The following is a 144179-nucleotide window of genomic DNA, read 5'->3' on the forward strand; positions in this document are numbered from 1 at the left end:
AATTTTGAAGGTGCTCAAAACATTTGAGATGTCCTGAATATCTGTTATGATACTGTAATGGAAATTTAACTCATGAAGGGTCTCTCGAAAGACTTCAGTAGTCTGTTGAATAAGGTCTTAACACAATTGAATAATCCTTATTTCTGCAAAATTCCAGGTGGCTGTAAGTCCCCTTAGTCTGTAAGAATATTAGACACTGAGTACCGCACAGGCGCACTCAGCAAAATGTGGCCAATAATGGATGAAATCATAAGTACTCTTGAGTTCAAGCAAAATCTGGAAGTTAAGATGAGTGTAAAATCAAATCAAATGCCATCACAGAAGTCAGAAGCCTTTCCTGTTCTTTTTCTATATTCAGTTACTGAGGGAAAACTTTTCATTGAAATCAATGGATTCATTGAATTAATGAATCAATGGTCAAGGACCAAAAGGAGTACTTTACACCTGTTCGAATGCTCAAGTTGTTTCCAAATGTAAAATTATGTTTACCGTTTTACTATACCGTGAGCTTCTGTTTTTCAGTAATACAGAAACCTCAAGATTTATCATCAAGCTTATGAAACCAAAGGAAAAAAAAAGATTAAAGACATACATATTTAAAGTTATAAAAGTTTTAAAGTAACAGAGTCCATCATCCTTGATAGCAAATTTCTGTTCAATTTTTCACACAACCTTGAAACTAAAAGGGTTAAGAACACTGTATGCTCAGTGAATTGCTTTGGCTTCAGAGTACCCAAAACTACTTAAGGCCCCTTGAGTTAAAACCTGAATTAAGGTTATCTTAGAAAACATTTAGAATACTTCATAGAAGTAAAAGTGATTAGTGATACCATGATTCAACCTGAGCTATACATAGTTCTTTTCCCTCCTTTGCTTATTTAGTTTTCATTTAATTTTCCTTTTATCTTATTGAAAGCCAAAAGGGACTAGAGCATCTCTCGTATAAGCAAAGGCTGGAAGAGCTGGGACTATTCAGCCTGGAGAAGACTGAGGATCTTATCAATGTATGCAAATATCGTAAGGGAGGGTGTCAAGAGGATGAAGCCAGACTCTTTTCAGTGGTACCAGTGACAAGACAGGAGGCAACGGGCATAAACTGAAACACAGGAAGTTCCACCTGAACATGAGGAAAAACTTCTTTATTGTAAGAGTGACAGAGCACTGGCACAGGCTGCCCAGAGCGGTTGTGCAGCCTCCTTCTCCGGAGATATTCAAAGCCCACCTGGACACGATCCAGTGCAATATGCTCTAGGTGACCCTGCTTGAGTGGGGGAGGGGGGGCAACTAGATGATCTCCAGAAGTCCCTTCCAACCTCAACCGTTCTGTATCCGTGTGATTTTACCTACAGATTCCACTGTGAGGACAATGATGCCAGTGATAATAACCATAGTTAGACATTCATTCCTGAACCTAAAGAACTTGAATTTTCCAAATATTCTTTTTTACACAGTTCTATTGAAAATGAGGCAAATTTCTTCAATTTTAGTATATATCATAAAAAAGCAATTGAGTCAGTTAAGAAAAATAATAGAGCAAGAAACATTTTACTATGTTACTGTAATATTTAAATAGATCTTACAGAAATAGTTCTGTTTTTCCTGTGCTCACATAATTTTATCCCTTAATCAGCTCTTTCAAGGAACTTCCTTGAAAATTTTTGCTTAGCTTCTTGTCTGCTGTTACGTATGACTGAAGCACACTTACCAAAATTTGCACACAATAAATGTGACACACAAAAAAATGTTCTGCAATTAAATGCATGCATTGAAAAGATTAAATGCTGCAGAGATGCCATTTTGATTTTAAATACCTTGTACATATGAATGTTGCATTTTTCTTGCAGAAACTTTTTAAGGCTGTTTTATTCTTGTGTTTGCAGGGAAAGAAAAATACACTGCCTTGGAAGTGTTATTCTTTTTTTTTTTTTTTTTTTTTTTTAATCCTGCTCCAAGGATATGTATCACACAAACAAATTAACTCAGTAGGAAATTATATAAATTATATTTATTTTTGCTGTAGCTTTCCAAGTCAATATAAGCCTGTAAGCACCAATGAAGGAAGCACAAACTTCTGCAGCTAGTCAAATAGATGAGGTTTTAGATAAAGAGCACCATTTCTAAATTCTTAGAGATAGGGAACATTTCACTTGAAATATAGAACAATTATTATGCAAATAGATAATAACAAACATCTAGTATTGTTCATTTCTACAGAAGGCTTTTGGGAGACTGCACGATTAGAAAATTAAATGCTATTGATAAAGAAATTAGTTAAGAACACAACTACAGAGCAGGCATACTTAACGAGTGCATTAAATTTAGAAAGGAAAAATGTCTGATTTCAAACAAAGAAGTGGATTTAATAATGGCAAAAAACATGGAATTGCCACAAGCAGAGGTGCCTCCAGAATCCTATCACAGTAGCAGAGACCTTATTCATACTTCTGCCTACATTCAGTCTCCTGCTTTTTCTTGGATCTTCTTCCTTTTTTACTTATCCCCTAGGTATAGGGGAACATTGTCATCTGCTCAGAATGAGTTTTTTTTCACACACTACTTCATTAATAAGGCATGGGACCTGACTTCTCCCGGCCAGAGCCAGGCCGTACCATGATTTTGCTGTGTAAGAGAGCTACTGAAATACCAGTAATTGTCTGTGAAAGTGTTCCATAGCTATCATATCACATATATAATCCATAATTTATATCATTTGGTCTAATAAAAGATACTAGCCTTTTTTACAAATCTTGATTCTTAAATCACCATAACTATTAAACACACCTTAAATGTATGTTATTATAAGCTACACAGGGAAGAGTTTTACATACACTCTGGGAGGAGTGGCTGACACACCAGAGGGCTGTGCTGTCATTCAGAGAGACCTGGACAGGCTGGAGAGCTGGGCAGAGAGGAAACTCATGAGATTCAACAAGGGCAAGAGCAGAGTCCTGCCCCTAGGGAAAAATTAACCCTAGGCACCAGTCCAAGCTGGGGGCTGACCTTCTGGAGAGCAGCTCTGCAGAGAAGGAACTGGGAGTGCTGGTGGATGACAAGTTGACCATGAGCCAGCAATGTGCCCTTGTGGCCAAGAAGGCCAATGGTCTCCTGGGGTGCATTGGGAAGAGTGTTGCCAGCTGGTCAAGGGAGGTGATCCTGCCCCTCTACTCAGCCCCGATGAGGCCTCATCTTGAGTACTGTGTCCAGTTCTGGGCTCCCCAGGACAAGAGAGACATGGAGCTACTGTGGAGAGTCCAGCGTAGGGCTACAAGGATGATCAGAGGGCTGGAGCATCTGCCTTACGAGGAGCGGCTGCAAGAGCTGGGCCTGTTTAGCCTGGGGAAGAGAAGAATGAGGGGGGATCTTATCAATGTGCATAAGTACCTGAAGGGAGGATGTGAACGGGACAGGGACAAACTCTTTTCAGTTGTCCCATGTGACAGGACAAGAGGCAATGGGCAGAAATTGAAGCACAGGAAGTTCTGCCTGAACGCGAGGGGGAATTTCTTCACTGTGAGAGTGATGGAGCACTGGCACAGGTTGCCCAGAGAGGTTGTGGAGTCTCCTTCTCTGGAGATCTTCAAGGCCTGCCTGGATGCAACTGTGTCTAACATGCTGTAGGTGACCCTGCTGAGCAGGGTGGTTGGACTAGATGATCTCCACAGGTCCCTTCCAACCTTACTGATTCTACAAAGGCTACTTGATAAGCGAGTTTCAGCCAAGTATAAAACCCTAAGGTAATAGGGTTATTAGAGGGTAATATAAAGAATTACTTATTTTAACAGTTTTAGTAATTCTTACATACTTATTTCATAAGACACTTTCATTCAGACCTCTGCATTTCAGGCTTGCAAGCACTGATAACAAAAGCTCATGAATCTGACTGTCCTTTACTGCACAAAGATCATTTAGGCACTGCTTTTATAATGAGAAATCACTACAACCATATGATCCCTTTTGATTCACTGAACCTGAACTTTGTTTAGAAAGATACAATTAGTCAAAATGTGTTCTTGGAAAACATTTAGAAATTATCAAATAGATTGTCATAATTTTAGTAATTTTTTCTGTTATTATATCAAGTCAACCTGGTACAGGTTATTTCAGATATAGTACAAAAGATCTCTGCCTCGTAACTGCATGAATTTGGTTTGTGACCATAAACATCTACTAAAAAATCAGGTGCTGTCATGCAGAGAAAGAGCTAAAGGAGCAAAAATGGGTTGTATTTATTTGTGGAGGTATTGGGAAATAGTTTGACTTGTTTTACTCTTTTACAATAGCTCTCATATGAAATGACTTGTTCTTTCTGAGTGTTGCATTATTTATAATCTCCTGAGCATATTCTCTACGTATAACATTGTGTCAGTGGCCTATGCCATGTTAGTGTCTTATGCCAAACTTTGAAAACATTATACAGAGACCATTGTTATTACATAACCTGTATTCCTATAGGACAATTCTCTTGCTATTGTTTAATAAGATGTTTTGGAAAAAAAAGGGTTGGACAGTTAGAATTTTCAAAACTTTTTATGGATTTGACTGTCACTGTAACACACAGTTTTCACAACATATTTGAAAATCTTGCCTGATATTTTCAACTAGCTCCAAAAATTAGAAAAAATTATGAGCTCAAAGTTAGTTTCCTAAACCAGTATTTAGCTGCTTGTCTCATTAAGAGAAGTCATCAGGAGTTCCTATGACTACCTGTACGGAAAATGAGCAAGAATTTTGAGGAGCAAGGTGATGGAAGCTCGCCTGACCATTCTGTGAGAAAAGGAGCATCAATATGGCACGCTGACCTATAGCTAAGGTCACCAAGCTGGGCCTGTGCCAGGGTGGTGCTACACCTGGGCTTTGAATCAAGATTAGCCATGAGTTCAATATGCTTACTGCACATGTATAGTATATAAAAACCTCTTATAGTGCTCCCTTGACATACCTCGACATGGACTGACAGTCAGCAGTGCCTTGGATTCCCTTGCACCTTTATTGCCTTGACTGGAAAACTTCTGGGGAACCTCTGCTTAGATGCAGAGGTAATAAATGCTCAGTATTGACCACAGTGTGCCTTGTGTTTACATATCTGTCCCTGCTCGTGGTCCAGGCAGTGTCCCCTCCTCACCCTTGCAGTATGTATGAATATAAGGGTTCTATCTCTGAAAGCCTTGATTTGATATCTTTTGTTACATATATTTTGGACACACAGGGTGAAGCTCTGGACTTGTGGAAGTGAATGGAAAGTTTTCCATTATTTTCAGTGGAATCCACACTTCAATTGTACTGGAGACTTTCGGAAATTCCTGACTGTCAGAAGCATAGGCATCAGTTACCTGTGGACTCTTAGCAACCCTACTTTTCAATGCACAAGTTCAAGAAATGATAAGGCTGCTGCATTATTATTTATTTATGAAGTTTCATTTACTGATGAAAACTTTGGTATTACTTAAAGTTATATAGCAAACCAATGCCAAGAACAGAACTCTGGTTTTCTCTTTCCCTCAGCAGAGGCATTATTTTCTATGATACCAGTAACTGCTGCACATTTCATGATTATTGCTAGTAACGTGAGAGCATACTGTACATTCTTACTAGAACATAAAAATTACCCTCTGATTTAATATAATATACTGCTCATCTAACTTCTCATATTGACGGCTCATCTTATTTCTCATATATTCTATTGCCAGAATTTTTGAAGACATGAATAACTGAAGAGAAAGATGACTATAAAAAACAAGAAAAAACAACTCCCCCCCAAACTCCAAAACAAAATCTTAGAAATTCAGGAAAATCAGATTTCAGGTTATATTTACAACAGATCCAACAACTGTTCAGTTGATACAGGTGATACAGATTCTATGTTCTTTTATTAAGATTCTGCCTATATACAGCTTTGCCTTCATTTATCTCTACTGATTGTTTACAGGACAGCACATGTACAACTCAGACTCATCTATGCTTGAACTGCTATTATACAAAACTGTAAGCCACACTAATCTTGTCACCTACTCTGATAGGATAGTTAGCCTTCTACTTCACAGATCTCTCCAGATGGCCAGATCATTACTCCTCCAAGCTACTGGACATGCTACCAGATCCATCTTAGCTCTGTTTTCTCCAGTATTTGCAAGGGACCAATGGTATCAGCTTCAGCTCAGAAAGACAGATGGAGAATCTACTTTGTCTGGGATGCACCAAAATGCTTCTGAAAAATTTGGAATTTTCAGCCTTCCATAGTTGAACTGGGACATAAAAAATATTACATGGAAATTCTGCACCCAGTCAATTCCTATTTGTAATACAAAGAAAACAGGAACAGCTTTTACTTCAAAAGCAACTTGACAGAAACAGAATTATAAGCAATCTGAAAAGACTTCATATATTAAACAGTGTTTTTTTCCACAGAGTAAAAATAAGTAATGCAAATACAAAATGAGATGGTAGTCTATTTTCATCATGCTTGTATAACAAGGTCTTAATATTATTTTTGCTTCTAATGAAGCATACTACACTAACGCCCAATGGGATGTGTGATCAAAATTCATTGAGAAGAGTGACAGTCTAAAGAAATCTGTTTCAAATAGGCTGTCAACAATGACAATGACAGGCATGAATGCCAGTGAATCCCTCCCAGATAGTTCCTGAACCCAGATGGATTCAAGTTCCAATTTTTGAGTCATCATACAAAGTATAACTAAAACATGTCGGAGTCTGAACTAATACAGTTTCAAAGTGGAGATGGGAAATAAGGGATTCAAAGGCAGGGAAAGGAAAAATGATTTCCCGTGGGAACACCTTGTTAAACGTCACGAAGTGACGAGAAGCACGAAAAGGGAAGCTGTCCCACGCAGCACGGGCTGCAGAAAAGAGAGAGCCGGGAGAGAGCGAGCAGGCTGGCAGAGGACAGGTCTCAGAGGCACTGGAGTCGGGAAGCGGAGCTCTCTGAGGAGGCAGCTCTGCTGCTGCGACGCTGGGCCGCGCGCGAGGACTCTGACACGTCGCACAACGCAAACGGTGCTCCGCCAAACGCCATCGAGCCCGAGGGACCCCCCGACAACCGCGAACAGCTCTTCCCAGGGCCGGGCTTTGATTCGCCACATTTAAACCACAACCCCCTCCCCCGCGCCAGCAGCGCTTCCCCCCAGCCCCCCGCAGACCCTACAGGCACCGTCGGCGCCCGCCGTCTGCGCGGCGGCTCGAAGCCCCGCGCCGCCCCCCCGGTTCCGGGCCGCTCACGCACTGCGCATGCGCGCCCCGGCGGGGCTGTTTCCCGGCACTGCGCATGCGCAGACTCTCTGCGCATGCTCTGTGGGCCGCGGGAGCGCGGGGCGGGCGGAAGTGGGGTGGCGACGCCGCCGCGGCTTTGTCCCCCTCGGCGCCCGGAGAGAGGTAGCGGCGGGCCGGGCCGGGCCGGGCCGGGCCGGGCGCCGGCGCAGCGCGGTGGGGGCTGTGCAGGAGCAAGGGGCGGCAGGGCCGAGGGCGAGGGAGCGGCCTCAGAAGGGGCTTTTGCAGCCCGGAGGTGTGCGACAGCCTCTGCTAGAGTCGCCCTGCGCCCTTCTTCCTGCGCCGCTGCCGCTCTGCGCAGTCCGCGGGGCAGCGGAGCCCCTGCTGCGACAGGCGCGGCGCCTCAGAGGGCGAACGCGGCCTCCTCTCGTAGTGCTGCCGTTTGAGCCCCGCGCGAGCCTTCTCTTGTCACTACTGCTAATGCATCTAAGCTGATGCGTGTAAGCTCTTGCTTTTGAAGATTTCAGCTTCTTGCAGTTGCAGTATAGACTGTCTGAAGTAACTGCAGTTCCTGTCCAGGAAGGATCTGCTCTGCTTCACTGAGGCACAGACCTCATTTTGCAGTCAGGGACTGCTTTCTCACACTGAAATTGTGATAAGTGGCAGTGGAAGAGTCCGTTCAGAGCTTTCTGCATCTGATAACATTATGTGAAGTTACGACCTCTTCTGCCAGATCTCCTGATTAGTAAATTTTAATCCAAGTTTAATAAGCTAAAGTAAAGAAGTCTTTTCTCTCTCTCTCTCATCTCTCTCTCATCTCTCTCTTTCTTTCTTTTTCTTTCTTTTTCTTTCTTTTTTTTTGAGATTTCTAGATGTATATCTGAAAGGATCTGTATGTACCAGCAGCCTTATTAGCACAAGTATGTTTATATTTGTAGTCAGAAGATATGGGCCTGGAGACCTGTATTAGCAATATGAAGGCTTGTACTAAAGGGAGTGAAATGAGTCACAGTGCTGTCTTTGTTGCTCCTTCTGTCTTAGTTAACTGCTGTGGTGCTTCCCCTCCTCAGGATGCTCAAGGAGGTCACAGGTTACAATATTAGATTGTATTCTAAAATTTCTAAACTATGTATTTTATTCTTCGTCAGTAGTCCTATTGATTACATTAAGATGAAGACTACTCCTATCACTGCTTAAGGGATCAGTTTAAATTGTAGTTTTTTACTTACTGTCTTGTTTAGTGGTGTAAATGTTCAAATTTAATTGAACAGAATCTATGTTAATAAGAGTGCATGGGTGTGTCTACATTTGTGTGTGCTTTTGAAGTGGGGCATTATCTAATCTAGATTTGTTTTTATCTTTTTCATAGCCTCAGATATTACACTGACTAGTATATTTGTTTATAGGAACTTCAAAAATCTACATATTGACTGATCATATCGATATATGCTGATGGCTGTTTCTTCATTTTTGTGACATTTTGGCAAGATTTCCTCCAGAGATTCTCCCTGGCTTGGAGAATGACTTTATGTACCTCCCTGCAAGTAGCACCTGCTTTGATAGATATGGAATATCTTCCTGTGTCTCGCTGCTACAACCTCCTTGCCCCAAAATGGCATTAATTACCTTTATGGCATTAATGTATCACTGAAGTATTTCTTGATTGTCAAGAAAGAAGTGATCTTTCCAAGTTATCTCCCACTTCTTGAGATTTCTTTTTCTCCTCAGTAGCTAATCTCTTCCTAGTTGCTTGAAGAAAAATTGTATTCTATAGGACCCTTTGGAGGAATGGGTACTGCAGTGGGGACTGCAGTAGACAATTGTCAGAAAAAATATATGTCACTCTCAAAAGCCTTTTCTTGCCTGTTAGTTATTGTGACAGCAAAGGTTAAGACACAATACTGTGTATCTTTTGGTTTGAACAAGAAAGGCTAGAATATTGAGTGGATCTGAGTAACGTGGATGAAAAACTGTTAACTATTTGCTTTCCTGTGCACTGGATTGATGTACTGTTATGATAAGCCATACTAGAAAAGCAGATCCAGCTGATAACTTCCTTCCTCCTGACATTAAATCTGCTGCCAAGATAGAGGTTATTAATATGTTTATTTTTCAGCCTTTTTCTTTTCATAATTAAGAGCAGTTGAATGCTTCAAACTTACAGTATTTACAATGTAAATACTATAAATACAGTGTTTACAATGTAGCTGTATTATACTTCATTTATGTTCTGATTTTTTTGCAATGTGAATTAAAATGGTAAAACTTGCCATAGCCAAAAACTTTTGGTTGTATTAGGAACTCAATTTGATTTTTTAAAAAATATATTTTGATTAATTGTCAGTGAAAGGGATGGCAAAATCATAATGTTTCAGAGAACTAGACATGGAATACAAATATGGACCTATTCAGGGAAAAAAGGCAAAGGGGAAAAGTCTTGTTTTGTAATCTTGACCTTTTTAACTACAAATGCTTGTTTTTTCTTGATGGGAGGGAAATAGAGGGAGGAAACACAAGACTTAAGTGTGACTACCTGTAAATACACGATTTTCCTTATATTACTTGGTCTTTCCGTGTTTGTCATTAAATATATGAGGCCTGTGGATCATCATTCCACTGCCAATGAACTGAGTCATCTTTCTAATTTGAAATCATCTGTGAAAGTTGAGTTGCTGTTCATTGAATCTCAGACATCTCCCTTCTCAAAAAGAAAATGGTTAGTATAGCAAATCTAGTTTGAACCCTATTAAAACTGATCATTGAGTATAACAATTCAGCATGTTCAGAATGTATGTGGAATGATGCCCAGTTCTACCAGGAAGTCAAATTGAAACATCTGTCACAGCTAAGAAGTTTTGTGCTGCTAAAATGCTCCCAATGCAGGTGAACTGTTTTGTGGTAAATTCTGGTTTAAGATGGCTTTTATGGTTTCAGAGTACGTGTTAATTTTCCCCCGACAGTAAGGACAGCACAGTCCTCTAGTGGACTGTAGTAGATTGTTCCATTGTTAGAAACTTAAAGACTAAAAAATTAGTGATGGAGAATCAAGTTTAAGCAGAGCAGCAGACAGAAGTTCAGGGCCCATAGCCATCCTCAGTCTTACATTCACTTTCTTAGGCAGGTGGTATATATTGCTTTCTCTTCTTCCAGAGTGCTATTCTTTGGGTTGTTACAGAAGGAATAATCTTTTATGTAATTCTTTCATTATTAAAATTATTAAGCTTTTTGGTCAGACTATCCATGTTCTTGTCATTCTTTAGCTTTTTTTTACTTAAAATTTTAAATGTTACTGTAAACTGTACAAGATTTAATCTTAGAAGTTTGAATGAAATTCATAGTTTTTGTAGACTAAAGTTTTATAAATGTAGCTTTGTTTACATGATAATTAATGTACCACAGGAAAAATATCTTGTTTTGTCTTTTTATGCGAGATTCACTGTAATGACAGTGGTGTTTATAGAAAATGCACTGTAATGACAGAGATATTTTCCCTGGAGGAATGGAAATAGGGTTCTTTAAAAAAATAACATGATTTCCTAAAGTCTTATTTTGTTATTTCCACCAAAACTTACTTGAAAATCAAAATGATGACAACGTTCTATTAGAATGCAAACAGAATGCTTTTTTTAATTATTATTTGGAGTGATCTTTTTCCACTTTTTTATGCATAGTATTTTTTTTTAACTTTGAATTATAAAAGGGTATTATTCCTACTTTTCCGTACTAAAGCATTGTGAACAATTCAGAATGTATCTTTTGAGTTTTGTTTGGGAATTTGAAACCTGTATTTTTGTTTTTATATGGGTTAATACCAATCTGGAAATGCTTTGTGCAGTAGAATTTCAATTTTGTGCAAAGCCCAAAATTACAGTCCCCCAAGAGTTGCCTGATTGCAGAGACAGGAAGGACCTATTGGTATCCGCTTATGTAGAGCTCCTTCCTTTGTAATATCAAAAGCCCATGTAGAACATTTCTCCCACCGAAATAGTCGACAGTGGCTTTACTTAAATGCAAAAAGTAGAATTTGAGGGTAGTCATCCCAAACAGGTGAGTTTTTTAGCCTGAGTTCCTTGCTTGCTCTTGATTTAGCAGTGATCTTCAACAAAATGCATCTTACTGTTAAACATTTTTGTGGAGAAAACAGAAGTGTATTTAGTTGCTCAGTTATCTTGAAGTACAGAAGTAAGAGTTAATTATGTTGGAAATATCTATAGCTCACTATAATGCTGCTGGCTCAGTTGTTTCTAGCTGGAATAGATCAGCTTCTCTACCTCCCTGGAACAGAGTGTGAAGTAGGTATTTTCAACTGAAAAGCTTTGCAAGGTTTCTAGTTGCTTTTTCACTAGAGGCTTGAAATTCTAGTAAGCTAGTGACAAGGCTGTCTTGGTTCATGTTTGAAAGCATTCAGATACATGCATTGTTTTGGCATTTACCCTTAAGCTCAGTTATGTGGTGTTTTGTAATGTAAGGTATTCTATGTAGATGACTCTGCTCACTAGTTAGAGCAGTATAATAGGGATGTAAGAGACTTTGTGTGTGGCATTTGCTTTTCCTTCAGCTGAAGTAGAAATTGAAACCTAAATCTGCTCTTAATTGCATGCATAAGTTAACAGTCATGCATTATGCTTACTTCTTTCTGAGTGATCTTTGATAAATTTAAAACTGCTCTGTGTCAGGTGCTGTGTCTTGCTGTGTGATGAAAAATACTTGCACATAAACGCAACTTCAGATACATTTTAGAGTTCTTCACCCTAGAATCCCTACACACTTTCCTAAGGTCATCTTTGTAGCAGAAAATATTAATTCAGTTTTTAAATTTCATGGCACTTGTTATTCTTGAGCACAAGGGCATATGCAATTTCTGTTAATACAATGAAAAAATAGTGTTTAAGACTCACCTAGTCTGTTACCTCATCTTATTTTTGTATGATGGCACATTGTGGTTATTTTCTTTGCAAACTTCGTTTACTTACCTTCAGGGAAGGTTAAGATTAATAGTAGAATACTGGAGCTGATAGAATACGTGCATCTTTTCAAAACAGTAGATCAGTTTTGATCTAATGAAAAAATAAAGGTAAACTTCCAGTTGTCATTTTCTAAGTGCTTGGTTGTTCCAAGATTTCAGATTTACCATAGATCTAGTAGCTTGACTTTTTAATTAGTCTTTGTTTTCTTTTAACTGGTTTATTCATATCTCTTAAAAAAAAAATTGTAAAAATATAGATGTGCTTAGCTGACAGCATTAGTCAGACTTACCTATGCCTAAGTATCTTCTTGGAACTTCAGAAAGGATATTTTATTAATTCTTACAGCAAATATTGAATAATATAATAATAAAGAAATAATAGAACAAACAATTCAACAGACAAATACTGGCATCAGTAGAAATTACATATTCTCTTTACTTAGACTGTGTAGACTTCAGCCTCATTTAATGTAGGCCATCAAAATCCTGGTTCACATATGCAGTTAGCAATTTTCTCCTGAGTGTTTTCTTTTTTTCCTTCAACTTTAATATTGCAATGTGTAATAAACCTTCATTCTTCCCTACAAGTCTGAAAGATGAGGTCCTGCTCCAAAGACATCAGTGGAAAAAATGCATGTTTTATGCACCACTATGACATTAATATGGCCTTCATTTTCATTTTGTATTTATTTTTTATAGTGGTTTTTACAAGATTCAGTTTTCATTGACATTAACATGCTTAAGCACTCAGCTCTTCGGCAAATGTTGCACCCAGAAAACAAAAGCTAGGTAGTTTAATTAAATTTGAGTTACTTGATTTAATGAGAATTTTTTCCCAGATTACTATCTCTCCAATGCACAGCATAACTAGAAATTCTGTGGAAAGTGTCATCCAAGTAAGTGTACAAACGAGAAGTCAAGCTTTGACAGCATTTTACTTTTAACAGTTCTGAATGTTATGCTTGAATTTACAGTCCTAGTCCTGTTTTAATTTACTAAATTAAGACAAGAAGTAGGTAACAGAAATTAAGTTGTGTAGACAAATAACAGAAAACTCAATGTGGTTCTCATCAAGATTTCAATCTGTAGTGAAATATCTCTTTTAACACAGATTGGAATAGCTATAATAGCTCAGACAGTGGTAGGTCTGTTAACATGGGCAGCTTGAGATGTTTGACATGCCCAGTTGTCATAGGGCTTCAGGGTTATTTGTTAAAAATTTCAAACCCTCAAAATGCCAGGTTTTATTCCCCAGTCAACTGAGTGCTAGAAGTGAGCGCTGGTTACTAACTACTTCATGCTTCTACCTCTGATATGTGTCCTATTGTGTATCAGATAGGATACATTTTAGACTTCATTCAGCTCATTGTGGTGAAGGTATCTGGGGAAGTTGTGGCGGAACTGAAAAATATTTCAGATATGAAGTTGACACTTCAGCTTTGATTCTCTTCCTCACACTCATATCCCCCCAAAAAGCCAGCCTTGAAAGCTAAAACTGAATTTGGTCAGAAGCCTTTACTGGTGAGTTTTTGTGGATATTATTATGTCTTTCTAGGTGTTTGGTCACTGGAAATGGTAAAGGAGGCTATTGAGATTTCAACTGGAGATTTTTGGACCCTAGTAGGAATGTAGGATTATGCTGTTTCACATTTGATAAGTGGATTTGGTAATACTTAAATGGCACCTTGTTTTTGGTGCTTGTTTTGTGGGTTTTTTTTTGTGTTTTTTTTGTGTTTTTTTTTTTATAGTATGTTGAAGCTCCCTGCTTTTGAGGCTCCCTGTTCCAGATATTTGTTTATTTTCATTGTTTGTGGGGTTTTTTTTTTTGTTGCTTTTAGGAGATTAGTTCTTTGTGAGGTAAAAAATTCTCAAAAGCTTATGTAATTAGGCTTGAAGGTTTTTTTTGTTTTGTTTTGTTTTTAAGATGCAAGCTAACGTGCTGTGCTTTGCAATTGGGACAGGTTAGCATTGTACTCATAGATAACTGCTGAGCTGAAAGGTGGTAATTTGTAGCTCTGTAACTAATGTGTCACTATATAAATTCTTTCTGTATATATCCCAGTTAATGAACTTTTGGAGCCATCTCTCGTAATAGTCAACTGCTTAAATTTATTTATTAATATTTGGTAAAGTATGCCTGTTGTTCAGAATGTAAGGCATTTTGAGTAGTGGATCTCTTGCCTATATTGTAGGACCTCCTTATTTCACGACACTGACAAGGAAGTTGCAGAGAAATCGGTGCTCTGGCTTAGGCTGGGTAATAGGGGAATATGGAAGGTAGGCAGGTAAGATACTGGCACTGTGGACTTGTTACTATCTTGTTGCTGGGTCTTCTGAGTTCTTACTGCTCTTGCTGTTTTGGAATAAATGAAGGCAAGTTTTCAAAGTCTAAGTTACAATTAAACAAAAACCAAGATCCTCAAGTTGGACAGTGTTATTCCCAAGTGAGAAAACATATTTATCAGATATGCTAGAATGTGTTTTGTTTTTTCATACATACTTTGTTGCTTAGATACGATAGCTTAAAAAACCAGAGGTTGTTTTGCTGTTAATACTTTTTTTTTCACTATTAACTATTAACAAATGAGTTGATATTGCTAGTGAAAAGTTACTTAGTTCCTTAAAGATTAAAGGTATAAAAGTAATGTAGATTATGACCAAGTTTTTATTTTCTTATGTTCATTACAAACTAAAAGCTGGTCAAGCAACAGATAGCAAATCCTTCCTCATTAATGAATCTTTGTTGAACTGAGGCAAGCACAAGAGGGAGATATATAAATGAAAAATAAGAGAAGCGAAATCCAACCCTCTTTCATATAGTCATTTTGGCAGAGAGATCCTTGAATCAAAGTATTTTATTTTACAGATTTCTCATTACTGAAAATGAATTTTTGACAGTATCTGTCAGATGAGAATAAAAGTGCTAGGCAGTTTCTTGGAAGCTGGGGAAGGAGAAAGAGTTACTCATAATAAGATTAATAATAAATCAGGAAACAAATTTGTTTGTGTTTTTCTTTTTTTTTTTTTTTTTCCCCACTGTCATATATAGATTTCTAAAACTCTTTCTGAAATTAGAACTATGGCTATAACTCTGTCAGATGGGATTTTTAGAAACCAGAAAGCATTTTTATTTAGTTTATTAAAAATCAGTAAAAATAGTTGATCGAATACTGAAGCCTTCTGATTAGTACTTTCATAGTCTTCCTTGCCTCTTTGGAAATAAGTGTTTAGTTAGTTAACATGCATTAGCTTAGGTATTTTCCAGTCTTAAATCTTTTTTTTTCTTTTTTTTTTTTTTCTTTTTTTTTTTTTTTTTTGTGGAGAGTGGAAGAAGGATGAAGAAACTTTGACAAGTGCACAACCAGTTCAGAAGTCAGACTTGCATAATATCTCACCTCTGCTTTCCTTTCTTCGTGTTGTTTGTATGCTGCACTCTGATTCAGCTCTAGTTGTACTTCAAGATTTCACTTGGCAAGAAACTTCTGGGAAAGACATACAAAATTCTGCGTTGACTTTGTCATTCAAAGCATCTGCTCAGTTTTTAAAGTGCATTTCTGTACAAAATGTTTACACTACTTACATTACTTTTCGTTTCATCAGTTGCTTTTAATCATGGATAAGGTAGTATTTTGTTGCCCTTTGAAGTGTCATGGAATGTTTGCAAAATAAAATAGTTTGAGTGTTGAAATTTTCTGTTCATGGTACTAAGATATAAGGCCAAAGCCTATGAAAGTTTTTAGTCTCAAATTAGTTAAACTCTCTTGTGACAAAATAGAAATCCCCATCCGAGTAAACTTACAACTTCTATTAACTCTTAATTTGAACAATTTGAGTAATTTCAGGACTTTCTTTTTCATTTTTGTTCAGAGAAAGCAGCAATGCCTGTTCAGTTGCTGAAGATCATTAAAGGAGAATTTGAGACTCCACTACCAAGTCACTTGCAGAAAGAGACTTTAAAATGCTTGAAAGAAGGATTCGATTATACCGACAAATACTTTCAGGTAACTTGCTAACAAGAGAATTCTGTTCTACCTTAAAATTTCTTCTGCTATATTTATAAGGCATCTCCATGTTCCAGTTCAATTGGAGACTTACTTTGTGTGTGTTTGTGTATGTATGTACACGCGTCTGTTGCGTATATTTAAGCAATGCAGAATGATGATCCTGTGGAACTTCAGTGGATTTCTGCTTTTGACCTCATTGGTCTGTAACTTTGCCCCTTGCTTTTACATTACTAGGGATGTAAATTTTATAAGAGGTTTTCTGTGTTTCACTTTCTAAACTACAGACCCATATAAAAACACATTATTATGCAGAAGACTCTGCTGAAAATTGAGGAAATTGGGGGAGGTTAAGTGATACATTTTTTTTTTAACAAAGAACAATAAACATAATCCTGACTTTAAAAAAAGTCATATTTCTGGATAGATGACTTTTAAAGATGTTTTCTGTTCTTGTGTGATACAGTACAATACCTGGTTTTATGGAAAGAGGATTCCATAGCAGCAATATGCATCAAGATGCAATTAGTTTTCTTTTTATCATCACTAAGTGTGCATTCATGGTAGCATTTTTCAGTGGCCCTGAGGATATTTCAGATTGGAATAAGAAGTAGATTCTTAGGTACGTGTTTTCAAGCACAGTCACAGTGTACTAGTGAAGTACAGAAGTATTTTGTTCATTCCCAAAACAAGTTCACACTCTGTAAAATACAGTGTCGATTCTTGAAATGTTTTTGTTTGTTTTTTATGTCTGTTAAAGATTTTGTGAATGTTGCTGAAAATTCTTTTTATCATTTCTGGCACTTACTAGGCAGGAGATCAATATCAGCTCAACTCACCTTCAGTGTGTTACCAAAAAAAAAAAAAAAAAAAAAAAACTGTAGGAAACATTAGGGTTGCTTGAGTCCTTTAAAATGGGAAAGACATTTTACAATTACGAGCTTTTAAAAATCTAATGACTTGTTGTGGCCAAAAAGAACAATTCTGTTTCCCCAGCTGTGTATTCCCAGTTCCAGTAGTAGTGCTTATCTGATTCTGTTATGAATCTAGTCAGAGAAATAACTTGGCAGAAAGCTATTCTTGGTAATGGGGAGAGGATAGCATTTTGCTGCCCTGGCTCCCTGGACTACTTCATTGTTGTGTCAGAGAAATGCCAGGAATAGTGCAACCGTGTAGAGCAGAAAGGAGCAGAACTGCCCTTTTTGGAAGCAAACAGCAATAGAGTGTGATAGATAGTAGTTTGATGACATAAATGAGAGAATGTCCCAGCCTGTCTTAGGTCTTGTAAAGGGACAAATGGAAACATCAATAACCAATACACTAATAAACAATATTTCTATTCCTTTGGGTTCAGTTTTCCACTCCTATTCACCTGCAGGGCGTGTAGGCTTTCTTGCTTTTAATAGCTAATTCTGCAGGCATTCCTGACAGGAATTGTTTTTCAGAGAAATGTTGAAGCAGACAAAAACAGATACTTAATTAGAAAATGTTTATGCCAAAATCAGTGTCTCTAGTAGGAAAGCAGAACAACTAGTGTCTAATTCTGATTTAAAGCATTCATGCATGTTACAAGTATATAGAATTTCTTTCTCAAACTTTTCTATGAAGAGAACTTCATGCTGCTGCAAATGTGGATAAACAAGTGACTCTAAAACAGCCTGGCATAAAAACAGGGCAACTAGAGAGCTGATAAAGCGCTCACTGCTGATGCACTATTAAGTACTTTGGAGACCTCAGTTCTGCAGGCAGACCTTAAAATGCACTGATGTTAGGTTGTCTTAGTGGTAGCACAGCACACTGTTACTGGAGAGCTCCCAAAATAGGAATCAGGTCCTACTTTGAGGCAGAAAGAAAGGAAGGGAGGATTTTGTGAAGTATATTCTGGGGAAGAAGCAACAAAGAGCATCCAGGAAACTTCTGTCTGGCTTGTGTTTCTCAAGCTTTCCATTTTCTGAATCTTGTTTGCTTTCTGGAATCCCTTTGAAGACTACAGGATTTAATTTAAGTTTGTGGGAAAGTGGCATAAGCAAAGTGCATGAGTCTTCAGTTAGACTGTGTGCTAACTGAAGCTGATACCTTCTGTCTTTAATTCATTGTCCTCCAGACTTTGTTCTGGCAGCTGAACCAAACCTGAAAATGTGTTGTGATGTCCCAGAGCTGCTGGATCAGACAGAGAAACTAGGCTGGGGCAAGGAAGAAGATTCGCTAGAAGAATTGTACATAGGCAATCTGGGAGTGAGTCTAGTGGTATATGGAAGGAGGAAGATTTTAGAAGTTTGTTAAACTGGTTAAAACGAGCAGTGCAGGATTTGTGGGGGAAGAGTGAGTTTCAATAGGGCTAAGGCAGGTTTTGCTGAAGACTGAAGCCAAATATTTAAGGTGTATTGGGAAGGGGTTAGACAATGTGGCTACTTTTCTGACAAGGAAGAGAATTAGAGAGCAGATGTTTAGATACAGAGGAAAGCAAGGTGAGCCAGACTATTATAGAGAAGAACATAGTCCCAAAGTTGGAAAATAGTGAGATGCAGAAGGGAAAATGAACGACTACAGATGGCTAGAAAGCAGAATCCCTAGCTCATTAGTGTGTTCTGTTTTCAAATAGCATGCTTGTGCAGATTGAAATTTCATTCGTAAGAAAAAAAAATTGTGTTGCAAAAATTGAATTTCACTATTAACAGAATTTTTTAACATAGCTAATAGAACATTTATATCTTTTAGAGCATTTGTATTATCAACAAATTCACAAACTGCAGTTTACAGTTACTGCTAGTATTTCTGGAGAAATCTGCCATATCTTAAGATTTTGATTGTCCCACCTTTTTTAGCCACTTTTAGCCTTTGTATATTAGTGTATCTGGCAAAGCTTACTTCGGTGGCTAATATTTGGTTGTGTGATCTAAACATCTAAACTTCTTGGTTAGTCAGAAGCACCAAAATAGTATCTGCTGGTAATATTTCATGCAGAGATATTGTTCTTCACTTCTGTCTTGAACAGATTTTATTATTATTACCATAATAATAATTATAATTGTTGTTATTTTTAGAATCCAGATGATAGTGAATACCACAAATTAAGTCTTTTTTTTTTTTTTTTTTTTTTTTTTTTTTTTTTAACATATGGACATTTCAGCTGTAGTCGTTGTTCAGTAACTTACATAGATGTGTTGACTTAGTTTACTTTTTTCTTTTTAGGGAACAGTTGTTCTTTCCTACCCATTAAAGAAACTTGGAGATGGAACAGAGTTTTTCAAGATTGTTCTTCAAGGTATTTTATTTACATTATTTTTTTTGTTGAGCTCAGCACTTTTTTTTAACACCATGTTACTAGATCACTAGTACCTGTTTTTTTAATGCTCAGAAAATATATATATATATATTAAATATTCTGTAGCATATTCTGTATTAGTCCATAAATGTTCTGTCAATTCCCCAGAAAAATGTATTATTTTAATTTTATACCAGGTAAGTTACTAGAAACAAGGTCTCTGTATTTCAGTAGACTTCCTGTTGCAGAAGGTTTAAAAATATTGTCTTGGAAATGCATCATCTATGTGTACAGCTTTAATAGTATGTTTCTCAGCCTCTTATCACAAAGGACTAAGAAAAATACACACTTAATCAGTTTCTGAAACAATAACAGCCAGAAAACTGTTTTAAAATCGTTTAATTTTTACTTCAGTCCTCTCCCCCACATCCATTCCTGAGAAGACATCTTACGTGACACATCTAAGTCCTAGATTATCTCCAAATTATTTAGTACAGCAGTATATTCTGCGTTACTAAAAACCATCAGACGTGACTGGATAATATGTTCTTGCTAACACTATAGATTGAATTGTCCAAGTAGGAATTTTTGTCATTTTTATTTAATGTACAGTGATGCAGTATGTGTTCGCATTTTAAATGATTGTTTAATGAAGAATATTCTAATTGATATACCTAAAGCAAGCCCACCAAAACAGTTGCATAACTATTTTAAAGGATTTTCTCTTTGCAGTTTTGTTTGTTTTATTTGAATAAGAAATGTTGGACTTTATAGAAAGAATTTTTGGGGGTTGGGAGGATGACACCTTTCCACTGCTGTTTGGTTATGAAGAAGTTATGGTAATTGGAGTAATTTCTGCTTCTTTTTCTAGATTTAAATAAATCGTTCTCAAGGATCGACAGCATCAATATTTTAATATATGGAAAAATGGCAGAGGACTGTGCAAAAGTTATACGTCATGGGGTAAAATGCTTTGTTTTGACTTTAGTAATTGTTTCCACAGATCTGCATTGACTTATTATCTTGTCGTTGTATGACTGCCACCCAATTTAGAAAATCTTTTCAATCAGTTCAAATCTATAAATATGAACTAGGAAAAAATGTTTGCATATGCAAATTCTTCTTCACAGCAATATCAAAACAAAGTGATTCTTTTTGTTTGCCAGTACCATTTTGTTTACCTAGCAAATAAAAGGTGATGAATATGAATGACTGAGAGGCTATCCATTTATAAGTTAATTGTATATTGCCATTTGAGAAAGGTTTTTATAGTTGATTAATTTATTATAAATGACATTTGCACTGATTTTTTTTATTGTTAGGACTTTTTATTGCAAAAATGGTGGACTAGTGCATTTACAAAAATTTAGGAGAGGATCCACTTTGAGACTAATGCCTATATTTATACAACATTTTATGTAATCTTGCGCTCATAAATGATTGTATCACATTTAATGTCTAAGCTGTTGGTAGTAAATGGAGATCTAGTTCCTAAGGATTAGAGAGCTGGTCAGGTGAGTTCTTCTGTACACTTTGATATCAATGAGATCTCCATTGCCTATGCTGGCTGTCTAAATGTAGACTTCTGAATTTAGCATTCTGATTTTTTGGGGAAATGTACATATGTGCATAAGAGATTATACATACAAGATAAAGCGAAGGAATTTGCATGTTTACTTTCCTTTTTTCTGTTTTTGTAGTCTCAAAATGGCATAAACTTTTCTTTCATTTAGCTGTGTGCTGGCATCTTGATTTGTCAGAGATATGAGGTTGGTTTGATAGCTCCAGGGTAAAGCACATTGACAAGTCAACCTAGGAGTTTCAGTGAGACTGAGTGTTGCAACTAAAGAGAAAAAAAGCTGAAAATAGCTACCTCAATGTTTTTGTATAGATTGCCAGTAAGTTTGCTGACGTTCCAGTATTAGCCACATACCAACTTAAAGCTGAGAAAATATACAATACATTATGATCTTATGTTAGCCCTCCCCCTTATTCCGTGAGTGTGATTTTGCTATTTCTGGACTGTAGCTTACACCCTGAATAGTATCAGTTTCAAAGGTGCACACATCAGTTCATGAGACAGACAGCACTGCAGCTGCTAATTTCAAGAAATACAACTACAGCTAGAGCTGAGGCACTTACATAAGATATAGTTATCTATAATTACAGTATAATTTTTCAGGGTCCGAAAGTACATGTTTTTGAATCCTCTGTGTCTTAAATGTTGTTAATCTAACTAATTAATACAGATGTGTTTTTTTTTTCAGTTGTTTATCTGAATGTATATGTACAGATTTGAGAGAAGGAACTGAAAATTTAGTTATTTTTACCATGTAGACAATCCTCAAATGGCAGGAGACATTATACATTGGCTGCCTCTTCAGATAGATAGAAAACATATCTTATCCAAGGAAAATATTAATGTGGTCCTTGCATCAACAGAAATGTAACTTCAACTTCTCTTGAGATTTTTATCACTTTTCAAATTTGATCCAAATCCGTAAGGGATTTGGAAGTTACGGTACGAGTATGACAGACTGGCAACATGACTGTGAAATATGTATCCATTAATACTTTTTTTTAGCCTTGTTTTTTGTGTTATAAATGTTTAGCAAATAGTTGAAGAAATTTATTTGAAATTATAGTTGTGACTGAGTATTTAAAAAAAATTGTAGGATCTTGTGTACAGGCAAAATCTTCACACGGAAATAATTGTACACATCTTTTTTCTCATTCTTATTTTGCCTTGTATAATGTATGAACTAAAATATTCAAAAATGTTTATTGTATTTTTCACAAATCTATAAAATCCCTCAGAAGTCTTGTTTAACCATGTACCTCCACAAATTTTTCTGGTATCATTTATCCTGTTGTTTTCATCAGGAGATAGCTGATCTCATGTCCCCAGCTGAATGGGATACAACTTTGTTTTGAAAGAAAGCATTGAATCTAAAACGTTTTCTAGCAAAATGTGGTTGCTGTTACAGATAGTATGGTGACAGGTCTTTGGAAGTGTACAATACCTATACATTGTCTAGTCAATTAAATAGAAAGTCTGTGTCACAACAACAAAAAATAATCCGTAGGACATTTTCCAGCATTTGCATGCAGTATCTTATTCAGCCAGCACAAGTTATGTGAAGGAAAAATAAAAACAAACAAACAAACAGTAGTAATCCTGAACAAGGGATTTCACAGAATTCTTTCAAAAGATTTCAGCTATAAGAAAAAATGACAACAACAAAAAATACCTAGATCCTTTTAAGAGAGCCTATTCAGAATTTGTAGTATTAGTTTGACCTCAAAATTGATGCATGGCTCTTTTCAGCCCTTTATATGTAAGCTTGAGAAAACAATATGGAAGGGCTTTGCAATGGGCGGTAACATGTCGAGGTCAGAGTGTGTTCAGCTTGACACTGTTCAGTGAATTCTGCTATACGCCAAAGCCATATTTAAATATTTATCGTACACTGTGCTAAAGACAGAAATGTGCCTTGAAGATCAGCAAGTTGAGTAGGGTGCTTTTGGGTCAGATTTTTTTTTTCTCAACCCACAGATACTATATACAAGAGGTTTATGAAACTATGTGACAGTCCTTATACAGAATTCCACATAATTTTGTCAATGAGTCCAAGAAAAGAAGTTCTTGAACAAATGCATTTTTTATCAAGAGGTTAAAAATGATGAGTTATTTAATTTTAAGATGATTCTTGGATTTGTATGTTTAGGAATACAAATCTTAAAGCCCTGAGCAGCAATTAGAAGATCAAAAGAATCACTACTAGAGACCTGCATAGGAAACCACAATGCACAAGCAGTAAACTTCAGACAGCCAGAGTACGCTAGGATCAGTGCTTAGTTTTACCCTGTGAACTAAATCTTCACAGTACTTTCCATGTTTCTAATGTGGATTTTATGAGACCTTAATTTTGGAAAAAATCTGAGTCTGAGGGAATGGAATGAATTCTGAAACTAGCAAAGTTGCAATTTAGCACGTATAATGTTAAATTCGTTCCTAAAAGCAGAAAGTATTAGCCACTAAAGAAGAATAACTCCAGCAGGGTCCAATGCTTTAGTGTTACTTGCTGCCTGCAATTTCAGACTTCACAGTTTTGTAGTTTTCCATACTGTACTTTAAGGGCTTAATCTAGTTAGCCTAAAGGAAGAAAACAAAAAAATCAAGCTATTCCATGTTGAAACACTTGAATGACCATATTGAATGACCATATTTTTCCTATTCTCCCTTTAAGGGTTGTCTGTTTCTCTACATTTTCTAGAAGGCTATTCTGTTAAAAGTTTACCTTTTCTTTATTGCTTTTTCTTTTGAATAAAAGAAGTAGAATTTCTTGTAGGTATTAAAAAGGTTTCTATCTTATAGTATGTATGCATGCAACATAATGCTGTTCTGTTGACTAGAAAATCCACCTATTTATGTAAATGAATTTGATTCCCAAGCCAATTATAATAAAAGGTCTTCTAATAACTACTCTTAGCTACGAGACGTCATACATAAGCAAGGTGAAATGGAAAGGTTATATTTTTGAAACTTAACATAGCACTAAATTTTGAAACACTATACAAACCCTATGTCAATTTTTAACAGGTTTAGGAACTGCAAATCACAGACGGTCCATTAATGACAAATCTGAAAAGAGACCTGTTCTTTTTTTACCTACAAAACTATTGTGATTTTGAAGTTAATGTTTTTCCTCTCATTTAAATCACACAGTCCATTTACACATCTTTTAAATGTCATGTTACACATTTCATATTACATGAGTAGCCAGCAATGATCTAATGTAACTCACCCCCATCCCCAGCTGATTATTGGCCTGTGTAAGCACTTGAGTGTACGCAATTCTAAAGTTTCTTCTGACAAATAAGAAAAAGACAAGTCAGCTATACAGAGCTCTAATCCTGACTCAGCAACCAAGTTCCAGAATCTCTTGTGCGGTTGATAATCTAATAAAGTGCTGAAACAGGAGCAATGTATAGCAGGGCATGGCTCTTTAGCTTAAGGTTGATTCCGCTATTGGAAGAACGCCATAAATAACATCAGCAGCAGTGAGAGCAAATACCTATAGTGCACCTAATTTCTGCAAAATAGATGTTTCCTGCAGCTTGTGTTTGTGTGTGTGTTTCTATCTAGATTTGAAAAAAAAAGAAACAACTTTAATGTATGTTTGTAGAGTGCTTCATGTGCAAGGACTGTTAAATTGTCTAATTATTCTGACCCAATTTAACTTACTTGTTCAGCTCTGAGTATGTCTTATACTTAAGATGACTTATGTAAGCTGAAAACATACATGATATTTCCATTTATGACGCTAAATGAAAATCAGCATGCCCTATGTAGTTTTATCATACAGTAAGCTGTCTGTTCCAACTTAAGTTTTTCACAGCAATTTTTTGGCAAATCCTTTAACAACTAAATATATCTCCATCACTTAATCTAGCAGTCTCTCTTGCACAAAATATAAAGGTTTTAGATCTTAAATCATTTAGAGTAGCATTGTCAGCTTGCTGAAATAGCAAAAAGAGCCACTATAGTGCAATATTTGCCTAGAACTGTCAACTCTAATCAGAAAACTCTTTTATTTGTTGTAATCAAATAAACACATGATCAAAAGTTATACAGTAAAAGCTTATGGAAGGGCTTTTGGTACAAGGTCAAGCAGAAAGAATGCTCTGAATTTAAAATGTTTGTTCTCAGGCAGTTTGCATGAGTGTGGATTTTTTTTCAAAACTGAATCAATGTTTTTTTTTTTTCAAAACTGGAACAACTCTAGTGAGCTGTTTTGATACCAAAGCAGCTAACTATAAAAGAGCTCAGAGTTATCAGAGTTCCTATCATTATGTTCCTATTTGATCATGTACCTTGTTTATGATCTCTACCTCCTACATCTATTTATGATTGGGGGGGGGAAGTTATAAAGTTGCTACTGAAAGGATGAGCTACTGCAGGGACTTCAATCTTTTACTGAACTCTTCCTTAAGTCATCCTTCCTCTTGTTCATTCTGTGGTGTCTGAATAACTTTATACCAAAGCAAAAATACAACAGCAAATGCAATTTTTGTATTTCTGTGCCAAAATCTCAAGACTGACCACAGAGAAGTTTGTTGCCACTACAAGGAGAGTATCTTTGAAGTATAGCTATGATACAATAAAAAAGCACTGAGAAAGGAATATTTTCTTAGTGTTAATTAGATGTTTGATGTTTTTTCTAGCTTAATTAAGTTTACCCGGGAAAGAGTTGGCCTTTGGTATGTATGAAAAGTAATTATTCTCTTTAGTTCTTCTCTAACCTTTGTCAAATAGGTACTCAGTCACAGTAGCATCCAGAGTCCGTAAACTTTAGCAGAATCTGAAAGTAAAATAAAATAAAATGCTAGGTGGCAACACAGAGTTTGGGAATATGAATTTCATGGGTAGGAGATCTACCTAGAGAAACTTTCTTTCAGTGTTTAGACTATCTTATTTTTTTTTTTTTTTTTTTTTTTTTTTTTGCTTCTTGAATGTCTTGAACCCTTAAAGTGATATTTAACATCACATCTTCTTTTAAAATAGAGTGAGGACATGATACTATGTACAGGGTTTATTATATGTCATATGGTATTTGTCGTCTGTTTATGACCCTGTCTCCACAGGACACCTTTGTGGTTGCTGGATTTAAGTTGGCAAAATCACCTACAGCAAGAGAAGATGGCAGACATGATTGCCATCTAGAGGTATCTGAGGAAGCTGGATCAGCCATTTATGTACGTGAGTGTCCAGCTTTCTATTTATCATTCTTTTCCAAATACTGTCATTAATCTTTTGCTTTACAAAGAGAAGCAATAAAATATAGTAGGATTTGAAGTATTGCAGATTACTGTAGCATATTCATAAGGAAACTACCTAGTTTGTGTGAGAATACAATCTTGTAATATCCATCTTCATCCATGTCGTCAAAGTGGCCTAGCTAGAAGTAACATCTACGTTAGCTCTTTCTAGGCTGTGGTTGTTGTAGGCAAGAGTGGCCTAAAGTCTGCTTTTTGTTTTCTCTGGGCTGTGAGTTTGTAATTCATAGCATTATGCTTTGCTTTTCAAAATACATAGATTCATAGATTCCTAATTTTTAAAAGTAAGATATACTCTATAAAAATACACGTTCTTTAGTGTTATTCTCATATAAATACTACTGATTTTAAATGCTCTTGTTTTTTGAGATATGGGAGTGGTGTTTACCCTGTTCTGCTGCTGCTTCTATTTGTCTCTGATAGTATGTCAGCAGTGCATGTGCTTGTTGTAGCTGTCAGGTCCTTACCTTCAAGAAAAGTTTACTACTTCTTTTTAAATATAAACAGTACTTCTTAAAAAAAGAATTACAGGACTTAACGAAAATTAGAGGTTCAAGTGTTGAAGGATTTAGAATTTTTTCTTTCATTTGGAAACCTGTAATTAGCTATGGGGATGATGAGTAGAATATACTATGGTGAATGCTTTGAACCTAACCATTTAGAATTTGAAATAAACTTAGAAATAATTCTAAAAGCTTAAACACAAAATCATGTGTAAGTGTCATTAAAATAAGGTGTGTGCAAAAGTCAAGGTTCAAACTATTGTCTGTATAATTGCTATCTGACAAGAATTTTTAGTAAAAGAAAATACATATGTTTTATATCAGAAAGACTTTTTTTTTCCCAGGGTTGACCTCTGTGGATAATTAAAGGCTGAAATGAATTTTAATGACAATTAAAATAGGTTATAGTACAAATTGTTTGAGGCATTCATAAAGAAGTACAGCAAAACCCTGCATCTGAGCAAAACTGGCTGAGAATCATTTTACCTATACTTTAGGCACTTTCCCAAGTTGAATATTGGCAGGACTTCATGACATACACTCAAAAGCCAGTGAAGAGATGCAGACCCCTGAACATGTTGGTTGTCTTCGGCAGATGTCTTTCTCCATTGACTCTAGGATAGAATTTGTAGCATTTAAATTACTGACACAGACATTGACTACTTAAAATTAATACAAATGTTCTAAGCTTTTTTATACTTCAATTTCAACTATTGAATACTATACAACAAATTCAACTATTTATAACCCTGTTTAAAACAAATAAGTGGAAGGAAATCTAGCTTCAGGAATGAAGTTGACGATGGAGAGCAATACCTGATCCCTAACAGGATTCTTCTCTGATCTGCACGTGCACATGGAGGAGCAGCTGAGGCCTGAGTTTCTCACTCCAGTGTGGGTCTGTGTTGGAGTAGGGTGTTGGTCCAGTCAGCACTGCTGGTTCTGAAAAAGACCTTGCCCTACAGATAAGCTTTTACAGCCAGCCGCACTGTAGCCAGAGCTAGGAACTCTCTTGAATTTATGCCATTCTATTATGAATTTACCTTGACCTTTTAAACAAGAGTCACTGAGAACAGACCTATTCTAAACATTGAAATGGACAAACCCAAAAACTGTTTACGTTCTCTCTTAAGCAAGTCACTAGTATCATTTTGATTCTTTTGGCCTCAGTCTTCTAAATACTGACTTTGCTAATCTGACCTGACTTATATTCAACCAAATACATTTCTGAGTTATAAAAAGTATATGACATTTAAGGTAGCTGTTACTCAGATAGAATAGATATTCTTTTTTTTCCTGTAGGATAAAATTTTTAGTCTTGGTAATGTCAAAGTTGATTCAAACAGCAGAAGAATTTGGTTTACTTTTTTGCTATTTCAGGTAGGACAATTGAAAAGTAAAGAGTCTCTGTAATATTTACTTTAGCAAATCTTGTTATATTTGTATTACCTGCAATTTTGTAATCAGTTTAGCATTTTTTTTTTCCTTCTCAGATTTATACTAAACGGAATATAAGCACTGCTTCAGAAACTGCATCTGTGGTGAGTTCATCTTCTAGTATCTTTAAACTACATGAGATTTTAATTATTAGTAGATAAGAATGTGGAATTCTCTTTCTTTCTTGTTCATTTTCCTTTCCTACTCTTATCCCAGCAGCCACTTATTTAGCTCTTAATTTTGCAAATAATATGCCAGGAAGATACAGTAAAATATGATAAAGTACAGCTTGTGCAATATAGTTTCCATCTAGATCTCAAGATAGGCTGCATTTTGTTTTAGGAAGTGTAAACTAGAAAGGTAACTTCAGTATTATAAATATTCCTATGCAAAATGTATGCTCGTGCTTTAAAAAATGGAAATATCTTACCTGCCATTGAATTAAAATCAGACTTACTCTGCTGGTCTTCACATACTGGTCTACATGTTTACTATTTGGAACACCACTTTACTTGCCTAAATTAAAAATCTAGGGGAAACAGCATATTAAAGACATAGACATTGGCATATGAGAGTTTATTATTCTTAATCATAAGTTTAAAAATTCAGTACTGGAGATGATACAACTTGATTTTGTGTCAGTTTTATAGAGCTTTTTCTTTTTCTTTTTCTTTTTTTTTTTTCCTGTTTCAATAACTGAAAACCGGAGTTTTCAGTTAGTTTGGGAAAACAGATGTTCTTTTAAAGAAGCTAATCAGCATATTGTGTAACCTTAAGTTGAGAGGAGAATAGTCCTTAGATAGTAGAAAGTAGTCCTTAATTTCTTTAGTGCTCCAAATGTGTTACTTTAATAGGAAGACTTGTGCAATGGCTGTAAGATTCTGTGCAATGACACTACTGAGAAATCATTCATGTATATGTTGCTACAGCTTTTAAAAGCACTTTGGGTAGAGATGTTAAAATCAATCAGTAAAAAAATTATTTTCCAACATTCTTTACTATCAAGACTTTTATTCACCTAGGCAGACATGCTCAACCTTAGTTGAATTGACTGGTTAGTTTATAGCAAGGAAGTAATCACAGAAAGAAATGGAAATCAAATAGGTGTTAGATGCCTCATTGCCGGGGGGAAAAGGGAATATATACATCTATCTATCTATTTATCTGTCTATCTATAGAGAGTCTGAAGTGGGTAAGGTAGCATCTTACCTAGGACACCTGAGACAGAAAAAAATAGATAACTTTTATTATTATTTTTTTTTAAGACAAGGTAAAACATATCTGAGGAAGGATGTTGATAGGTGGACAGAATTTTATGTGAAAGTTTGTTTGAATAGATTTTTTTTTCTGTTCACAAATTTTATCATGTCTTTCCAGTCTGTTGCACCAAAATATGTATATACGCCTCTGAATCATCTTAAAGATGGAACTGTAGTGAATTTGTATGGAATTGTGAAATTCTTCAAGCCTCCATATGTAAGCAAAGGAACTGGTATGTATTTTATCCAAAAGAAAATTTAAAGTTTTTCTGTTGAACAGAGCTGCTACTGTTATTTTTTGTTTAAAACAAGAACTACAGAAATTTTGGTGATCCTTTGACCACGGTTCTCAGCTAACATCCAGAGAACAGAATAGCAGGTAAGGGACATCTGATTCAGTTTAGACACATTAGTGGAGAGAGCAGATGAAGAAGAAAGTATTTATCAGGATAATCTCATCAATGTAAAACAAGGAGAAGGACTTGAAAGTACAGAAGTACTGCACCTTCCCTTGTGGGAAGGGATTGTTCTGTAGCTGTGTAATCCTACATTGAAATTTTAACAATGTATCTCGTTATGGTATGCTATAATGTGATGCCAGAATGTTTGCTAGTTAGAACAGCTCTTTGGTAACTGAATCATTAATTTTGCCTATGGTATAAATGCTTACTGATTGTGCCTGTTTTGCTGGAAGACTGCACCATTTCACTAAGTGCTCGGTAAATACAAAAGCAGATGCAATCTCTGCTGCATTTGTTAATGTAATGACTACTCATTTTTATGGTCTTAACTGAGTTTCTTGAATAATCTCAGTAGCCATGAATTTAGCTAGATTTTTGTTCCCTAAAACCAAACAATCTGAAATAAGTATCTTGGAAAACTTTTATATGAATATCTGATTTTTGGTGAAAATTTAAATGTTTTTAAATATAAAACCTGGTGTCATTTAATGTCTTGAAAATATACAAAATAAGTTAGTGGAACAGTTGTCCTCTATCTTTCATGTAACTCATCTTGTATTCCTAGGATAAATATTTCTCAATGATGGGTACCTGTCAGGGTCAGTAGAACTACTTAAACAAAATTAGGTTTATTGTGAGCATGACTATTAGAATCTACATACTTGAATATGGTACCTCCTAATCTGTTAACAAGTGCAACTGTTCCATGCAAGTCCTAGGCTTTCAAGGAGGTAAAGCTTTTTCATTAGCTAGTAGTGTACTTCAAAGAAAGACTTGAAAGAAAGTATTATCTAGTTTGGAAAAGAATGCCTAATTCTTTTTGAAGAATTGAAATTTTGAACTTGACTTCAATTATCTTTAACAAAGCCTTATGAGAGAAGGAGTCAGAAAATTTTATATAAACATAAAAATGTTTTGTAGTTTTAAGCTCTCCTGGTATTGAACAGATCATAAAAGCCTAAAAGTTTAATACTCAAAATAACCAGTCTGGGTAACTGTAAAAGCAAGGTGTCTAAACATTTGCTGGCACTATATGTTGGGAGATAACTGTAGGAGAAAGTCTATTAAAAGCAGAAATTAGTTGCTGGAAGTATTAGTACTCTCCGAGTCCTATAACCCATACATACAGCATTATGATAAACTATAGCTGGTACAGTACAACTCATTTTTGTGATACTTTCATTCCTCAGTTTGACTAAACCTGAATTTTCTTGGTTATGCCTAAGCTAAGTCAATTTACTGAAGATTTTGGGGAGCCAGAATGTTAGTAACAGGGAAAAATGTCCTGCTGCTTGAGGAACCTCTGAAAACTGTGGCTAGCTCATGTGGAGGAGAGCTAACTTTAAGCAGAACCCTTCTGTCTGATGTGCTTGTTACTGATAACCAGTGGTGCACAGTATTAGAAGACAAACACTAAAGAAATAATTGAACTTGACTTAACAATCATAGCATTATCAAAAAATAAAAGGTTATTCTTAGGATACTGTCTACCACTACAGCTTTTGGAAACCTCTGTGTGTGGGCATGTGTATGTGTGTTTGCGTGTGTGTGTGTGTGCGTGCATACATAAGTTTTAATTCTCCTGTATTTATTTATTTACTTTACTCAAGAGTTGAATTACTGAACAAAAAATATCTTTTCATGAATCTTTCAGTACAGCTGTAACTGACTGTGCTGGCTATATGACAAATACATATTTCACATTCTTCTGTTTTGTCATTTCTAAAAGCTCCTGTTGTAGTGCCTGGTGGGGGGAAGAGGGAACCTTTCTGTTTCAGTTATTCTTTCACCTTTCTTTTTCAGCCCACAGTATGGGCAAATAGTAGCAAAGAGGGAGAACATTTGGAGAGTAATTTCTCAATTGTTAGTGGAATCAGTGTTATGAGTTAATAATGCTAATCTATGTAGTTTTGTGATAATACATATCTGGAAATCAGCTAGAAGTCTCCATTTCATCTAAAACACAGTTCAGACATCTTCATATTAATTTTAATTGAGTGGCTACACATCTGCTGACCTGTAGGCAGTTCTTACTTGCTAAGCTGTAAATGTGCAGTCTGACATTACAAAATAGACTGCTGCTTGTTTTTCTCAGATAAAATTCAACTATTTAAGCTGTGAGTTACGTCTCTTCACTGTTTGAGAAACAATGTTATGTACTTCTTGGATTTTTTTGTAATTCCTATTTTGTTTACAGTGCTATCTATGGCATGTTCCCTCTCCTCTTCTGTTAGACCTAATTTTTTTTTCCTTTCTGCACTGAAATTATTGTTCAAACCCAAGCAAATCAACTGAAAGTTTAACTATTGTTTGTAATATCTTTTAATAGTTGTCAAACAAAGTTGTTATAAAGCAATGATCTGTAAATTGATCATGTCAGATGGGGTTAAGAACACAGAGCTGAAGTATTATTTTAAGGTCTTGTAAGGCCTTACCTGACACTATTCTTTTCAGGCTTATTTAAGGCAGACCAAATAAATAAAAACTTGAAGCTAATATTTTCTCATTTAAATGATCACTTGTTGCAGAATTTAAGTTATCTGTGTATGCGTGTATGTGTATATATATATATATATATATATATATATATATATATATATATGGCATCAGTTAGACATAAATTACTGTGAAAAAAAGATTGTGGAAATAAAACTTAAATTGAACTTTGAAGTGTACCTGATCTGATAGGAAAAATGTGTGTATGTTTGGGGAAGTCATTTTTACAGATGCAGTGTGTTCCAACTTGCTATGAGATACTGGTTCCTGTGGCAGCCAACAAGTATTCTTCTTATCAACCAGATTTGTGGATCCTGTGTAAAGCTCTTCAAGCTATTGCAGGTAGCAGTTCAAGGCAAAAAAAACAGTTGAAATGTTCTGCTGTGATATTATAGTAGTTGCAAGAATTCAAGACCATCAGCCTGCCTTTATGGAACAGAGCAATTACATTACCTATAGGAGCAAAGCATAGTTCAGTTACCAATGCAAAGTATGCGCCAACCTTCTGTGATGAAGCCCTACTCGTGTAGTGATTTATACAAGAGTGCACAAATTATTCTGTGGAACTGTATCTTCCAACAGAACATTTGGAAAGCATGAATGTTTTGGAAGTGGTTGTGTGGCATGTGCAGTATTCCAGCCCATTTAAAAAGTAAGCGTTATTTATAAGGTGTAAACTAATTTTTGACAATTATTGTGCTTTTTATAAATTCATGCTTTGTTTTGCTGTAACTTTACAGTATAAAAAAGAAAGAGAGGAGCAGGGAAGAAGCTGTACAGAAAACTTTCCAACAGTCTAATACATTTGAATTTTTTCACTGGTAAATAATAGCGAGGCGAGAATAGAAAAATCCTAGTGCAGACGTAAGGCAGCCTCTTTTTATTACTTGAACACTAACTTGTTACTTAGACTATGTCTTTGTCAATGTTGGTTTCTTAATGTAACATTAAATGCTGCAATAAGTCTTCCTGAGCAAAGGGTTATTGCTAAGCTAGCTACACTAACGCGTCAGAGGGGAATTGAAGATAAAAAAGAAATAGCTTAAGAATAGTTTCCCGGTACTTAAAAACTTAAAATGCGGTGTTATTCTTTGTCATGATATCATGACACCTTTCAACATAATTAATTATAATGTTACTTTGTGTCATAACCTAGTAACCATAAAGTAACAATTTTCTTTATTTAGGGAGAGAGTTAAAGAGTAGATTAAACTTTTCAGTGCTATGTAGTTTTGGTTTTTGAGTTTTTTTTTTTTTTTTTTTTTTTTTTTTTTTTTTTTTGTAGACTGTATTACCCAGCTCCAGTAGATTAAGTGTAGTACATATAGAACAAATCTGGTTACATTAAAATTGCTATGTATGAGCACATTTTGTAGATACATCTTATAGCATAGTATTTATATTAAACAAGTTTGTGTTCTTTCCCTTAGGTCACAAATCAAAAACATACTATATATTATGGCCTATTATTTCTTTTTTGTATTATTTAGTGGTAAGTTAGATGCAAGGAATAGCATGTTTTCAAGGGACAAAGCTTCCAAAACACTGATATTTGACCTCAATGAGAAACAATGGCTGATGTGTCCAGAATCGCATCTCCAGGTCAGTACATGTATATATGTTTAATTGTAATCATATTAATTGTAATCGTATCTTCTCTGGAATACTTTCACATTCTACTAAGACCCTAGAAACATCACTTTGCATATCTTCAAGAAGTGGCCTGCTCCTTGGGCAGGAAAGCATGGGAGGAGAGAGGAGCAAAATTACACACAGTCTTTTTGCTAATGGCAGGACCTGCCAATGAATGCAGTGGTTTTAAGAGCAGCAGCTACAAGTATTGTTCGTAATGGAAGGAACAGGTCAGGGCTTCTGCTTGGTTATTGGCTTCAGTTTTCAAATAATGAATTTTAATAGCTGATATTTAACACATATTGCCAAATAGTTTGGAGTGCTGGTGGATTTTTTTGTTCATCAACATCAAGTTTTTGGTGAACTTTTTTGTTTAAGGTTCTGCTCTAGTGTTTTGTAAACTTCATTTCTTACTATCACTTCTTGTTGCAATTGTAACTCGCTTGCTACTTTATCATCAAACTCTTACTTTAAAACAATTTTAATTGATTTGGATTTTGATGTAAAAATACTTGCTATTCCAGTCAAATATTTAAATACTTTTCACACAGTCTAAGGTTGCATCTACTTGAAAGGGTGCATAATGCTCAATGCTTGCTGTAGGCTGTTCTGAATTGCTAGGGCATGAAATGGCTCTTGTCAGGGAATTCTACAATCGCATTAAATCCAGTGCCAGCCTGTACTAATACATTTTCTCTCTCATATTGTTTTAATAGAGTTGTATGTCTTTAAGCTGATCCCTACTGGAAGCACGGGCAGTAGAGCCACAGTGCTTTATCCATATAGGTGTTTATTCACTAGGTAGATATGCTGCTAGATATGAGATACTAGTCTTACAGGTGTTAAAGCATACGATTGAAGCTTTGCACTCTGTTCCCACTGAAAGCAAGTGAAAACTGGGCACCTGATTTAGTTTTGCCAGTTTATATATTTATAATCTGCAATTAAATGTTCTTTATCTTAATTGCCATGAGACTGAGAGTAAAGCAATGATGAATGAGGAGTTTTTATTGTGATCATTAAACTTATATGCCACAGGAAATTGTTTTAACTGAGGATGTTTCAACTCAGGGCATGTACTTTGGAATGTATGTACATGAGAATCTGTTTTGGACTATTCAGAGAAATACTCTGGGTCCTTTTTGGCACAACAGGCAGATGGGGTTCTGCAAGAAAATTAATTTCCTCTTGATTGTCTGCTGGAAGATCTGTTAGAAGTGTTCAAACTTGTGTTCTAGATTTTCTCGATAATTTAAGTCTTTATTGTTATTATTAATAAAGGTGATTGACACCTCTCTCCTCCCTGAACACCAAGGACATCTCAGGCATTTAGCTGCAATAGAAATAGCAAGTATATATTTTTTTAAAAAAATTCTTCCTGCCTCCCTCTTTATAGTGTCCAATTACAGAGATTATCTGAATTGACCATGAAACTTTTGGAAGATGACAATGTGACAACTGCTTCCCCAACCCTTTCTGTTAAATGTTAGTTGGAAATTAATATTTTCCTTAATGCAGAGAAGAGTCCTTGCTAAATAATAAGTTATAAAAGTAATTTTCCTGGGGAAACCTCCATTTTGTTTATTCCATCAGATGTATGCAGTATATTCATATGTCACATGTTGAATTAAGATCCCATTTTAGCCTACCTATGTGTGCGTGTGGACAGTAACTATTTAATTTTGGAAATATTTTTCAGAATCAAAATTATTAAAAATTAACATATCTTGAGCTGAATACTGCACAATATGCAAGTAAAAGAAAGGCTTCTCTGTATTTTTTGCAGTTTGTATTTTATGTATCTTTGCTTCTTTTGTTGAGGACTTAACTTGGAAGTATCAGCAGTTTTTGTCTTTATAGTAAAACTCCATTGCAATTTGTACTGAATCATGCTGAAGAAATTAGATGAATTGTTTAAGATTACCTTTAATGATTATCAGAGAGTTATTAATCATGATTTATATTGAACAAGACAAAATAAACAACACTTTCTTTTATAGTATGTAAATTTGTTCAATTGTACAGCTGTTGTCATATTTTTAAGCTAAAATTTTACAAGTAAAAATTATGAACTCTAATATTCCCCTTCCTTAAGGAAGTTATCAGTGGAGCAGATTTATCTAGTAAGGGAAAATTATCCCTAATATTTAAATTTTCATTAGCTTTTTAAAAATTTTGCCTCAGTAAACTAAAAGACTGAGGGATATTTCTTCAAGGAAAAGTGTACTATAAAAAAAGAATGTTTGAGCAATAACATTTATTATAGTTTCATGTAGCACTTGGGCATTATTTAAGTTCAGCATACTATTTAGAGTTAGATGCTTTTTATCTGTTTAGAAAAGTGAATTCAATCACTGAACTGTAATGCTGCTTTGGAGAGCAAAAAGCAATTTTCACATTGCAACTGAAAAGGGAAGTCTTGGTGACTTTTCTTTTTTAACCTTCAAAAAGGACTTGCTGTATGAGAATTTCTTTAATAGAAAATTAGTCTTTATGCTTTGTTCTTGAAGAGCCTTATTTTAATTAGATTTATTGCTCTGTTGGTTAGAGCGTGGCGCTGCTAACGCCAAGGTTGCGGGTTCAGTCCCCGTATGGGCTATGCTGAGGGTTGGACTAGATGATCTCCCGAGGTCCCTTCCAACCTTACCATTCTATGATTCTATGATTGTCAAAGTGGTGTTTTGAGATCATGAAGGGAAGTCTATAATTGTGTAGGAGGTGCTCCCTGATTATGTAGCAAACAGTATTTTATACTACTTTAAGTAGAGTGAATATAGGTCTTTTGAATATGCTAATTGCACAGAAAATGGAGAGTGAGCATTGACCTTTTTTCCTGCCTTTTCATGGGTAGCAACATGCATGAAGCTGACCAGGTTATATAATCACAGCATGAAACAGTAATCACAATTTTAATATGGAGGGATTTTTATTACTTCATTGTAGGTAATGTCCATGCATTGTAATGCATTATCCTTTATGTTCACAAGAATGTAAATCTATGGACTGTATGGGTTCTGTACTCTTTGTGGCTCATTTTGAACATAATGTTATTAGGCTACTATTTTTTTTAAATTTAGAATCCATAACCAATAAGATAAAATTACCCTTCATTGCAATACAATAGTAGATACTTGCAGTTTCAGGTCTGACTTCATTACCTTAGCATAGAACACCAGACTGAGTGATCATCCAACACCTTTCTGGAGCTTTTTGCAGTAATGTGCAAAAGAATGACATGTAACTGTGTTTAAGTGCCGCTGAGTAGAATTAATCGTTATTGAGGCTATGTAAAAGTAATTAGGAAAAAAAATATCCCCCTTATGGAAATCCTATCTTTCTTACATTTGTAAGAAAATGAAATCTATTTGTATTATTAAGCCTTCTTTCAGTATCTTTTGACACTTTTTCATTCAATAGAGTTTGAACTTTTAATTTTAAACTTTACTTTAAGTATTAAAGGGCATATTTGCCAGATGCAGCAGAGTGTTTCTTTTGAATTCAGTGGACAGACAAACATATGTTTTAATCCATCTAACAGATCTATCTTCGTCATGTCTGGGGGAAGTTATTCAACATGAATTTATACATGACACTTGTCTGCTTTTAACTGCCTTCCTATACCTTTTTGTATAATGCAAATCTGTCAGTTTTAGTGGACTGATATTTATTGCTAAATAACTCTGAAAAAAGAAATCATTTGTTTCTGTCTCTTTATAAAATGTGTGTTGGAGATGTTATCAATTCTGCTTCAGTAACACCTGTGTTCAGTTCCCAGATATGCAAACTCTGGCTTAGTGTCATTGTTGCTGAAGGACTGTCAGAGTTACAGCTAAGGGAAGTTTGTTGTTGTTGAGTTTTTTTATTTGGTTGGCTGGGGCGGGGGTGTGAATTGAAAAGATGTCGCATACTTCAAGTTTATTAGGAATTTTTTTTCTGATAGCCTGCACCATTGTTATGATTACAAAAATTGGACTTGATATAGGCTATTTGCATACCAGCATAAAATTTAGTCAAAGTATATTTGCTTTTTGAAAGATGATAGGTTGATGACACTGTGACAGTCTGTGTCAGTTTAAATAAAATTGTGTAGCTTCCTTGTTCCAGTAGAAAGTATTTGATACTAACATTTTTGTAAGATGGATGTTAGTCTTATTTTCAGAATGGACATCTAAACGTTGTTTATGTCAAGTAGCAATGATTGATTAAATCCTTGAACTTCATTTATAAAGTCTTCTGGTTTTTAATTTCACTATTGCAGAAATTGAGAAAGGCACACATGCACACAAGTAGCTTATTATCAGTGGTTTCATGTTTCAGTTTTGTATGATCAGTTTCTGTAGTTTGTTCAAATACCAGTTAGCATAGAATTCATAATTCTTCTGTTTTGATAATAATTGTTTTGGTGCTTTTGCCTCTTTAATATTGACGTGATAATCCCTGCTGCGTTATGTTCATGTTGTTTGATACTTTGTCTTGAGAGTTTGATGTCTTGAATAGCTTTCCCATTCTTGGTACCTCACAAGAATGGATGCAAGTCTTCTATTTCTAAGAGTTATAACTACTTTTATTTTAGGGTGTTAAGATTCTACTGTTTGCCGCTATCAAAAAACAACATAAAATTGGCAAAGAACTTTTTTTAGTGGAGACATACAACAATAAGATCAAAAAGTCATAGTAAGCAGAAGGAGTGAATAGATGTTTTAAGTAAAAGAAGAGTTTCTGCTTCTAGACCATACATCTGCATTTTGTTCTATGGATAGCAATATGAATAAACGAAGAATCACAATGACAATTTATACTCTTAAATGAGGTTTGGGAAAGCAAAAATGTGAGTTAAAGTAGTTTAAGAAATTGGAGAGTTACTGAAGCATTTTGGGTAATTTATATCTTATGTTTTGTACTTTTTTTTAGTTAGAATGAACAATAGTTAGCAGCACCATCTAATTCACAATCCAAAATAAATGCATAGTTGAAGGCTGACATCAAGGTAGAAATAGACGTTGTGATGTTGTCACACTACTTCTCTGTTTAAAAAATTGTGATTCAGCCCTGAACTGTAAGTTTTAATAAATATCAGCATAATATCTGACTGAAAAGCACTCTGTCTTCTTGATTAAAAGTAACTAGGACCAGAATTGCAGATGTTAAAGTTTTTAAATATATAGCCAAATAGACATTGGTTGTTTGAAAAGATCTTAGGGAGGTTAATCAGTCTACTCATGCTATGAAACAATGTCACTTTACACTGTCACTCCCTTTTATGCTTACAAGATATATGAACACACGTGCTTCTGTAACCTGAACTGTAAAATATAATTTGTTATCTGCAGATACTACTGTATTCTGGACCATTTTGCTTTGTCATAACTATGTACTTGTTTTGAATTTGATCTTGTAGGTTACTGATGAAATTGAAAATCTGTTACCAAAGTTTAAATTTAAAGGGACACATTTCAGATATCTTCAGAGCACTACTTCGTGACTGCAAAGCATACATCTTGCTTGTATGTTTTGGTGAAATGAAAGATATGTAATTTATGCTTTCATTTGCTTTTAGAACCTGCAGAGCTCATTGTCTATTCAGAAAAGACATAAAAATCTCAAAGGAGTATTTACAAGTGGATGTACACCTATCCTTCCCATTTTATAGAGACTTGAGAAAAAAGTCTGTGTTACTGAAGAAGGATAAAGTTTGTGCATTCTTCACTGACAGGCTTGTCCTTAATCACCCATTTCATTTTCAGCTGCTTGTTCTAATGATTTGTACAAAGGACCACGTTTCTGTTGTTAGGCTATTGTAACTAAACTGTTTTTGGAAAAGTTATACTGATCCTAGCAGAAAAATATGACTCTATGGCCATTTATCCCAACTTTAATATCTGAGTATTAATCACTCCGTAATGTCTATTACTCATTCAGTCACTTCATATTTTCCAGATTACTGCTCAGTTGTAACACTCGTGGACCCGTCAAATGTGAAGTTAACATGCACTCTTTTTAGTGGAAATCTAGAATCCCTTCCAAAAATTTACAAAATTGGAGATATTGTTCGATTTCATAGAATAAAGGTAAGTGTTAGATATTTTAAATGTGCTTGCTTTTTTGCAATAAGAGATAACACTCTAGGGATAATTTACTTCTTCATAAACTGAAATTCAAGTATGCAGACATTAGATAAAGCAATTGATTGATAAAAACTGAGGTATAGTTATGCTTTGCACCAAAATTGGAAATTAGCTATCAAATATTTAGCATTAAGAAAAAAGCACATTAATCTGTTGTCCCTCTTTGGAAAAGTGTTAGATGTGGTTATGACAGCTCCAGAACAGCATTACCTTTGTTTGAACGTTTGTTAAACTAGTTAACAAAAATGGCTTGATAACACTTACGGATGCTTAGAATTGAACTTACATAAATATGCATAATTTATTCCTCTTCAAATTATTAGAATTAAATGAGCAATTGATCTGGAACTTCTGTCAGAGAGCAGTTTAGAACAGCCAGAGAGTTACTCAAGTGTATGTGACATTCTTGGGATTGTTAGTACAATATGCTCTTAGCTGATTCTTTGATGTCTTCCTGCCCTACCCAATATTTACTTGTATCAAAGGCTGCAAAGGAAATAGTGTTGATATCTTTGGTACTGCATCTGCTAGTTTACAGCTGTGTACAGAATGGAGGTGCTGAAGGGGAGTCTTGGAGTGCTGCACAATACTCAGAAGGAAGTGCAGAATAGTATACCTAATTATCTGTTTAGTTTACTTAAATATAGCAGAAATGAGAATATATGCTGAAAGAGGCCATTTAAAAAACAACTTGATGCATAAGTGAACATTTTTGAGTGTTCTGGGAAATCTAGGACTGTATGAAATGTTGATGAAAGGTAAAGATCAATAGTACAGAGCATATCAGATTTAGTAGCCTGTAGTAGGAGAGAGAAGAAAAAAACGTGGCACTAGGTGTAAAAAATGGTAAGATTTATCCAGTATTGGAGACTGGTGCCACTGAAATTATTAAAAAAGAACTTAAGATTCAAAAATAGTTTTTGGTTTTGAAAATCATTTATTCATGTATATTATAAATATTTACAGTTGAGAGAAAAAACTAGATAACTTATTCAGGGTTAAAAGAAAACCTTCTTACAGGCAACTTACAATATAATAACAGTAAAATTACACTAGATTTAGACTCTGAAGCCTAAGTTGCTAACAAGAACCAGTTGTTGCCAGTCTTGAAAGTTCATTGATTTGACTTTAAATGGGAAAGTCTTATGCTGCATTTCAGATTCTGTCTAAATCCAGTAGGATAAATGTTGCACAGATATCCTGGTTTCTGAAATTCAGTCGAGGCAGAAATGTGCTTGTTTCTTCTGAGATCAAAATATGTATTTTACAATACATGTATTTTACTGTAGTTCTTACAGAAGCCTGCTAACTGTAGAAAGGAGAGTGATCAAAATGGAAGAATTGGAAAGTTGCACATCTGTAGTAGGTTAATAGTGGAATTTTTGAGAAGTGAGAACAGGTTAAAAATAAAAAGACAACTCTCAGGGAAATCATGCATATGTTCTGTGTTAGACAAACCTGTTAGTGTCTCAGCTCCACTGTTTCTCTCTCATGTAAACTTACTAATAAAGTCTGTTGATCTACTGTGTGAAAAGAAACTCACTGTTTTCCTCATTTTGGGAACGAGGCATGTTTTTTGAGGAAGTCATTTTACAATCCTTATCAATTAGTTCTTAGTCTTCAAGGTCATGTTACTGTGTGTTATTTCTCAACAGAGTCTGTTAATGTTTCCTTTCTCATGCACGCTTTCTCTGAATTAAAAAAAAATTATATATATAATTAGGATTTTAAGTACACTGTCTACAATTTATCATTTACTCTCCTGTTTTCTTCAGATCTCATCATCCTCCCTTAGCTTACTGAGTGGAAATGAATAGAGAGTTACAAAGGCCGTAATCTGTGAGAGCTATGTTTAGTAGTGAGGGCAGGTATACATAGTCTTCACAGTGTATATTCATAATTCTGTGTGACAGAAATGCTTTCTAGAGACTCCCAAGGAGTTGACATTGATTGCAAACACATTCTAAGAACAGTTGTTTCTTACTACCCTCACAGCTGCAAATGAATAAATTCTCTTCGTAGTAAAACAGATGTTGGCAAGGTCCTATGGTTCAGAGATAATAATAGTATAATGAATTCTGTTGGGATTACTGAGGATAGAGAATCATGTTATTTGTTCAGTATTTGTTTCAGGAAATGAAAATTTTGATAACAGGATTGAAAGGTTGTGCAGTTTTAATTACATTTCTGTTAATATTTCTTGAAATACGTTTTATGATTTCGTATGAAGATGCTTAATGAACCATAATACTTGGTGAATTACAGTGCTGTATTTGGGCTTTCAACCAGTCAGTGCTCTGCTCAGTGTGATGACAAATGACAGTGTAGGGGGGAAGAAATTTTTTCCCTTAATAGTAGAAGTATGTTGTCATAGAGAGTCTTTTTATCAAGCAGCTAAATCTTTTTGTCTTCTGTATTACACACAAAAGATACCACAAGTCATATTTTCAGAGATTTAGGAAATGCTGAGAGTTTGAGCTTTGTGTGTAAAAGCTGAATTTCTCTATGCATGTGTGCATAGCTAGTCTTCTAATTACAAGATGCCATACTTTTTTATATTTATTTGTTTGTTTGTTTTATTATAAGAGCCATGCATTCCAGTGCATAGGAATATCATTTAGGAGGGCATTCATCTTGCCTGTGTTTAACCGTATAAAAGCTAGGCCTGTGATTTAGTTGTCTGGACTCTATCTTACCTTCAAAGCAAAGAAGTTTCTCAAGTGGAGTTTTCATGGAGCTTTTCTTTTCTCGTTCTCTATAGAAGCTCTTAATACCTCAGATTTATTGCATAATACTTAAGTTGTTAAAGAGCAAGAGGAGGAATCCTGCTGGTACTGACTAAATTTGCATTATTTTATCTTTATTGTTATGTTAGCTTTTGTTCTACCTCCCTTGTATTATTCAAACCCTGCCATGATGGTAGAATTGTTAATTTTTTCATTGGCTTTTCTCTAGTATTTGTTATTACTTCCGAGCGATTCACAAACAATCTCTAGAGATCATCTTGTCCAACACCCCTGATCAAGCAGGGTCAGATGCGGCAGATTGGCTAGGACCATATCTAGTCACGTTTTGAATATCTCCAAGGATGGAGATTTCATAGCCTCTGTGGGCAACCCATTCCAGTGTTCAACCACCCTCACAATAATAAATACTTTCCTGTGTTCAGGTGGGATTTCCTGAGTTTCAGTTTGTGCCCACAGCCTAGACAGTCATTATCTATCATGTGTTTTATTGTTGTTTGTGTCCAGAATACCCCGCCTCATAGAGCACTTCATTAATATTATAGTATAGTATTCATAGTATAGTATTTCAAAGCATAGTATTCATTAATATCAAATGTAGCTGTGAGGGCTTAGCACTTCAACAGCTCAATCCCTATGTTACTCAAGTTCTTGGAGGATGAAGAGCAAATGAGTGACCTCGCATGATAAACTTTGCTTATGTGACTTCTTCAGTGTAACATAGTTTTCATAGCAATTAAAAAGATCAAAGTCTTAATTTTCTGGCCTTCTATCCTAGTAACCTTGGTATTATTGTCCTCTTTTGTGACTTGATTTCTTTAGTACATAGGCTGTGATTGCTGGAATGAATGAGGCAGGGTGCTTACAAATGACAGCTTCTTCATTACATGGATCTGATTTATCACCACTACACATATTGAGTCATGAACTGAATGGGAAAATGTCCTGTGGAAAAATAGGATAGTGAAACCAGATATCATAATATAAATGTGCCATGAGCTGAAATGTATTTGCACAGGCAACATGTGTAAGCATGTGCGTAACTATGGCACCTACTAACTTTGGAATGCTTACTTGATGTAATTTTAATGTTCTAACTTTGCAATTTGGGTGCAACTTTATAGCTCTTCAGAACAACAAATAGGAGAAAAACAGCAAGAAAAAAATTGCTTGCACACTGTCATATTGATATGCAGGGTGATTCATAATCTTTAGATTCACTGTATAAACACATACGACCTTTGACCAAAAATGTCTCATGTTTAATTTAGGTGGTTGTTTTCTGGATAGCCAGTCAGTTGACAAGAATAAGATACGTGTTTTTTTTTTAGTGAGTTTCAAAGCTGTTTGCCTTTTCACAGAGGACTGATACTTGAAAATCTGAATATTAAGTGTATGAGGCTTTGCTTCATAAAAATATAGGATCAATCGCATCCTCTTTTTTGCCATCCATACTAGTCCTGTTCTGTCTCTCTCCTTGAGCATCTGTGTCCTCAACCCGGTAATACTTAACAGCATTTGTACCACTAGCCTCAGTTTTTAGACCAATCTTGCTATTATTTCCAGGAACCACGTCCTTCTCATTTCTGTGTTCAGCTACAGAGTTTCTTTTCTGTGTGTATTTTCACCATTAGTCTAGTCCAATTTTGTCATACTAAAGTTGGTTGCTTCGTCTTCCTTGCTACTTGCATCAAAATGGAAACTATTGAGAAACACAGGCGAAGAAATACCCGTCTTCTCGGTTCCTGTTCCTGGTCAGCTCTGGCCATAACTTTCTGACTGATAAGAGTAAAAAGAGATGAACTTAAGTATAGAGCATACTGAGTGAATATAAAATCCTAGGAGAGGGGGATCTCAGAAAAGATAAGATGTTTCCATTAAATCTTGAGCTTTCCATTAAGTCTTTCCATTAAATCTTGGGAGAGCTGCCAGACTCTTAGCATCTTCTGAGTAAATGTTGTCAACATTTAGAGACTTTACCAAAGTTACATGTGAGACTTCACTGAGAAGGATATTAAGGAACATGTTACCTACAGCAGCAGTGGGACCCTGTTTTCAAATTCTTGCTCTGAAGAGTGGAAACAAGTAAAACTATTCACTAAATGATTGTAAGTTTATTTTTAACCCAGGAAAGCTAACATTTTTTTCTTGAAAGTATCTGTATTGCTGTTGCTTTGGCTTCCCATCAGCAATTTTTTAAAATGTACAATTCAGTTTGGAATTTTGCTGAAGCATTTATTCTTTAGTAAAAGAAAGTCAGGAAACATTAACTGTAGACAATGATGGAAGTTTCACTATCATTAGAAATCTTAGTGTTTCACACTTGTTTTCTGAAATTTTCATCTTAATCCTTTTAGTTGAGTTGATTAAGTCCTAACTATTTAGGAAATATTCCAAAATACAATAATATATTTTTTTTTACTAGAATCTTCTCCAATATACTGTGCCACTTTTTCTGAGGAATATATCAAAGGCAGCATGGCATTCCCCCACTCTCCTTTTTTAATGATTATCAAAATGGAAGTTATTTCAGCTGATTTAAACATATATACATTTTCTATATAATATATAAACAAAAGTAGTTATAACATGTTCATGTGAACTGTACAATGTACTGTTCATTTTCATTTTTGTGTTATATTAGTGCAAAAGTTTGTGATAATCATATTTTGAGGAGAGCAGTTCTCAGGGATAGTAGAGAATAGCTTTAACTGTTGGTCTTAATAGCTAGTTGTATTTTTCATGTCTCCATACAGATTCATTTTACTTCCATATTATTATAAGTTTTATAAGGAGATGCCTACAGCTAGTTTTCATAATTAATTTTTGCTGTTGTTAAACATGTTCAAAATGGTTTGTTTTATATTGGGACACAGATTTTTTTACTGAGTTATTTCAAACTGGTTGTCTATTCCATTACCCTGTCTCTATTCGTACAGCTGAAGTTATGTGTATATTATGATTACAGTATTAACATTCAAATATGAAAAAATATAATGAGGGTATGTTGGATTAAAGTTGTTCTGATGCTCCTGAGTTTGGAGAGGACTAGTAAGAAAAATCTCCAATTGTCATACTCCTGAACTTTTAGATTTTTCTTAGTCCCATGCAATTCCTAATAAAACTCAGAAGAGTTTCGGCAATGGTGGAGCATTATATAAATATGTTGATGAAATCACCTATCAGTATTCTTAAAAGTGATGCTGGGAAAACAACATTTGTATTTGATGACTACAGACTCAGAGATGAATATAACATCCAAAGATCCAGAACTTTGATTTTTTTTTTCCAAGAAGCCTATAATACAAGGAAGCAACTCCATTTAATAGAAAGGGCCATTTAGGAATTATATTATTGAGGCCATTGATACCATTAAAGACTTCAGGAAAATCCTACTGGGATTTATTTAGCTAATCTGAGGCATACAAATATCATTTCTTACCAAGACACCTTCTCAGCCTGTTTTGTTTCTTATTTAAACTGTTTTGTTTCTTATTGCACTGATAAAGCAATGGCATTTAATAGGAGAAACTAACCTTTGTGTATAATCTATCACTGCTAAAATGGCAAGCAATATTCACAATGAGATACCTCCAAGTTTTGGAAGCTCTACAGTTCAATTCAGACAGTTCTGGATCCATGTTCTGATGGACCAGTGGCTCTTAGAGGACATTGCCCTGTGTGTTGGTGTGCAGCCAAAAATAGAACAGGAAGAATCCCATGAAAAAAAGCTGAGTATCTGGTTAAGTGACCTGTTTCGTCTTGACAATGGAAGACTCGTGTGTTTTTTCCTGTCAAATCTGTTCCAACTATTCTAGATCACTTTAAAATGCAGTGATCTGCCTGTAAAGCTTTGTGTAAAGTGGTGATCATTTTGAGAAGATTGGAAGACATCCCTTTGTGACTTGCCTCCTTTCCCAAGGACCTAGTATAAGGTAAAATTTTTATTCATTTTCTATGAATAAAGCCCTGTTAATAGCTGTTGTCTACAGGAACAAATGACAGGTTTGTGGCACTTATATCTACAAAGATGGTACAAAGTACTATTCCAAGTTCCTGTTTATGTTTCTGTATGGGTTTTCACTTGAAATATAATCCATGTGCAGACTTTTTTCTGCCAGATTTATAGAAATCTTTTAAAACATACAATACTGTCAAAATACATAGTAATCTCTGCGGGGAAGCTTTGTAGATCTTGAGATAATGGATCTTAGTATGGCAAAGGTCTTACTCAACTTACTCATCAATGACCTGGATGAAAAGACAGAGTGCCTCTGCAGTAAGTTTGCTGGTGATACCAAACTGGGAGGAGTGGCTGATACACCAGAGGGCTGTGCTGCCATTCAGAGAGACCTGGACAGGCGGGAAAACTGGACAGAGAGGAGACTCATGAAGTTCAACAAAGGCAAGTCCTGCACCTAGGGAGAAATAATCCTACGCATCACTGCAGACTAGGAGCTGACCTGCTCAAGAACAGCTCTGCAGAGAAGGACCTGGGAGTCCTCATAGACAATAAGTTGACCATGAGCCAGCAATGTGCCCTTGTGGCCAAGAAGGCCAATGGTATCCTGGAGTGCATTGGGAAAAGTGTTACCAGCAGGTCGAGGAAGGTGGTCCTGCTGCTCTACTCAGCCCTGGTGAAGGCCTCATCTCGAGAACTGTGCCCAGTTCTGGGCTCCTCAGTACAAGCGAGACATGGAGCTACTGGGGAGAGTCCAGCGTAGGGCTGCAGAGGTGATCGGAGGACTGGAGCATCTGCCCTCTGAGGAAAGGCTGTGAGAGCTGGGCCTCTTCAGCCTGGGGAAGAGAAGACTAAGAGGGGATCATATCAATGCCTATAAATGCTTCAAGCGGGAGTGTCAAGAGGATGAGGGCAAACTCTTTTCAGTGGTGCCCAGGAACAGGACAAGAGGCAAGGGGCACAAACTCTAACACAAGAAGTTCAGTCTGAACATGAGGAAGAACTTCTTTATCGTGAGGGTGACAGAGCACTGGAACAGGTTGCCCAGAGAGGTTGTGGTGTCTCCTTCTCTGGAGATATTCAAAGCCCTCCTGGATGCAATCTTGTGCAACATGTCCTAGGTGACCCTGCTTGAGCAGGGGTGTTGGAATACATGATCTCTACAGGTCCCTTCCAACCTCAATCATTCTATGATTCTCTGAAAGGAAGTGTTTCCAAAGATGGCTCTTCAATAGGAGTGTTAGCAAAGTGTTTCTTCACTAGTAGAGTAGTGCATTACTGAAACCAATTACTCAGAGAGTTGTGAATTTTCCATCCCGCTTTCTTCACTGTTTATTTGTTAAAGATCGTGAGATCTTGCTTCTCTGTCACCTGAACCCAGTTTGGGTCACGCAGAGTGGCATATGTTTGTCTTTCACTGAGTGGAATATGTTGTCCACTGCAGTAACTGTAATTCTTAAGCTGTTTTGCCCACAGGCAGTGTTGTACCCTTTCTTTCCTCTTCACTGGCGTCACACGTATACTAGGGTTCTGCAGTTGAGAGGAGAATGGGCAGCAAGATGTGAATGCTGATCTTCTATTATTTTGTTGCCAACCATGGATTATGGGGATCAGTGTGTGTTTTGATCCCTGCTAATGTAAAAGGTATCTTATACTGAGGACTAAATGTATAACCAAACCAAAATGTAAGGTTGGACAGTGTATTTCAAACAATGCTAGTTGCTGTATAAATAAAAACTCAGGATCTTCTATTATTTAATCAGTGCCTTCTAGATATGTGCACTATATTTGTTAAATAGGTCCGATCTGAAAAGCTTTTTTATCAGAGAAATCTCTGTCTATTGTACGTCATTTTGGCAAGCATTTCTGATATTCTAAGATGACTGTGACACCAGTAGTTTTGTAATAGTCCTTTGTATTGCAGTTGCCTTTACAATTTAATGATCAGTTTTGATTGAGAAGTGCCTTGGAGAGGCTGTTATTCCAGCTTTATACTTTACTTGCTATCACACTTCCCTCTTCTACTGAATGAGCTTTACTAAAATAAAGTTCAAGTGTAGAAAGTTTCTGTAAATCTATTTATAAAGCATTTCAAGATTAGTGTCCTTTAAATGAGTATATTCAGGATAGAGTTCTATGCAACTGAAAGCAGTTAGAGGTTTTTTTCTGTTAAGTTTGGGGTGACATTCCACCTTTAGTTCTTTAGTTTAAGAAAGCTTAGCCAAAGGCTCCCACAGGCAGTCCATATTGGAACCTGCTTACCTACTTGCTGCAAGCAGAACACATGCTATCTGCTCTTTTTGTCCCAGAAGATATTTGTGTTTAGCAAACATTATTTATTGTTGCTACTCATATCAAAGAATTTTTCTCCGGTGGCATCTTCCCCTCCTCTATAATAATAATAAACTACAGTGCTTTGGCGATTACACAAAAAGCACTGGAGGGAATTCTCATCTTATGCAAAAGTCTCAAGATAGCCCTTTTCCCTAAGTTTAATTCAATTTGAAAATCATTTAAGTATGAAAATATAGGTAGTTTATAGTATCACTGCTTAACTTGATTTGAGATCTACTTAGAGTGCTGTAATGAAACAACATTTGCCCAAGAATTTTGTTCGTCTCACGCTCCAGTGATTCCTTATTACTTTAACAACAATTTGTTTTCAAAAGACAAGTCAAGAGAATTTCTTTTGAGCATCTTCTGTCTTATGGGCTTGACAGAAGCCTATTTTTCCTTGAAATCCATTCTACGTTCTACATTTACTTTTTCTATTTGTTCTGTTGCTCACTAAAGAATGTTGTTGCACCTTTGAGACCACTCAATGGCCTCTCTGCTTACTCTAAGGAAACTTCTTTTTGCTTCAGAATCACTGGTTAATTTTCTCATCATGACTCTTACGCTTTGCCTTCTTGCGTATTTTATTTTCTGTGTTATTTTTATTTTTTCTGTGTCTTTTCCTATAGTCAGGCTGATATCAAATACATTAAATGAAGGTACTAAGAGATGTCATAAATACAGTATGTTCAAACACAGCCTTAACAATACTGAAAATAGGACATCAAGGCTTTGAGAAGTGGAGGAAATAGTCTGTGGTGAAGTCATAGTGGAAGCCCGGGGAGACAAAGTGAGCTGCCTTCTTGGAAAATGAAGAGCCATCATAAATATCTATGTTGGAGATCTAGAACAGAATTTTTAGTAAGAAATTAGGGTATTTTAATGATTAATTAAGGTAACAAATAAATAGGTAAATTGGAATTAAACATTTTGACATCTGAGACAGGATACTTAAAAATATGCTTGAAGTATCTTTTGATAGCGGATAAATAAATAAAATAAATGAAAGAGGGCTTTCCTTTCCTCTGAATGTTACTTATTTGGAGAAACATGAGATTAAGTACATTAAAGTAAGTACAGGCTTAAGTACATTAAATTTTATCGTAGAGATGAGCCTTATGATATTTATGCTTCTAGACAAGACCTATGCCAAAGTAGTAGGAATTAAGTGACTTTGTATTTCCAAGCTTGAACTACTTTGCTTATGAATTCAGTAAGAAAACCTGTTTTGTTTTGTTTCATTTTTTTAAATCTGTGTTATAAACTTTAGGGGTAAATTATTGGCAGTTGCTTGGTCAAATGTTGCTATTTAGAACTTTGTTACATGTTTTGGGCACTGCTTTTAATTAAGTTTTAATTAAGTAGGATTTTTTAACCATTTGAAAACTGAGCCCTGGGAATCTTAAACTAGATCTTCTCATAAATGACTTATTCAGAAGTCTTATTCCTTTTTGGCAAGCAAATTTTAATTAAAAGAGGATGCATATAAATAATGGGTTAAATCAAGGTCTGAGATTTGGGATCATGAATCATGTGAATGTTGTAGGGAATGATAAGAGACTACCTGATCCTTGAAGGAATGCCTCGGAATGTGAACACTGGTAGGGTAGCAGGTACACTGCTAAATCAGCATGATACAAAGGACCTGCCAGATGTAAGGCAGTATTATAAAAGTAATGCTGGAAGTTACATTCATAATTCAGCGGAAGTAAACTTGTCCCTATTTGTTTTATAGAAACAATTCTCTCCTAGAATTGATATTTCATTCCTCAGGTCTGTAATACCAGGAAACCTGGCCTATCATGAGATACAGAAATGAGAATCCATAATTCCTTTGCTCTGCCTAAGTTGTACGGTGTGACCCTTAAAAATTAACTTGCTGATGCCTCAGTTTCCCCATCTGTAAAAACAATAATGATGCATTCTCCACTTATCCACTTGGAGATTGGTGAATAAAATGCTGTACACTGATGCTATATATTTGCAGCTATATGTTAGTCTATCTCTTCAGAAATTATTGGTATTATGTTATATTTTTCTATTTATCCACTTGGTCTAGATTACATTAATTTGCTTTTTGGGGTTTTGTTCTGTTTTATTTTGACTGTTGTCTCCTCGTGGTACCAGGAACAAAAATGATCAATAGCCCATTCTTTATGTGATAAAACTGAAATATTTTGATGTAGTATTTTGTTGTAGTATTTGATGAAGAATTTTGATGCAGTGCAGATATTTACTTTTTTTCTTCATATTTTATTACAGATCAGAGAATACAATGGACAGATGCAGGGAATTACCAGTGGGGGATTTGCCTCCTTGACATTTGATGGCACCGTAGGTGCACCTGTAGCTCCTCGAACGTCTAGTAAATTGTACACTTTCTTAGATGAAGAGCAGAAAACAATAGAAGAACTACGTGCTTGGGCAGCAAGTAATCTTTCCATCTCTGGACCCGCAGCAAAATTATCTGGTGTTCAACCAATGCTGTTCTTTGATCTCACTTGTCAACTGGTAGGGAAAGCAAAAGTAGATGGATCATCTTTTCTTCTAAAGGTAGTTTTTTTTTTTTTTATAATTTGTTAAGACTTACTTATTAAGACGTAATGATTCAGAGTTTTCATAAAACCAACATATTATTTGATTTAACTATAATTTAATTTATAATATTATGTAGATGAATATTTAGAGGTTAAGTGAATTTATAGTCTGTGACCATTTTACTTTTATGGAAACAAAATAGAAATCTCTCTTCTCTTTAAAATTGTTCATCTAACTTATTTCCTTAGAGAGGTTTTGTAAGATGGCATTGTTATGGAGTATAGTTCCACAGGTGTCTGTAGATAAATATTGCAGGACTTCTTAAAGCTGAAAAATATAGTTAATTTTAACCTGGTTTTCTAGTCAGCAACAGTTATTATGGGTTTTTTAGGTATGCCTGTAGGATATAGCTTAATGCAGCTGGCACTGTGTAGTAAACAAGTAAATGAATGGATTGGTTATCTTTGTGATTTTAGGTGTCCTCAATTAGTTATACATAAGTGCTTTGGGGATTCATGCTTAATAAAAGAACAAAATGCAAAATGTCACACAACAAGTAAGTATTTTACAGGACTGATCCTTAACATCAGCTAAATAAAAAGAGGTCTATATAATTTTCCTGGATTTAGCTCCAGCTGTATCAGTCTTTTATTCCGAAATCTCTGTTTTTGTTTTTAAGTACTATAAGTTGATTGTTAAAACCTGAGTGGTGAACAGCCTATTATTTTATATTTCATGAATTTATATAATTATTCCTGGGTACCACTATATTAAGTCATGATGTTATAGCATGTTGGGAAGCAACACATTGCATTATTCCTTCACTAAAGGAGCAAAGATTTTTTTCGTGCAGAATGATGTTTGTACTACACAAAAAGAAACGTTAAGCGTCATTCTGTAATATGCTCTGCAGTTGTTACAAATATTTCAGTTTAAACTATCTCTTTTGAAATGAATGTCAAATGAGACCCCATAAAGCCTCAGAACTTCATGGACTGTAAGTAAATTGCTCATTAGTTCCTGTTTTTCATCCATTCTGTAAATTTGAGTAAAGGGAAGCTGGTAAGCTCTTGAGGTAGTGAGCTTGATTTGTGCTCATGTGTTTGCAAGTGAAAAACAGCTACTCTTCTAAGGGTTTTTTTTTTCTTGAGAGGGTAGCTTACTGGCTTAAAAAATTCTTCAAATTTGAGGCCCCTGGCTCCAAACCCATTAGTTCTTCCAACAAAAGACATTTTAAAATTCTCCAAACCATTGTTTTTATTGTTATCTTTAAGAAAAGCACATCTTCAGGAATGGAGTATATTGCAGAGCAGTTATCACTGAAAATTTGGAATTTGATGTGCATGAATAGATTTTTCATTGCAAAGTACTGCATCTATTTGCTGTCTGTTGACAGTCTTACTTTTCCACAGACCTTTGATAGCTCAAAAATAATTCTTTTTATATTTCAGTACTTAAGTATCTATCAGGCATCCACGTTGTAGAATCTGCATATTAAGTATATATGAAATACTGATGTTTTTGTACTATGGTCGACATAAAGAGCGATGTAGACTGAAGTAGGAAGTTATCAGTAGTTAATGGCATGTGTGCTGTATACTCCATCTCCAAATACCACAGCTAGAGTGTTTAAAAGCTGTAGCAGGGATTCAGATATTAAATATATAAAGTTCTGCATGCAGTGAGGTCTACTTAGTTGTATATGCTGGAGAAAGAGTGGAGGTTTTGCTATAGCTAAATATTTTAAATATTACCAAATTGTAATTTTTGACAAGTTAAAATTCTGTCTGCAGATTATTTTACCCTCTGTAAAGAATTAAAAAAATATGTTGAAATCACAGAATCACAGTTAAAGTTAGAAGGGACATCTAGAGATCATGTGTTCCAACACCCCTGCTCAAGCAGGGTCACCTAGGACATGTTGCACAAGATTGCATCCAGGAGGGCTTTGAATATCTCCAGAGAAGGAGACACCACAACCTCTCTGGGCAACCTGTTCCAGTGCTCTGTCACCCTCACGATAAAGAAGTTCTTCCTCATGTTCAGACTGAACTTCTTGTGTTAGAGTTTGTGCCCCTTGCCTCTTGTCCTGTTCCTGGGCACCACTGAAAAGAGTTTGCCCTCATCCTCTTGACACTCCCGCTTGAAGCATTTATAGGCATTGATATGATCCCCTCTTAGTCTTCTCTTCCCCAGGCTGAAGAGGCCCAGCTCTCACAGCCTTTCCTCAGAGGGCAGATGCTCCAGTCCTCCGATCACCTCTGCAGCCCTACGCTGGACTCTCCCCAGTAGCTCCATGTCTCGCTTGTACTGGGGAGCCCAGAACTGGGCACAGTTCTCGAGATGAGGCCTTCACCAGGGCTGAGTAGAGCAGCAGGACCACCTTCCTCGACCTGCTGGTAACACTTTTCCCAATGCACTCCAGGATACCATTGGCCTTCTTGGCTACACGGGCGCATTGCTGGTCAACTTATTGTCCACCAGGACTCTGCAGAGCTGTTCTCGAGCAGGTCAGCCCCTAGCCTGTAGTGATGCGTAGGATTATTTCTCCCTATGGAGACTAAGTCCCTAAGGACTCTGCACTTGCCGTTGCTGAATCTTATGATTCTCCTCTCTGTCCAGTTTTCCCGCCTGTCCAGGTCTCTCTGAATGGCAGCACAGCCCTCTGGTGTATCAGCCACTCCTCCCAGTTTGGTATCACCAGCAAACTTGCTGAGGAGTCGCTCTGTCCCCTCAATCCAGGTCATTGATGAGTAATTTGAACCAGACTGGCCCCAGTACTGACTGGGGGACATTGCTAGCTACAGGCCTCCAACGAGACTCTGTGCCACTGATGACGACCCTCTTAGCTCTGCCATTCAGCCAGTTCTCAATCCACCTCACTATCCACTCGTCTAACCCACACATCCTGAGCTTACCTAGGAGAGGATGTTATGGGAGACAGTGTCAGAAGCCTTACTGAAGTCGATGTAGACATGTCCACTGCTCTGCCCTCATCTACCCAGCCAGTCATTCCATCACAGAAGGCTATCAGATTGGTTAAGCAGGATTTCCCCTTGGTGAATCCACGCTGGCTACTCCTGATCACCTCCTTTTCCTCCACCTGCTTGGAGATGACATCCAGAATGAGCTGTTCCATCCCCTTTTCAGGGATAGAGGCGAGGCTGACCAGCTGTAGTTCTTTGGGTTCTCCTTCCTATTGTTGCTGAAGACTGGAGTGATATTAGCTTTCTTGAAGTCTTCAGGCACATCCCCTGTTTTCTAGAACCTTTCAGAGATGATGGAGAGTGGCCTGGCAATAACATCGCCAGCTCCCTCAGCAATCCTGGATGCATAGCACTGAGATCCACGAATTTGTGGATGTCAGGTTTTCCAAAAAGGTCTCTAACTCAATTCTCCTTGGCCAAAGGAAAATCTTCCTTTCTCCAGACTTTCCAGGGCCAATCTTAGAAGTAAAGAAGGCATTCAGTAGCTGTCTTCTCTGTATTCTTTGTCACCAGGGCACCCACCCCATTCAGTAGCAGGCCCATATTTTCGCTAGTCTTCCTTTTGCTGCTGAGGTATTTGAAGAAGCCATTCTTCTTGTCCTTGACATCCCTTGCCAGGTTTAATTCCAAGTGGGCCCTAGCCCTATTCATCACATCCCTGCAGACTCTGACAATGTTTCTGTATTTCTCCTAAGGGTCCTGTCCCTTCTCCACATTCTGTGTACTTTCTTCTTAGAGTTTTGCCAGGAGCTCCTTGCTCATCCATGCAGGTCTCCTGCCCTGCTGGGCTTTTGGTTCATAGGAATGCACTGCTCTTGAGCTTGGAGGAGGTGATTCTTAAATATTAACTCTCTCTCTTGGACCCTCTCCTTCCTTATAGGGCTAAACCCCGTGGGATTTCTCCAATTAGTTCCCTGAAGAGACCACAGTCTGCTCTCCTGAAGTCCAGGGTTGTGATCCTACTTACTGCCCTGCTTCCTCCACTCAAGATCCTCAACTCCACCATCTCATGGTCACTGCAGCCAAGACTGCCCCCAACCTTCACATCACTAACCAGACCTTCTTTGCTTGTTAGCACAGGGTCCAGCAGCATATCTTTCCTTGTTGCTTCTTCTACCACCTGTGTCAAAAAGTTATCATCAGTGCTCTGCAAGAACCTCCTGGACTATTTGTGCCTAGCTGTGTGTTGTCTTTCTTGCAGATATCACGGTGATTGAAATCTAGATGAGTAGTTAAAGGAGCTTAGAACAGAGTCCCCAAATAAGATTTCTTGTTATTACCAATTTTTAATTAAGTGACAGATTTGTAAAATATGTTATTTCAAATGTTCAGCCTAAAGCCTCTTGAGCATATTGGAGTGATTTATTTTCATTGCAGGTATGGGATGGCACAAAATGCCCCTACCCAACATGGAAAGTGCCTGTGGAAGCAAAAGACCTGGAAGGAGAGAAAGGTCTCCTTCATCAGCTTCGAAATCTAACAGTGGACATTTTAGTCTATGATAACCATGTACAACTGGCAAAATCACTTAAGGTAATGCACAGTTTAGTATTCTAGTGCTCATTCTGTGGCCTATTTTCTGTTTAGAACTCACTTCAGAGAAAGTAACAATTCAGTTCTACTGTTAATTAGTTTCAAATGTTACTTTTATCTTTTTACTGTCTTTCTCCTAACTTTTATTTGAATGTATAACTCCTTCAACGTGTGAACAGCCTCATTACCTTAAAATCACTATGAAAAAAATTTTCCAATTAAGCAGGTCTTTGTAACATCATACGTAGTCCTGTGAACAGTGTTCTCAGAAAATGTATGCTATAGTTAAAAATTTTTTAAATTATATAAAGTAGTGTTAAACTTATAGTCCCATTAAATGCCTGCAAGTCTGAAGTCAATGAAAGATCTGTTCTACAAACTTAGGCATTTTATAGTGCGTATCCTCATTTAGTGGGTCAATAATGTTGATTATGCTTGTTCTTTTATCTATCTAAGCATAAACATTTGATCTTCAGCGATACTGCCATCTTGCTGCTGCATACAGCAATTTAGCAAAAATATATCTTTAATTTTATGGCTTGCCTTGTATATAAAGTATGATTTTTAAGGTCTTGTCTTTACCAGAAAATAAAGATAAGTGATACTTTATTTGTAGTTGTTAGTTTGGGACTATCAGCTGACAAAAATCAATTTGATATGTTAATATATGTCCATAAGTAAATACCAGATAATAAAATAGCTGCATTTGCGTAAGAATTCACAACAAAATGTACTCATAGAAGTGTTCCATTACTTACAGCTTTTCTCATAGAATTATTATATTGTTAGCTGATTTCATCTGTAGAGGTACATAAACGATGGTGTTTCAGTGAAGCAATATATTTTGAAAATGAAGGGAAAATTGTTTAATGAATATTAATAAAATGTATTTTCTTGAGCAGCTGATAGTAGTCCATTTACGATTCTCTCCCATATATATTCAGGATTTAATATTGAATATGTGGTACATGAGGTGTATTCATCAGTTCTTTTTTTCCTTCCTATTTATCCTTTCTTTTTAAATACACATGTATTTAAAAATACATGTGTATTTAAAAAGATACCGTATTGCATACATAGATATACCTTTGCTAGATACTGTATTGCATAACATAAGCTCTAATGGAAAAAGGAACAGCTAAGAAACCTATTTTGACCTTCTGAACAACAGAAGTTCTCATTTTCTCCTTCTACTGTGTGCAAAATTGCAGCAGTTTTGATCATTCAAAATGGAAAGTTTAAGTTAGAATATTTCTGACAACTACTTTTCAGTTTTTGCTATAATGGATAGGTTGTATTTTAGTGGTATTATAGAATAAAAAATTCTGATACCCTAGCAACAGAACTCCAGAAAAGGTTATCAAGTTCAGGTAGTAATTTATACAATTAGTTTTATTTTTTGCTTCACAGAATAATCTAAAGATAATTAAAACTCTGAGGACTTTTCATAAAATGAGAGCTTTAAGAAAAGATTTATTTTTAAGTACTATTGGAAATTATGTCTTACTGTAAGAAAGTGTAATTGAAATACTCTATAGGTATATTAATCTATCTAATATCTTATATAGTTCAGGATCTTGTTATACAAAGATTAAAGAATCATTTATGCATAAGAGTAAAACTGGAGGGAGTTTAACATATGCACAGCAAACCTTCCTGAGTACAGGCATAGCAACAATGTGGTAAGAAACTGTGCTAGGTGTGTGTTTTTTTTTTTTTTTTTTTATTTTTTTTTTTTTTTAACCAGTTTACGGTTTCAAAAACAATAAAGTTCGTTATTCTTTGAGACATCTTTTCTGCATTTGAAATTACTTTAGAACTACATTTCTATGCAAATTGCTGATAAAATGTTAAGTTACACTCTCCAGTGTTGTTGTGTACCACTTGCAATAACAGTTGCAGCTCTGAAATTGTTTCAGTGAGGAACAATCTGCTTTACACTGCCTTGGTATCAAGAAGTGCAGACTGAGAAAACCAAAATATGCTTTTATTTTAAAATCGTGTCTGTATGACCACGCTCAGCCAAGGAAACTGAGTAAGCATTACATGGTCTAGAGATGATGGGTAGTGTATTACAGTAAATTTATATCAAATCCTGGAGCACAGTGTTCCTGCACGATTTTGTTAAAAACTTCTTGTTTGGCATACCTACCTAGAAAGTATTTTCTAGTTTGTGACATGAGTTTCTCTGGCTGGCGGAATTTTGGTAGATACTAAGTGTCGTGATGAGTATCAGTTACCAGCAGTGGAGGTCTAGCTATCCACAGTCTGAACTCAAGTTAGAGATTTCCGTCATGAACAATCACGTGTCACGTGGATGTGTGGCACTGTGAATTCTCCTCATGGTTATCATCGTCTGTTTTGTTTCACAATGTATTTTCTAGTTAGTACAATGAAAGTAATTAACCTTAAGCACACATACAAGTTCAGGTCATTAGTTTCAGAGGGCTTTCCTCATGCTATATATCTTTAGATGCAGAATTGGAATGTTTTCCACTGTGTTCCTCCTGTGCTAGTCAGTGTCTTTTCTGTGCTTTTTTGATAGTGCTTGGGACTAAGTCTTGCTTGGTTATTTGTGTCCAAATCACTTTTCCAACCTGCTTGTTACATGAGTTACATGGTTACAGTATCTAGCTTCCTCTTTTTTCGGGCATAGGTAGCGTTATTGTGACCTGTCTATTGTATTTGTCCCACTTCTGTCTTTACAGTCATTGAAAAGGCTGAAAAAAATATCCTAAAGTCTTTAATGGATTTCGGTTGGTATTTTTTTTTATTCTTTGGATACAAGCAACCGCACCCAAATACTGTGTATATCCTTCCTGTCACTTGCAAAAAGTTGTGCACTACTTAATCAAATTAGATTATTGATATTGTAAAATGATATAAAGAAATTACTTTGAATATCATTGATTATAAAGCCAGACAAGTTAGCATAGATTGATTTGGTTAAATTATTTTTGTAGCTAAACTGTTGTCATGAGTGTCTTTGTGGCCAATTCAGAAAGTTTAACTACCATGACAAATGACCTTTAAGATTTATCAGTATCTTAAGCGAATTTTGACACATCTCTGTTTGTTATGAAGCAGTTATAAGAATGTACTGTTCCTAAAACTGCTTTAGCTCTGCCTTGTTACTGGGAGCTGTAGGTGTGATTTCTTTAATTTTATCTTCTAGCCTTAATATCTATTTTTAAAATAGTCATGCTTGAATTCAACTGAAAATAGGGTGCTAATATATTTTTAGTGTTGCCAGGAATGTTTTTATTGTTTTAATTTCATTTTAAATGAACTTGCCCTAAATGAAGTAGATTGATAGTTCATAAATAGAATTACTCCGAAGAGTTGCTTTTGTCTGGACTTCAGTGACTGTTCTGAAAATCATAGTGTTTGTTATAATTTAGATCATAATTTTATCTCAGACAAGTATGTAATGTATACTTCCTGTGGGCATTCTTTAAACTAATGAAAATACCATAACATTTTCAGCTGTAACACCTATAACTTTTGCTTGCTGCTGTTAACAGTAAGCAATGCTGCCTCCCAAAGGAATTTATGGAAATTGCAATCCATTTTGCCTGGTCACATTTGTTACTCAGTTACATACATAATCTGCCTGACTTTTTTCAGTATTTTGCAATCTCTTTAGTTATCAGCAATATTAAAATATCTAAAATTAATAACACTTGCAAAAAAATCTAAAATTAGTATCTAAAAATATCTAAAATTAATAACATTTGCAAAAAATGGGGAGTCATCCACTCAAATACATATGGAGTAAGCAATATTTTTATAAATAGCAGAAAGCTTGAGTAAAATCTGTCTTGAAGTGTTGCAGTAAAACATTATGTTTTGTCAGTTAATGTAATGTAATGTCAGTTAAATTTTCCCTGATTTCAGCATACAATTTTAGAAGAAAAGAACAATACTTTATCTTCATGGGATCTTAGCTCTCCTCTACCACTTTTAACATTTTATATTTGTACAAATAATACAAATAGCAGAACTTAGCAAAAAATACAAATAGCAGAACTTAGCTAAGAACTTAGCAAAAAATGTTTATCCAAAAGTATTTGTCATAGCTGTTAGATTATTTTTGTCATATGACAGTTCTATGCAAATTTACTGGATCAGAAACATCAAAAATCTAAATACATAAAAAATGTACCTAGAAATTTTTATGCATGAATGAAACTGAAAATCTAATAAGCCAGATTTATATATCTGTTAGCTTTGGCTCTCATAAAATACATACCACGTGGAAGATTTACATACTTACTTACCACCTTAAGATTTTGAGGGCTTTTTAATTGACTTTTCTGGTCCTTACAGCCTTTCAACTCTTTTTAATTGGTGTCTTTTAGATTTCTTGTGTTCTTGCTGCAAGATTTTTTTCTAGCTATTTTATCTTTTAGTTTCTGAGCTAAAGGAGCATAACTTTATATTTAAAAAGTCTTATTAACTGTTATACAATATAGATTGTATTCTGCTTCTGTAGTTACCACTTCTATTCTGCTCTCATTTATACAGAGCAGCTTTTTCCCAGCATTGGTAACACAATCTCAGTTATATCAGATAGGACAGAAGTGACAGAAGGGACAGTATTAAGAACATATTCAAATGAAATTTAGAAACTAGAAAGAAAAAAAGGCTTCCAGATAAGCATCTTAACTGCAATCTTAATGTACAAGCTGTCCTTTTGGTGTCAGTCAGTGGGCATTCTTGCATGCTTGTCTGGTTCTGTTGGAGCTTAGCAATAGAAGGGAAAAGAGGACCCAAGAGAATTTGTCCTGGAGTGCTATTCTTAAATTTCACTGGAGATGCTGGAGATACAGGACCTTATTTATATATACCTGTAAGGAATATGCCTGTTTCAGGGGTGGACAGTGAGGGGAAAAGTGCTACAACGGATGTTAAGGGTGTTTATTACCATAATCAAGTCATCACTACAAAAGCTTGTTGTTATGATGAGCTTATTACTTGGTATAGGTTCAATTAATGCAAGCAGTGATGCTATGGTATATTCTTTAGATTCACATATATGTTATGTTCATTATTTTCTTTTCTACAGAAAACCTATGAGCTTAAGAGTCTTGATTGTATTTAGAACAGATGAACAGATTCCCTTATCAGAAAAAAAAATCTGCTTCTATAACTGAAAAGTGGATTACTTTGTATAGAAGGGAGGGATGGGAAAAACAAGAAAATCTAGGTGCAGCGGTTTTTCAAACATTTACTTATAGCAAAGATTTGTTAAAAGAACAGTAAACTGATACTGTGCTGCGTGCTTTATAATCCGACAGCAAGCTGAGTGGGTATAGCATAAGAGCTTTAGAGGCACCGTGTTTCCTGCCTGTTACTGAAACATCTGTCAGTCACCAGGAATTTACTTAGTGATTGTGAAGCTGTGAAGAACAAGAATACTAGTTAGTTATTGCCAAAAGGAGTGTATAGTATGTTCTGTAAAATGGGAGAGATGCCTTGTATAAGCAAAGTGAGCAGCCCCCTAATTGAGTTGATCGATTCAAACGATGGTAAGAACTCCATGCCAGAAGGAAAACTGTGCAGACTGAAGTATACCTTCTATGTCCCTGGTACCTGAATTTGAAAATATGTTGCCTTTTCATATTTCATGATTGTTTAAAAGAGCGATTTTATGCCAGTCTATTTCTTGAAACAGAGGAAGATTCTTGAATCAAGATGTTTGACAGTTTGTCACTCTATTATTAAATTAATGAAAATGTCTTTCAGTAATGACAGTTAACTCTCATTGAAACTGTCCTAATCGAAATAATGAAAAAAAAGTTGTACTTTTTATGTTTTAACTGGCTTTAAGATGTGATTTTTTTACTAAAATTAAAACGATTTTGTTATCAATAAGACAGTAACTGGTACTTTATAAGAAATGTGAAATTAAAGGGACCCATAGCCTTTGCCCTGTACTCAAGGTTTAGCTCACATTGCTGGTGAAATCATCTTTATCTGCTGCGTATGCATATGTGTATAACTGCCATCTTAAGATATGGTCAGTCCAGCCTTATGAGCAAATGTTTTAGGTCTCTACTGGTTAAAGTTACTCCATCACTGGCTCTTAAGTGTATCTAAAGTGGGAGCCGAAGCTGAAATAAGACTTAACAGTCTGACTGCTGTTATATTAATGTTAATTGAAGTCAAATTAAAATAATTTATTATTTATGTAGTGTTATTTAAAAGATACTTAGAGCAAATGTTAATCCAGGTTATTGAGTGTGGGTAGTGCACCAGCTATCAGCTGGATCTTAGATTAATACTTTATAAAAATTTGGATTCTAGCAAATTGAATTCAAAGGCCTTTAGTAAAGGCAAATTAACAACATAATTAAGTCTCCAGATTATCCCCCTTTAGAATGGAGGGGGAGGGGACGGGGCAGGGAAATGGATGCAATTGTATTTTGAAATACAAGCAAAATTGTAAAAATGTATTCAAAGGTCACAACTCCATAACTTCCTTCTTAGTAGCTGCCTGTGTAAGTTAACTTAAGTTTATTGATGTAACTTGACAAAACTGTTTCATAGAGCAGAAATTAATTCTAAGCAAAACATGAAGAAAATCTAAGGAGAGAATCAAATTTCAACACTATTCCTATCTATCATTGAAGCTCTAAAAAGTATTGACTCTTTGTTCTGGTGCTGCAAAAATAGTTTGTTATATAAGTGTAAGGTATGGTAGACAGAAAAATGTGTGTAAGCAGATTTGTGCGTATACATAAATACAGATATGCCATATATGATGATGGGCATGAGATAAATTGTTTATTGCTATCATGCATGGACAAATCACAACATAGCAGTCTCTGGAGGGTTATATTGTGAATATACAAGACAAGCTGTGCCCCCAGGGAAACAATATGTTGGCTCTCTTGATCTGTCTTCTTGAGTCTACTTGAGATTTTGTAAAAATACTTACCCTGGTTCTAACGGATGACCTTTGCCACCAGTAATGTTATTGGATAAAGCAAAACAGACACGTTGCCTACAGAAGTTGTGAAGTCTCCATCCTTGAGATATTCAAAACCTTAGTGGACATGGCCCTATCCAACCTTTCCTAGTTGTCCCTACTTTGAGTAGGGGGGTTGACCCAGGGGATCTCCAGAGATCCATTTCAACCTCTGTGATTCTGGTATTGTGTGAAAACTGGGAGACAGGTTTAGGATGCTTAAGATTTTCCAAGGAAATAGCTAACATTGTGTTATCGAGTACCTCTTGATAATTCTTATCAAGTATCTCTTTTTTTTTTCCCACACTTAAGATTGGAAGTTTTCTAAGAATTTACAGTATTCATACAAAGCAAGCAAGTGCTGACAACCAAGATGTATCACATGTAGAATTCCATCTTCATGGTGGCACCGGTTACGGTCGAGGAATAGGAGTCTTGCCAGAAAGTAACACAGATGTAAAGGAACTAAAAGCGTAAGTTCTAAATGTATTCTCTAGATGATCCCAGAAAACTTGAGGCTAATGGTACAACTGTACAGTTTAGAATTGTGAATGTACATACAAACCAGATGTGTGTTTAGCACTACTAAGATGAAGAATAGGTGTTTGGGAAGATAGGTAAGTGACAGGTAATTTTTCAAATGGAAAGTACAGCAAGGGTTAAGATTTCTGTTTTACAATTCTCTAATTATTTGCCTATGTTATATGCCTACATATTTCCCTCTAATTTGCCTACAGTTAGGCAAAGAACTGAGTATGTTTTAAGTATGTGCATTTGTCTTTCTTGGAAATGGTGAGATTTAAAACATGTTTGAAATGAAGCATAAAATTTAAATACTTTATTGAACTGAGTTAAGTATGTAATGAATGGCTTAGTGACCAAAATCTCTTTTCTTTTATCAGAAATTCTTAGTTTCCAGCAGTACAGATGTCTTTTTGCACTATATTGGGTTTAAAATTCCAGACGTGATCTGGAAAGGAGTGTCTCACCTGCGTCAGTATAGACTCCTGCAACTTTTGACTTAATTGAGTTTCATGTCTCTGCTGGAGATTCTAGTACATATGAACATTATACCTGTGTATTAGTAAACAAGATGGGGCAGAGGAGGGAGAGATTTCACAAGGTTTATAAAATATTCATCCATTTATTTTTAGATTCTTGGAATCTGTCAATCTGGCAGACAGTCAGAATGTGGAAAGTATGTCTTCAATGGAATTAGATGGCACTTTTAGCAATATTACAGGTAAGAGCAATTGAAAACTGATTTGTTCTTTCTCTAACATATTTAAATATAGTCAAGATAAGGTTATGTTTATTGCTTCTGTAAAGATGATGTGTAATGTCATTCTCTCATAAAAAGCATTTGAGAGTTTTTTTTTGGATTATTAGACTGAAAACTGACATTATCCTAGCCTTCTGTCTCACGGTAGAATCCTTTTGTATAGGTGGAAACATTTTCATAAAAGGAATTGAATGAATTTTTAAACACAAACAGTGTTCTTAATCATACTATAGTAGATCACAGGGCAGAGTGATGAAACTCCCTCTGTCTAAAGGAGGATTTCTTAGAGAGAGACACTGTAAACACCATGCAGCTGCTTGCTGAGGAACCCTTCTGAAGCTATCAAATGGAAAGGTGTGTGACTGGCAGAGCTGCAAGGTGTAGATGTAGCACAGTGTAGTATTAGTATCTCACAGACAGTTTGCCAGATAAAACTATTTTAATCTTAGTCCCTTCTTTTGCCTGAATGAACAGTCCTATGGTGATATTTAAAAAACTCAGTGTAGGATATTTAAAGGTATTAGTGCTCTCTAAGTGGTAAACTTTTTGGCACACACTTTCTGTTATGTCTGCATAAAACATAATGTAATGGGAGTGTTAGACATAAGCTTTTTTAGGCACTGGAATAACAGTAATAAATAGTCCTCAATTGGTTGCTTTCTTTCTGTTGTTTTGTATTGCTGAATGAAGAAGGCTTCAGTAAAAAGACTGTGATAAAATCAGAATTCTGGCTTAAGAAAACCTATTCAAGAAAAAAATACAAATTTTCTATGGTAGCTGATGGAAGTAGTAACAAAATGATGAGTGCCTCTGCTTTGAAGAACTGTAGTTCTGGTATCAGATTTCAGTGCTTTCTATTAATCTTATAGGTTTTATTTCCTTTATATTTTGGAAGCTAATTCCATAACTCTCTTACTAGTCAAAACCTACCTTTTTGTAGAATTTAAGTTTTGAGATAATATGATTTTCAAACCATAGCATTTCTTGATATTTTTGAAAAAGAAAAAAGGTTATGTGAAGGAAGTTATTTACAGTAAATCTTGGATTCACACACAAAATACACTTTAAATTACTATCTCACACAACAAATTCTTTTTTGTAGTGAATGAAATGTCATATAAAAAACAAATATTTAGGAGTTCCTGATAGCTCACAGTTTGTACTGCAGTGACAAAATATTAGAACTAATACAAGACCAGGAGAAGGGATCTGAACTTACTTTTAATTTAAAATCTCATGAAGTACTTGCTTCATGTAAGAAATTGGTGTAATTTGTGAACTTTCAATGAGAGCAAAAACTACATCAACACTGCGTTAGTTATTTCTAAAGGTAATTTCAAGAGCTTCTGCCAATGTAAAGAGCAAGCGTCCTAGTAATTAACAGAAAGTTTTTCCTTCAGAGAAATCATATATAGTGGGATAAATGACATTTCATTTCTGAGATGTGTGTTTACTAATATTCTGGTCTATTAAATATAAATAAATGTTTAAGGATAATAAAATTGATTAGGTTCTGAAAAATTCACCAGACTCATTTTTGAGTGGATAGTTGTACTAATAGGTGCTGAGTGCAAGTCTGCAAAAGCAGACTTAAACCTGTGATATGTATTATTTCATATAAATTTAGCACTGGAACAGGTTGCCCTAAGAGGTTGTGGAGTCTCCTTCTCTGCAGATACTCAAAGCCTGCCTGGATGCAACCCTGTCTAACGTGCTCTAGGTGACCCTGCTTTTGAGCAGGGAGGTTGAACTAGATGATCTCCAGAGGTCCCTTCCAATCTTACCTATTCTGTATAAATGAAGGTACTTGCAACTGATAACTGTTATACCAAAAGACTCAGTAGATAAGTTGCAGTAGTGTTAGACATTACCATGAGACAGGGGAAGAAAGGTCTTCCCTAAACACAAAAGGAACTGGACACCACATCTTTTAATAGTTCTTCCACATTAGATTCCTTTGGCACAATTAGAGTCTCAGTATTTGAAAAAAGTAATCTTTTGCTATATTTGTGCATGCATTGGATTTAATTGAATCTACCTAGATGTTACATAAAATATCTTTAAAAACAGATATGAACCATCAAAACTGATGAATAAAAACCAAATGTTACATCTGGGAACATGAAGAGCAGAGAAAACATTACAACCAGAAAAGTTGAAATTTCTCCTCTGCAAACATCAGATGTAAAATGAGTACTGCATAGAATAGCAAGCTATCATCTGTGATGATGTTTAGTCTTCTTGTTTTGCAACCTGAAACATAGCAATTTTCTTGGAGAAGGATGTTGAATCCAGGGGCTGAAGATTGGAAAAAAACAGCAGCTAACTTGCAGCATTCTGTTTGTTCCAGACGACTCCAAGGATAAAGAGTAAATTAGACTGAGATGTATAAATTATTTGATTTTTATAATAGTGAATTTTATCTATGTTAAATTGTCATCCAATGTTATTCTTTCAATGGTGTTTTCACGCCAGAGTAAAAATAACTAAAAGTGAGATTAAACTCCAAACTGAATTGTACATGATCTCCATCTTTGATTTTAGTTTTTAAAATTCTAAGATACTTAACCATTAGAAGACAGTGTGCATGTTTAAAATGCTGCAAAAGTCAAGCATTAGTAAATATTTAATTTTAGAGCAAAACTCATTGCAAATTTAGAAGTATCTTTGCATAGATTTACTGCACTGTGTACATGCAGTAGATCCAGTTGCTCAGAGGAGGGACCAAGCAGTCCATATGTTTTTAAAGTAATGTATTTACCTTCTTGACCAGAAAGATTACTTGCTGAGAATGAATAAAACAGCAACTATGGTATACCTTCAGAAAGTGTTCAGTTTGAATGGTAGTGCTGCTTAATGCAATCTGTAATTTTTCCTCAACTTGTAAGCTTTTAACATCACATATTTGAGTTTCTTGCTTGCTTTCCTTTCTTTTGTTGTATTGTTTTCCTACATTATTAGGATTTCCACTGTCTTTTACTTAACTTGATATTGTATATGTATACGTTTTTGTGTGTCCACATAAGGAAAGAAAATAATTAGAAAATTCTTCTTGATTTTTAGATCTTCAATCACACTTACAGAGATGTCAGGAGTTGTCTGTGACAGGTAGGCAACATTGATCTAAAGGTGAACTTTATTTTTACTAAAGAACAATAAAAGTTTTTGAGACATAAACACACAAAGGATTGAAGTAATAGTAAGATCTAACACCTGTGATGTTTATGAATATTGAATTGTTTTCATTTTATTTTTTAAGGAATAAAATACCTTTGTATATTCAACTTTTGTTTGTTTTTTTCTACACGTTAAATTTCTACTCCTTCAAGTACACAATGTTCCTACAGCCTGTTGTGATTTATCTTAAAGGCTGCAGTAACATGTTGTATTGATGAAATTGAGGCTGCAACTATATATATATCATTTTCAGAATTTTCAGGATCTCTAATACCTGTTCTTGCAGCCCTCATCAGAGAAACAGAAATGGTTTAAGTATTTTAAGTAACCATTTAATTTTGCCCATTGTTTGCAAATCTAACTTAGATAGTGAGTTAAAATGGATAGCAGCAGCTAGCTGCTACTAGCTGAGTTGACAAAATGCAGATTGTAACTAAATTTAAAAAACTAGTTTTATAAAAGCAGTTTCTTTATATTATTTTAATACTTGGTCTGTGTCAAGACTTACTGACTGAGTATTGCATCATAGCATAGGATCGTGGCATATCCTTGACAGTGATCATCCTGCTGTTCTAACCTGTGCACTCAGATATTCTTCCTGTGGAAACATGGGGACTGTTTGCTTTACTGAACTTCACTTCATTGTGAAGTCAGGTCGTTGTGGTGGGGAAGAGTTTAAGAACTAGTTATTCCAGCGGTGGAGAAGCAGGGACAAAGGTTTTAATTGTGTACCTGTGATGCCTATTCCTCATATTTCAAATATTACGTATTTTAATAGGTGTATGTAATTTTAATGGAGGTATATGAGGTCTTTTTGTTTTGCAGTATTAACAGATCATCAGGATTTGAGTAACACAGGACTGAAAACTATTCTGAACAGCACTGCTCCTCAACAGTACCGCATTAGAGCAAAGCTGAGAGCTTTCAAACCTCAGAAGCTCCATCAGTGTATTAAACTTTATTGTTCCAAATGCAACTCATTGTAAGTGTTTTACACAATAAGTAATTTAGAAATTATTGTGTATGTTTTATGATGTCTAGATTTTCAGTGTGTTTTCATCCTTTTCATGTAAAATGAGGTGAATTTAAATTTCTCATTTGAAGCTCACTGATACTAGGTAGCAAAATTTAAAATCATCAAATGAATTATACTTTCAGGATCCTTTTCAGTGCTTTCAAAACTCAATTTTTTTTGCTTTGTTTTCAGATTTGGCAATGAGCTTTATCCCATAGTAAAGCTATATTTAAGTACATGTTTCTGTTATGCATTTTTAAATACGCAAAGAGTTGTCATGGTCTCCCAAATTCCAGTGCTCATTAAAGAATAAAATATCTTTGACTAAAGTGTATCTTCCAGAGAAGGCATCTCACCTTGATCCAAAAATATTAGGGAAATACTGTTCATCTTGGTAGTTTTGTCTTTTTTTGGATATACTCAGTCCACTCTGACTATTATATCCTTGTTATTTCCCCTGTAATTCTGTATTGTCATTGTATCATGTAATGCTCAGTCAAATAATTTTACTGAAAAAAAATCTACTATGACTTTAGCTTATAAATATTAATTTTGTAATATTCATGTAGAAATGAAAGTAAGTTTGTTTGGCATAGCCTATTTTCAATGAAAATATTGAGTGACATGAATTATACTGCTATTCATGACCATCAAAATCCAATATCACTTTTTTTTTTTTTTTTTTTTACCTGATTTTGCTTAGGACTGATGCTAGACTAACAGTTTTATAATTACTGATGTAAACTTGCCTGTTTTTCATGATGGCAAGTTAGCATTCTTCTAGCCTTTGGGGATTTCTCACATAATCAGCTTTTCCTGGATATGAATATCACTAAGATAATGCCCCTACTAGCTTTCTGTTAAGGCTCTTGGATGCAAACTATCGTGCTTCCTGCTTTAGGAAGAATGTGTTTTTTTTCTGTAACAGATGTTGTTATAATGTTCTCTCGGATACTAATGCATGAGAAACTGCTTCATCGTAACCACAAAATACAAGTACATGGTCTTTACTACCAAATACAAGAAGGAAATAATGAACTGTCTCTGCCATTTTTGTATCTCTTTCAATGTATTTATCAACTCTGTATGCTGAAAAGAGTCTATTGATAGAAGATGACATGTTCCTTATGAACTTTATCCCTACTCCAAAATATTCCTTGACTTTCATAACCTTTTTGTATATTATTTGCTTGTCAGATTTTTCATTTATTTTAGTATCAGTCTCCTCCTATTTCACATTTTGCTGCTTTATCTTTGCTACAGAATTAGGGCAGACTTTTAACCCAAAAGCTTTGTAAGGTTTCATTCAATTAGCATATTTTTTCCTCCTCCTACCATTTTGCTGCAATGATGGGACTATTTGCAGCACTTTTCTGGACATCCAGCTTTTTTTTATCTCAACTTCATTCATCAGGTGGAGGGAATCGGTAGCATAGCTGTAATTGTACTGCTACCTGAGTTGGGTGAATTAAGGTGCCAGGGAAGGCAACATTTCTGAGGGGCATCCTTCTGTACTACATATTCTGTTGTGGTGGAAAGAGAAGTTATTTCATATTTTAGCATATACTAAAGAGCTTGGCTGAACAAAGTTCAAATGCGGTTTGATCCTTTAACACCCTGCACAGTAAGATGCATGCAAGTCTTGGTGCATAGAAATGCTCATGAGAGATATATGTGTATTTTTGGTTGTTAGACTTTGAGTGAAAGCTTCTCTGTAAATAGGAAAATATTGGTACAGATGGAACTAATTTTGTTCATATACCCACACTGAACAGGTTACAACCATGGTGCTTAATTTGATTCAAAACAAATTAATTCCATTCTTGCCTCTGCTACTTGCTGTGTGGGAATTCTACAGGCAGACTTTAAAGGCCAGAAGAGTTTAATGGAAAGATGACCTATTATGTTAGGTCCATTACTTTTGCATGTATAGTAGTAATCCAAGAGCACAGATGGAAAGTGGCCATGTGAACAGTATTGCATTCTTGAAATGAAAATGTAATTTCAATAAGACTCTTATATGCTAATTTTGCAGTTCTGGCAGAAAAATATCACAGTTTGGTTTCATAGGCAGGAATTACCCTATTCACTGGTAAAAATAGCTGTTTTGAGGGTTGAAAAAGATCTTCAAAATAAGCTGCAGAATTGTTATTTCCTGTTTAAGTCCACTCCAAAACTTGCCACCTACTTTCTTTCAGTGTTTATGAAGTAGTCATAGCTTTGGCTTTTTTTCCGTTGTCCTTCTTTTTCTCACTGTTCATATCCCACGTGAATTGTTCAGGACTGTCTTATATGGGAGAAAATGTTCTAAAACACTTTGGTATTAAAATTTGGTGTGCCTGCCACTGGCTCTTTGCCTGCTGTTGATAATCATAAAATTTGGATGGCCTATGTTCATTCTCTATAGAAGAAATACTGTTGTGCTTTACCGGGACAGGAAAGAGACTGTGTTATGCTGAGTTGCAAGTTTTCCCTTTGCAGTCCATGTGTGAAGCTGTTCTGTTCCTGCTCTTTTTTTTCATACTATGCAAAATAAAATAGTCTAGAACATAAAACTTGAAGCTATATGGGCTTATATAGCCTTTTCTCTCTAATAAGGTGGTATGCAGTTGTGTGGCCTTTTAAGGCCCATTTGGAATCATGTGAAACTGATGTGTGTGTTTTTCTTTGGTTTACATATATGTGGATGAAGCTATTAGGCTATCTCTGTTTCCAGGTAATATTAGATTACTTAGCATGTCTATTAACATGGAGCTGAACTGTCTTGATTTAATTTGCGCAGCACTTTTAAATGTAAGGTATTTAGCCCTAAATACATATACCAATACAACAAAGATCAGTAAAGAAAGTTATTTTTCCTGCATGTGCTTTAATTCTCATTACTATATTTTAATATTTATCCAGAATGCTGCCTGCTTTATTGCTAGATTGCCTAAGGAGACACTATTATTATTTACTTACCCATTTTGGAAATGTTTTTTTTTTTAGGAAAGAAGTTCCAGATGGAGATGACTTTGACTTAATTTTACAAGATTCTGCAGCTACTGCTCCAAACCAAGAATTACACAATACATCCTGGTATGATTCTGTAATGTGGACTACACAAGATCAGAAACAAAGGAAAATAGCTATTCATTTTGTAAAGCATGATGAAATGCTTCAAGAGCCTGAAAATACTTTGCTTATGATAGAAGGTAAGATAAATAAAATAGGGGAGGAAAGATAAATAACTACAAATATACCACTTTCTATGGCACACAGTCCATTCTGATTTATATTCAGTGCAAATAGTGATGATCATAAAGGCATCTTCAAAGAAAAGAAAAACTCAGATTTGTTATGTGAACGGAGGAAAGTCATCTACAATGGCTTAAATGTTAAAATTATCATTGGTTCTGTTAAAATTCAAATCTGAATATATTGTTTTCCAGCTGGGCATATTTTCCAATTCTCATTTGGAATCTGGTTGGAATCTTCTAAAAGATATTTTTAGTATTGATATAGGGAAACTTTAAAGCTTTTGGTAATGCAAGGCTACAATTAACTTTGTCAGCCTCTGGATGTCAGTGTTGTTTCAGATAAATAAAACTTCTTACAGCGTTTGTATTCTTTTTTGGTCAGATTAGCCTCGGGCAAGAGAATTAGCCACTGAACTTTAAACAAAGCAATTTAAAAAAAGAATACAAATAAGGAATGTTTTGAATAGAATGAAATTAGTCATTATGCTGAAGAAAGAAGGGTTTTTTTGGAATGCTTGGTATCTGTTGGACTGAAATTGAGGGAAGAGTTGGATAAAGGAGAGAATTTTTAGATGATCCTACATGAGGGGATGAGGGGAATCCATAACTATTGCTGCAGATGACTTATGCTGAAGACTAAGGAAATGTCACAGTTAACAAGTAGAGTGTGCTTATTGCATGTCATTCATATCATTATGTTCATTTATCATGTGTATCATTTGTATGTTTTGTGCTGATCTCTTGGGAGTCACAAAATGTTTTCTAGGTGTGACTTTGTGTTGCAAATATTTTGAAATTATGGAAATCTTTTAGAAATACTACACTTAAGGTTACCCTGAATTTTGTTTTTAAATCCCTTAAATGAGATTTCAGATGTATTTGAGAGACTTTAACAGTGTCACTGGATTTGGAAAACCTTTGTTTTCTGACCTTTTGAGAAGATGTTTAAAACCTCTATGCTTCTTGTCTGTTTGTTTGTTTGTTTGTTTTTTATCATTACAAGGTAAGTATATTGAGAAGGTTTTGCAATAGTTTATTTTTATGTCACCAGTGCAACTTTATTGATTTCATTTTCCTCTCTAGTTATTTCTGCAATACATTAATGGTAAATATAATGCATATTTTACAGCTCAGTGCCATACTGTCATAAAGTCTTTCAAAGATCTTACTTATAGTTAGTGGTAAGTAATGCAGTTATTGTAGGAAATATGTATTTTAAAACAGTTTCCTCACTTTTTTTTTCCTGTTACCTGTTGTTCATGAGCTGATTAAATCATGTATTTTTATCAGGTTGTTATTTCCAACAAAAAACTGTGCTCTGTATTTACTACATTTCCACTGAATTGGTCAGATGTCAAAAGATTCTATAGTAAGTTCTGCAGTCTACACAACAGAGGTTAAATCATAGCAACTTATATTTATTACAAATCTATGATCTATAATAAATTTTAAAGAACTTTTTCCTGTTATTAGAATTTGAAAATCCCATGGTTCCAGTCTTAATATTTCTACCATGTTCTTAACATGGCTGCAAATTAATGACACTCAAACTCGCATCCAGTTTATACTTCTACTTTTCTTACCTGTTGGTTAAAAATTTATATTTTTTTTCCTCCTAAATGTTAAAACAGCAATTTCTTAGGAGCAATTTCACAAAATCACTGTATTCTTCCTTGATTTTGTTTTTTTTTTTTTCCCAAGAAAGCAAGCAACTACTGAAATAATGTTAAATATGATACTAAAGTGATGCTAATTAAATATACTTCATGGTAATGATGATAACTATTGGAAAGATTTAAAGTATCTTTTGATAAATGGTCATCTTTGATTCTATATTGATTCTATTGTTGAATAGAATTGTAGAGTCAGAAAGTGAAGAATTGTTTTGTTTTAGTTTTCTCTAATGGGTCATATAATTTTTGTTACTGGAAGCTCTGAGGTTGCCACTTAAGTAGCCAGAAAATGTAATGTGTTCAATTTACTCTTGAATACAGCTTAAGCAAACATTTTTTTGCTCTAAATAGGTGGAACACTAAAAGAAGTCTGGAAGCTTTCAAGAAGATTTAAATGTGTTATTCCTGTGAGATCCACTGAAGATGATCTTGGATTATTAGATCTTTCAGCTCCTTTTCTTTTACAGGGTAGTGTAAAATATTATGGGTAAGTTAAAAGTATTTGTTTATATTGTAGGAGTTTCAATACTAGATAGAGATCATTAATTTCAATAATTTAAATGACAGTACTTTCTTTGTACATTCTTTGATGCAAAATGCATGCGATGATTAGCCGTAGTAAGAGCAGGGAAGAAACGTCAGGCTACTACCTCATATCAAAGGATTCTTGTGACTGGATTGCAGTTAGGCTTTATCTTCACTTGCTTTATATATCTTACACCCTTAATTATGCTGCACCCCAGTTTCAGCCTTGCATATGATTTGTGATTAGGCCATTATGCTATAAAGTTAGAAATATGGTTATGAGGTTTTTTAGATTACAGAAAGCCTAAATCTCTTGCTTTTAGTCCAGATCTTCCATTTTCTATACAGATAATCTTATTGCTTGGACTAAAATTGAAATATTTCTTCCTTTAAAAGTGTAAGCCAGTCTTTATGTAGACAGCTTAATGTTAAATAGAGACCCACAAAATGATTTCAGGATATCAATCCAAATATCATTCTCTCCCTCATTCATAGTGGTGAGAAAAACTTGGATTTTTAAGAGAAAGGTGAGATTTTGAAAGAAAGATGATCTTCTCTTATTATTTGCCATTTATTGAGATCCACAGCACTGCAAAATGCCTAACCCTTTTGTGAATGCTAGTCACTGGGCAGGGGGTGGGAAGGGAAAATGGGGGATGGCAGGGTCTGAAATCCAAATTTCCAGAGCTGTGGAAGGTGGTATGCACAGGTAGGTCTGGCATCTCTGCTCTGCCGTGCAATACTGTATTAGAAATTCTGGCTTACTGAGAGCTAGCAGCAGTTATGTTTTCCCAGTGCAACGCAGCAGCATGCAGTTATCAAACTCAGAAATGTTAGTGTACTCAGGCAAGCTGTAGATTCCTTCCTCTCCTCAGTTCTAATTAGTTCAAGCACAGCACTTCATTGCACTATGTCCAGTCCTGTAGGCAGTAATTTTTTTTTCTATGCAGCACTATATTGCGTATTTTACTTTAACCCTAAAGCTTCCCATAAGGTCCTGAGAAAATATATTACAGATAAGTATTGGTTTGTCATATATTGTCTTGACCTTTCCAGATATGGCTGTGTATAGCTTTTTTAAATAAAGGCAATTGGAGATTCCTATGGGGAGTAGGATCTCTTCAGAGATGGTTCCCTGTTTAAATGGCTGTATTGTAAAAGCCAGTGCTCAATATGATATTCCATGAATAGAATAGCTCTTTATAGGTTCTTAGAAAAGAATCTGAAAAAGATACTGGGACTGCAGAACCTTGTTCTGCATGCTTTTTTACCAGTTGCATATATTTAACAAAGTTTAAAAAAAGCTTCTAAATAGTAGAACTGAAATTAAAGTTATTTTTGCTCTAAGAATGAGCTTGAATCTCTAATGTGGATTTGTTAGTGATCTTCTACCTAAAATTTGATATTATTACTTTGGTTTATTCTATCAGATAGTCTGAATAGGCATTTAAGTGACAAGGTGATTTGCCTTGAAGTTTTAGATCTATATATATATAAGTGTGTGTTTTATATATATATATATATATATATATATATAAAATCCAGAATCTAAGGTCAAACTTTGTTTTTTTGTTTGTTCTTGGCTGTATGTCACTTGAGAGTAGAATTAGGGCTACTGCTTTTTATATGACATGCTTTGCTTGTAATTCTAAAAGACAGTAAATGTATTTTAAATTCTGACTGTGATATACTGACACAGAAGCTTACCTTGGGAAAAAAAATGTGATTTTGTAATTTTGTTTCCTAAGGCAAATGAAAGCAACTTTGAAAACAGCTCTTCTGATATTTTTATCTGCTTGCAGCATTTACTTATTTACTTACTGTCTCACATTGTATAAGGTTTATAATCATACATAAATACTCCAGTGATAAAAACAGTAGTTTTAATAACTAGTATTTAAAATGTGTTTGGATGTAGATAAAGCCAAATTTCTCTACTAACCCTACTATGTTTTAGTGCATACTAAAACTTCATATATTGCCCTTATTGCAAAGTGGTACGTTGTGTGTATTGTTCAATAAAGTGTTGACATATGTATGTTTAGCATTGTACTGATGCATTGTTGTCTTACTTCCTACTCAAAGAGGTAGTCTTCTCCAGACCAAAATGATTTATTTCTTCTTAGTAATGATCCATAAGAAGCATTAGGATTTTTATGGTCTAAAGCTTCTGTGTGCTTCAAAGTAGTTCTTTTAAACAGCAGTATAGATATTTTTTTAAAAATCTCATTGAGCAAGGAAATCTGAATTTTTTTTTTTTTTTTTTTAATCTGTAGAATACTAATAGTATAAGCACTTAAGTGTTTGAGTAGTCTCAATATTTTTTTTTTAATGCTAGGTGCAAGCAGTGCTCAACTCCAAAGACTATCAGGAGTCTAAGTTCCCTTGCAGCAGATCAACAGCCATCATGGGAACCAACTGAAATAGCACAAGGTTAGCTGACAGTATTATGTGCCTTAATTCTTAAGTGTGTATACAAAATAGTTTCATTTTGGGGCTGCAATTTTGTACTGAATGCATTTAAGTTACAGTTGAGTATGAAGCTGGAAAACATAATCCCCTTTTGCAGGTTGAAATTACATAATTACTTTTGAAATCATTATAGTGTGAATTAAAATATTTTAAGTGTAGAAAAGTTTTTTTCAGTAGATGTCACTAGTAACACCTACTATAGCACAGATGTAGTGAATCTTTTGTTGCATCAATGCAGATGTCGTGTCACAATTGAAACTGTGTACATGGATGCAGTAGCAGAAGTAAGAGCCATGCCTTTCTTTTCAAAGATGCAGTTTTTAAAACTTGAAGTAAAGAGAATCTTACTTAACCATGATTATTGGATAGGCTTTTATCTTCTCTAAGCCTTATCAATCCAAAGCATATTGTAAAGAATCAGAAAGAAGTAATATTAAAATAAGAGATTATACAAAGATTCTGCTTTGTGCATTGCTTGTATTGCTTTATTTAGTGAGCGTATTTGATTGATGGAGGGAAAATGGAACTCAAAACTTTGGTACTAGTTTACATATTAACAAAAAATACTACTGAATGATATCATATCTATAATTCATGTTCTAATATAACATGTTGGAATATCCAACAGTATCTAAGCTTGGGTGATAACTTTATAAAAGAAAAAACCTTTCAAGCGATCCACTGGTTCTCTTAAGCTGCCATAATTATATTAATAAATGTAGCAGAATATATAACTGACAGTGTTGCAGTACCTACATTTGGCATTTTATCCTCAAAACAAAAAAATAAACCAATGCTTTCCAATGTTAAAATTAGTTTATGTATATTGTTCTTTTATGATTGGTATTTTCAGACTAAATGATAGTCTGCAAGGATATAAGAATACCTGAATAAAATGACAAGCAAATTCAAATAAATGTACCTAGAAAAGATTGATGGAGAGGTGCAGTAACTTTGTATCTTTAAGAACTTTTGTTTGCTGGATCAGAGTTACTACTACCAGTGACAAAATGAATATAGTCAGGTGTTTATGCTGGATTTTCAAAGACAGCAAAAATCTTCCTTTTTACATAAGGCTTTGCCTGATAGATTTTACTGCATCATATGAAACATACTATTTTCTTCAGAATATACATTTCAGATGGAGTACTATGTTGTTATCACTGTGTTAACGGCAAGTGTCTTTTAACCTTCCATGAGTAAGATGCCAGGAATAGAAGATTCCTATTAAAAGGGTAAGATTTAAGCAAACATCAACATTTTTTTTACAGGAGTGAAGATAGGCAATTAAGGTCTTAAGGGGTATTTTCATAGTCTCGTCTGTTCAAAAAAAAAAAAAAAAAAAAAAAGCATTTGTGTGTGGATTTGTGGACAAATAGCAATGTACACTCAAAATGTGAAACACCATTTTGATGTTGAGGTCCTCTAATTTTGGCCTGTTAATTTATACTTTTAATTACAAGGTTTAAAATAAGTTACTGTTACAGGAGGGATATCGTCAGTTGAGTTGTTATGGTTTGTTGTGCATGTTCACTATATGAAGCAGGTTTTTCTTCTTAAGTTTTAGGTATTGTGCCACTCCAGTATGTTTTCATCATGAAGTTTACACTAGTTGATGGAACAGGAGCACTAAATGCATACCTTTTTGATTATGTAAGTAACCTTGTTAAAGGGGGACTATATGGATTATATGGGTTTGAGGTTTTATTGGTTTTTAAAATAGCAAACGTATCTACAGATGTATTCCTGCTGTGTTACTTGCAGTGTTTTTATAGGGGCAGATATAATTGTTATAATGTTATTAGTATTATCTACTGGTGAAGATGCAGAGTGTCATTTTTATGAATTTTTTAATAAAATATGAGAGTATAGTATATCAAAATACAAAGACAAAACTGAAGCTTGTAGATCAACACTTGTTTTTGTAAGCTTTTATACTTTTCCATGGCTAAGTTTTCTTATATTAGCTATGTTAAATTATGCTGCCTGAATGCTGTGTGAATGTTGGGAGTGTTTCAGAATTTATGAGAGTAACTTCTGAATTAATTCAAAATCTGATGACAGCTCTCTCAACTCTTAGGTTCTAGTTTTTACCCATTTGTGCTTTTTGGGGATCATTGGGGTAGAAGAGGCCTCCCTTCCGCTGATCCTAAGCAAGATGTATAGTTATATAGATATTTGTCTTTGATTTGAAAGGTAGTTTATTGCATTACTTTGCAACCTTTATAATTAACCTACCCTCAATCTTCCCTAACAACTTAAGACCTTTCCTAGTATCTGAGACACTGAGGAACAGACGATTTGCCTGTCACTGCACGTTGTATAGTAATCTTCTCTACTTAAGATGAAACAACTCCCAATTCTTTCCATCTTCTTTCATGAACAATATTTTATGAACTCTGATCATCCTCACTGTTCTCGATTCTCCCAAGATGATCCTCGTCTTCCTTGAAGGGCTAAACCAGTACCCTCGCTTGAGGGCAATGGCCAGATAATGCTTCCATGTCTATAACTCAACATGGTGCTGATTTAGATTTTTGCTTACTGTTGCATACTTGTTATGACCCCTTCATCTCTCAGAACCTTATCTTTAAAAAAAATTCTTCCTCATTCTTTATTTGAGCAGTTGATTTAGCTTGCTTAAATGCAGCATCTTTGTACATGTGTCCAGTGGAAAAAATTCTTTTTTTTTTTGTCATAACACCTCTCCAGTTTATCAGAATCATTAATTCTAATTCTTTCCTTTAGTATACTTGAAGTTTCCCAAACTTTGTTTTGTCTGTAAACATAGTGGGCCTATTCACTATTTGATCAGAGGTGTCACCAATGAAGATCCTTAAAAGCACTCCACCTAGGACAATCTGCAATCCCCTGCATAATCCCCTTCAGACATTCTCCAAGTTTGTCAGTAAACTACTGATAACTACTATTTGTTTCTACCTCATATTTTTTTTGCTTTGTTTTCCTTTTACTCTAATGTAAGAACTTTCCGATTAGATTATCAATCTATGCACAAAGATGATTTTTTTAAGATATTTTGTGATGCTGAGAGTGGAGGATTTCAGACTGACAAGAGGCAATCATTGCTTCATGCATATCCAGTCTAGGGGAGAAGATGAGTTATATTCATCCAGCATCATCCTTTAAGAGTTTGTTCTCTTTCCTAATTCCATTACAGATTTTAGTATGTGGTTACTGATTCACTCTTTCTGACCTTGTACATGTAGATTTGATCTCTGACTCAATTTCTTAGTTTCTTGACCAGAAAGATGAATATTGTCATATCTCATGGGAAACTGAGGATGGCTAAATGATTGTAAAGTGTAATATTAATGTAAAGTACTGTTATTTATATACTTTTTTTTTTTAAGTGCCAGTTGCCAGCATTCCTACTGGTGTTACTTCAAAGACAAACCGACACTTTCCAAACCAAAGCTCAGGTCTTTTAGCACCACTTGAGAAAGGAACTGGGGTGCTTTGAAGTGTAACTTTACCCTAGCTTCCAGTTACACTTTTATAAGAAAACTCTCAGTTCTTTTCTTTCATTTCTTTATGTAGTCATTGAAGGGAAAAATTGAAAAGTTGCGTAGTTAGAAATGGATGAAGAAAAATTTGAGAAGAAGAAAAAATAGTTATCTGTCCATTTTGCTGTTGGATTACCCACTAACCTCTGGTTGCTTTCATTAAATATATCATACAAAAATTATATAAAAGGCAGATTATTCTGCATTTGTATCTTTTAGCAAAAAGGAGAAATTGCCATCAAAAACTATAATGTATCTGTTTACTGTAGTAGTATTGAGAAACTAAGCTCAGTTTGGGAAATAAAACAATTACACTTGAGATTCAAAATTAGCTAACAAACTTGAAGAAAATAAAATGAGAGTTTAGTCAGTTGTGTTTCTATATATAGGTTTAAAATACACATAAATATGTATACAACATTTCCTTATTCTATCCTTTATTTTACTGTTCCGTTCAGAAATGCATCTCACAGTATAAACCTTTCTCCATGGTTTCTAAAATGATCAAAAAAATTAAGAACTAAGAGAGTACACTTGTATGAAGCCAAGTTCTAATGCCCCCTTGTTACTAAATGGCTTTGTTCCTCAAATGTTCTGCTCACTCCAGTAAGGGACTACTGGGGAGGAATATCTGATTATCTTCCACTATAATATTGTCTGATTATGGGGATTTATGAGAAATATCTGCCATTTATATAGAGAGACCTATGTGTGTAGGTGTTTTAGTAGCATACTGTGCTTGCTGGTTAGCTATAGTCCCTGAATACTCAGGGATACTGAAGTACAGACTATACATTTATTCAGATTATTTTTATTTCTGTATCTGAATAGTTTTAAAAATCTTATATTCTATTATGTTAAATTTCTGGATAATTTTAGGTTCCTTAAATAATAACAGCATATGCATTCAGGATTCTGGCTAACGATTTCTTGCACTTCCTTCAGCACCTCAGAATTTTCTGTTCTCTTCCAGGAAAAGTTTTTCCAAATTCCTGCCTCTGAAATCTTAACTAATAATTTTCTTCAGCAAAAGATGCAGATGACCATGAATACACTCTGTCCTCCAGGAAGAAAACTAGGTTAGTTTATCATTATTTTAATGAGGAATGGGAAGAGAACGGGTCCTTCAATCTGCTGTTACATATACAAAGTCTTAGAATTCAACTTATGCATGGGTAAAACTCAGAACTAAGAAATGCGTTAGTCTATAAGGGGAGTTCTGATTAATTAGTTTTCATACATTTCTGTAATAGTAAAAGGCCCTTTTGAGAGAGAAAAGTAACGATTCAGTAAATTCTCATGTAGCATGCAGTGATGTGTGAATACACAGTGATGTCTAGGCAGGCACAAACATGTCATTTGTATTTATGTGGAAGTTAACCAGAACACAGCTGTACTGAATGTCGCAGCACATTAGTGCATACTGAAAGGGAATTCAGCTTATGTCACATGCTTTGGATGAGATTCTACTGTTAAGTGCACTTGCTGATTTAGAGCTTCGCTTGCTACAGGAAAACTCAATGGAAAGTGGACAAAGAGTTTCCATTCAAATCTAATTACAAAGGTTTTCCTACATTATTTCTGCTATGGCAGAATGTAGCTCTACCCACACCACACATCTCCAGACATCTCAAGACATCTATGTCTTTGCCACAGCACTGACTTCAGGAGTGTACTCTTTCAAAGCACATTTTGCTCATTTTCTGTCTTGCTTGTTTACAGTTGATTCTAAAAGGATTTGGCTTAATTAGGACCTTGCACAGAGTTAGAAGTCATCTAAAGTTAGGTGTGTGTGTGTGTATATATATGTGTACGTATGTATGTATGTGTATGTGTGTATAACGGTAGAAAGCCAACAGGACTGTTCTTTCATTGTTACCTTTTGTTTTGCCTTCAGGCACTTTCATTTTAATCCATGTCTAAGTGCTCTGAGGCTTATCAGAATGCAGTTTCCCAGAAGTACTGCAACAGAACCTGGGGTAGTGCAAGTGTTGCTAATATAAAATTTTCACATAATAAATACGGAGTTGTCATCCCATACTTCCAAGGCAGCGTTAATAATCCTCCTGACAAAAGTGAGCAGAGATAGAATAGCAGCATTTAAAATCTGAGATTTTTTTTCATTTGACATGTCTGGAAGTCTCCAATAAGGGGATACCAGCACCAACATTTTACTTAGTCTGTTGTCATAAAACTAGCAGTAGTTCATCATTAGTAATTCTGTAGGGTGACTTCTTTCATATATACTTCTTAGAGATACCATTCTGCTCCACTGTTTAGGTCTGCTGCGCTCCATGGTAAAATAAATAAATAAACAAATCCATCCATGGGCAGCTATGAGCTATGAGCCCATCAATATTGCAGTGAGTGAACAATAGTGAAGACAACTTAAAGCAAAGGACTTCTATGAGAAAGGTCAGTGTGTCACTTGTGTAGCCTTGAAAGAATTATTTATACATATGAAGAACAAAAGCAGTCTTACCTGTCCTTACTTCTTATAAGGAAATACATTAAAGGAATCCATGTTCTTGCACTGAACTTCTGTCTCCCTATTTGTGACATTTTACTATATTGGAAATAAATGTGCTGTCACAAATACAGCATGATAGTTCTGTTATGGCATGAAGCAGAGAGAGCAGAATGTATGAATAAGATAAAGTTGTATAGAGACTGTACTTGATAATCACTCAGGAGACTCTTAAAAAAAAAAAAAAAAAAGGAGTTTTTGATATTCTGAAATCACAAACACTTCTGAAGATAAAAGACCAACAGCCACCATAACAGAGTGGCAGTGGGGTTTCCTGTAGTCAGCTCAATTCCGTGAGTGTGCAGGATCACTTTGTTTTAATATTCGTATTTTTATGTCTGCAAAGAACACTTCTTCACTTCCAGTTCCAAGCTGGACAACACAGCATTCTGGCGGAAACATCTGAGAGCTTGCTTTGTTTGTTTAATAACTAGAGCAAAATTTCTCCATTTGGTAGGTGATAGGATATTTTGAAATCTACCATAACCCCTGTAATGATTTTAGCCATTCATAGCTCAGTGTTGGGCATGTGCTTTTAGAAACACAAGCCTTTGAAAATCTTTACTCATTGAAATGGACATTTTCCATATCTTTTTGAAGACAGTATTAAGGGACCTCAGGATTAAGTTAAGGCAAAATTTACCTGAACAAGCAGGTTTGTTGGATTTACACAATATACATATAATACACGAGCATGTCATTGAGACCAGTTTTACTATTAGAAGGTCTTTATATATGCTATATTGTTAGACAACTACTGGTACCAAGTTTTGAGGTTGTTCAGAAAGTTAATTGCCACTGAACACAATTTCAAATGGTGCAGGAACATTTAAAATACAAATTGGAATACTAGTTCTGAATTTTAACTTCAAAATGGATAATTAATTTTTCTTCCAGTTAACTGTTGTGTATGTTTAGATTACCTAGCTAAGGTCCTGCTGATATTCTACTTCTCTCCTATAGAAGTTAGAAATAAATATGTAAAAATAACTTGGTTTTGGTTTATAGGTGACTTGCCATGGCTGGAATGCTTCATCAGGTCTTATAACATCACAGATGGAATGAAACGTCAAGTTTATTATCAAATTTTTGATACTACTGTTGCTGAAGATGTTGTATAATGATGTCTTGCTAATAAGCCATACAATAATGGTCCAATTTCGGTTGGATCATAGAGACTGCATTAAAAAAAAAAGGGAAACATTCTGTTCTTCAGAATTTAAGTTTTTATTTGTATGTTAAAATGAATAGAAATTATGCTTCAATATGTTTACTACTTGCCTGGCAGTCAGGCTTGTGAGCTGAGCGCAAGTGGAGGTGGCCAGCTTTTCATTGGAAGCTACTTGGCTCAGGCTGGTGGAAGTAGTCTAGTATCTAGCTGTTACTCAGGTTACTCAAACTGATGATGAGGTTACTCTGCACTGAAACTATAGTCAGAATGTTTTTGCTTTGTTCATTTCTGTATTAAAATAAACGATTTCAGCAGAGATGGGGGAAAGGAGCTCTTCAGTAAACTTCTATTCTCTCACACAGTTTGTGTATACATATGTTACTGTTCTCAGCCAGTTTGAGAGCGATGTTGTTCATTTTTAGAAATGTTAAAGTGTCCCTAAAAGGGACCAAAAACTGCTAGAATGCTTATTAACTGGGTCTGTGTTTCCAAAGACTCTCAAATACTTGTCTAAATTTACTGTCAGATTCTTCCCCCCAAATCGATGTTTTGTATTTTTCATAATCAGATTACATTACTAAATTTGGAGATAGCAAATTAATCTAGTGATACTGTGGCTTGAAAATACTACCAGAGTAATAATACTCTGTGATTTCACTTTACATTCAGAAGTATTTTACACAAATTCAAGACATATTTCTTTAGTGATAATTAATGTAGAAATTCCTGTCAAGTAAAATGCTTCCTTTTAGAGCAAAAACACTTAATATTTACAATAGTTGTTTTTAAGGGAGTTAAGAAGCAGGATGTAAATGCTCTTAAGGTTATTATTTTGATAGTAGATGATATTTTCTTTTTAAAATTTTCAGGGTTGTACAGTATATTATGCAACTCTTGTTTTAAAATTCTTTAATTCATTTAAATATCTGCAGAAAATTTTTTGAATCTCTAAAAATTTGCACTGACTGTAAATGTCATAAACCATTTCATAATGTCATAAAGATTATGTTCTTTATTGGTCAGTGTATAGGGAGAACCAATATTAAATGTGATTAATTGATACTACCTTTCCAAAACGGTGAAAAGCTAACTTCAGAATGGAACAAGCAGTTTATGAAAGAGCAGTATTGGCTTATGAAAGCTTGCCTGAATCTGAGTAACTACATAAGAGAAAAACAGTGAATAATGGCAATAACTTACTGATTGGTTATTCTAAGACTTCAGATACTGGAAGTATCCAGATGATTTCAGAAGTTAGGGTTCATGTTGAAGGCTTTTTTTTGTGTGTGTGTATTGAATCATTGGAGGGAATTTTTTAACTGCAATAGGAGACATTGATAGCATACATTTTTCTGAATACATCTTTGAGAAATAATGGATAAAAATACATACTTCAGTGTAAATGTAATTGCTTTCACCATATCTTATGTCTGAGATTCTGGCCATAACACTATGAAGGCATTTTATAATTGCATATACATCACTTGAGTTTTCTACTGTTGAGTATTGTAAATGTTTAATAAAGATTTTTTCCAAGTAATGAGTTTTCTTGTATTTCACTTTTAGTTCTAAGTTCTTAAGACTGTGAAATTTTTTTCATAAATAGCTTTTATCCAACAAAATACTTCAAATGAATATTTAAATAGTTCATTTTATTGAAACTACATACTTAACTCTTTTAAAGTATAATTCATAGAAATGGTTTTAATGAAAAATGATGTATTTAACAATACTAAAGATAATCTGTCTTCCAAATATTGAGATGCTAACAGTTCATTCACATGGATGCAAATGCAGGCCATAAGATTTTAAAACACCGAGCTTCAAGGAATTCTTGCACTTGTTAAAAAGTCCAGGCATGTCTTCCTTTTGCTTCATCTTATTCCTCCATCCTCATATTGTAGCAAGCAGGACAACTGCATCAAAAAATCCACTTCTTACTAGGTAAGTGGAGCAAGTAGTAAATGCACATGCACATGCAGCAGCATCACCATAGCCAAGGGCAAAGAATACCTCATTATAAAGGGGACTTATTTGGGAAATAATAAAAGTGTAAATGAACAGTAAGGAAACATGAAACTGTCGCAAAAAAAAAAGATAGCTAGTTACACAGGGAGAGTGCACAGATATGGTAACATTTTTTTAAAAAATAATAATCTTCAGAAACAGGTAAGAGAACAAAATAAATGTAGAATCATATTTTCAGAAATGTCTGTATGATTGGCCTCCTGAAGTCTTTGTTTTAAAGTGGTTGAGACCCTTAAGATTGCAAGTCTCTTAGGCACTTGAATTTAAGTTCTTGGCTGCCTAACACTGTTGAATTCCAGGTAGGAAGATAAAAGGTACATAAATAACCTATACTGCAGAATCAAAGAGGCACTCCTTGTAGGTGGTCTGCTGTTCGGTGGATGATTGCTCTTTTTCATCAGTTTTTACTGTTGTGGGAGCCAGAGATTTACAGAGAAGACTCTGAAATTCTCTGCTTAATGCAGATGCTTTGGCTACTGAGCAGCAAGAAGTGGAATTGAAGAAAAAACAGTAGAGCCCAGGCTAACAAGCTGACATTTGCAACAGAAGAAGTTTATTGTGTTAGGATTGATCAGCTCTTCAGTGCAGCAGGTCACGATCAATTTATTTGTGCAAGATCACTTTTTTGGCCAGAGCCATTAGTACGTGAAACTCACATAAATAGGGATAGTGCAACAAGGAGTAAGGCCAAACACTGAAGTAAGAGTAATAAAAGATATAAGCAAATGCGTATGTTTAAGTTCTTCAGGTGATCAGAATGGAATGGAGGCACTGGAGAATATCTTCTTTAAGGGAGGAAAGAAATTTCAAATAAGCATTATTTGAAGTGTAATGAATAACAAGTATAAAGAATTGGAAACAATAAAACTCGACAAAAGATGGACAAGAGAAGGAAAGAATAGCATTTCAGAGGGTGCTATACTGTCTTGTTCCATCCATCTGCTTTTTGAAACAACTCTAATGCTTTTCAGATATTCATCGTTTAACTGCACAAACTCAGCAGATTGAAATTCTACGAATACCTCTCCATTTTGATACCTTTTTTTTTCTTAATTTGAATATTTCCAAGTAAACTAGGGGGAAATATATTTAAAGTGGAAATATGTACTATCTGAGGGAAAAAAAAATATTTGGTCTCATAACTCTTCTATTTCATTCAATGTTCTGAGCATAAATTTGTTACGTACCTCCTCCTGCATGTGTACAGTATGTGGACTGATTAAAGTAGTTTTGTGAAGTACAAGCTATGTCTTCATAATTCAGTCCAAATTTAACTAATATCTCAAGACTGACTAACAGATAGCTCTGAATTATGGAGGTGTTACTTCACAGAAGTCTTCTGAAGTCATCTGAAAGATGGCAATTTAGAAATGCTGCTTGAGTTTTGTGACTAGAAGAGCCGCAAAATTGAACAATGAAATCTGCTGATAGAATGAATAACTCCAGTTTTTATATTCTTCTTTTTCTGTCTACAAATGATCCCTTAAGTGACTCAAAGTCCCCCTGAAGCAATGTTGCAAATGACAAATTTGATCAGTCACAGGCGGGATGTGTGTAATTAGAGCGGTTTTACTGTTTCTAATTGGAGGAGGAATGGGAGCTTGTACTAGACAGCAATATTTAATGGTATTATTCCTGTATAACTGCATTAATCTGTTACCTCATCTTGAAGGATAGTGTCACCATTTACTATGCTAAAGATGGAAAATCCCATTAATGATGGAGTAGTTTCAGTGACTGAGTTTGGCATAGACACTCAAAATAAAGAGACATCAAAATGGTCTTGACATGCTGCCCTTCGTTTTCTCCTCGTACCTATGTACCTTACTATCTGTGGTTGGATGCGTAAGGTCACACTGCTTGAAAAGCTACAACTTACGGGGAAATGATAACTTTAAATTACTCTTTTTGCTTTATTTACTTTGTTTTTTTAAGGTGGGCAACAAAGGGTAAGTCCTTTAGAACTTTAGAAGCATCAAGAAACAGGAAGAATGCTTTCCCCCTACAAGTCAGTTGATGAATTTATTCATTAAGTAGTGTCCTTTTTTTTCTTGAAAGAAAAAGGAACAAAAAAAGCTTGAAAAGCTTTATTGGAAGGGATAGGAGATGTAAGAAGTTGTACATAAAACTGTGAAGGGTTGAGGAGGAAAAAGGCCCCTTAAATATCTAACAGCGCGCTTGCCAAAATTGGCTATTATAACTTGGAAATCTTGGTGCAAATCTGTTGCTTGCCATGATTTATTTAATGATTTGATGCTTATTAACTTTTTGAATATTATTCTGGTTTGAACATAAAGGATTTGCTAGGATTTTAGTTCACTTTTATGTTTGCAAATTAGCACAATTCCTCTGGATCCGGTCCCTGGCATTTATTACTATCTGACCCGAGGTTAGTTTGTTTCTCCTTTAAATACTGAGTGCGGGGAAAAATTAAAAAAATTTTGGCAAAATTACAATATCCTTTGTTAATTAGATATATTCTTGCACTTCAGCAAGTACCAAGACCTGTTCACAGTAGGTCATTTTTTTCTGGCAAGAACTATGTTGCACAATGGTACGTTGTAAGTGTACCCTTTCACAGCAAACCTGTAAAAAAAGCAATAGTTTTGAAAACTCATTTAGCTCCTCTGTAGGGCCTGGCAAAACATGAATGTCTTTGGCCTACTTTTCAGTCTAAGTAAAGAAGTGGCTGATTTGATGTGATGGGGCAGTGAGTTCTTGTGGTTTAAACTCATTTCTTAGCAGCGATAGCAAAGGTACTCGTAGCCTCATTTTAAATATTGAGGTCATTGGCTAATACGGCCAAAAACTGTACTGAATACTTATGTGAAAAGCATGTGCCGTAAAGCACACGCAGCAAACCCAGTCAGAATTGGAAGTCTATTCTGGATGAGACTGATAGAAGGAAAGCTAAAGCACAGGTAAAAGTGAAAGCAATATATTCCGCTTTTGATAATTTGATAATTCAGCTTTGGTAGATAGTCTGGGCTGAAAATTAAAACCAACGAACCAATACACAAAAGGTTAATTTGACAAAAAGCGTAATGAAACGACTTGCTCAAGTAGAGCAGAAAGCCTACAAGAGGTGTCATATTGAGATCACTTTAAAAAAAAATGGTGTTTTGCTACTTGAAGATTGACTTGTGTTTCTAAGCGTTTCATTCTTTGGCATTCCTTCTGGCAGTTAATATATTTAGGTTCCCAGTCTAGTCCAGGCAGTTAATATATTTAGGTTCCCAATCTAGTCCAAACAACCTTCCTTCCTCAGATTATTCAGCAAGGCTGTCAGCTAGTTTTATAGGAACTGAAGTCTAACCACCAATGTAAGCAAGAAAATGCTATTGCTTGTAGATTATCATTATTCTGGGATTTAGGTAGCTATCCTGAATGTATCCAGTGATAAGAAATGTTACTGGTGTTCATTAACAGCTCCTCGAAGCAGTCTCCCATAGCTTCTCTCAGAACATACCAGTACTCCCCTGTTTTTCCTCAAGTCTATTCAGGAAGGTTGAATATTAAATAATAATAATAATAAAGTCTTGCTCAAAAGGAGAACATAGGCAAGTTCAAGAAGCATGTCCCAATTTAGAACAGCAGTGGCTATACAGTTACAAAACATGGATGGGAGAGTGTGCCTGATGTCAGATGGTACTGTGGTAATATAACCCCTTAACTCCTCCTTTTCGATTTATGCTTGACATCAGAGTTGTAAGAGAATTTTCTCTTTGGCTAAAAAATTACTTTTAGCCAATCTTCTCAGTTAAAATATTACATTTCTGATATTTATGTAGGAAGTAAAGGAAGACAATTGCCACCTGGCACTGTTTGAATGTCATTAAGTTAAGTTTTATTAAAAGACAGTGGGGAACTAGGTGCTGCAACAGGTGGGGCCAATGGTAATAGTTATATTTTCAGTTGGCCCACCCAGAATCCCACAGTATTTCATTGCAGATTGAAGGCCATGGGTAGGTATATAGACTTCTCTCTGAAGGCTAGTGAAATTTAGGACTAAGTCATGATCTTTATGGGCCTACCTCTTAAATTTCTCTCAAGGCCAGGAACATATCAGTGCTTCCTGTCTCCCACAGTCATGTTCTGGCTGAAGGACCATGTCCTTCCCCACTGTCCTCACATGATACTGTAGTTATTTTTTTTCCCCAAAAAAAATCAAATCTCAGCTTGTTGTGATTGAAGTACTGGATCTGGATGTTCAAGAGACAGTACTGGCAGCAATTTGCAAAGCAACTTGAAAATTTAGTACTGCATTCTGGCAGGTTCTGTTGCACAGTGGACACTGGAGAGAGAGAGAAAAATGAGAGATGGAAGTTTTTGATTTTCGAAAGTGAGATTTTATCATAGTGATGGTCATGTTCCCCTACTCTGAAGACACAAGGCTTTTTTTAGCCAAACTAAGAACAAAGAAGTTCATTTACCTTTGCTTACAGAGTGCTTAAATCTATGTCTGTACAAATCCCCAAACTTGTACATTTGCTCTGATGCCACGTTGGAAATGGAGGGAAGAGCCTATTCATCGCCCTGGCAAAACTCTGTGAGCATATGAGCATGCTCAGAAACACACAGTGAAGCTAATTTATTTGTCCATGGGGAAGCAGCTGACTGAGGGTGTTAATAATTAATGAGCATGATTTTTCTTTTCAGCCATATGTTCTTTCCTGCATCTCTGGCAATGTAAAAGGAGTTTGATACAGGTGGAATTCAAGCTGCCAGGATGATAAGATATCAAAATCTTGTCATCAGTAGGTGAGATATTCTGATCTGAGTTAAAAGAACAGCTCAACAATTGGCAGTATAATAAGTAATGTAAAAAAGTTGTTAATTCAAAAATTGTAGTCTGTTCATTTATGGAGCAGAGGTTTTGGTAAAGACAAATATTTTTGGTTGTGATCCATAAATGGCTTGATTTTCCAAATTAAGAGCAGAATTAATGTGGAGCAGAAATAATGTGGGGACAAAATGTGCAGTATCCTTCTGTTTCCAGGTATCTGAAAAACATGTTATTGAGGACTTAAGACTACATATTTCCCTGTGATGGATGTGCACAACTCAAATGGTAGCTGTCAATAAAGGCCTTGGACACTCTAATCAAGAGAAGAACTTAACACTTAAGGCCTAATTGTACAAATAACCCATCTGTCTTGTGCAGTGCAGAGCCAAAGTGATATTTTAAGGCTAAATCAACCCCTTAGAAATTAGGCAATGTGTTGACAGTTCTAACCAGCTGTACTTTATGCAGTGGTACTATTATCCATTAACTCATCTAATATTAAGCAACATGAAAGTGGAAGAAATGGGTTTCAAATAACTGAGGAAATGATCATCACATTTCTTCTTTTAATGCTACTGAAAACTTACAGCAGCACTAAAGGGGTATGTACTTAATGGGAGAAAATGTTTCATTTATAAACGTGTAGAAGTTGGAAAATTCTCCATAGCGTAACTGCATCACTATTTTGTCATGGATTTTATTCTAATTTGTAGATACTGTGCAATAACTGCTCTTCACGTCAGTTATGCATCTTTGACTGTTCCTTTTTTCTGTGATGGAAATCTCCTTGATGTATATCTGGAGGGTGTTTAAGCCTTTTTTGTTTATTGCTATTGTTCTGGTTGTATCAAGTTGTTTTCAAAGGAAATCCCTCCTTTCAGCAATACACAAATTGAGGATGAAGACTGTAAGTTGAGTCTATAGCTAGTGACAACTACCTGTACAATCCTAATAAGTTTATTGTGACTTCTTCCACAGTATTGACCAACAAAATTATGACATTTGCTTTAAGTCTTGTTTGAGGCTTATTCATTTTGCTAGCCATGTGTCCACTTTGTACTTTCCCAAAGTATTTGTGAACTAGTGAGCAAGAAGCTTTAAAGGATACCAGTAAATTCAGGTATTCGTTCAGGCCAGATGAGTGAAGCAGGTGGTCAGGTGAAACTATATCTGACTTATTGAGGTTATGACTATAACCTCAATAACTGAGATATTATTAATACTTGAAATAAACAACAGCAGCTTTGAATGGAAAGTATGTTAACTATAACCCTATTTGGAAAGTAACATTTTTGACTTTTTTACCAGTGTCAGCACAGTGATAGAGAAGCATTATAATTCACAGTGGCTGTATTTCAAATTTAGGTGAGAAGATTGAGTGAGATTCAAACACACTCAGAAGAAGAATGAAAAAAATAAATTATGATACAAGTTGAAAGAGAATATTACACAGAAAAAATGCCTTTATTCAAACAGAGCAACAACCATATTTCACTGTAATTTACTTAAAAGAGTAAGACCTCAGCCTGAACAATCATGTTGTCCTATATTAGCAGTTCATTTGAAGTATTTGCATGGACAGAAAACATCTGACTAATGCACATTTTTTGTAAGGTAGTTGAGGCAGGGCTCACAGTCAGAGCTGGGAATCCGTTGTGTTGTGCTCCTCACACACATTGATATGGAGACTGCCCTTGTCACACCTACTGCGTGTTTACGATCTGATGCAACACAAAAATGAAACAGGTGAGTTGGGGGATGTGAAAGAAAAGACGTCAAGATAACAGTCTAACTAACAAACCTGCCCAGCAGCAACGGGCCTGCTCATCACGACCTGTTTCCCTGATAGGGCTCATTCCATTGCAGTTCCACTGAGCACAAGAGATTTAGCTTCCTTTCTTAGCTTTGCTGCAGGTTTGTTGACGAGGTTTCAAATATTGCTCATTTCCCACTTGAGAAAGCATGTAGCTTCTTGCCCCACGATTTGCAAGAAGCTTTCATTCAGAGCTCCAGAATGCTAGTGGGTGATTCCTTTTCCTAAAGAAACAGACTCTAAGCAAGAGGACATCATACACGTAGCATGAAATAGTGTCAAAAAAATATTATCAGAACTGATGGAGAAAAACAAGTTTGATTAACATTAATCATTTCATATATTTAAAAGAAATAAGTGGAACAAAGTTGTACCTATGGCATTAGTCCCAGTACAAAAAAGCTGTTCAGTATTCTGGGTTTTTTGAGTCACAGTTAGCATGCCTATCTTGAAGAATCAAACTCTTATCATTTATGTCCAAATGCCACACAAACTTGATCAAGTGTGTGAGCAGGCATCACAGCAATTTGTACCAAATCTTGTATTTTATTGTGGGCTAAATCTATGCAGGTGGTGTGTAATATTCTGGAATTAATAATGTGTTTACCCTCGGCATTTCAACTTCTGAAAATAAACTGCTGACAAGTCTGTCTGATGGCTGTTTTAAAAAACATGGGTATGTATATGTACTTGAGAGTCTTCATGGTTAATGTAATACATGGATTCAATTAACTGTATATATTTACTTACTGTCTGTGAGAAAAAAACAGAATCCAAACTTTCTGGATAGGAATACTTTTTGCAAACACTCAAATGACTGTCAGCATTGGTGCCAACTGAGGCAAAAGATTATTGTTTTCAAGGACTTGAACACACTATTTTTGATCATCAAGAATAGTGAAGTAGTGGTAAGTACTATTTGTAATCATCTGTTGCATCCACATGATAATATGGATACATTTATCTGAGATCTTAGCCTGTTCTCTAACTAGATACATAGCATAACCCCATTATCTGCAAAGTTTTGTGGATCTCTTAAAAATTGAAGTTGATCCTTTAATTCTTGCACTCTAAGATTATTTACTAATCTTGTTATTGTACATGTGTGTATGAAAAACAGCTGAGGACTGAATCTTTAGAACTTCCTGATCACGTTTTGTGTATATGCAAGTCAGATAGGAATCAAATTTTGAAAATGTATCCAATGTACCCAGTGTTAGAGTCAACTTTCAAGCAAATAAAAGACCTAGAATTTGAGATGGCTTTAGTTATAATAACTTACCCGTTTTTGAATGCTGATGAGTGATCACTTATCTTTTTCACTTATCTTTGGAAATTTTATCTTTGGAAATACAGAAGTGAACCTTCTTGTTCCTTCCTTAAACTCAATGGGTCATATACATCCCTTGTATAATTATGATGATTTCAAAGGAGTTATACTATAGAGAGGTTGCACAACTCCTGTGAATCAGACTCACCAGGTATGAGCTTCCTCTAGATAATAAATAGAAGCCCTAAACTTGATATTCTACTATTGCACTTAATAACAAAAATTTACTGTTGACTTTAGAGTGCGCTAGCTGATTGCTAATTGGGCATCTGGCCTTTATAACAAAAATTCCTATGAAGACAGAGAAAATCTTCAATGATCATGATGTTAAACTTCTTAGAATGGCACAGTTACCAAAACCCCCGTGTGAAAGAAAGTATGGTTATTACATCGGTACAGGCAAAAGAATTTCTAAACTTAAGTTGTCAAAAGGCTACAGCTCAATACTTCCCACTATAGAAAAGTAATTGTGGTATCCCAAATCCTTTGATTTATTATGCATTGATTTGGTACATAGAAAAGGATTCCTCTAATAGATCTGTCCCTTTAATAGATGAGCCATCCATTGCATTTTACCTTTTTGAGAAAAGGGAGTTTGTGTGTTTATATTTAATAGGTCTAGTGCTGCTGCAGAAAATTCATTTAAAATTACTTCATCTGTAACAATGAAAATTGATTGAATCGATGCACCTGAATGCAAAAGGAATTTTGCTTATTACCAGACTCTGTGGAGTAGCCTCTGAGTCCAATTTATCTAATTGTATTCACAAAAACTGCTCTAATCCGAGAACCGATTCTGTGACAGTGCAACAGTGACTTTCCTATCTGGGATTCAAGGATCTCATGCTGATAGTACTTAGTTGATACTTTTGATGGCTGGCTCTCCAAACTTCCTTTGGGTTCTGTGCTTCCTTACTCTCAGACATCACCACTCATGTTAGAGGATCCTGAAAATGACTGACAGATATATCTGTATCATGAAGCTCTTGTGCATTATCAGGCTTTGCATAGATAAAATTCTCTTTGAAAATGCAAATTCATAACTTGCTTAAAAGCCCAATGAAGTCTATGCTGCCACCCAGAAGATCAGTTCTGCATTCATCACAGGTCATGAGCTCCCAGTCCCTCCTTTGTTGTAGTAGTAGAGTAGTAGTGTCCACAGAGCCACATAATCTGCCTGATCAGCTCACTGATGTAGCTGAAAACTAATCTTTTGGGGGAAGAGTGGTAGTGGGGGGAAGCTGTAGAAACCATGTAGTGGCAAAGAGCAACCGTCCATTTTGGCACAGGACTATCTTAGGTCTTAAGTCGTTAAGACAGTACTGAACTGTCCCCAACCAGGGTCATTATAGGAAATAAAAACAGTAATGGCTGGATCTCCACAGCTCCTTGAAGAAACCCAAATTTGCTTCCTCTTACTGACAGAAAGACTTGCCATTCACAATGGAATATGCAGACCTTTTCAACGTGATTTCTCCTGTTACTGTGATTTGATCAACAGTAAAGTCATAAAGAGTATGACCATAAACTGTTTTCATTACCTTGTCATTGCCAAGATAAATGGGAGTAGCTTAAGTGCTACAGGGCTATTGTTTCAGGTTAAAAAAAAAAACCTTGAAAAAAACCTTGTTTTCTTCTACCTTCTTCTTCTTCTCCTTCTCTCTCTCTCTTTTTTTTTTTTTTTTTTTTTTTTTTTTGAAAGAAGAATATAAATTTTGGAGGATAATAGGCAGGAAGGTATTCTACTTGGCTTATATTTGCTGCTGCACATCAACTCTACGGCCTAGAATGGCTTTGGAAGCTACAAAGTGGTCTGTGCTCCTAGGTTCCTCTCTCAGTACATAAAGCAATATGTGCTCTTAGGTTCCTCTCAAAATACATACTCAGCTTCAAGATTACAAGTTTTGCACAGCAGCTTTTCAAAATCAAAGAACGCTTTAATCTACAGCAAGCCTTTTACTTCAATCCTGGGCTGCCCTGTTGTGGCATCATAACCAACTGATGCATTTCTGTTAGTGTTGGCAGATGTCCACAAGAAATTATACTGAAATTACTGAATTAATATATGTAGCATCTTAAGGTATATTCAATATAGCTTAAGACTAGACTTCTGAAAATTGTTTTCAAGGAAAAGAAGAGATTCATTCAGTACCAAAAGAGAGTCCTCTTACAGGCCGAAAGCAAAGCTGTGCTAGAGACTATAAACATCTAGATACTAAATCTGAAAGAAATATTTGTATTCAGATGCTGACCTGTGGACAGGAACATAAATATTTTACAGCTAAGTTCAGTAAAGAGTTTGTTACTCTACATACATATATGTTGAATGATCACTACATAAAAAGCAGAAACAGTCCTGAGAGCAGAGATTAGGACCCTCTTGGTCTCCTTGAAGTGCATGTGTTGTCATCCAAGCTAAAATATCAGGCTTTCTTGCCTTTTTCTTACCATCTCCATGACAGAGCATTGATGAAAATGATGGAGACTGTCTCTGAAACTACATCCATCCTTAGGTAAAATATGAGGCTTTGATGTGCCTTTGTTTGAGAAGAGAATTGAAAATTTCTCAATTCTTGGGTAATTTCTTAACTAATAAAAGTGCAGGAAGTCACATATAATCCTAGTTCTCATTAAATAGCTGCAGGTGGTCCCTCAACCCCAAGATGCTAAGATTGATGAAATTCTTTCAAATCCTTATTCTCTGATTTCCAGCTTCTCCAGATTAAATCTCCTTTCTTCCTGCCTTTTCTTCTTTTCTCCTTTGCTGCACAGCGAAGATCCTAGAAGATCTATGCACTTTCCTTTAGTGCTGAATAGAAAATGTGACTTTTTTTTTCTTAGGCACTTTGATTTATTTATGTAGCTTTGTCCTAAAAATAAGCAGAGAAAGAGGTTTAATCTTTAGTATGTTTTAGATTAATTCATCAGCAAAACCTACTGGATTACTTCTTGCTCCTAGAGGCCATAAGAACCTGGTAACTCTTGCTTATGTCCCATATATTAGCTTTTTTCTGAATTTTGAGACTTTTCTCATTGAAACTTAGTAAAAAGATAGCTTAACTGTGAATTTGCAGTTCATACTAAATGACACTAAATTAACTGTCAAGGGAAGGCAGCCTTTTCTGCATGCAAGCGGCTGTTTCCTTTACAGTAAATCCACTTCCAGCTTTATGTTTGTACCCAGCTGTGCTACAGAATTGTATCTGTTAATTTCAATGTTGTTTTCAAAAAGAATATTCTCAGATAATATCACACCTGCTCTTGAGACTGAAAAAAAAACTCACCATATTTTACATTACTTCAAAGCCTATAGTCAGAGCTGGTCAAAAGCCACATGAATATGTTGGTACAGTGAAATATTCCACCCTTACTGGACAAACCTCACTTGTTTTTCAGTCAGCTCTGAGCACTGGCAAAAGCTTACCTCTTCCTATGAAACACTCTAAGTGAAAGACCAACTCCCCTTCTACATAAAGTTACCATACTCAGTACAGACTGATCAAAATTTTTGAGATGTACTCTAGGAAAATGCCATCATTATACTGAACTCTGAAGCATGCAGATTTAAGATTTCACCAAGGTGTTAGCATTTGACTCTGTATAAAGAGAAAATAATAAGGAGGTAGGAATGAAAAGCAATAAAAAAAAAAAAAAGAAAAGAAAATCATCTGCATGTCAGAATAATCCAGTAGGTATGCATTAGTTAAATCTCGGAGAAGTTTACTGAAGTATGAGTTGTACAAAATAGTGAAAACAGAGGAGATGGAAGAAAAGAAAACAGTATTTTAAATGGATAAAAACGTGTCGTTATACTTCACTTTCCAACAAAGCCTTTTAATTCCAGCCACTGATGGTAGCCACAGAGGTGAGAAGGTAAAGGAAAATGTTACATGCAGTGATGAAGTCCTGCAACTGTGGCCTTTGATTTTATTCCATTTTCTAGTTGTTCAGGAAGATTTCTAATAAATCTCTGGTACTTGTTTGTCCAGTGAGTCACATTTGGCTGTGCTGTTTCACATGTTTCTGAATTCAAATACCTGTGCCCCCTAGAGCAAATTAAAACATTTTTCACATGTCGTAAATTTTAACCTAGACCGAGCTGAAAGTTGGCACAAATACAAGTTTGTTTGTACTATGTTAAGAGGAAAATAAATATACTTACCTCCTAACAGAGGTGGGTGACCTCTGAACATGGGAAAGAACAAATGAAGTGAATTCTACTGAAAACTATTTACAACCATTTCCAAGAACAATTGTATTGGCTTCAAACCCAAGTGGCAAAGCCTCTTCTCAAAGAACACCTGTGGCCATCTTCTAAAACACACGGACACATTTAGAAAAGAGAAGGTGGAGAAACGCTTTCCAGGTAGCCCATCAGCTATGGGCTGATCCAGCACAAATGTGGGCTGTGATATGGCAAAAGAAGGCAAAAAGTTATTCAGTAAAATGGAAAATGCCGGTATAGTCTAAACATAAATATTCTGCAGAAATGCATCATGTTCAAACTCGTCTGCTGGAACGCAGACAATGTGCAGCTGGAGGCTTGCCAAGTAGCTGGCAGGACCAGATGCTGAAGAGCCATGACTTTCAGGGTCTATTGCTCTAGGGCTGCATCACCATGTGGACAGCTCTGGGACTCCAGGGCTGCCAGGTTATCTGTTTCCCATCACGGAGTCTGGAAATCAAGAGAGCCTTGACCTGAGATGTATGTCTCAAGGACTAGCTTCCCATTTCTTAGCAGGGAGCCCTTTGTCCATAGCATCTGCTTTAGGGGTTACTTCAGCGTTTCTCTTTTCTTTTAAATCACCATTTGGGAATTTTCAGCATATTTTAAGTACTGCATTTGCATATAATGAAGAGATATTTGCCTAGAATCCAGCAGAAAATCGGATTTTAAAAGGCCATCTAGTCCTTCTCCTACCCTCAGGCAGGACCAGCTATGCCTAGGCCATTCCTACAGATGTTTGCTTTACCCAGCTGTAACTGACCTTACTCCCTATGGCAAGGTCAAGAAAAGGAGTCGGAAAGTGTGAGATAAGTTATGCAGACTGGCAGTAGTTTCCATGCGCGCATTGCTGTGGGAGGCATTGCATTTATAGAATACCTTTAAGGTTGAGCACTGCGTAGCCAGGACAGCCTACATCTAATCAATGCAATATTATGTTTCTGTTGGGAAAGAGGAGGTGAGCCAGCTCACAGTGCATACATGTCCATGAAATCTGCAACTCTGGTTTGAGCTTATAATGGAGCTAATTCATCCTGAGTTTTTTGTAAGGAATAAATTCCATGTAATATTTAGCTAATTAAAAATGTTAGAAGGAGGAGGAGGGGATCAAGGAAGAAGGAACCATACTATAAAAACTGAAGCGCTGAATGATATTTCAATAATCAGTGCATACTTTTTCTTAATAAAGCAGGAAGAATTTATAGATGAAGTAGATTTCAGTCCTATGTTATAAAACATGGCACAGTGTAAGAAATCGATGAGAGAAGGAAAACAGCCTTAATATTTCTTCCAATCTATCACTAAAGAAAAAAAGCTAAATCACCCGAACAAGGATTCTGCTTGGAGAACTTTACTCTCTTTCTAACCAATGACGTTAGTGATTGCCTCACTGACAACTGAATCATTTGACATATTCTCTGTGAGGCCAAACTACTCATTAAAAAGTGAAGAAAAGAAAAATATATTTGTTAAAATTTTGCTTAAACCCTCATTTCAGACCAGAAAGTGCATATCTGTGATGTATCGTAAAAAACCTATAGACTGAAGTGAATATCTTGGGGAAAGAGTAAAATGTAGATATGTGAGCAGTGAAAATCTTACCAATCATTGGTAATTATTCTAATTGCGTCAGATCTTTAGTCAAGTTAGTAATAAGTGTGCAGGTCATTAAACAGTTTAATTGAATTTGAGTGACATCTGCTTTTGAACAATTAGATGGCACAGCATATTTTCATAATGAAAGAATTGACTTAATTTCCCTCTTCTCTCACAGAAAGTTTATTAAGTGGCTTAGCCATTAAAGTGCTTATTTATTAGTGAAGTCCAGATGGCCAGCCACTATAAGTGTAAAGAATAGCTGAGCGATGTCAGGCCTTAATTAAGTGATTGCAAATTAGAGGACTATCACTCAAAGCACAGAGGCTGAAATTACGCATTATTCTACCATTATAATTCCAGAATGTTTTGTGGAGAGCAAAAAGAATAATCTAAATATTACTCATATTCACAACATAAATGCAACATAAGGAAAATGTGAAACATACCTGTTTTCATCACCTTAACCAAGTTCCACGATTATTTATTTTGAAAACGCAGCTCCTGTATTCTCTTCCTTACAGGCATTTGCCAAGTGCTTTCACTCGTGTGCTTCACATGCTGTCAACGGGACCTGAAGATGCTCAGAGGCTGAAGGATCTTGTGAGAAGTCTACCATATGCATTTAGTTATAAAACTATTTTGTTTCTTCACTCTGAAAGGAAATTAATATTTAATAACTGTGCACAATTTTTTCTGAATATAAGTAGTGGCCAAATAACACTTGGCACAGAGAGAGTCCAAGAAATGGTAAGACAGATGACTTGTTTAATTTGGCTGGTTGAGAGCTAAAGTGACCTCATGCTCATTTAATAGATGACAGTTATTGTGAGACTGTTCACTTGAGTGAACAGAAAGTGGACGGCGCAGCCCTCAAAGGCCTCATTTTAGCAGTTCTTTTTCCCCCAAAATATCTTCTTTACAATGGATGGAGAAAAGTGGTGTGATCAGATTTGCATTTTTTGATGATCCTCAGGTACCTCTCAGGCCAGTTTTCTGCCTGCTTTGGGCAAAGGTGGTGGAAAAGATATCCACATTCATTAACTTTGACAAATTCAAGCTCTTTAAAAATGAAAATTTATGGTTCCCACTAGATGTGTTTATCAACAGCCAGGTTTCTCTACTGGCTCAATTTCCATTTGGATCATTTATTTCTGAGCTGAGAACTCAGATAAAACTATTACTGTTAAAATAACAAAAAGTAAGTTTTGCTGGATGTTTAAGCTCTTTAATAAGTTTACCTCTTAAAAGTGAAAAAGATTTTCAATAATAAGACATAATTGTAAACCAAGATGGGAACTTTTAAAACCCAAGTATTCAATACTTTTATTTGAGTAATTACAGATACTAATTAGACTAGGTTAGTGCTCAAACACTGAAAATCAATTTAAGCTTAATGTTACACATAACTTTTTCTAGTGTAAAGATCATGCAGATCTATAAGACATTTTCACTTTTCCTTTAAACATTTAGAGACTTTCTGGATGTTGCCATGCACAAAACAAAGAACTGTTGGCTGAATACTGTAATAATACAAACCCATAAGTGTTTTTATTCACAGCATGGAGTGAATGAAATGTCTTTGTGGTGTCTCAGAGAATGATTTTTCAGGTAATGCACCAGAGGTGACATCATTCTTATGCTTGCCCCATTCCTTTTGATTTTAACTTTTTCATTTCCAATGGCCACAGGTAATGAAGACTATTCCCTAGCCCAGGCTGAGAAGTGTTACCCCACCGCGACCATGCCACCTTACTGCAGGAGACACTAGATGTATCTCACTATAGTTTTAGGTCATCAGTTGAAACTCTTAATATTTTGTTCTTTGACTTTGAAACAGCCTTCAGTCGTACATCCTTTCTAACTCGAAATGGGAAGGGAATTACACAGTGGCTATGTCATGGATGAGAAAGGCTATTCTTGACTAGTTAAAAGTATGAAAGGAAGTCCCTAAACAGGAAGTCCCTAAACCACTAACTATCAGCACAAGGTACATCAGAGGAAAGTGTTCATCAGTGCTGTTTCCTACACTCTTCCTCAGCTTTTGTCAGACAAAAGAAACAGAGCTATATCTTATCAGATTTTTACAATTTACTAGAAATTCTGTTATAATTGTATATGGAGTAAAATTGGAAAAGTTTGTGTATTTACAATTCTCCTTGTAAAGTCATGACTGTACAGACCATGCCTTTACCTCACATTGCTTACAGTATATCCAGCAGATTCCATTACTGTTTACCATTAGGTCTTATAATGCAAAAGAAGACATTTATGTTTCTAATGAGATGCCGTTGTCTTACCTTTTACAAGCTGATAGTGTATTCATCAGTTAATAAACCAAACGGCCATCCATCTATTCAATCTTCTAAGCAAAGTTTGTCTTTGTAGTATAAAATGGATTTGTATCAATGACTATGCTCATTATTTGGTCTTTGCTAAAGTGGTATCTTTGAAAGATCAGATATTATGTAGCATAGAAAGCTGTGTTTACATAGAATCTGCAGATATTTATATAGAATCTATAAATAGAGTCAGCATAATCAGTCTTACTAGGCGTATGCTCTTATTGTGGCTGACATTTCAGATGCCAAAAATATGATGTGTAACCCACAGTATCAACAATGTGGAAAAGTAATTGCATGTTTTAAAATATTTGCTGGATGAAAATAGAAAAGGAAAAAGAGAAAAGTGGGTCAAAAGAGAAAAGTGCATCATTACTAATTCTGCCAAGTTTATTTCTCTTATTGTAAGAGTAACTTGGTGATGACTGTGTTCAGATCTTAATTCCTATTGCATCTTTGCCATCTGGGAAGATTCTTCAGAAAGCAAGGAAAAGGGAGAGAATGTTATGTGCCAGTGCAGGTAGATGGAGACCTAGAGCACTTTATACATCGAGCCTCGTCTGCTGCCCAGTTTTCAAGGATATGGCAACAGAGATAAAACATATTAGTTCATCCTGTTATTGTTTTTCAAAAAAAAAAAGAAAAAAAAAAGAGTCTCCTTCTGCTAAGTTCCTCATATATACACTAGTCTTACCAATGATGTGAATGAAGTTTTTCTGTTTACTGCTGTCGTGTGCCATATGTCCTGGTCAAGAACAAGAAGCTTACCAGTATCTTTTGCCAAAAATATTCCTTGGTATTCTGTAGATCAAATACTGGAAAATAACTGACGTTCACATTTGACAGACAGGTCTAATAGCTACTTAATAAAATAGCATGTGTCTGGATCCACTTTTTAATTAGCAATGACTTGATCAATATTTACATTAAGCATATGTTGAGAATGATGTGTGTATACACTGTGAAGCTTCTTTTTGGAAATTAACCATACGAATCTGCAATTGGCATTTATTAAATGTTTTCAGTAAAGCAGATTCAATTTCCATTTATGTAGCTCTGAGGAGGATGTTTTGAGAGCCAGCATTTAGATTTCTAAGGGTAAAGCAGTGCTTCTTTACAATCACATTTTCTGTATCAACAGAAACATGTTCGTGGAATAAAAACGATGGACCCTTCACCAGGTGCTACATGGGGAGATGTATAACCTATCCTACAGCTGTTGATATGCAAAATATATGGGATCAGACAAACTTACAGTATCATACTTATTTCTAACCAAAGTTAATATACAAATTTTTTCTTCAGTTTCAAAATTCAAATGTCTCATTCCTTCCATCAGGTTTCAGACTGGAACTGCTCTGATCCTGGGACTAGCAGGCTCCCAGGCCACACAGCTGGGGCGCGGGGGCCAGACCTGGCCGTTCACACCAGGGCTCTGTGTGTTTAGGGTCTTAATCCTGGTGTCATTTGAAGTTAATGGCAAAAATTCCCTTGATATCTGTCTAGTGAGTTCAGGATTGCAGGCCTCTCATTTAATTTCTTAATTCTGGGAAGGTATCCGATATGAGGGACTAAGCCTGGACTGAGACGACACCTGGACCAGGATAGTTATAGGTAAATAGTTCGGCTTGTACCTTACAAACTCTTTCTTTGCCACCCTAGACTGCATACTGAGGACTTGAATTAAGCTGTGGGTTACTTACAGTGTAATCAGTGCATGCAGGAAAATAAATGGCTCTTAATGCTATATTTATTAAAATCAACATCAGACCAAGGCCAGCAGTACTAGGGAAGGGAAGGGAAGGGAAGGGAAGGGAAGGGAAGGGAAGGGAAGGGAAGGGAAGGGAAGGGAAGGGAAGGGAAGGGAAGGGAAAGGAAGGGAAGGGAAGGGAAGGGAAGGGAAGATATAAGGGACAGATAGAGAAAGAACTGTCAGATCTGTAGGTCAAGCCTCTGAAAATAAAATCCTCTCAGCTGTCTGGTTTGAGTCTGCCTTGGGGCATTTGGGGGAGTATTAAAATACCTTTATAAATCTGCTGGATAATAACAAATAATTACATTATTTTACATATTATTTCAATTTATTTGAAACGTTATAGTGTTTCTCATAATTCCATGATTCTAATCTTAGGAATAGTAGAAGAGGAGAATCTTCATCAGTGCTTGTGTTATTGTTGTCTATTATTTGTATTACTTTTGCATCCAATTAGCATGGATTTTTCCAAATAGCAATTAAGCCAGTGCAATCACAAAACATTCTGCAAAACACTTTTCCTTGCTTTTGCCAAACCAGTTAATTAACTAATTTATTTCTAAGAAAGTAACATATGTTTTACAGAAGTTGTATAATCTGTTAAACTACTCCATGTTTTCTTGCAAACACATTAGTTATTAGAATTCATCAAAAACTACACTATCAAGCCATGATATTTCAGGTAAGATTTCTCTCTGTGTATACTAGTCTTATACTGTTCTCGAAGCACTGGTCATGATATACGTTTTGAGATGTTATTGTGATAGATGCATTGACCTAGGACCTGCAGTTCTTGTATTCTCTGCATCCTTACACTAATACACATGCTTGTCATGAAACAGACACTTCTTTCATCTTCTTTTAATTGGAAGAAAATATAATCATTCCAGTCAGGGAAGGGAAGTCCATGTGATGCAAAATTTGCTTACTCTTGGAGAAGAAATGTTTCCTTAATGAGCTGTTTCTATTGTTAAAGGCTCTTATTATATTTGTAAATGAAGTTACAACCTAGATGTCTGACTAAATTCACAAATTACATGCTCTAAATATAGGAAATACTGTACAAAGGAAACAACAAGTGCAATCTACTAATGCAGTCCAACAGGCTGATTTTCCCTTTAGCACTTAAGGAATGGATATCAGATTGGTCTTCTGCAGTTTTCAGCAATGCCTTCTGCTTTGCAGGGGAGGGAGCTATTCCCTACATATTTTAGGATGTGTAAAATCATTTAGTGTGCTGAAAAGAAACACAGCAAGTGCAGCTATGCAGGAGAGTCTAAGGATGCCTGTGAAATACATATTGTCTTCCTCTGTCTCTGCGATTAGAACAGATAATTAGAGATAATAAGAACAGAGGAGATCCTCTTTCCTGCAGATCTTCAGCCTGGCAGTATGTTCCAGCCACACACTCTGCCTCTGCACTCCCGTTTCATCTACAGAGGCAGGAACATTTAGTGGAACCTTCAGGTCTGTTTGCAGGTGAATGCGTCTGCATACATTTGATAGTGGTAGTATCACAATCTTTTCCAGCAAATATAAATCAAATGTAATTGTTCTACCAAGCCACATCTCAGTCCAAATCCTTAATGGATCCTATCTGTTGGAATTTGGCAAAAAATTTCCATCTCAGCTTTCTGCTGCACCAGCAAGTCAGTCCCACAGGGAGGCTGCAATGAGAGCCCTCAAGTCATGAGCTGGAGAATCACAGAGTAGGGAAGGAGAAGCCGTCTGTATATTGGTACTATCCTTCCCTAGTAACAATGGCATGCATCTCTTTGGGCAAGTCACAGATGTTTTTTGCAGAGCAGACAGCATGTGCCTTCTGTGCACACCAGGATGTGAGCAACACTCATTTGACTCTGCATGTGTCCATCAGTTTTGTCCATCTACATGGTACCTGAGGAGGTGAAATCTGAGCCAGTAATGTGCTCCTATTTTATCTGTATGTAGCTCCAAACTAGTATTTAAAATAGGAGAAATATGCATTAAAAAAGGTAAAAATTGATATCAACAGCTGCAGTTATCTCTACCTCGCTGAAGTTAGTTTCCAGTTCACATTTCTGTGTGGCCCTATACACACTACATAATAATTAACCCTGCAAGCGGATGTAATTCCATTACAACCTAAACCACATAGGTAAAACATATACAGAAACACATTTAACTAGCAACATCAGTCAATTGCTTGCGCTGTAAATTGAAAATCACAATAGGCTACACTGTAGCAAGCTAACCACTTTTTAAAAAGCATTGAGCAAGAAGGGATGGGAAGCATGGAAATGCAAAACAACTTCTTAGGGCTTATAACAGCCCCCTTTCCCTTCTGAGGATTGTATTCATTAGTATAATATATTCATAGGGATCTGAGTATTCCTACATATCTATCTCTTGGTACAAAAGGTCAAGCAAAATTGTGACACAAGTTCACGAAAACTCTCCATCTGAAATTTCAAATTAGAAAGACGCTATCTAAACTGGTAGGGATTGAAATGTAGTTTTACCTGTTCTTTTTGTTCACTATAATAATTCATGCAATTTTTAAAATCTTGTTTTTAAATTAATCTTTTTTTTTTAAAGTTTCCAGAGAGAGGGGTAAGTGCCAGAAGTCCACCAATCTATCACAACAAGCCAACTTGAGCACAAAATGAAGGAAAAATATTGTAATAAAGAATACAATTCACCTTCACACTGGCTGATGGTTGGTATGGACAAGAGAGAATGAACAATTTTTATAGCAATGTTCATAATTTTGAATAGTGTCTTCCTCTTCTCTATCCTTTTTCTTTCTTGGGCAATTGTATTATGGGTGTTAATAGGCTTTTTTATTTCTGTGCAGATTCTGCAAAACCACTCACAAACAGCCGTATAAACTGTCCACAGTACCCTCTCTAAAGATCAATTTCTTTCTGTAGTGAATACGTTGCTGTTGAAGAAAAACATGAGAATAGTGTTCATCATTACACAGAGAGGATCTTTGTGCTAGATAAATAGCTGTCCCTCGAGCCTGCCTTGGAACCTAAAGTTGTTCACAATCTAATGCTATTTATTATCTATATACAAACAATTTTGATATAGTCTTATATTTTAAAGGCTATACTGAGTGTGTGTGTATATATATATATATATATATAAAGAAGTGTTAGATTCTTATACGACAGATTCACGATCAATATTTTGCATTTTAAAAGTGATATTTATGAGCCACTCTTGGCACAATATTTTTCTGCAAGTATTGCAATTATTCACTCAGTTTTATTGCAAACATACTGTAACAAACTTTTTAGCATTTTACTTCAGTATTGTAGCTTTTACTGAATTAGACAAAGGAGTTTCAGAGCCATCAAATTCATACACTTGCACTATTTTTATTTGGTCATGGTGTGGAAAGAGTGAAGAAGTTCTGTTTGTCCCCTGCCTGTCAGTCCAAGCAATAATAGCAACATGGCAGAATAAATATATGTATGTATCAGTTTTGGAGTGTTAGGAGATAGATAAATAATTAAATACTATGGCAAAAAAATGTCTTGTTGGCTAAACTTGAACAACCTGACTCTGACTTCACGTACGGTGGCTTATCTAGACAAAACAGGAAATATTACCTGAAGACAATGAAAAATATCAGTAACAAACAAGCGTCAGATCAAGTTTCTGATTAGGTAGATACTTTTCTTGTTTCTGTTTGTTTTTCTGGCTCAAGTAAATGCCCATTTAGATAGGAGGTACTGGACTGAGTTCAAGTCGGAAGCAAATACCTAAATCTTTGAATGGAGCCTTTTGGATCCTGGAGAGATCATCAAGAGCCATTGACCTCAGTGGAGTCCAATAACTCCTAGGTTTTGGGTTTTGGGGTTTCAGGATAGCAGCTCCCCATTTTGGGGTAGAGCTTACAAGCATCTTTTATGTTACATACTGAACCATTCTCCTTCTCTTCCCTTATTAAGATTTCTGTTGCAAATATTCAAAAGGCCTTTCCTCCTGCTAGTGGACGGATAGGCAGCAAACTGCTTGACCGCTGCTCGGTCTCCAGCAGGTTTCTCTGGCAGAGTTTTTCACCTTAGCTGCTTGGGATTATATCACAGTGAGGAGATAATGTGCTCCCAGGGAGCACCCTTGCACTTTACGTTATGGAGGATGAGGCCTGCTCACTTCCAGGGAAACCTCCAGCTACTGGGAAATGAAACGGCCAGGAGCAAAGTGTTTGAGTGACTCCCAGGAGGGAACTGGAAAGGGTGCTATTTCCTAAGATGAGATGCATTAGTCTTTAAGCTGTTACTCAGAAAGTGAGTTTCTAGACTCTACATTCTGGAGATTCTCTTTTCTCCTCTCTTTTTTCCTGTAACTGTTAGGTAGCTGACTACAAGCAGGAAAAAAAAAAAAAAAAAAAAAAAAAAAAAAAAGCTACATTGGCCTGAGAAGAATCTTCTTCTTCCTGGGCAAGCACTTTAACACAAAAGCTGGCTGCTGCCACTACAATATCGTCAGCTTCAGTGATTTTGGATCAGATATTCAATGCTTTACTACTTGCCAGCTTCAGAGCTACTAAAATCTCTTGTGCCTTCAGGAATTACCTTCTACCACCTATTATTGATTCTCAAAGACCCTCCAATATTCAAGGCATGCTTGTCACTAATGTTACTAATTCTTACTGTTGCATTCTCTTTTCATTACAACAGTGAGTTGCTTATTTGCAGCACATTTAAATAGTGTGCTTAATATCTTATTGTTAAATACTTAAGTTGCAGCTCATCAGTTTAATTATTATGCTGTGACAGCAAGTTTGCTGAGTTTTCAGTGGTAGTGACAGTAACCCCCTTAGAGGATGTTCAGAGATGGCTATTGCTAATGGTACTCAGACTTCATCAATCTGGCAGTGAGGTGAATATAATTTTTTTAGAACTGACAAAGTATCCCATGAAACATCACTTCTCTTTTTAAAGTACATCTCAGCAGAAATGGCTAAAAATCTCACTCTCATCCTGACGGAGCTGCTGTGGGATTTTAAAAGCTCCTGTGAAAGAACTGAAGTGATCTCAGGCAAGGAGAAGAACATGTTGCTCCCCATTCCCCATTTGAATAGTAATGTCATGTTAGACTTTTTTTCTTTACTTCTTTTTTTAATCACGCATAATCATTTCAGGTAAAAATATGCAGCAGCATGTTCAGCAAGTGGGAGCATGTTACAGCAGGCCTTGAACATCCTTGATTGCTCATTAAGAGATGGTCAGCTCTTTATAATTTATTGTACCCTCAGGAAAAAAATCCATATATGATGAAAAGTGTTTTCTGCAAGTATATGATATTCTCTCAAGTCTGCCCTCCTTACGTGGCCTTTATCATTGAGCCATCAAGAAGTAAGTTTCCTTGGCATCTCAATGTAATGCAAAATCCCTGTGATTTTTAAGTTAGTCCCACCGAGCAACGGGATCTTTGCTGGGGGATTTTAGGAACAAATTAGGAACTCTGTATGCCAGTTAAATAAACCCAACACCCATGAATGACATAAAACGTCATGGCCAACAGAAATGTGACAGACATATTTCTATGGGGATGAGGCAGCATCCATAATTCTGTGTGTATATTTGTGTGTGGTCAGCAGTGCCCTTTAAAAATAAAGCACTAGGTCACATGTTAATGAAATGACATTACAATACCTAAAAGTCCTGCCGCGCTGAGCTAGGTCGTCTAACTTGACAGCTGCTCTCTAGGATAACAAATTACTGCAGACCCTGCACAGTTGGTACCGGGATAAACTACTAGATATATTTTTAGAGATTTTCTATTGAACACAAAATAGAAAAGCACAAATGTTTCGAAAAGTATGAATTCAAATTTAATCAATAGTGTCAACAACTAAAACACTAATTTTGTAATGTGAAACTACAGTATATCTGTTTTCCTTTTGTGATATGTAATGACTGTAATAGCATATTAATATTAATTAACAGGTCCAGCTAATATTCTCACTTGTTATCTACTTACTCTGATAATCTACCGAGCTGTTAGTCCTTGTCAGTCTAATATAAAAAGGTGCTCCAGAGCAGGAGGATAAAAATATATCAAAAAGTGGTACTTAATAATAACAACTTAACAGATAGAAAAGGTGGTTACTCATTCAATGCAGTGGCCTATGAAATACTATTAGGTCCAGCAGGATGCTTTATTCAGTGTACTGTCCCAGGGAAGTGCCTTAGGAGGTGTTAGCGTTCAGATTTCTAAAGCGCTCTCGCTGCTGCTGAGTGCTGCTGCCGACAGCCCCAGCCACCGCCCTCTCGTTCGCTCTGTGAATATCAAGCAGAGAGAAAGGAGGAAAAGATCTGTAGCAGCATACATGGTCAAGATGGAGAGGCATTTCACTGGTAAGGGGCAGGATCCTGTACCTCACACAGCTCATGAGGCACGGTACACACCATCGCCAACATTTTACCAGCGTTGCTGTACTTACTGGCATCGCCTCTTGTGATTTCACCTGAGGCCTGTGCCTCTATCGTTGGTGCCAACAGGCATACAGAGTAGATTTCCTAACAGGGTATGCTGGGGACAGGATGCCCAAGACAGCATGTGTGCTTGTGCATGCACGCGTGTGTGTGTGGAAGACTCAAAATGCAGCTATGCCATGAGTCTATGGTGACTCAATTTCCTGCCCTTATGTCAGTAAAAAAAAAATAGACGTTCAGACTGCCTTTGCAGAGCATGCACAGCTGTAATGACAACTGACCTTAAAATCTGCTGAGATTCTTCAGGACTAGCTGGTGCTCTAGGACAGCTGCCAGCCATTCCTGGAGTATCTCTCACTACCTGCTTGTATTTTATTCACAGTCTCTGAGCTCTTGGGGCAGGAACTCCTCTTGCTCCCTTGTTCCCTGCTGTGCAGTAGAAAAGAAGCCTGGACCAGGCTCTCACTCCTGACACGTTGATAGTAAGTAGTCCAGAACAAGAGGAGATTCACCTCTGGAATGCCTCTGTATTTGCAGAGGACTGCAGGTGGTGTTTTTGGCTAGAATCATTTCTAAACGGAGCATGTTCTATGTGCACTTTTTCAGCATAAGTACATGGGACTTTCTTGTACAATTCACAGAGACCAGCATAGGGAGTGAGGATACAGGGTTGCCACAGACGCATCAGGATGTGTTAAGACCTAGGAGTTCCCCTTTGTCTCCTGCAGCTTGATAAAAGCTTGGTGTAAGGCTGCTGCAGACATTTTTTTTCTCTTCTTACTTCTTCCCTACATCTGCTGTCCTAGCTGCCCTTTACTGTGGGTTGGGGACAGAGAAGTGAAGTCCTGACCCCACTTCTTTGCCATTTTCTGATGATTTTCCTCTGTGAAAAGAAGGTGACAAATCACACCACCATACCTTCCTCCTAAACATATTGCCATTAAGCAGAGGTGTGTTTGCCCCTCCGCTGCACTCTGCATTTGTGTTACATCATATTGCATATGTTGTAACAATTCTTCTTGTTAACTGTCACACGTGGCTTTCGTTCACCCTCATCTCCTACCTTGTTCAGAACTTGAGAGAAAATTCCCCTGGGTTTCAGTTCTGTATGCTCTGTCTCAGTGTGAAAGTCCAGAAAGCTGAATCAAAATGAGTTGGACAGGTTTTGCTTTAAGCAAGCCTGAAAATACCGTTCCAGCATTTCCTGATCAAAATTTTGCACTTGCTTGGCTAAAACGTGGCTGAAGCTAGGAAAAATATACTCAGCTTGTAGGATCCATCTTCCTTGAAGTTCACTTCAAATATTACTCCAGAAGCCTGAACTATATGAACATGTGTGGCTCCTGCCATGTTCATAAGTTTGTAAATTCATAAGTTTTAGCAAGATGGAGTGTTTTAAAATAACTCCATATCCAAACTGAGCCCCTTTCAGAAAGCTCAGGATTCTTTCGTCTGATTTCCAGAAGCTACCTACAACATAAAATGAAATGGACTGTTGAAATATATTGCCAGGTAAACCTGTGGATGGATAGTCCTAATTTAGGTAGTTTGTTCTTGTGGGATGTGCACTTTTAGATGTGCGTCCAGTTTGGAAAGGGTCTTGTCAAGTATCTCTAGGCAAGGGTTAAATACCATGAGGGGCTACCAGCAAACTAAGCCAGATTAGTTTTGCTCCTTAGTTCATGAGAAGTATTTTGAGTATCCCCAAAATGCATGGGCAGTATTAGCAAGAGCATGGATCGTAGGAGAAGGAATATCTTTCCTTTCTCTCCCTGTTTCTGCAGCTGAGTCCATTCCCATAGCACCAGCAACTAGGATAAACAATTTTGGAGACAGTCCAGACTGAGTGCTGCTCCCTCAGGAAGGTGAACATTCAATGTGTTGTCGCTGGTGCTAGTACATGTATAGATTGGTCAGAGGGCTGGAAAAAGTGCAGTCAAAATAGCACATACAACAGACACTTTACGGAGTCAAAAAAAACCCCAACTTGAGCAGAATAACATTTCAGAGAAACATTAAAAGGGAACCTCCTCTATCTCTTTCCTTTATTAAAAGCATTTCAAACTTCTGCTTGAAAGCTTCCAAATGAAATAGGTGTCAGCATTTCAAAGTAATCAAAACAATAAATATTTCCTTTATACTTAGAAGAATTCTAAAAATAACCTAAGAATTCAGCCTGAGATAATTCTACTCAGTTTGGGCAAGTTCTAGGAAAATACAAAACTCCAGAATGAAATTTAAGGGCAATCTTAATCATAGGTGTCATAATCTGTGCTTTCTCTAGAAAAGTTTATCATTGCTTTGATTTGCCTGGAATTTAAAAATAAATAATATTTCTAACAAATAATATGTCATTTTTGGCAAACAAAATAAATTGCTAGTATCACTAGAGCTGCTCTCCAGTGGCTCTATTTGCTATTCATTATTTGTGGTTTGGTAGGGTCCACATACTATCGGAATACCATGTTTGACACCTTATAGTTGTTTTGCTGCAACCCAATTCTATTCCCCAAAACCTAGAAAGATCAAGACGATTAAGAGACCATAAGCAGTGATCCTATCGTGACTGACAACAAGACTGACCAGTTGAAGAACTTGTTCAAGGGACCAGTGAGGGAGCTTGGTCAGAGCCAGGTACTGAGCTTGCTCTTAACCACAAAAGCATCCTTCCTTTCCTAGCTATCTAACAAATGGGAGATAACTGGCTCTGCTGGGTAATTATCTGTAAAGGTAAGGGAATTTGAAACGTGGCATCCTTCAAAAGTTTATTCCTTTTTCACTTCCCATGCAGAAAATTCAAAGTCTCATGGTGAGATCACTACTAAACACAGGATAGAATATTATCATTATGCCGATGATGCAAGCTATATATTTCTTGTCTTATAGACACAGCCTCTGCTCTATGGGAAATTTTGAAAGACACCACTAACTGAATGCATCAGCAGTTATTCATCTCCAAGCCTGAGAAGATTCTTGCTGTTGGCAGAGGTCGCATATCTTGAAAGGATACTCAAAAGTCCCCAGCCAATTACCATACTGTGTGAGCTAGCAGAGTATTTTTATTATTATTATTCAGTTGCATTACTCTAAGACCCCATCACAGGACTCTTGATAAGGCAGCGGACGTCATTGCAGCTGGACGTGATCCCAATGTGAGGGGCTGTTGTGACACATTATGTCCACCCAGCAAATTTTATTGCATCAGCTGCTGCTTATTATTTCTAAATCTTTCACCAGGCTTTACTCTGGCTATATTTAAGACCATTCATTGAGCTCTAAACTGGTGCGCCTCTGTGCTCATACACCACCCACTGTTCAAAGTTTATACTATTGAATCTTAAGTCAGCTGGAGAGCTGATGTCTGTTATGACAATCCTACAGAATGAAACTCCTTCTACATCACATCTGTTTCTATTTAGCTTTTCCTAGTCTTATGAATTTAGACTGAAAATATGCTTTGACTTTCTTGTTTTTAATATTAATATACAACAGAAAACAGAAGCGATACACACACTTTAGTGTATGGTAGAGCATGTATCTGTGTGTAACAGTATGTGTGTACATGCAACATACAGTAATACACAAATATAAAGTAATGAATGTTTAACTGGGCTCTAAAATCTCTTATATGTATTTCAGGATATCAATGTTATGCATTTTTATTTTCCCATAATAATTTTATAACTACTCTATGAAATATTGTATATAATTTCTATTTGGTCTTGTATGTGCAGAACTGCATTCCAAATGCTATTTAATATTATACTTCCTTGTACTATACAGATCTCACAGGATATTTAAATATTTTATTGTAAAATGCACATATTGTGACTTGTATCCCAGAGGGTATCCTCTAATTTATAAGTGCCTGATGAAGATGTTTGGATTTTATTTGATATTATTTATTTTTGATAGCCTAGCTGGAAAGCTAGAGTGCAGAGGATAATCTTGATGGATTTGTGATGACAGATCTGCTGTTTTATAAAATTTCCTACTGCAAAGAAATCAGTTCTCCCGCAGTGATAGCTCATGGGAAGCTCAGATCACTACCATTAGCAACCATGCATTGATAGCATTACCGTATTCAGATCCTGGGAACTCATTTTAGCTTAAGATTTACACAGTGAACATAAAGCACAGCTTTTTGGATGGACTAGTTGCTGTAGATTACTTCGCAGCACAAAGATATCTGCAATATTTGTATTCTTCCTTCCATTTTGCCAGCCTTCCTGCACAGTTGCTTAGGCACCACCTTGCATTTTTCAGAGAATAAAGCTAATCCTGCCACCAAGAGCACCGCAGGGCCCTCCGACGAGAAAGCCCTGCCCCCACATACAGCCTCGGTGTCTCACATCTGTCTGTCTGAAATCATTAATCCAAAGACTTTCCGTGGAGGCAGGATTCTCGCGCTAACAAGCTGGCACTTTGGGCTCTGCTTTGTTTCCTGGCTCCAGCTAAAGCCTCCCCTGCAAATGCTGAGAGAGAACAGCCCCACATTTTAAGTAATGCACAAGTGGGAGATGCCAGCAAACCTGTGAGAGCTATTCAAAGAGGATCATTCTCAAAACCAGAATGAAGATAGTACTGGAATCTTCACAAACGTGAAAGCACAACCTTTGTGCATAAAATATAGATTAGATATATTTTTAAATTTTTTCTTCGCATGAATTACTCCCATTGCCCATTACCTTTGGAGTGGAAAAGTTGAAACCTTTGCTGATAGTAAGGGACAGTCCAGTAGTTTCAGGCTATGCAATACATGTGTGCATATGCACATGTTTCATTCTGCAGTAGGCTAATCCTCCCTCTCTTTTTTTCATCATCCAAGTGAAATACAGTTTGACAGTGGCTGCTAAGAGCAAAAGTTGAGCATATCAAAATAGATAACACTCATTTCAAAATTCAGACTAAAATAATTCTTAACTTATGGCCTCTAAGTAAAACCAGAGAGAAAAATAAATGCCATTAGCTTTCTGTCAAACCATAGTTATATATATACAAAAAAAAAAAAAAAAAAAAAAAAAAAAAAAGATTCTGAATTATTTGGTGGATTTGGGGTTATTATTTTAAAAAACAATTTTAAACACCTCTTCCAGTCAATAATATATTTTCCTTCTGGAAGACATTTAGCATTGTCTGTTATTCAGATTCCCATGGAATTAGGTTCTTTGGGAGGTCAATAATGCATGTCTAAACCTCCTAAAACCATCATACCAAATTCTTGGGGTTTTTCTGGTTCCTTTATGCTATGGAATTTACAGACTAGAAAGTAACTAAAACAAGGCAAATGAGTTCTTCCTGATATAAGAGAATTGCTGATTGCCAAAAGCCAATTAGGATGGCTTTATGCTATCCCTTAGGAGGAAAAAGGGTTGCAGGTAACTGTCCAGAACACTTTTTTTTCCATGAGCACCCCTTAACTCAAAAGCAGTTTTTGGCAACTTCAGAATCAAAGTTGTTCAAAGGTAGTTTAACTTATCTTTATCCCTGTATCTTCTCCAGTCTGATTGCTAAAGTACAGCCAGAGCCAAAAATTGGGTTCTCTATGCAAGTCATTCACCCACCACTCAAGTGAAACCATTTCTGGTATGGGAAGTGACCACAATCTTGCAAGATTAAGAGATAAGAGAGCCTCAGTCTTGTAGAAAGCATCCTGGAATCTATTAATGAGCACAACTAATAAGTGCCTTCTCATTACATCTCATTTGACAGAGAAATTCTGGTAACAATGGTGCATGCTTAAACTAGGCTGTTCAGTAATGATTTTAATAGAACAATACACTAGTTCATGCAGAAGGCTGAGGTTTCCATCTAAAGAGAAATGAGTGTCGATGCTATTTAGGTTGAAGAGTCATAGCCTAATATAACACGACCACAAGCAGCATTTACCAGCACTCTCAGGTACCTTGTGTGGTCCAGGACATCTGTGATTCATGAGGAAAATGGTGGAAAAGTTGGCATCCCTGACTGCCTCTTCTCCTCAATGACTACCTGACAGTACCAGTGACTTTATACTTTGTCCTCTTTAAGAGATGCAAGCAAATTGGAACAATGCTATGGAAGGCAAAATTTCAATCTGTAAAACAAATATGGAAAATTATGCAAATATGGAAAATCAGTCTACATCTAAAAGAGGTAACAGATATGTCCCTCTTAAGGGCATAACAGGAAAATGCACTAAAAATAACACTCCAGCTGCTGAGATGAAGATAGTAGATCTCCCTATTCACTGTTAACCTTCAAGAGCTATCAGTTTACCATGGGATACAAAAGTGAGATGGAGGGGGAAAAAAAAAGTAGAAAAAGGGACTCTAACCTAAAACAAAATATGAGATTTGACAGCTAAGAGTCTGATACAAATTCATTGCAGTGAATGGGAATATTCTCAACAAATTTAAAACACTCCAGATCAGTGCTTAACTTGGAACAAACATGACATGAAAGAGAGAATGTGTATGAGATATATCACACAGTTTTAAATAGCTCCTCTTCCCTAGGCAATATATTTACTATGGAGAAAGAAGCAAACAAAAATATACAGAGTGGGCAAGTATTCAGGGAAAAAATGAACTGTAAGAGGACTTGTATTAGCAAGAGTAAAGTATAATATCTTATACTTAAACAGAATGCAGGACTATTCCCAAAGAAGCCTGCATGATAATTTCTGTGACGAAAATTAAATATATTCTCACGTATTTTGTTACATCATGGACAAAATGCTTCAATGGTTTTCAGGATAAAGCCAAGAACAAGTTAATGATACACAAAGGGATTGTTAAAAGATACAAAATAAATGCAAGCATTGTCTGAAAGTAAGGCTACTCTGGTAGGAGAGAGAGAGAGAGCCCAAATTCATGATTCCCCAGTAGATGTATTTATTATTTGTCCTTATTAAAAAGAATAGGTTTGACAGAAAATAAGACATATAAAATATACTATTGATAGAACACAAGTAAGAAAACCGGTGGTATCATCTGTCTCCCTGATTACACACAGAAAATACTGAGTCCTTGAAAATTATATCTGAAAAGTCATGGAATATAGTTTCAAACATCAGTAGGGTGATGAAACCAGTCCAATTTCAAGCATACTCTGTTATGGAAAAGAACAGAACAAGTGCTGAAGGGGAAAGGGAGAGAGAAAGGGGAAAAGGAAGTGGAAGGAGAGAGGGTAGGCGAAGGGAAATGGAAGGGAAACAAAAAACTCCTCTAAACTTCGAAAGGATAATGGAACAATATGCATTAAACAGCATGGGTTCATAAGATACACATTGTGCCAAAGAAGCGATTGTTTTTTTTTTTTTTTTTTTTTTTGATAGAACTGTAGAAATCCTAGATGAAAGATACACAGCATGATTTTAATAAAGGATTTAATACAGTGCCTCACTGAATCTCCCAAATGAATTCAAATTGTTTTGGAGGTAAGCACTGTCATGTAAATTGAAAACATGTTCCAGGATCATAAACATTGGCTGGTGATAAATGGTGACTGCACTAAGTTGTGTGGTATACAGTGAGTCTACTGCATGGGGTGAAGTTACTTCTTGTTCTAGTAATTTCATTAATAAATTGGAAGGAGAGAAAAAACAGCATGCAAATAAGCATTGCAGATGAAACTATAGTTGGAACAACTGTAAAGTTGATAGAAACGTGGGCAGAAAATAACAAACTAAGGTCTAAACTAAAAATATAAGGAAAGTAAAAAGAAAGCAGCAGCAAGCTACTGCACTGGAGAAAGAACAGTTCACAAAAGGAAAAAAAAAAAGCGTATAGGCAAAACAATGGCATAGAGACTTACCCTTGGGACTGAAGGGCAAGATATCCATGAAGGTTTAGAGTGCACAGCATTAGCCACAAAAGCCCGTGTATGTTTGGGCTGCCCATTTAGTGGTTTAATTTGGAACAAGAAGAGAGCAAATCCTCTGTGTATAGAGCACATGTAAAAGTATTTCCTATTAAATACATTTAAATATTCTTACCCAGAGAGAGTGAAAAAAGCTCAAGGGCCACACAAGGAGGAGAGAGATGAAGGAGACTACAACACTGGAAGGTGCAGGCAGGGGCTGTGGACAAATGATATAAAGTTGTCTGCTTTATGCTCTTCTGGGAGGAGACAGCCTCTGTGCAACCACTGCAGCTTCTCCCTCTTCATTTTATTCCTTAGGCTTCCCTTTATCCTTTGCCCTCCTTGGGAGAATCCTTTCCTCCTCACACATGACTACTTTTTTGCTGTCAGCTTTCCTGACACCGCTCTCTCTTTGTCCTTTACAAAGTCTTTTTCATTTTCTTTGTTTCTCTTTATTTCTGCACTGGCCGCTAACTCACTCAGGCACTGCTCTGTTGGCACCGGAAGCAGAAAGGTCTCTGTGTGAGAGCTGCTGAAGGAAAGAGAGAAAGTGAGAACCAAATGAAGAGAAGTCCCACACACACTAGAGGGCTGTGCTACCATTCAGAGAGACCTGGACAGGCTGGAGAGTTGGGCGGAGAGGAACCTCATGAGGTTCAACAAGGGCAAGAGCAGAGTCCTGCACCTAGGGAAAAATAACCCTAGGCACCGGTACAAGCTGGGGGCTGACCTGCTGGAGGGCAGCTCTGCAGAGAAGGACCTGGGAGTGCTGGTGGATGACAAGTTGACCACGAGCCAGCAATGTGCCCTTGTGGCCAAGAAGGCCAATGGTCTCCTGGGGTGCATTGGGAAGAGTGTTGCCTGCAGGTGGAGGGAGGTGATCCTGCCCTCTACTCAGCCCTGATGAGGCCTCATCTCGAGTACTGTGTCCAGTTCTGGGCTCCCCAGTACAAGAGAGACCTGGAGCTACTGGAGAGAGTCCAGTGTAGGGCTACAAAGATGATCAGAGGGCTGCTGCATCTGCCCTATGAAGAACGGCTGTGAGAGCTGGGCCTCTTCAGCCTGAGGAAGAGAAGACTGAGGGGGGATCTTATCAATGTGCATAAGTACCTGAAGGGAGGGTGTCAAGGGGACGGGGACAAACTCTTTTCAGTTGTCCCATGTGACAGGACGAGAGGCAATGAGCAGAAATTGAGGCACAGGAAGCTCCGTCTGAATGTGAGCGGGAATTTCTTCCCTGTGAGAGTGACGGAGCACTGGCACAGGTTGCCCAGAGAGGTTGTGGAGTCTCCTTCTCTGGAGATCTTCAAGGCCCGCCTGGATTCAACCCTGTCTAATATGCTGTAGGTGACCCTGCTGAGCAGGGAGGTTGGACTAGATGATCTCCAGAGGTCCCTTCCAACCTTACTGATTCTATGATTCTATGCTTGCTAAGAACATGTCATCTCTTCTTTACAATACATGGGAAGCAGAACAGGTAGTGACTGCCACCACTGCGTTTTTGCTGGAAATCAAGTGGTGTCAGAAGAGGTGCTGGTCTGCCTGGCAATCTGCACTGGCTTAAGGACAGCCATGCTTCCCAAACCTTTTGGACCCATGAACTGCTGCCAACTCTTAATAATTTCTCAGCACATTTTTGAGTGGAATTGGTGCAATTTTTACTCTTCCATTGGGTTTCCCAGATCAACTGTGAAACACTTGCTATAGCCTCACATATCTTCCTTATTTCATGCACCACAGCTTAGAAGTTCTCACCCATCAGCACTTAATTTCCATTGAACTTCAGTTCTGTATTAAATAATAAACCACAAGCAGTGGCTAACTGGAGCAATGCTCCTGCTGGTTATCTGGATCACCAGGCAGACTGACTGAAACCGTGCATGCCAGTTTGAGTTTTCTCAAAGTCTACAGCTCTGCTCCTAGTGACTTGCAATATTCAAGCCTAGAGGTCAAGAAAGTGAAGAGCACCATGACTAGCTCTTAGTAGGAAATTAAGAAGGTTCTAGAAAGAACAGGAAAAGTAGCTTCTTTTATATAAAGCAACTGGCCAATAATAATAATAATGATGATGATGATAATGATAGAGCCCCAGAATTCTCTGAAATTCAACAGTCTAAATAAATTCACCAATGGTAGATAGTGTAGAAAATCAGCTACATTGAAAACTGGCATCAGCTACCAGTAAAAAAGTCTGTAAAAGTTAAATCTGTTACCATAGTTCTCTTATTGCCAATCTGCATGTTGATTGCAGAGTAAAAATCTTGGATAAAATTAAACTAAAGAAAGATTTTATTAATTTTTCCTGATTTGAACTTTATAGGCAGACAAAGGAGAAAAATGCCTTTCCATCTCATATCTTGTTAGGGGATTATTGTAGATTACTGGGGCTGCTTTTCTGCTTGAGCACAGAAATTCATGAAAATGACCACTGGCAAAATGGATGATGCTAAACACGAGAGCCTGAAATAGAACAACTTGGTATGGATGAACATGACTGATGTGGTTTCATTCTCACTGTTTTAATCTATGGCCTCTCCAGGATATTTGCTAATACTAGATACTCTTTTCCCCAACTCCAATTTATGTAAGTGTAACTTACTCCCTAGGAAATCCACCTCTAAAAAACTTATTTACGTTGTCTTCTTCTTTATCCAATTATTTTGTTGTTAGACATTCTACATATTGCTCTGCCTTTTGGATAAAATATAGGACAGAAAAGCAGTAATCAATCACATTTTAGTTTTCCTTGTAATGCAGACCCCTTGTCTTTTTATTACTAATAAAAAAGAAGGATCGTTAGTAATGATGTTTTAAAACTGGGATAACTTTAAAAACAGATCTACCTCAACTCTGTATTATGGGCAACTGATGCTGACTCTGTAAAACAGAAGCCAGACTTTAGGAGAAGAGAAAGGTTAAAATGAAAAATGTGAAGCTAGACAGGAATAGTAACATATACTCAGGAGCCACTGTAAGCTTTCTTAATAGACTTCAATAAATGCAGAATCACAACAGTAATTACAATAAATTCCCAGTATTACCATTAAACTTTGAATTCCTTTTTGAATTTCAGTTTCAACCTTTTCAACATTTATTTGTTATCACTAAGCTTGGTCCAGCCATATAAATGACTGAAATCAACAACAAAAATCCTTGTATTAAGGGATTTTGGTCTCTCTGAAATAAAAACCCCAGTGATACTGCATCATAGAAATTATGTTCTCTCTGAACTCAGATTTCTCTGACAGAGGAATATACATCAAAACCAAATGAGATGTAAGGAGATAGTGTCAATAGATCAGTTTATCAAAAGCATGGAAAAAGTTGTTCTTTTGTCTAAATGAGGAAAGACAGTGGAGTATAAGCAGCTGAGAATACCAGGGTTTAAAATCAAGAAAGAACAAAAATTATTCTGGGAAATTTACTCTTTTCCTTCTTCATTGACCAACTGAACCCTGGGGTTCTAACCAAGACAGCAATAATCCCTTCTCACTACAACATAGTAACATGTTCAAGCTAAGATTTTTCACTTATTCAGATGAGTATGTGAGATGTCAAAAAACATGCTGTAGACATTGAAAACTGTTGATTTCTTTACTACCACTGAAATGTAATAGAACAGGAAAAAAAAGAATTAATGTATTTGGAAACCTTTCAAATTCCATAATTTTATATTTTTTTCATATAGGAATACTTATTGTCTTTCCCATTACAGATCTTGGCTGCAAAAAGATCTCCACATTTCAGTTCCATCATCTAGCAGAGGTTTTCTTTTTCTTTCTTTCTTTCTTTCTGTGTTGTAAATATAATTATCTGCTTGCGGTTTGTAAGACTATTTCTAGGCTGATGCACGATTTGGTAGAAGGACTGTCAAAATATGTGGAATTCTTTCAAAAGAGGAGCACACTACGAAGTTGTGAAAGCCTGACTGAACTAGAAAAATCAGAATATGACAGAGTAGGAAAATCATCCTAAAGGAAGATCTCATCATAAGAAACAAATAACGAATATAAACCACACTGGAAATAAGTAAAAAAACTAACCACCCAGAAATTACACAAACTGCAACTTTTTTTTTTTTTTTTTTTTTTTTTTTTTAATGAAGTATTTGAAACTAAGGAAATCAGGAAACTCAAACCTTCAGACGCTAACTTCTAGCATCTTACAAGGCAGTAACACTGAAATAGTAAACAAGGGAACATAATAATGGCAAAATAATTGTTTTTAAAGCCAGCTAAAGAGAGTCTTTGCAGATTGGTAGAACTAAGTAATTATGGTGAGGTGCAGAGGCAGCACGTCAATCCTAGCTCTACACAAATCTATGTCTCAATGAGATGAGAAACCCCTAAGGAATATCACTTCTTTTATGTACAACATTTCAGCCAGACAAAAGACCAGAAGAACACTTTTATCGCAGCTATATAGATACCATAAGCTCCTCCATTCAAGTCAGAGTGGTTTTATGGCAAGCACCTAGAAAATCTGAATATTTGCATGTACCATTTTTTGTAACAAACCAAATACTTAATGAAGTAAGACAAATATGATGAAATTGTAAGCAGAGAAGATAATTCATGAATGGTTTTTGTGTTCAGAAATCAGTTTTCTGTATTACAAACCAGATGGAATGCTGACACTGAAAAAAACAATGCACTGCTCAGTTCTTATTTCACCATTAAAGGATCAGTGACGTAAACCTAACACGGTTTAACCTTCTTCTTTGTGATCCATATTTCTTCCAGAAGTATGCAGAAGGGCAGTGTGTCTGCTAACTCCTGTCTGCTCCTTCCATATAAATGCCAGAAGAAATATTCTGCAGTATCCTTTAAGAACAAGCAGTGAATTTATCATATCTGTTTGTAAAGCCCTTTGGGACTCTTCAGGAAGAAAGGCACAGTAAATGTAAGCTCATTATCATCATTAACTCCTTTTATGCACCAGCTGAGCTCAGAAGAATCAAAAGAGAAAAAAAATATATAAGAAAAAAAAAGGTAGACTATACTAACCATTCTCTTCTTTTCCTGCTAGTCATTTTTTCCTGTTCATAAATATCTTTATTAGATAAAACTTGCTATTTATTAGGAAGCTTGAAAATTAGCCTGTCCATTCAGCTCCACTAGATGATACTTATACTGCTAAGGAAGAATAAAATGGTCTAATTTATATTAAGGGATATTTAACATAGCAGTACCTAATTTATTACACTTGTTCTCCTAAGCTTAGAAACATCTCAGTCTTCCAACAATCACACCTTGTATGAATGTGAGCAAATGGTTTCAAGAAAAGGAAGAACTTTTCAGTTTGCCCTGTGTCTTTTGCATAATTGTAACACCTGCCCAGTGGAATGACACTACATCTGATTTGGATGAGACTTGACTCACTAATTTTAGCTATTGAAAAATCGAACTTTTCATCCAAAACAATTTTCTAGGCTCCTGGGGTACTCAAAGAGAAGCATCTCCAGAGAGCAATTTATACTATATGTCTTGGACATTAACATGGGATTAATGGTCTTAGAAGGCACTTTTTTATCTTCATTGATAGTAAACGTAGTGAGTACCTTTATGTAAAGGCCTAACTTCTGGCGGCTAGGTGAGTTTGTGCAGCTGTGTTTGTATAAATAAACAATAATTAATAATTCATATAGAAGGATCACTACAGCTTGATTCAATCCTGCTGAAATCAATGGTAGCAGTGTTGTGTCTATGTTTGATAGACATGACCCTGTGTGATACATGTGTGTATCTGATGTATTTTCTACTGCTGTAGATTTACATGGTTTTCTCTGTTGACTAGTAATACAGAAAAGACAGAGCCCTAACCTGCCAGTTCATCTCACGCACAACTCTCAAGCCTTTTAAAGGCTGGCCACGAGGAGGGAGTTTACAGGACTTGATCCATATTCCTGAACTCAATCCTTGAAATAAGGAGCTCTTGCTGCCTTGACTAACATTCTGACCTGTAAATGGGCTAAGAGAGTTTGGGGGGGGGGGGAGCGGGGAGGAAGCTCTCAAACAGCTTTATGGAATTTAGTTAAAACATTCAAACCTGTTGGAAATAAGCTATAGAAAAACTCTTCAAAATTGAAATGAGAGTGATTGAGAGCCATACAATTTAAGGTGACTCTCAGTGAAATATTTATGGTACCAACTACAAAGTCACTTGAATTAAATAAAAACCTGAGAAGTAAGAGGAGCAAGCTGGAAAAATGCATCTGACTGTACAAAGCCAGGAAAGGCAGGCCTGCCTCCCCAAGCCCCGAAAACACCCCGAGGCGCTTCGGGCGCTGTCCAGGGATGCCGCGGGCACCATTCCTTCGGCGGCACCGCGGCGCTTCCCCTCCCACGCGAGGATTTGCCTTCCTTCCCCCACCGCCCCTCGACGGAGGGGGTATGGCGGGGAACGACCGAGAGGCCGTTCCCTCTGCTCGTCCAGCCCGGGGAGCCCGCGGGCTGCCGGCCGCTCGCCCTGCCGCCGCCAGGCGGGCGGACCCGGACCCGCACCCGGACCCGCACCTGGACCCGGACCCGCACCCGGACCCGCACCCGGACCCACCGCCGCCGCCCGGGCGGGCAGCGCCGAGCGGCGCCTGCGCACTGCGGCCGCCGCGCTCGCTGCCCGCCGCCCCCGCGCTCCCGGGAGCCGCGGCGGAGCCGAGCCGAGCCGAGCCGAGCCGGGGCGGTCGCAGCGCGGCCGCAGCCGCCGCCGAGCTGCGCCTGCCGGGCGGAGGCGCAGCCGCCGTGCTACCGCTGCCGCTGCTTTGCCTGCCGGCTGCTGCGGCGGCTGCCGGCCCCCGCTGCCGGCCCCCGCTGCCGCCCGCCTGGCTCGCAGAGGCAGAGGCAGAGGCAGCCGAGCGGGGCCCCGGGCCCCGGCCGCTCCCGCCGGCATCGCCAGAACCGCGGGCAGCAACTTTGCCGCGCCGGTCGTGCGCTCCCACCTCCGCCTCAGTGCAGGCGCATACGCGGCGCGATTATTAATCCTGGCGAGAGTTGCAAAGCTCTTAAACACCCTAAGATGCGTGTAGCAAGCTGTTTTCTCCGAGATTGCCGGAGAAGAGGAGTGAGTGCTTGCTGTTATCCGGAGAGGGGAGGTATTTTCCACAGGAGACCTTTCCTTCCCGATAGAGCCACCAACTACACGCAGCGGCGGGAGGATGTAAATAGGCAGCACAAGACCCGGTGCAACTGTTAGCAAGAAGGCAGCGATCCCCGGGAAAGGGCGGAGCGCCGGAGGGGGGTCCTCCCGGCGCGGCACTTGCTACATTAACTCGGAGCGGCGGCGACGGTGGCACAAGTTTCCCGGGTTTGCCCCGGGAAGCTGCGAGAAGAGCTTCCCTCCTGCTCCTGCTCCTGCCCCTCGCGCCGCATCCCCCGGCGGCAGGAGGAGCCGCGCTCCCGAGCGGGAGGCACCGGCGCCCCGGGGCGGCCCCGCTCCGCGGGCGGACATGGCTCCGACCCCGAGCCCCTGCCCATAAAGGGGGCCGGCGAGCCCCCCGCCTCGCAGCCATGCGGCCCCGCGGCGCTGCCCTCGCCCTGCTCTGCCAGCTGCTGGGGGCCTGGGCTGCCGGCGCCCTGGCCCCCGGGCCGGCCGGCGGGCTGCAGGCGCGCCCGGAGCCCGCCGGCCGCTCGCCGCCGGCCCCGACGCTGCTCGGCCCGGCTCTGCCCGGGCGCGGGGCCCTTCCCGGCGGGGGACAGCGGGGGGCCGCCGGCGCGGAGGGAGCCGCGGGGCCGGGCGGCACCTGCGCTGCCTGCGGGGCGGCGGCCGGGCGGTGGCGGGCGCGGAGCGAGCGCGGAGCCGGCGCGGCGGCGGGGAGGGGCGCGGCGGCGGGCGGCCCGCGCTGGCTGCCGCTGAACGGCTCGGCCCGCGACGGCGCCGAGGGCAGCGCCGGGGCCCGCGGCAACGGCACCGGGCGCCGCGCCCGGCTCCGCAACCCCTTCTACCCGCTGACCGAGGAGTCGTACGGCGCCTACGCCGTCATGTGCCTCTCCGTGGTGATCTTCGGCATCGGCATCATGGGCAACATGGCAGTGATGTGCATCGTCTGCCACAACTACTACATGCGGAGCATCTCCAACTCCCTGCTGGCCAACCTGGCCTTCTGGGACTTCCTCATCGTCTTCTTCTGCCTGCCGCTGGTCATCTTCCAGGAGCTCACCAAGAAGTGGCTCCTAGAAGACTTCTCCTGCAAAATCGTCCCGTACATCGAGGTAATTGGGGGGCGGAGGGGGTTGGGAGCGGGACTCGAGCCGTGCCGCCCCCCCCTGCGGCCCCGGCGCCCGCCTGCCCCACGGCGGCTTGGGATCCGCCGCCGTCCCGCCGCGGGCCCTGCCGGTTCCCGAAAGGCCGCTGTTGCTTCCTCCGGTTTTGCTAAACACTTTTGGAAGAGAGCGCTCCCCACCCCCCCCCCCCCCCGGCCCCCGCCCCCGCTCCCTCGTGAGACGCGAGGATGTTGCGGCCAGTTCAGGACCAACAACACCTGGATTTCCGTAGCCTCAAACTAATCGCGCTTCCATTTATGCCAATTCTGCCAAACTTTTATTGCTTCTTATAGTCTTGAAAGGCAAAGAATCCTTTTTAGAATTAGATTTTAAGTGTGTTTGTTTTTTTTCCTAAAGTGAACTGATTCAGGAAAGGGGAAGAAGAGGGGGATAGGCTGTAGAAAAGCGATTGTGAAAAGGACCGTCAATGTGATGTATGTGCTGTTAATTTATACTTCCGCATCCAAATCTCACACTTATTTATTTGATTTAGCTTAAAAAATAAAAAGAAAAAAAATCCCACTGCCGTTTAAATCTCAGCCTCTTGGCACTTGTTCAGAGGCTCTGTTAAAGAAGCCCTCAGCCAGCTGGCCCGAGTCCTACCAGCAACGTTCAGGTCGTCTGCTTTATTTATTTACTGGAACTGAATGCTGAGGCTTGTTGGTAGGGTCGCAGCCCATAATTCTGGCAAGCTCTGCTATATGCCCCAAACCTTGTGTTCAACATTATTCTTTAACCTCAGGCTTAGAAAGCTGTTGATTTACTGGTCCTAAGAATGATACGCTAGGCAAGAAAGAAACAATTAACTTTGCTTTTAATGCAGGGAAGAGCAGTTTCCACGGTAGGTTGGTACAGAGTAATGCATAATTACCTGCCAGCTGATATTTTTAAGGAAGTGGTTAGAAATGCATGTGGCATGCCTAGCCACTAAAATAGTTGTCATTACTTTTTTTATGTGTTATACATGCTGTTACTAGTGGACAAGGGGTGGAGCTGTGCTACACCTAGATGAATTTAAGTCCAGCAGTAAGTCACTTTCATGATGAGAAACTCAGTCATTGATTATCAATTTATGTTTAAGAAGAAGGCAACTGTATTTATTTGTTGAGAATACTTACTAGCAGTAACTTCAGCTAGGAGCTCTCAAAATTTCTAAAATCAGTTCTGTGGCTACTTGGTTAACCAATAAAACAAGTAGTTACAGCTTCTCTTAAAGTGTCAATTAAAATAGCTAGTGTAGCTAATGTATTTTAGGACATTTATATAGTGATATTTCACATTTCTTGATTCTTTTTTGGTGGATACACATACAAAATAAGAATTATCCTTTGTTGTTGATTCTAATTAAAGGTCAGTAACTGAAAATGGTTTGCACAGCCTTATCTTTTTTTTTTTTTTTTTTTTTTTTTCCAAATTAGTTGATTATGATGTGCTGTTTCAGGTGCTAAGGAATTTGCCACTTTGTAAATTAAAGGAAAATGCACAAAACTTCATATTTTAATGAAGATGTTACTAATTTAAATGGATAAGAAACAGAGTAAATCTTCTAGAGTTACATAAACGGCTGGCTTAATGTACAAATACATTTCTTTTTATGGTCTAGTTTGTAATTGTTTGCCCTATAGAAGAAGGGGTTATCTTTAGGATATCTCAGTACACAGATGCTCTGGAATGTATACTTTCACTGCTGAATCATGGAAGTAGCTTACATGAAACATAGTTGCCAAAATTCAAAACTGTAATCTTGAGAACATTAATTCAACTGCTGCCAATCTCCCCTTTAAATTCTAATGATACCCCTTTTTTTTTCACTTTAAAGTTCTGCAGATGCCTACAGTTTAACTGTCATTCAAGACTGTCATCAGTCCAGTAATGGCGCACCAGTAGCATGGTGCTTGTTTTAAGCTTAAGTATCATGGAGGTCCAGAAGTTAAGCATTCCCTCTCCCCTGAGGAAATTTAATTTATTGTAGTTAAGATGCCCATCTGAAAAGATATAACCTTGGGGTTACATCCTGCTCTGAGAATTGTGTATTTTTGCATTCAGTAATCATTAAATACAATGCTCATATATAAAAATATATACATCATGCTGGGAGCAGTAAGTAAAAGGCAGGATTTCCCCCTCTGCTGCAAACTGTGAGTGACACATATTCAAGAGCAGCAGTGCAATGTGCCTCACCACAGCTTACCCCGAGCTTGGTGAGAAGGACACTGTCCCATAACCTGGATTTGACCCTGCTGAGACGGAGAAGGGAGTGAGAACAACTGTCACCTTTGAGCATTGTTCTAACCTCCCAGGCAGGACCCGGTGATGCTGGCGCCACCCGGTCCAATGCAGCTGTGGAGTGTGTCGTGCAGTCTGCTCCGCGAGCAGCTGCTTCTCGGTGCTGTGTCAAGGATTGTCCACAGCCATGGGCAGTGCACTTACCTGGTGGCTGCGCTACACCGCCTTCTTCCTCACTGTAAATTCACCTGGGCAATCTCATGCCCTCCCCGCACAATGAGGAAAGGAGGAAATCTTAGCTCCTGGAGAGGAAGTTGTAGACACCTATCTTTTGGAAAAGTTTTCAGGCCTTTTGGAAAACAAACAGAAGCATCTTTCTGAAGATGGACAGATTTTAAGCTGTTGTCAGTGTTTTCTTTAAGATAGTCCATTATTTTGAACTTTTAGGTGGCTCCTTGGTCCATGTTCTGGATGTTTTGTGTATCTTCTTTGAGATACCTGCCTCTCCTCACACTATGCTGAAGGGGCTACGTGTCTCACCCAGAGTTGTAGATCCAGCTCCAGAAATATATCCTCACTTTCAAGCATGTAATACCCTTACTGGCCTAAGCCCTCTATCATACTACCTTATACTTTCAGAACTGCACCACGGAACCGGGGAATGGGAAACATCTCATTAGCCAGAGCAGGTGGTGTGACACATCATTTTAACATAACTCAAGCTTGCTTTATACTGTGTTTAAAGTTTTGAAGTAATCCAAGTGAGCAAATCTGAGTGTTCTTAGTTTAGCCCCTTTAGCCGGTTGGTTTTTATTTGTCCTGTTTAAAGGATATTGTGTAGAATTTTAATAAAACAACTGTTACCAATGATAACACATATGCACACACTTTTATGTGCAATTTATTATATCTTTAAGTATTTTTGTGTAGGTATATATTGAGCTTCCACCAGTAATATTTCTTCACGGTATTTAGTTTAAAGGGTGATTTTCCCATACCAAATAAAGATCTGTTATCACCAAGTACATTAAGCAGTCATTTCAGCCGTCAGTTGTGTCACAGTTTGGTCACTTGTCACTATCTTTTAAAACTATTGTCTTGGCTATACTTTCATACAGACTGCTGTGCATGTCTGAGGAAAAAAACGAGTAAGCACGTTCTCCTTTGCCTCTTCCATGGTCCTTACGTGATAAGAGCAAAACTACTACAGAAGAAAGCTGGAAAGACACATGGTTAGTGGAAGCAGAGAAAACTGTCTCCCCAAGGACTGTCCTGGAAAAGTAGATTTGAATTCACTTGTTGAGAAGGAAGTTAGAACAAATTGGGGCAATTCGTCTACCCAGGGTATGCCGTGTGCCTTTGCTTGGTAACTTTAATCGTCTGCTCAGCAGTTCTTAAAATCTTGCCACTTTTCTGCAAATGATTTGTAAGTCTAACTTTTGGCATCCACATCTGTGATGTTTACCTGCAGAACGTTTATCTGTGTTTATCTGTACATTGTCTTCCAGAAATAATCTCAGTATTGCTCAGAATCAGGAGATGTGGCATAAACAATGATACAAAAACAATGACTGTGACTAATTCCCCTTCCCAAACTCTACCGATATGGAATCCTTAGCTTTTACATGTTTAAGCATATCCAATCTTTTCAGCAAAAAAGAGCATAGAACAGTAGAGTTTCTGCTTTCCTAGATTTATGCTTTGCATTTTCCAAACTCTGAATAAGGCCTTCATAGAAAAAAGTGTGAATATAAACAAAATTAGTAATTTTATTGTGCCTCTAAATATTTCACAATTGTTAAATATATCAGTCTTTCAAAGCAGTATTTTTAATTTTAATGCTAGAAGCTAGTAGAGAAGATGTTAAGTAACTTAAGGCATGCAATGGCTTGCTTAAGAAGGAAAACTGATTGTATCAGCTAGAAACTATATTTCAGGCTTTAAAAGGAAGCTTACTTGAGTTGTGCACATTCTATTATTAGAGGTTATGCTGGAAACTTTATGAGTTTGTCTAAGGTAGTTGGAAATAGGTATTACCAGCAGACGAGGACAGGTTACTCATAATGGAATAATGATTTAGAATTGGGAAAGGGTCTAGAACAAGGGCGTATTCAAGCTGCCTTAGGATATTTAAGGATTTAAGGCAGACCAGCACAGAGCAAGAATTTGCCAGGTCAGATGATAGTACTCAGCCTGGCACTCAGAGCTAATAAACGTGGCTTCCTCCTCTGCCTCTCTCATATTTCCACAAAAAAGAGAAAGACAAAGTTTGTGATTCCTTTGTGTAGAACATATCACCCGTAGGAGACTGGGTTGACATTGAAGCAGACTGACAGCGAAGGTCTGAAATCTGAGGCTTAGTCTCTGTGCATGCTCTTGATAGTAAGTTTGTGGCATCATTCATGTTTCTGGCGGGTTGCTTCCAGCTCAGGAAAGCTATAGTATTCCTAATGGAAAGCATAAGGATTGATTTGGCCTGGAATACAAATTACTCTTCTTCCTTGCTTTCTCAGAGCAATTTTGAGGTATTTTCCCTCCATTTCTCTCTTTTGCTTGATAAATACAAGTGAGTAGCACCAAGAAAGTGGCCATTCTCTGCCTGCTCCTAAGCAATCAGTGGAGATCCTTTTTTTTTTAAAGCTTCACTTTAGGGAAGCAAATACATTTTTTATTGAGAGTTTTAAAAAGCTGTATGTTATCCATCTTCTCTGAGTCTTTTGCTGTGTTGTATCTTCTTTATGTTTCTTTGACTCCAGTCAGCATTAGGCTCCTGATCCTCCAGAAAGTCCACTAGATTGTAGGCTAAGATCCTCAGAGAAGTTGCTATTTCAAAGCTTCATACTGGAAGCTTTCTGGGGCAATGGCTACATGTGTCTCTAACTGAGCAGACTATCTTCAGCAAACAATAAATAATTATTTCAAAAAGCAGTGTTAAAAAAGAAGTTAAAAGAAATCTGCCCTTTAGTTATTAGCTGCATGATGATAGTAGCTGTCATGTTTGTTCTGTCAGTCTTTCTTTCAGCTGCAAACCCTGTCCATAGGGATTTATAAATTGTCCATAAAAAATCACTTTTGGTTTCAACTTTGCATGCAACATTTCACTATGGAAAAGAATTTGTGTCAGACAATTTAAAACTGGGTCAGTAATATTTAAGCTATATATGTGTGGAAAACAGCAGCATCTGCTATACCAGTGCCACTGAATATTGTCCCAGCATTGGGCTGTAATTTCTCCATGTGACAGGATTTTTCTTGCAAAAGATATATTAGCAATAGTGCCATGTTGTTAATATTAAGAATTAGTGCAAGCGTCCCTTGTGTGCAGTGATGAGAACTTGATCCTCAGTGGAGAATTCTGCTTATTTCTTTCTTAAATTAAAAAAAAAAAAGGGGGGGGGGAGGAAATAAAAGTAAGTCTCATTTGCTTGTATGGCCCCATTGTAGATCTCAAACAGGAAAATGAACTAAAAATTGACTCCTCCTGTGTTTTGTGATTTTTCCTGCCCTCTGGATAATCATGTGGTGTACTAATGACTATTTCCAGTGTCCTGACAGGCTGGTTAGCTTTCTCTTCCAACATAGTTCAAGAACAGCTCTAGGAAGCTGATTCTGACCGTTATTACTTCTAGGATATACAGAATGATAATTCACACATGCTTGGTATCTCCCTAATATGAACATTGATAGTAGCACAAAGGAAACATTTTGTACACGTAGAACATCTCTGTGTTATCACGTTGCTTTTCAGATAGTTTAAGTGAGATGTCTTTTCCTCTGAGATGCATAAGCTAATTGCTGACATCAGAAGGGTACTCTGACCCTTGTACCATCTGGCCACTGAATTATTTCAGCCACACCACAGTGGTTATTCAACTATTTGTGTGACCTTTACTTATTTTAATGTGAAAAGCCAGAAACAAATATTTAATAGAACTTCATACAAGGAATATAGAGAGATTACATATATGCATTTTTGTTCTTTTGTAGGAATGACTATCACTCTTAGAAAAAAAATGAAATAATTGAAACTAGAAATGCAGATGATTTTAAATAATTAAATAACTGTTTGTGGTGGGATGGCCTTTTATTTTGCAGTAGTCCCATGTTATTCCTGTAAATATAGAGAAGCACAAGAAAAATACTGCAGTCTGCACTATCTTTGTTTATCTTAGACAAGACTTACAAGTATGCAAGATTTGCCATGGTATGTTGCATTAAAAATGCCCTAAGAATATGGAGTTTGACATGGATATAGAGAAGTCATAATAAGAAGATAGATTATAAATACTCAGGAAAAAAAGAACCTTATAGTCTTTTTTGTATGGTAAAACAGGAGTGGGGAGAAAGAGTCTAGTGGGTTATCACTGAGAGCTCACAATCAGTTCAACCAGGTCTATGGTGTTCAACTTTTTTCTGTAGTTCATCTTTCCTATTACAACAGGGAAATGTTTTCGATACCCATCCTTCCTTCTAACAAAGAAAAGAAGGGTATCATGTCATCTAATAAACTCCAGGTTACCAACATAAGATATATTTTGGACTAGAAAATCCAGTTTCTGCTGTTAGAAGCAGCCTCTTCACCTAGTCACTATTCTGATCTTGTTTCTGTTTCTGTTTTCACTACTGTCATCTTGTCAAACAGGTGAGACAGAATTAAGGAATTCAGAGTCTTATTTCTGCTGATGTTGCTCACCCTACTTAATCTGCACTGCTTCCCTGCCCAGCTGGAGGCTCTGCTTCCAGAGACTAGGCTGAGGCTGCAGGCCCACGGCCAGGAGGAGAAGTAGGACGGGCCAGGAGAACATTTCCCTGGTTGTTAGAGCACACGGAAGGGGAATGGGTATGTTGGAAGGATGAGGAAGAGGACTGAGGCAATTAGGCTGAGCGGTTCATGAGTTTGCTGTTGCTCTCTGTGGCCTCAATTCCCCAAATGAGTTCTGACACAGTTGACTAACAGTTGGTGAGCTAATGACCGAAGGTTTATGCAGTGTCTTGAAGGACCACCACAGTGCCCAATAATGTCCCTGTCAATGTTTTTAAAGGAACAACAGTGTTAAAAGAAACCCCTTTGTCGCAATACTGCAGTCTTTTTGGATTGTACATGCTATCGGTAGTAATCCCTTAAGAAGCAATTCTCTGCCCAAATTAGGGCAGAGAAAGCGTTACTTCCCCACGTCATCGAAGCACATCTGTGGTCATTCAGTTAGAAATTTGGAGACTTTTCTGTTTTGAACTAGTAAGAGAAAGATAACAAGTGGTGTGAATGAAGGAGAATCTTCATAGGGACCATACAGAAATAAACAAGAAAACTAAGTGATGATCAAAAACTACTAGGCCTGACTCACTGTTGCCTGTCCTCATTTCCTGCTAGCGCTTGTCAGTGAAAATAAGAGAAATGGAAGCTGGAATTAAAGCTGCAAAAGTATATCAGAAACTCAGCTGTTACTACCAGTACAGCGCCAATATACCCCATGCAGCTTCACAGCATATTTGGATTTGTACTTTATCCTTTACTTACACCCTATCAAAAGAATTGTCTTCGTTTTGTGTTTATTTCAGGACAATGCAAAAGAATATAAAAGAAGCTTCCCTGGCTTCTTTCACTTTTTCCTCTTTAACCCTGCTTCTTAGTGTGACTAGTATCAAGAAACACCCATAAACTGAAACTGCATGTGGAATGTATGTCCCAGTGCTTGCCCCCATGGGCCTACACAGCACCATTGATTTGATGGCTATTAATCATCTTCTGCAACACACGGGAAGCAAAAGGGGAAAATAATTGGACCCTCAAATTACTATAGTGCCTTTAAGCAGGTCAGCTGGAGTGAATCCCTATTCATCTATATTCGGAAGATTTGGAAAAAAGATTTATCTTTGGAGATTTTTTTCTTCTTCTTCTTTTCTTTAAGCAAGATGTTCCATTGCTAGCTCCATTAATCTACAGAAAATAGGAAGCAACCGCCTATTTCAGAGAAACATTAGTTTTATTTAGCTTGTTTCATCAGTGAACCCATGGGAGAATTTTAAAAGCTGACTTCTACTGTTCTTAGCTGTTTCCTCTTGCTCTATTTCACTGTCTTAAACCTCCAAGTGTTTGGTCAATTAATGTGACAGGAACCCCGTAGGTTACGTTTGTTCATGGTAGACATGTCTTCTTTCATTAGTCCCGATCTTAACAGCTGCAGAGTTTTAACGTCGCCACCACTGTATAACATGATGTTTGTAATGGAATGCTAAAACTATAAAAGCAGTTGGGGTTTGAGGGGGAGGAGGCTCATGTGGCCACATTAGAATTAGAGCTAAGAAGAAAAACTCTTGATTTTACAAAAATTCAGATTTTCTTCTGTATTAGTTTTTTTTTCAAATCTTACTCATTTTTTTTTTCAGTCTCTGTTACTTTCCTGTCTCCTGCAATTGTAGAGAGCTGTGTCTTGACTGTTTTATTATTCATGTAGGATGTTCTAGCTAAAGGTTTTGCTGTCACTCTAAGGAATTGAGAGACTTCACACACATTTAAGTGTTCTGGAAACAAAATCACTAGTCTTAAATTAACAGTATGACTGTCAGCAGTGCTATATGAAAATTATTTTTTATTAGCTGAGTTTAACATTGTTCTTTAAGATTTCCTCTTAACTCTAATTTTTAAAGTAGTTTTTATTTTTTATTGGTATTTACCAAGCTTTCTTTGAGTCTTATCAGACAGTTTATCACCCTAAATTAATAGGCTTGCCTATTAAAAATATTTACGGTACTGCTTTGACATCATTAATTATTCTTTCCATTGCAGGTTAATTAATAAGAGATTGCATCTTCCTCATTCCATCTTGCAGGGAGCTGTTTCACAGAATTACCCAGCTAAGCCACTGCCTGACAGTTTTAATCCCAAGTGCCTAGTATTTTTCAGTGATATTCAATTTTAGCAATCTGATATGACCATTAAATATTAAAGGCCAAAATTAATGATACATTTATGTAATTGTGCATAGTTGTACTATCTATCTTTGCAGAACTTTTAATGAGAGCTGCATAAACAAGAATTTTTCAAAATAATGTTGGAAATCAGAATACATTTTGAAATGTACCGATGCAAAATTGAAATATATCATTGCACATCAAATTTGAATAAGCAATATTATAGTGAACTACATGACATCATCCAAAATTTACCAGTTAATTGCACATGCATATGGCTAATTCATGATAAAAATAAGCATTCTTTAAATTTATTAGGAATGCTATTTAGCAAGGTCCTTTCTTTTGCATCAACATATTTTGAACATAACAGCAGCCTATAAAATCAAGAAAATAAATGAATTAGAATGCGACAGAAAATCTAATCTTTGGCCAGCTGAAGTTAATTAGAGTTCTGCTTTGAATTTGAGTTGAAGTTGAATTTATTGGAAATAGAATTATGCCAAAATGTATATAGTCTTCTTGCAAATTTGTTTTTAGCAAATTTAATTATGAACTGGATAAAATGATAGGAAATTATCTTTCATGACAGTACAAGATTTCTATCCATGTGTAGGATGATGGTTATTAAAGCTAGAAAGCCTATCCATTGCTTTGTACTTGCTCCTTGCAGTATATAATTGAGAACTCTGCCCAATCTATCTTTAGATCATTTAAACAATGAAAGTTCTGCCATTTCTCCTAGTCTACAGTAAACTCTTCTGCTAGACTGTTTCATGTGTAAAGCCTAGATTTTCCCATGATTTTTTTCCAGAAGAAATACTGAAGATACGTTATTAAAGTGTAATTATCAAGACTGTTTTTGTACGGCTTTTTGGAAGATTACAGGTAGAGTCCCTCTGACCTCAGATTACAGGAAGCCTTTATCTCATCAAAATTTCACTGAAGAGCCCAAGTCCACAGTAACAGTTATCAGACCCTACTCCATTCAGTGAACTCCTAATCCCCAATATTCATACATTTTGCAGATATTTAAGGTTTTGACATTATGATCCGTTACATGGTTATTGAACAAGTTAGGAGGGAAGACTCTTGCATCTCTCCCCTTTTGGCTTTTATTTCCAACCCATGTGATGGAACAGATCTTCCTGAAAATCATCCCTCAAAAAATGGGGGAAGGAAGAGGTTTCATTTTGTATATAGATCAGTTTCCTGGTTTTCTTTACTCAGTCGCACTGATACCTGTGTGGACTTCTAGGAGGGGATGACACCAAGCTGAAATAAATATTTGGAGGCAGAACAACAGAAGGATCTATTCTGTGACTACCAAGTGTTTCAGAGTACTAATTAAGCTCCCTTTAACTTTGAAGGAGTACATCGCCTGTTCAGAGAACAGCTCAATAGTAAGAGCCTTCACCTAGTGTCTAAGGAATGAATTATCTCTTCTGCTTGAGTGAGTTCAGACCTTCATCTTCCATCTCATAGACGACTGTCATAACAGTGGACTATGAGCTTTGGAAAGAGAAATTTTGGTGAACTTTGTCCACTGTCCATGAAATAAATTGCTATGCACCAGAGAAGAATAGTATCAAGACTGTAGCCTTGTAGTTTTCTTTTCTTTTTATTGTTTCAGACAGCATTAAAATGTATTCCCTTTTCTCCTTTACAGGTAGCCTCCCTTGGAGTCACCACATTCACACTGTGTGCCCTCTGCATAGATCGCTTTCGTGCTGCCACCAACGTGCAGATGTATTATGAGATGATAGAAAACTGTACGTCGACGACAGCCAAGCTGGCTGTTATATGGGTGGGTGCGCTGCTCTTGGCCCTTCCGGAGGTAGTGCTGCGCCAGCTGACCAAGGAAGATGCCGAATACAGCGGCAGCCCACCAGGAGAGCGGTGTGTGGTGAAGATCTCCACTGCACTGCCTGATACTATCTATGTGTTGGCTCTCACGTATGATGGGGCAAGACTCTGGTGGTACTTTGGCTGCTATTTTTGTTTGCCTACTCTTTTCACTATTACTTGCTCCCTGGTAACAGCAAGGAAAATCAGGAGGGCAGAAAAGGCCTGCACAAGAGGGAACAAGCGGCAAATTCAGCTAGAAAGTCAGATGAACTGCACAGTGGTGGCTTTAACCATTTTATATGGGTTTTGCATCATTCCTGAAAACATCTGCAACATTGTGACTGCCTACATGTCTACAGGGGTCTCTCGGCAGACTATGGATCTCCTCCATCTCATTAGTCAGTTCCTTTTGTTCTTTAAGTCCTGTGTTACCCCAGTTCTCCTTTTCTGCCTCTGTAAACCTTTCAGCCGGGCCTTTATGGAGTGTTGTTGTTGCTGCTGTGATGAATGCGTCCAGAAATCTTCAACAGTGACAAGCGATGACAATGACAATGAATACACCACAGAACTGGAGCTCTCCCCTTTCAGTACCATCCGCCGCGAAATGTCAACTTTCGCCTCTGTGGGGACTCACTGCTAATTGACAGTAGGACTTTATTTCCAATATCTTTTCTTTTCTTTTCCTTTTTTTTTTAACTTCATATTTTCCCTCTTGAAACAAAATGCAAGAAAAAGGCCAATTGTTGAAAACTATTCTGGCAACCAATTTGCATATTAACAGTTGTGCTTTGGAAAATAAGTTCTGTTTGGTTTTTAAAATGAAAAAAAAGGGAGAGCAGGAAAGCCAGCACTGAGTTTTAAATCATGATATTTTGTCTGGTGCTAGCGTTTTATTGTTTGAGGGGAATAAACCATATCAATCCACTTTTATTTAATTCTATGATAGTTTTTGATAATCACTGTAAAATGATTATATAGACATTGTGTTTTCTGCAAGATGTTTAATGTAACAGATGTGGTGGAAAGTATTTGAAAGTAGTTCTAATCCAATTACTGTACACTGTGGTGAGAGAACTTGGACTTTTGAAAATTTATAAGGTAGCATAAAAATAAATGAGATTTTATTCTTTAATTTCATTGTCAATCCACATTTAACAGGGATAGCTATAAATATTATTAAATTCCTTTAATAAGTTAAAAAAAAATCTTTGCTTTGCATAAAACAATTTAAATGGCCATATTTAATTTACTGTTCATGTACTTACCATTGGAGATGGTAATTGCAGTGTTTAAAGAGGATGGTTAAAACGGTATTAGATTTACATGAGTGTTTTTTTAATGTATATTTTGGAGCTTCAATGTGCCTCACTGAAAATTTCCTTTTTTAACCTGCAGATATACAAAGCGTGAATTATTTTGTACTTCTTAAGAAGATTTACTTTCTCACTAAACAGTATCTTGTGTTGTTTCAAAATCAATTTTCTTTCCACTTTATTATTAGTTTTACATTAAAATTACATCTTTGGTCTCTGTATATGTAACTCCTGCTGGCTTCAGTGAGAGTCCCATTGCAGAGGAGGGCATATTTAGACAGAGATTTGCTGACAATAAATGTGAGGGACTGAAAAATGTGGAGAGTGAAGAGTGAATTCCTTCTTCTTCTTCTTCTTCTTCTTTTTTTTTTTTTTTTTTTTTTTTTTAGATAAAAAAAACTCTTGGACACTCAGGGCTTGACCCAGAGACTATTGCAGTCAATAGAAAGATTTCCATCAACTTCAGAGGGCTTTGGATCAGGCTGGCATCTCCTATTTATTCTGGGATATGTAGTATGAATATTAATCACTGGAGCTCTGTATGCTGATTTTAAATTACATTGCTCTCACAGAGACTGTATTCACTAGCAGCTCACAGTTCTGGAACTCTTTTTGAGAACCATGTTGTGTTTTGCCGAGAGTTTCTGGTGTCCACAGAGTTATTAAAAGGAGGGTATGTCAACACTGCAAACAACAGTGTGGTATAGTAAAATCTAAGGTTGTTATAAGCAAGCCAGGCTGGAGACTGGAAAGTGCCTAAGTGTAGCAACACAGCTTATTTGCCCCACTTCTTGGCTGATGTAGACAGACTGTTCTTGGCAAGCAAGCAGACTCGTATTTACACTGGGCAGCAGACTGAAGTGTGTGCACATGCTAAGGAATCGAATTCATTACAATTATGTTTTAATTCTCATTAAATAAATAATATAATAGTATTGGCAGAAGTAGAATGTCCTTCCAAATTAGCAGTGATTGTAGTTGAAATAGTGTTCTGAATACCTGCCTCTAAAAAACTTGATATAACTTCTGGAAAGGAGTCTATTTTTCTTTTATTTGTAGATTATGGACTTAATATGTTTAATCTTTGTATCTGCTTTGGTAAGCAGCCTTTCATCATTTTTCCCATCATGTAAGCCTATAACAAATTCAGCCAAAAAATGGCTTGATCTGTATAGGTACACACCTGAGTTCTTCTTTTTCTGATTTTTGAATCAAAACGATATGCAATATGCTTTAAGCACAGGTCTAAATTTAAGTATGTGATTCTGTTTAGGATGTGCATGAGTATCTAACTTTTAAAAATCATTTTGTAAAGTGGTCAATCAGCTCTGAAGATAGAGGAACTGTCCCTTCTTGATACATTCTTGGACCTCACATTGCTTGATTACATTCAACAAAATATCAAAGGGACAAAATGAAAACAAATTCTCCTCACTATGGTGACTGTGTTTGCTCAAATATGTCCATATTTTGATAGAGCTATTCTTTTTTAGGTGCCACTATTTATAAAGAGTGGAAATAAAAATCTCCCCTCCTGTTTCTCTATCATGTTGTTGTCTAAATTGTTTCTCTCAGCTACCTCTTCAGTCACAGCATGGATAGTGATTCAAGAACCTGAGAAAGATACAGGAATAGCAGAATGGAAGGAAGCACTTACTTAGGGAAAAAAAAAAAAAAAAAAAAAAAAAAAAAAAAAAAAGGAATGATAGGATTGCTTGGTTGGGTGAAATGGTAGCTTTTTGGTAGTTTAGAGGCAAGACCACACTAGGACAGGAAAAATCCCCAATTACTTTGAGGATCAGATGCTTCCAGCTTTCCCATCTGCAAAAACTGTGTCCAAGCTCTGCGAAGGATGGCTGTTCCCTCCTGGACTAAATGCTCTGTAACTCTGGAGTGATGCAATTTGCTTCTCCATTGAAACATTTCCACAACACATGTGTGCTCATCCTACAGACAAAACATCACCAAAAGGGTATTTAAAAAGTCATTGGAAAAGGTAGCAGCTGAAGATCAATAATCACGTATTTGGAAATACACCCTTCTGCCTGTGTAGTGGAGCCTTCTCTAGCCTTGTATTCAGTGGGGGCTTCTTTGTGTCTAATTTAGTCTTGCTTTTTTTCCTGCTGAAAGAGCATTCTTTACAATCATTTCTCACTGCTGTCTTGGACTTCCATAGCAATTGGATACACAAGACACCCTTTTATTCTGATTTGTTCTCTTAATTGGTTAAACTAATCCCTTATTAGCACATTTGCATTGTTGTTGCAGCTTGACAAAGTGACTGTGACACAAGTATGGCTTATTAATGCATTTAGGTGTCATGACAAGTGATTCCTTTTGTTAAAGACTGGATACTGCATTTTTTTCTTCTCACTTTTGGAATTGCTGCTCTGTATTCTGAAATTTTCCTGAAGTTTGCTTTTCTTATGTTTTGTTTGATAGTATTATTATAAGCCATTTCTTTCTGTTTTAAAACCAATTCTGTATGGCTTTTGTTTTTTAACATGAAGACTGTTATTGGATTGATGGATGGAAATTTAGAAATGTTTTTGTCAATGACTTAATTCTTTTATATAAATTAGAGAAACATGCAGAAGATAGTGATCAGCATAAAACGAATGAGAGAGAATGGAAAATCCAATTATGAGAGAGAAAAGCCTTATACTTTCCAGGTATGTAAACTTTTAGTTCATTATTACCTACTTCCCCAGCTCTGATCCCATAAAGAAAAAAAAATCCATAAAACTCAGGTATCAGAGTTCAGTAGCTCCAATGAGATCATATTTCATGACTTCTATTAAACATCTGATCTCTATGTAGGCCAAAGGTAAACTATTGAAAAATATTTCCCAGTTAGAAAAAAATCTCTAATTTTACCCCTTCCAAGATAAGTTCATGCATCCATTCTTAAATATCTCCTGCCTTGGAATAACTTCTCTGACTTGATTAGCTCCTGTTCTATCATTGGGACCCAGATGTAGGCTTCCACAGCTATTACAGCTGTGCAGCTGGATCCTAAAGACAAGGTAGAGGCAGGTCACCAAGCATGTTGTCCTACATCTTTTCATAAGAAATTGCACAATATTAAGCTATGTGGTGAGACCATCATATTGTACTTGTGGCATTCGAAGACAAACTAGATCCTCTGAAATGCGAATTGCTACTGAAATTTTGAGTAGCTTCTCCAAATTCATTAAATCACAATAATATTCAAAACCTCTCTTAAGATCTGTGAGTTATGGTGTTAGGTACAACACCATACAAACACATAACTTGATCTATGATGATACATAGGAGCCCAGCAACTACTGGTGTTGTCAAATAGATCACTGACCTTCTGTGTCCTGTCTTCTTATGTCTTAATTTTGAGGATATCCTTCTTTTGCAGACTGGAAACAGAATAAATGATTAGTAAGGTCCATTTTTCTAATAGATTTGAGAAATGCAATTAGGAGGAAAGATATACCAAAGATTTTTGGTGATAATTCCTCTTTTTTTTTTTTTTTATTTCATTTTCTTTCCAATCTTTCTTTCCTGCAAAGCTCTGTTAAAGTTAACGTGCAGAGCCTGTGGGTTATTAAAATGTAGCAGTCTCCTACATGTACCTTCTTGTGCTTCAGGAAGGTACTTTTCACTACTCTTGTTCCTGATACAGTCATTTAACACCTATGCTTAGCAGATGTCAAGTCCTGCCATTATCAAAAGCTGGGTTCATTTTACAGTGAAGAGGAACCCAAATGGAAAAGACATGGGCCAAGATCCTCCAAGACCCCCAGGCATCCCTGCTATAGAAATAATGCCCCATGTGAAGGGCTAACAGTTCACCAGCATACCAGGAGGAGAGCCGCATCCATGTTCCTATACTTAACCCCTGAAAAACACAGGCAACCTACTTTCTGTGTGATGCATTTTGGTGTTTGCAACTTTTGGTTCTTGGGGGTCAAAGTGGAGACAAAGGCTCCCTGGAGTTTTCGATGCATGCATGACAGCACTGAGAGCAGGTGCCATGCATGATCCCTGCCACTTTCCCCCCCATTGCATTACCCAAAGTGCAGGGAGCCACAGGCATTGAAGCTGAAACTGTCCCAGCTTCTTCCAAGCAATGCTGGAAGACTCTGACTTTGTGCACTATAGCTTTAGTTTTGCTCCACAGCTTCTAACTAGTGGAAAGTAGACAACATTTTTACCCTTATTAAAATGTTTATTTGTTTTCCTACTGGAAATCTGCCTGGTCAGAATTACAGACCCCTCAGTCTAGACCATTTAATGAAAGTGCTAGTGACAGTATTATAAATTAAGCTAATAGACTGGCTATAGCTTAAGAGAAAGCTTTTATTTTGGTTCTTGTTTTTTATTGATCACTCAATTTTTGTGTGATAAGAAAATTATTATTTTTTAAATAAAACACAAAAAACACACAAACACTCACTCTTTTATCTAGTTTGAGAATTCCATCCTTGGTTTACATCAAGCAGCTTCATTTATATCTCAGTGAATTTAGCCCATTGTTCTTTGAGAAAGGAAGCCAAAATATTCATATTAGAAACATGGTCTTGACTAACTTGGTCTTAAGGAGGTTAGATTAGAATGAAATTGGAATTTTAGGATGACAATATAAAGCAGTACATCGCAAGCTATATTTTTAAAATAATTATGGCCTTACTAGCCTAATCTTTTTAAAGAGATGAAGATGCATGCAGTTTGACAATAGCTTTTGATTAAATTTCATAACTGCCACTAGAGACTACACGTTATGTATAGTCTGGGACCAAATGATCTAATAGCAGCTGGACATTCATGTGATGATTCCTAGTGAAGACAATACAACTATTCTTTTGAAAAAAATAGATATTAGCCTTTTAGGTATTGTACAGGGGACTAAATTCTGTTCTAAGAAGTGTCTCCCAGTTTGCTTTAATGTACATGCATGCCAAAAGAAAAAAAAAATATTTGATGTTTAAATATTGTAGAGAGGACACGAAAGTTTAAGAAGGAAGATGGCCCATCTGTATCTGTAAGCGACCAGTTATACTTCAGATTTTTCTTCTAAATTCTTATCTCTATTTTGAAACAATTTCTGTTGGCTGTTCTTATCAGTATTTTCAATATCTTATTCCATTTCATAACACTGCTTTGAACAAAGGAAAGTCCTCTTTGTTTTCCTAATGATCATTTCTTTAAAATTGAGCTTGTAAGTAAATTTCTTTCATTCTGCATATTCTGAAAAACTCTGAGGCAAACAATCCTGCTCCCTGTGCAGAGCATTTACAGATAAGGAAGCTGCATTCTTTCCTTCTCTGTGCAGGTAGCACAAGAAATAAATTGTCTGAAAATTACTGCAAGAGATTTGTGGAGAGGATTAGCACTACAGCATCAATTGCATTTAGAGGCAAATCATGAGACTCAGCCACCAGACAACTGCACTGTCCCTTGCTAATACAAAGGAAGTTCCTACATAAGATACTGCTGGTTCAGATATCATTATTTCATGTATGGATCCTCTCTACTGATTCTCTACTTTCATCCATAAAGGATCCTCTTGTTGTTAGATGTCTTTGTGATCTTAGAGTTAAATATCTCTCATGC

General features: G+C 36.7%; 2 protein-coding genes across 7 annotated transcripts; both read left to right on the forward strand.

The window, feature by feature from the left end:
* The first annotated feature begins 7323 nt into the window (after nt 1-7323).
* On the forward strand, nt 7324-85412 carry POT1 (protection of telomeres 1). 6 transcript variants are annotated; one of them, XM_062583138.1, is made up of 20 exons: nt 7324-7389; nt 16058-16191; nt 19384-19456; nt 20328-20419; nt 26105-26215; nt 28293-28340; nt 29614-29728; nt 40022-40152; nt 51511-51801; nt 56151-56306; nt 63592-63752; nt 64434-64522; nt 67625-67669; nt 68564-68720; nt 71742-71947; nt 74017-74152; nt 76529-76623; nt 78224-78315; nt 81160-81265; nt 83722-85412. In XM_062583138.1, exons 2-20 carry the CDS (start codon nt 16069-16071, stop codon nt 83832-83834), a joined length of 2340 nt encoding a protein of 779 aa, XP_062439122.1. In that variant the 5' UTR covers nt 7324-7389; nt 16058-16068; the 3' UTR covers nt 83835-85412. The 6 variants fall into 6 exon arrangements, with proteins under 6 accessions (XP_062439122.1, XP_062439134.1, XP_062439142.1 ...); XM_062583150.1 differs by having other exon boundaries at nt 78230-78315; XM_062583144.1 differs by lacking the exon at nt 7324-7389 and adding an exon at nt 7408-7724.
* Nucleotides 85413-125470: 40058 nt separating this feature from the next.
* Nucleotides 125471-137920, forward strand: GPR37 (G protein-coupled receptor 37). Its single transcript, XM_062601482.1, has 2 exons — nt 125471-126243; nt 137102-137920. Exons 1-2 carry the CDS (start codon nt 125542-125544, stop codon nt 137918-137920), a joined length of 1521 nt encoding a protein of 506 aa, XP_062457466.1. The 5' UTR covers nt 125471-125541.
* The last annotated feature ends 6259 nt before the right edge of the window (nt 137921-144179 follow it).

This window comes from Rhea pennata, chromosome 1 (assembly GCF_028389875.1).
Source record: "Rhea pennata isolate bPtePen1 chromosome 1, bPtePen1.pri, whole genome shotgun sequence".
Classification (NCBI taxonomy): Eukaryota; Metazoa; Chordata; class Aves; order Rheiformes; family Rheidae; genus Rhea; species Rhea pennata.

Excerpts from the sequence above, each read along its gene's own strand:
- POT1 (XM_062583138.1), top strand. The coding sequence starts at position 16,069 with ATGCCTGTTCAGTTGCTGAAGATCATTAAAGGAGAATTTGAGACTCCA. Across the intron at positions 71,948-74,016 it reads TACTTTGCTTATGATAGAAG|GTGGAACACTAAAAGAAGTC; the intron begins GTAAGATAAATA and ends TGCTCTAAATAG. Across the intron at positions 76,624-78,223 it reads ACCAACTGAAATAGCACAAG|TTTTAGGTATTGTGCCACTC; the intron begins GTTAGCTGACAG and ends TTTCTTCTTAAG.
- GPR37 (XM_062601482.1), top strand. The coding sequence starts at position 125,542 with ATGCGGCCCCGCGGCGCTGCCCTCGCCCTGCTCTGCCAGCTGCTGGGG. Across the intron at positions 126,244-137,101 it reads AAATCGTCCCGTACATCGAG|GTAGCCTCCCTTGGAGTCAC; the intron begins GTAATTGGGGGG and ends TCTCCTTTACAG.